Source organism: Protomyctophum parallelum (genome assembly GCF_964188405.1).
Source record: "Protomyctophum parallelum genome assembly, chromosome: 18".
In the NCBI taxonomy this organism is placed as follows: Eukaryota; Metazoa; Chordata; class Actinopteri; order Myctophiformes; family Myctophidae; genus Protomyctophum; species Protomyctophum parallelum.
This window is the reverse complement of record NC_139716.1, coordinates 34,442,517-34,586,695: the sequence shown is the minus strand read 5'-3', so window position 1 is coordinate 34,586,695 and position 144,179 is coordinate 34,442,517. Positions and strand designations below refer to the sequence as shown.

The following is a 144,179-nucleotide window of genomic DNA, read 5'->3' as shown; positions in this document are numbered from 1 at the left end:
CCCTCTGTACTGTTATTGGTTAGCGAACGTTGACTCCCACTTCCTATGGCAAATATCCAATGGTTTTCCCCAGGCTTTTCACACGGATAAGAAGCCATGCGACGGGGGGAACGGACTAACGGAGACGTCAGCACAGCAGCCCAGACAGACTCCTAACACGGACATGTATAAGAAGATGGGAGTGAATAAGTGCTTGCCAAGATTTTTTTGAATGATATCTGCTGCAGTTTTCTTTTTTTTAGAATACATCAGATTCATAACCTGATAGTTCCTGATTTGTTTTAAATTATTTTTATTATTTTATTTGAACACTTTTCAACCTGATGTTCCTACTGTATTGTGGGCATGTGTCGTGAGCAAAAATGGCATATCTACAAGTGATGCGACGTGCTGTGTGAGCTTGTAGATCGGCAATTTTTTGCAGACAAAGAGTAAAGCAGTCTAAACACAACTTTTGCTGGGGAATTCTTCAAAATAAAGAGTGCCAGCAGATATGGCAGCCCTGCCTTCCGTTCCCCCCCAAAACCGGAGGCATAATCTTCTGTTCTTATCTCACGCTGATTCATCTAAAGTCTCTCTAGAAGTGTTTATATTCCAAACGAGATGCATGCTGAAGTAGGACATGAAGGCACAACATTGCGCTTTTGAGCTTACAAGCCATTCTAATGGAGCCGTAAACAAGGAAGTGAGCGCATCCGCAAAACACAAGGAGTAAACTGCCGAAGGAAAGGCCAAAAATATATATATATATATATATATTTTATGTATCCATAAAAATACCTAAGGACTATACACGTTCTTAGCACCCCATGGTCTTTATTCCCAGGATTTCTATACACCTTAGCAACTCCTTAGCAAAAAAGGTGTTAAGTTGTTAAACCCTGATTCTACAAAATATCTTCTAAATCCTAACCGTTTTCTGAAAAACCTATGTTTCTATATCAGTGGTGCTCAAGTATAAAATGATGGTTGGCTAATGTGACACAGATGCATTCCAGGTCTTAATCGGAGTGTGAATGGCGAGTCATATTATTTTTTCATTCAAATATTTTTTATTTATTTAGAGGTATTATTCAGCATTGCATAGTTTTTTCCCATCACATTGCCACTTGCTTTGTCTCAACAGCACAAGCAACCAAAAAAAAAAGAAAAAAGTACCACCTGAAGAAAGAACACTGCAAGACACCAACCATCTAAAGCAGTGCTTTTCAACCCTTTTCCTATCAAGGCATTTGAGCCACGGACCACCATTTGAGATTTAGACGTCTGAGACCAGGTTTATGGTTTCTGTTTTATTTGGCGTCGCTTTGTTTTGGTGCCCTTGATCACAGGGAATGTTGGGCACTTCTGATTCCCGTTTGGTTTCCTGCCTGATGAGATGACTACAAACCAGTGACTACAACATGACGTAAGTCCATCTGCTCCCGACCAGATCATGAACCCAAAAATGGTATGCCTCACAGGCTACTCTTCTAGTCTACACCAGATCTCATGCAAAAAACAGCAGATCTACAAGCTCATTGGGTTGCAACGCAGAAACAGAGCTAGCCCTGAATTACAATAATAGGTCTGTGATCGAGTGTTCAAATGTGACAAGGGCGGTCAAAGTTGAACGAAATAGAAACAATACAAGTGATGCTCGTTTTGTGGATTCATTTATCATTTATGCGTGGCCCCCGTGCTCAGGAGCAGTGGTGGAAAGTAACTAAATACATTTACGTAAGTACAATTTTGAGGTATTTGATCTTGACTTCTAATCCACTAAATCTCAGGTCCAAATATTGTACTTTAACACTACAATTATTTAAAAAAAAATTACAAAACAAACATTGCCCACTTCAGCCCTATATACATTTCGGCCATTAGACGATCTACAGTGACAGAGTGTCACGGACCACGGTGCGATTGACCTTGTAGATCTGCTATTTTCAAATGATCTTTTATACATGTGAAAACTTCTGATATGGGACATTGACATTCTGCAATCTGCATAATGAATACTTTAACTTTTTTATATTTTGATACCAATACTTTTGTACGTTTACTCAAGTACATTTTGAATTCCGGACTTTTAGGCTACTGGTCACGTAAGTATGTCTACATTGCAGTATTGATACTTTTACTAGTAAGTAGTAAGTAAGTAAGTAGTAAGTACCAATTCCACCACTGCTCAGGAGATAGAGGCTACATTTCACTTTAGCAGGATTTTAGTGTGTTTACCTATATTCACCACAGGAGGGCGCAAACAGCATGCTGAGTGAATCATAGTGAATCCATCATGGACCATTCATGTCTGCAGTGCATACTATGATACTACCGGATGTTTTGGTATCCATGGCAACATCCAAACGTGAGGGGGAGTCTATCCACCGGCCAAGAATAGTTTAAAATATACGTTAGTGCCTTAACAATGCCGAGAAAAGCCTTGAGAGTGGTGGTTGATGTAAAATTCAGGGCGGTAAGACATATTTAATTCGGCATGTAATTTTCTTCTTTCTTTTTTTTTTACACGGCTCCACTAGCAGTGGTTTTCAACCATTGTCATGTCAAGGTCCATTATTTATTCTGCATTTAAGCCACAGACCACCATTTGATGACATTAAGCCTCTCAGACCCAAACGTTTTTGTTAAGATAATTGTGGACATAAGATGTCCACAATTCCATGCTGTATTGATGTTGACATTAGGAAAGATAACGGGCACATTGATCAAAATAAATTATTCTGCGTTCTCTAATTGTGTGGATTTCTAGTAAATTAAGTAATGCAAATGTTTGACAATAATTTGACCATTGAGAGTTAAATATCTATAAGGGTCCATTTGGTTACCACCGCCCCATTGTTTAAGTTTAATTAACTGGGGATGACCTGTAAAGGCTGTAAGCCCTCAAGGACCCCTGGTTGAAATCCACTAGTGTTCTATAGCATTCTGTTTAGTCTAGAAAAGACACAAAGGTAATGTGTCTGGTACTGTGGTACAGATATACTGTAGTCTGACAAACAAAGATGCCACCAAAATCTAGCTGATATCCACTATTAAGATTGTATTAACCCTGCCTCTGCAAATGCAACTAAGCCTCTCAGTAGATTGAATTTACTTTTTTTCCTTCATACTAGGCAATTTTAATATAGGAAAAAAGAAAAGACGTGAAATAACAAACATAACGTTCTATAGAATTCACACATACACCCAGAGTTGGGTTGTGACTTGCAGTTGGTGGAAAGTAACTCATTATATTAAGCACTGTATTTGTACTTTACTTGAGTATTTCCAATTTCCAATAATTTTACTTGTCTTCTACTCCACTACATCTTGGATCCAAATATCCTTTTTTTGTATTATTATTACATTTCGGCCATTTGAAAACAGCAGATCCTTTACGTGTGACCCCCCCCGCCCCCCCCTCTCAGGTGTCATGTCCAGGCGTGTATCTGCCGTCCAGGGACGATGTATACCTGAGCATGTGCCTCCTGGGTCAGTACCGCCGGTCGGAGTGGCTGCCCGCCATCTTCCCGCTGCTCTTCTACGAGAAGATGACCTTCGAAAAGGTAAAGAGCTTTCAAGATTCCACAGATGTATTATTGACACAAGGATGACAAAATCCTATAGGTCGGGGGCTCCATAATTCACAATACATAAATGGTAAAGGGTGTATTTATATAGCGCCATTTAAAAAGCTTCTAAAAGCCTGTTGAGATGCAGGTGTGTAATTATCATTAATAGGGTAGCCTATACTGTATTATCACTGTAGATCATTTTGCAGTTGAACATATTGTGGTGGGGCTTTTATGGCCTATTCATACTCCAGTTTCAGGTGATAAGTTGACCACGGTGGTTAGTAGAAACAAGAGAGATGTATTTGAGTGAGCGGTGAGTCGCTTACCACTGTGGCTCAGTGACGTGATGTTGTAGTTTTCGGTGGTCACCATATCACCTAAAACTGGAGTATGAAGTCTGTGCCAGGGCTCATTGTCTCATAAACCACCTATTCGCCTACTGTATGTTCCCCAGGTTTTATGTTCCCCACCATGCAAAAAAGGTTCTTTGTTCCCCACTTAGAATAAACCTAAACCTAAACCAGAAACCTAACCTAGTAATTTGAGTAATTCTCAGACTAAAGACTAAAAAAGACAAAGTATTTTAGCAACTTAGTCTTAGTGTTACTTTTAGTAGCAAATTCTGATTTAAGCTCAGTCTTTGAACAATCCATTGAACTTTAGGCCTGCCTAGGCTACTTAAACTATCTAGTCTTAGCCAACTAAAAATTAACACTGGCATAAAATAAACTAAAACATAATTGTTCAGACTCAAACATTCTTTGTTCTGTACTTAATAAGTACAGAACAAAGAATGTTTGAGTCTGAACAATTATGTTTTAGTTTATTTATTTTAGGACTTCAGTGTTTTGTACTATACAATTGTATGTATAAGTACTACTTATACATACAATTGTATAGTACAAAACACTGAAGTCCTAACCTGGGGGAACATAGAACCTGGGGAACATGTATATGAACATATATGACCCCGTACAGATGGAAAGTGGAACGCTGTCGTCATGACATTCAGCAGAGATCCTCAAACATTTTTCATCCCCAAATCAATCTGAGAACCCATTGGCAAAAGAAATAAAGGAAAAACGGCACCCTCTTTGAATTAGATGACGATAGAGAGACCCCCCAAATTAATATGCATTAATTGGCCGTGTAGCCCCCCAATCTGACGATATTTTATATCGGGGACCCCATACAAGATATGTACAGCATGCAGCCATGAAGTGAAACTTATTCCCTCTTTCTGTTTCTCCCCTCCAGATATTCACACATGCTGTGGACCCTGGAGACATCGCTCTTATGCTGGAGTGTACGTTTCAACCCTTTTCATTCCCAGGACCCCATTGTGATATCATATTCTAACTTTTTGTGCTTTTTCGTGAATCAATGCCGTACTAACTTGATCATACTACAGCATCACACAAGAGCATCAAAAGTAGCTGATTTAAAAGCTTGCTTCGCTCCGTAGATATGCTACTTTTGCCATTTCTTTAATTGGAATGCTGAAAAGTAACAATTTTGGACATAATTTATGAGGTTTCCACCCGACATAGACGATGCATATTAGGCCACAGACCAACCCCATTTTATACAATCTCAATTTCTGAGGCCCCAAATCTACCCTGTTAATTTACTTCCGAGTGTGGTGGAGGTGGGTAAAAACCCTTTTTGTGCATCATTTGTTGTTTTTAGGAATGAAAAAAGGGAGAGTGTGAATCAAGAAAACATGGTGAAGAAACACGTCAAAAGAAAAAAAGCAAAGATACTGTATATTAATAATATTATGGTTCCATTTGTACACTCCAAGTTAGGGTCCATTTGGTTCCCAAATCCCAATCTGGGAACCCATTCGTTGTTGTTTTTTGTGTAAGTAACATGCACTCTGTTTGGCTCCTCCCCTTTCTTAATCCACTTCCTCTCGGGGGTTTCTGTGTTTATTCCTATTGTTTATTCCTACTAACAACTGTCATTCGAGTAGTGTGGCGTTTATAAAAAATCGCCTTAAATACATTTGATAGAATATTTCAATCCTGATGCATTATAATGTTTCTAATCTACATAATTAGAGCATTAATGTAATGCGTTATTTCTCAGAGCAGCTTTAACTATTTATAGACCTCTGCGGTATCACCTTGAAAAAGGTTTGGTTTTGAAGTGTCATCTATTTGTATCGTGGTATTGTTGTACTTTTGTTATATTAACTGTATTGAAGTGGTTTTGAAGTATTTGTAGCGTGGTATTGTTCTACTTTTGTAAACTGTATTTGAAGTGGTTTTTAAGTATTTTAAGTGGTATTGTTGTACTTTTGTAAACTTGAAGTGTTTTTCTGTTTTTAAGATGAGACGGTGAAGGTGGAACTGGTCCAGCTCATACCTCCAGGTACGATATATGAGTGTTTTTACATGGTCTAACACAGTGGTTCTCAACCTGTTTACATGTGATGTGCCATAATAATTTGAACTGTGGACGCCCCAACATAATAATATTCGATCTGCAGACCCCCCCTCCAAAAAAAATGAATCGTGTGTGAAGGTCTGAGGAAGAGCTTTGGCTGGAAACGTTACCATTTATTAAGTACGTTATTTCATAATGTTCACAATGCTTGTGTGTGTTCCCACCACCAGGGGGCGAGGCTCTGGCCTGTTTCGTGGAGGACGCTCGCAGTTTCCTGTTCCCAGAACCCAGACTGGTTCCGTGCTTCTCCGGAGGAGAGAGGGAGGTCCTGATGGTCCGCGCGCCATACTTTCCTGTACGTAACGCAGCGTAATGTAGCATAGCGTAGCATAGCCTAACATAACCACCATGAAGTCCTGAAGCGACGGTGGGACTAATGCCTGTCTAACCAACGTATGAACCCCGTATGACATGTGCTCTATGCTAACCAAATGGACTGTGATGGTTTTGCGTTGCAGGGCATTGCTCCAAGGCTGGAGTTCTCCACTAAAACCACCATCAGCGAGTGTTCAGCGGACACGGAGACCAACGTTCACCCCAACGTCCCGATGATAAGGGTAGGCTTACTGTATACAGTCAATTATATAAATCCCAATGTCTCCATGATAAGGGTAGGTCTACTCTATAGTGTATATTAACAGAGCAATCAGCGGATCCACCTGGTGAAGCATCAGTGTTGCCACACAGGGGAGAAACCCTTCCACTGCAATCGATGTGACAATAGTTTCAGTCAGATGAGCCACCTGAAGACGCACGTGCGCTTGCACACCGGAAAGAAGCCCTTCCGCTGTCCACAATGTGACAGGAGCTTCGGTCGGTCGGACTGCCTGAAGGTGCACCGGCGTGTCCACACGGACCGCTGCCAACAGTGTGACAGGAGCTTCAGCCACATGCACAACCTGCGTAGACACCAGAGTATATATCCACACCACAGTGTCCACACTGTAGAATTATCACACCGCTGCACGCAGTGTGACAAACACTGTGGGGCGGCAGTGGCTCAGGGGTAGAGTAAGGGCTGATTCATACTCCTATTTTACCGCTGTTTTGGCGCTGTAGTGCCGAAATGATTTCGGCTCGTCAGAATTTTCAATAGCACCGAAGAGCCGACTTTAGGACGGTATCCACCCCCCCCCCCCCGAACCTCAAATGACGTCAAATTGTAGGCTCTACAGCGCCGAACCGACTTTTATTCGGCTCTAAAATAGGAGTATGAATCGGCCCTTACGGAACAGCCAGATGGTTCCCAGTTCGATCCCGGGCTCCTCCAGAGTCGGTGTTGAAGTGTCCTTGGGCAAGACAATGAACCCCTAATTGCGTGGTTTCTTCCGCCATCGGTGTATGAATGTGTGTGTGTGTGTGTGTGTGAATGGGTGAATGTAAAGCACTTTGGAAAAAAGTGCTATATAAATGCACCATTTACCATTTTCTGTCCTTGGTAGAGGTGTGCATTGGCACTGCTCTCACGATTCCCTAGCTAATTTGATTGTAGGATGCATCGTGACGCATCTTGGCACATCACACTTTTCTATTCTGTCAATCAGTCAGTCAATACAAGCCGTCGGATATACTGAACGACATATTTCATTTAGAATCCGCTGTGTAATCCTGGACGTAATTGAAATTTCACAACTTTATTGCCCAGCCGAGACCAGAAAACAAACAAGAACGCTGCGAGTGTGTTTCCTCATGCAGATTGCGCTTCTTTCACTGTCTGATAACTTCACGTTCTGCTTCAGCCCTGAGAAGATCCGCATGGGCACGCAGCCAACTCGAGAACGCACGCACGTGCGCAGTCGGCAGAGAGCCGCAGAGACAATTATTATTATGTGGATCGGCTTGCCACATTCTGTTGTGTTCGTTCTGGGTATGCGTTCGTTTCACAAACCCGTCTTCCAGTGACATCATCGATAGGGAATCCAAGCTATTAGAAACTGCAGGCTCGAAATATGTTTGAAAAAAAGTAAAAAACCCAATCTTGTTTCTGAACTGCCCACAGCCCTCCTATGAGACACAGAGTAGATATTATTATTATTTTATCATGAATGAACATTAGTGAGGACAAATTAAGATAGGTAGTATGGATGGATAGGTGCATGAGTATGGATGGACAGGTGCATGACAAACGACTCCGTATACATTTGTTTGCAGAGGCCCGTGTCGACGACGCCGAGGAGGCGCGCGAGGAGGCCACGGCGGCCCAGGACAGCGTCTCCTCACTGTCCTCAGCGGGCGACGACGGCGCGCTCGCGCACGGCCGAGAGAAGACGACTCGGTGGACGGACGATGGTCAGAGTGGGACGCCACTCCTCCTCCTCTCAGCCCAGGTCCCGCTCCCTGTCCCCGCTCAGGTATGGTCGACCTTGGCGTTAGACAGAAAAATGCCCTTAGCGGGGTTGTTAGGGGGCTAGCAAGATTATGGGGGTAAAATTCAGCTGTCTCAGTCATATATGACGAGCAGGTGCTCAAAAAAGCATCATCTACGTATGAGAGCAGACACCTCTCACCCCCCAGAGCCATTTAAATACGACACTTTGTGGGGCCAGTCCAATTCTACATAGACTTCTATTGACGAAGTGCTAGGCGAAGAGTGACAATTAAGCTTTAATGATCTTAAATTCCTTTATTTTAGATAGTTTTTTTTGTATTAATACAATATCAACATTACAGAGACTTTAGTTGTCACTGTGCAATACTTTAAAACAGTTGTCATGTTGCACACGTGCCTAAAATTGCTGATATTTGCGCAGCCCTCGATGAAAACAATGTATTTCAAACTCCAGCTTGTCACACTCCAGGGCTGCATGAACAGCGCTCGAGCGCTGTTTTCTGACCCCTCAATGGCGCAACTCTCTCAGCTATATGGCTCTGTCACCCGCTAAACCGGGAATATGAATTCTTGCCTTCCGGCCAATGGCCCCTGGCTGCATCTAAAAACACTAGGTACGAATTATCATTCATACCATTCGTGCCATCATCAAGGAAAGCAGCAGGAGGAGGTATAGATAGATGCTGTTTAGTGTCAGGGGTGGGTGGTGAGGATGGTTGTAGTTGCACTTGAATGAATGAATGTTTATTTCAAACTCTTTTAAATAAAATGACAATAAAAATACAAAATATACAATAATACATTAAAAGAAAAAAACAAACAAAGGCAAAACAAAATATACTGTAGTACAATTGTTCGAAAAGTAGTAGGAATGAAGACTAAGCTTATCTGGTCCTACCCCTATTTATACAATTTTAAAATAAACAAATATGTCAAGGTTCCCTTTATATTTCTATTTGTCTAAGTGGAACCATAATGTACCCTCAAGCTCATAGCTCATACTACGAGCTAGTAGGTCTGCTATTTTTGAAAAACCGAAGAACGACTGACATGGAAACATAGCTTTTTCAGAAAACTGTCATTTTCAAACAGACATTTTTAGAATCTGATCTCAGGTCAGAATGGCCGGGTTAAACATATTTTCTTTACCTTGACTTCACCACCAGCTACCACCAGGGGGACACGGAGGAGCGCCTGGCCCGGCTCAACCTGGGGGGCTCCTCCTCCACTCGGAGCCCCTCCCCCTTCAGCTGGGACAGGTCCACCGCCTCGGACCCCGGACCCCCCGCTCGCCAGGTAAAATAAATACCTCCTCCAAAGACTCCAGATGGGAGAGAGATATGGAGATGGATAGCCATCGTGTCACACTGTCAATCAATCCCATTCCTCCGCTGCATGAATGAATGCATGTCATGTCAAATGTTGTTCTCCTCTATGTAGATGTCGGAGTCTTGGCCGGCGGCCCGGAGATCCCCCTCACCCAGCATGGCTCCATCTGCAGCAGGTAGGCTATAGGCTGCCCACGTCAAACGTGGCGCAAAGCGACACGTTTACAACTTGTAGATCTGCTACTTTTGATTATTTTGTGTGACGCTGCAGTGTGATCAAGTAGGGTGTTAATTTATGATAAAAACCCAAAAGGTATAAGAATATGGAGAACAATATGCAGTATACGGGTATAAACATGAATCCGTCTGAAATTGTTTTCTCCCTCCTTTTGGCTACACAGGGAGATACTCATCCCCCACCAATGGTGTGGTAAGATGAATTCATTTTATTTTTCCTCCTTTTTTCTTTTTTAGATCAACAGATGTGGAACTGGTATCTGTTCCTTATATCATTTGTTCTCAAACTTTTTCATGCGCGACAGACGGGCATCCCACAGCCATCCGATCCGCTCCCACGAAGCAGAAAGAAGAACTTTTTACTAGTGTTGTTGTTTGGAGTTGAAAGCGATAGAAGTAATAATAATAGCTAATATTTAGTGGTAGTAATAGTAACAGCAGTAGTGGTGTAACAGCAGTAGCGGTGGTATAGTAGTTAGTAAGTATAGCGGTAATAGTAGTGATGTCAAACGTGAGGCAAATCTTTCTGGTGATAAAATGGCCACCAACGTAATCAACAAAGAACCAACCAAAGAACAAGATTCCTATACAGGATCTCCTCATCTGCCAAGTGGCTTAAAAAAGGCCCCGCCTTCTTCAGCGATTGGGCTACAATGATCCCAGATGAAGTACGCTGTGAAACAAATGTGATTGTGAAGTGTATGGCGGTGGCCAGGTTAAATGTATTCCTCCCCACACACACACACAATTTGTATGTTGTCACTGCTGTTGCAGCAGCACAGTGGCCTTGTGGTATCGTTTAGAGTGTCCGCCCTGAGACGGGGACTCGGGGAGGCCTGGGTTCGATTCCCCCAACCTCGCACCGTGTCATTTCTGATGTCGTCTGCAGGTGGGCGGGACCTCCAGCTCCTCGGACAACTTGGACGACTACCCACAAGTCCGTAGCTCGTCAGCCATGTGGCGGTCCCATAGGGACATGCATAACGGGTCAGTACCACCCCTCACCACCTCACTCAACACATACTGGTATAAACGTCTTTAAAGACGTAGTTAAATGGCATTTTTGAAGTTTCAGTCTGAAACGGAAGCCTGTACGTTTCTGAACCAATCGGAGCATCACATCCCCCCAGGCTATGGGACAGCTGAAATAACTGACGTTTTGACCTAATACCTAGATACTGCACTTTTTCTTTCTTACTGTAATATTCCTGAGCAGTTGATATGAAGAATCTAAGTCCATAATTTATTTCCGAAATGGCCTATCTGTCCTGATCCCTTACTCATAATGTATTCAGGTACATTATGGATAACTGCTCAGCATCGGAGTCCATCGTTGACTTTGTGTTTTGGGGGTTACTCTACCATAGGTCAGCTCCTCAGGACCAGTGGTCCCAGGTCCATGAACGTGTCCGTGGACTGCTGACCACACCGAAGGCCATGCTCCGACTGAACTACGTGAGTAATGTCCAACGCACGCAGGCACGCACACAGGCACACACACAGGCACGCACACAGGCACGCACACAGGCACGCACGCACGCAAAACATGCATTAACCACATCAGCCCTGTATATATTTTATATATTTGAAAATAGCTGATCTACAAGCTTACAATGCATCGCAATGTGACACATTGTGAGCTTGTAGATCTGCTATTTTCAAAAGATTTGTATACAGTACATTTGAAACTTGAAATGGGACATTCCGCACAGTGAATACTCAAGTATTTCTATATTGCAGTATTGACACTTTTACTTAAGTAAAACAATGTATTACTTTTTCAACCACTGTAACTGTTCGCTGTTGTCAGCGTTGTGAGTCCTTTGTAATGACGTTATTGTCTTCCATTGGCTCAGCCTGCCGCCCAGTAAAGATTTTCACATGCGACTGCACATTTACGCACACGCGTGCGCACATGCACGCACGCACAGTCGCACATACACACTGCCATTGTACTCCAGGACATTTGGTTAATGTAAGTGTGTGCGATCGATTTTCATTGTTCACTTGTAAAGGAGATGTTGGCGCACACACTCAGGGTTTTTGGCAGCGTTGTTGTTGTTGTTGTGGAACAAACAATGGCTGGTTCGTTTTAAATGGTTGGGACTGTCCACACGGTTTGTTTTGTATGATAGTCTGAAGGTCCCTCCAAGGTGGATCTATCCATTTAAGAAAATGCATTTCAAACAATGAGAAGTATTAACACATTGATTGCCAGGTATATAATCAATGTGTTAATACTATAATCAATACTTACTTACATCATATGTTATGCACCAAATTATTCTGCCTACAAATACGTTACAGTATGTCCTAGTATGAGCCAATAGGGGAAGGGGATCAACGTCACGTTTGTCCCCACAAAAACTCGGATCTGTGTTTCAGAGAATTTATCTATAAATGCACCAAATTCACCAAGTCTCTGTACGTCTGTAATCCACGTAACTCGAGAACCACCCCACCGACTTCACGCGTTCCACACCCCCACGGGGCGTGCAGTGTCCGGTGTCGAGTCGGCCCAGGCTCCATATATGGAGCTGCCCTGTTCTGACATCACAATGATGTTCTGACATCTGAATAGACTCCATATTTGAGCATGCCTGATAAAGAAATCCATATTATATGATCTGCATGAATGGAGCTGGCCTGGTCTGACATCACAATGATGTTCTGACATCATAACGATGCACGACTTCGCCCTTTATTAGGCTTGATCACACCTGATCACCCCAACAGGCACTGTTCTAGTATGATGCGTGCCTGCGTGCCTGCGTGTGTGTTTTCAGGGAGCTACAGGGTTGGAGGTCAACGAGGTGTTGGCCAGAAGATCCATCTCACCGGGACCTCCCTGACCAATAGGAGAGCTGAGAGCAGTCACATGACCTCCATGACCAATAGGAAAGGTGAGAGAGCGAATGGAGATTTTTGTACAATAAAAATGATTGTTAGACAAAACAATTAATAATCAAACAATCAAAAAACAAGTTAAACACAGTAAATACAATAAACTATGGAAGAAAGCAACATAGAACACTGTTTATCCTAAGGATCAGTGATTGAAAAAAACAAGTGTGGATAAACGTTTTATTTCAAACTTCATCCCTCATGGTACCAAAATGTAATGTAATCCGTTAAACAGTTAATTGATGACTTCAATTTAGGTCATGTGGTCTTTTCAGTGGTTTATGGACAAATCAATGGTCCTTGGTTGCTAAGCAACAGATACTTATAAGGAAATTAACCGGAAGTGAAAATTCCATATAGCTAATATTTCATGTATTGTAGGGGTGTAACGACGATCAACGATAACATTGAAAGTATTGGTTCATTATGGCGATACAATTTAATTATTTAAAATTGATACAGTAAGAAATTAAAACTGTGTGAAACATGTAGATGGTGCAGGTTTTTTTAAGGGGAAAATGTATTAATATGGATATGAATAAGTAAACAGTGTTTCTCTGGCAAATACATGGACATTATATTTGAACACATATGGACAAACCCGTACCTTGACATGAACACAGAATACACACATTTATCTATAGACCAAGTGTAGCGATATGGAATGGAAAAGTAATTAAATCCTTCTCTTAATTTGTCTTCTAAAAATTGCTAAATACAACACACACGTAGCCTACTTAGTATATTGATACAATTGATTGCTTGCGTTGCAAAACGATTCGATACTGCTTATTTGCGTTGTATCGTTACACCCCCTAATGTATTGTGAGGCATATAATAGTAGGCTACAGCAGTTCTAGCTAATAATTATAATAATAATAATAATTATTATTATTTTATTATGGTATGTTGTTGGATTAATGGCAACATTTCTGCTTCCCCCCCCCCCCCCTTTCCATTTACCAGGGGATGACGTCACCACAACACTGATTTATCCAGACCTGCAAGCAATGTATTAACTTATTGTGTGTGTGTGTGTGTGTGTGTGTGTGTGTGTGTGCGTGCGTGCGTGTGCGTGTGCGTGTGCACATGTGCGCGAACAATCAGGCATTCTCATCATATTTGGGTTTTTATGTACAGTGGCCTCACAACAGGCCAACTGAATTGGTGCTACTTGTGATGTCATAATAGTAACTCCCTACTTTGTATAATCCCTTCCCCTCTTCAGTTCCAAACTTGCATGCATGCCTGCGCGTGTGTGTGCTCGTGCGTGCCAGTGTATTTGAGTGACGACAGACAGCATGTCACAGAGTGTTTTGTTTAATTAAGCCATAGTGCTATCATGAATGATTGATTGTAGTGGTGTGTACTGTGTACGATTAATTCCTAAAGGATCCTGTATTGGTGATTTAAGTGAACTAGGAAAGTGATTGATGTTCGGTTTGAATAAACCTTTTTGCATCGAAACTGAGGTAGCCTTAGACGGGCATGTACTGTAACACCGAGAGCATATGGAACCAAATGGGCCATTTGTAACCCAGGTTTATAATTGTATGTCTGTATTTGTATCTGTTTGTATGCATCAGTATGCATGCATTTGTATGGTCACATGTACCATCTGCATCAGTTCACAGCTCATCACACCGATCACTCACTCACTCAGTAACACCAGTTTCAATCAGCAATCACCACACCCTAGTATAAAGCACAGCCATTTTGTCTCAGTCAGTGAGGTGCACATCAATGGCTGTGGCAGGTCTGTATCCCTATTCTTCTGCAAACATTTTACCATTTTCCCTTCCTTACAATACATGATATTAACACTGACACTGATGATTGATTTTAGACTCCAAATACTGAACTGATGAGAAAGAACTGAACTGATGAGCTGGATGAGCTTTTGCACTTGATTTGAATTGGTGAGTTTGTTTGAAATGTTTGAAGTGTTTTGTTTAGTTTTGTTTATTTTCATTTTGAATTGAAAAGATGATTTGACATTTGTAAATCCTGGTTTATGCTGTTTGCTGTTGTAGATCAGCTACTTTAATTATTATTTTCATAATATATTTAATTTGGCCTCTTTTGTGTTCAGGCCAGGTTTTTTCCCCATTAGTTCATGCAACCCCATGATGATGATCCTGAACACAATGGCGAGTTAGTCCCAGAGCGATCCCCTGTTTCTGTCCTACCTGGACGGTAGGATATCACTGCTTCACTCACACACACACTTCACCTCCATAACTGCTGCATACACTCTAAAAACTGCCTCACATTCCCCCCTGACTTGAATGACATTGAACATTGGACCTTGGACAAACCATGACTTTATACTTTTGGGTTGATTTATGTTGTTTGATATCTGAATTCATTGTTGTTGTTTATTTTACTTTTATGTTTTTCCAATAATAATATCATTGAGCATAATGTTCAGTCTCTTGGTTCTTTATGTTTTTTCAATGCAATTCCTTTCTACCATACGCCTACTTCTGACAGCAGTACTGGTCCAAACATATTCCTAGATCACTAAGTATATGCTACACATTACTTACGGGGCTGTAATTCAGAGACCGAGAGTATACAAGTGCAACCACTGGATCCATTTGGAAACCTTTATGTCCAAAACTGTTACTTTTCACGATTATCAAATTATAAAGCATCAAAAGTAGCCGATCCACAAGCTTGTCGTCCTTGGAGGGGTGCCAGGGGCCCCCAGACAGACCACACATTACACAGGTCACATAGAAACACAAAATACAGACCAGAGGCGAGGGGTGTAGAAAACAGAAATCGAGCAATTATTAGTCTTTATTGGCTTGCAGTTATACACATCTGGTAAATATCGTTGTTTCATAATACATTTGATGTTGTACTGTACAGAGGAGAGACATTACTCTGACACAGACTTATTCATGGTGTGCTTTTTGAAATGCAAGAATATATTGAACCTGATCTGCAAGCTATTTCACACAGGTTGTCAATTATGAAATGACCTTCTATAAACCATATGCACATCTTGCCTTTTAGTTAATATGGCAGGGTGGCAACTAGACGCAATTTGCCATACGATGTTGCTTTGAGAAAAGCAATGTCCTGCTGCCTCCTGCATTATGTTCAAATTCAAAACGGGTGGTATGCAGGGCCGTTGACTGATGTCCAACGAGTGCTTCCAAACACCTTGAAAAATAATAACCTGCAAGGAATTTCTTGTCAGAAACTAGCTAATAACATCATGTCTATGGTGGATTTTTATGAAACAAACACTTTGCAGATCTAATTCAAGCTTTTCATACAGCTTCAATGTTGGCGAGTTTGACGTCGTATAATATAATTTGGATGTGCTGTCAATGGCAAATTACGGCTAGTTGCCACCCTGCCATTAACTTAATGGCAAGATGGCTGACGTGTGCATTATAGTGGTCAGTAAGTGTCAAGTGACTATACAGGCCAGGGTGGTTCTTGAGCCTCGTCATGTCAGCCGGCAGGTGGATTTCCCTGCGTTTAAAAAATGTGGCATGTTGGGTTCAGTTGTCTATAGAGACTATACAGTATGCCATTGTGCTGCTGGAACTTCACCTGGGAGCTGATCCATTTGGGGGGAACAAGACACCGGGGGGTTTATGCCTAATGTATGACGATCATCCTGAAGGCTTCAGTGATTGCGGAGCGGTCATTATCAATAAATAAATAACACACTGCTGAATTCAGTGATTGACCAATCACCATCAAGCAACCAAGCCGTGTAATATAACCAGTTAAAGGGATAGTTCCCCCTAAAACCTTCCCGGTGCGGCGGTGGGGATATAATGATTTTTCCCTGCTTCCAGTCAGACTAAATTACGATATACCTACATGCATTTCCTTTTGGGAAATGTAGTTTTTTGTCGCATTCCTAATCCAATAATTTGATGACTAGTGGTTCCCTATGACACAAAGTCTGCTGGTCAATTATTTTTTAATATGTTTGTTTTTGGGTGAACTATCCCTTTAAGCTCTATATCCTTTTAATGATATAGTGCGAAAGTAGCTGATCTAAAAGCTCACAACGGGTATACCAGTGTAAAGCATTTTAATCAAATTGTAAAAACAAATTCATAAATATCAAACACATCTACATTTTCTACATTTCCCAAAAGGAAATGCATGTAGGTATATCGTAATTTAGTCTGACTGGAAGCAGGAAAAAATCATTATATCCCCACCGGGAAAAATAAGAAATAAAAACAAATGGATCCACCTGGTTGTAATAATGAGAAAGCATGACTTGATAAGCACTGTGATCAGTGTGAAGTGTAGACCTTCCTACACAGGATTTTTTGTTTGCCCATAACCGGAAGTCCAAAGTTCTGGGTGAGAATGAAAGTCGTTAAATTCAAACTGTTGCAATTCCAACATTATATTATGCTGCGTTAACAATTAACAAAACATACTACAAGTGGAAGACGTCGGATATTATGTGTCTATATTATAGCAGGGGTCTTCAACAAGGGGGCCTGGGGGTCCTCAGAGATACTGCTGGGGGGCTGCCAAATCTTTTTTACCACTCGCATCCCTATTCTCGGGGGAACATTAGCTGAAAATAGCAGATCTACAGACTTGTTGTGAGCTTGTAGATAGCATATTTTTGGTTTGGTGTACACAAAGTACACAAGTTTACAAAGTATTGAGGGTTTAAGACAGTGGTTTTCAACCCTTTTCATATCAAAGTCCGTTATGTATTCGACATTTGAGCCATGGACCACCACCACATTTAATGACATTTAGCCTCTCAGACCCAAAACTAAAGAATAGTGTCTTATTGTTGGATAAGATTTTGTCCACAATTCCATGCTGTAGCCTACTATTGATGTTACCTAGGAGAGATAACAGGCAAATGTTAATCAAAATGACAATTCTTCTACATTCTCTAATTGTGTATACTTATAATGCAGATTTTTAACAATAATTGAAGTCTTGAGAGTGTGAAATTAACCAATTAAACCAAATGGATTTGGTTTAATTTTACACACAGTTAAAGATCTAATAAGGGTCCATTTAGTTACCTGCAACTCTTCATAATTTAGCTAGCTGGGGACCACTTGTAACCCCCTCAAGGACCACTGGTGGTCCTCGGACCACTGTTTTAAGGGGTTAAATGTCTGAAAACAGGGGGGTGGACAGACAGGGCATTAGTCCGACATTCATCTGCATGTCGGACTAGCGCCTGCTCCCATGCTTGCGGTTATGGTTAGGTTAGGAGGTGGGTAGTCATTTGTCGGACCAATGACTTGTCTGAACTACGTACTGCACCCCTGAAAACACACATGGCTTGTCCAACCGATGATGGGTTGGACAAGACGTCCTACCAACCCTGACCAGCGAGGCGCTGTGCTACGTTTTCACAAAACAGGCAGTCCCACTGCAGCTATACTGAGTTTGTTCATCCATGATGGTTTCCTTCCATGCGTAAATGAATGAATTAGGGTTGTCAAAATGACTTGAGTTAATTAGTTATATTATTAGATATTAGATAAACAATTTGATCGCAATTAATGCATGCTTAGATGACCCGCCCCATACATCCCATAATCCCATCCAAACAAGATGGAAAGAGAAGCCCTATCTGGATGAGGAAAAACAATGCTCAAATCACAGCACGACAACGGGGTGGAAAAACAATCCCTTTACGTGTGTGGGGGGGCTCAGAGTGCGTCCACTAAGGAAAGTATAGGCTTTCTAATTACACAACCCGTCTTTGTATTAGTGAGGTATAACGTTCTTTATATTCCCGCTACAGAAGAGAGGCTGGTCTGCATTTCATGTGAGATCTAGACGCCATCGGTTCCATAGTCAATGCAGGGTAGAATTAGCATTAGGGCTAAGAACCAGAGCTAGTTCGAATGGTGATTATTAATCATGCTTGATAATTTCTCAAGGTGTAATTAATCTGATTAGAAATGTTAATCGTTTGACAGCCCTAGAATGAATGAATCCAACTATCTGGTTGTAGCGCACTCCATGTCTTGTCTTCCTCCTTTATTGAGTCTCGTTTAGACTTATGTTTCACAGTGGACCAATAATAAGCACATACTTCCTCTTAACCCTGGAATGCTCAACCTTCACTTGAAGACTGCGCCTCATGTTTAACAACTTAAAGGTTAGAGTAGTTCAGCAATAAAAAAATACATATTTTCTTCACCTCATTTTTAATGGCACTGAACGACACCAACAAGTCAGTAATGAACCCATAGGGCAAAGAGTACCACACTGTACTGTACTGTATTGTATACTGTACTGTACTGTATGTGAGCTGTCAGGATGAGTTGGTAACAACAAGCAGTGGTGTAAAGTAACTAAGTACATTTACTCAAGTACTGTACTTAAATACAATTTTGAGGTATTTCCAATTTTCAGTACTTTTACTTTTGACATTCTTTGACATTCTGCATTATGAGCACTTTCTATACTTAAAATTATTTTGTTAATTTAAGTGCATTTTTATACCAATACTTTTGTAAAGTACATTTTGAATTCAGGACTTTTACATTTATTTCTACATTGCAGTATTGATACTTTTACTTAACTCTTTTACCGGCGAGATTTTGACGCCTTTTGATGAGGGTATGCACATATACAAGTGAATGGCATATCGAGTGGCAAAGTGAGTTTAACGTAGTTTAATGCAATCATATAGGACTTTTCTGTTTGGATATATGGACTGTCAAAGCCAGAAAGTAGTTTTGTGCCACTCAATATAGGCGTTCCCGCATGACTTCTGGGTTTGATGATGATGTCACGCGCATACCCTCTATTTAAATATAAATTGATTACGGTTCACAACTGTGTTCCCTATGCACTCATAACACTCCGTTCGGGTATGATGAAAAGCTCTAAACGATATGATCCCCTGTTACAAAATGAATGTTTTGGGTGAATTAACAAACATTCGCGGGACCCGTTACATAGCGATTAATCACTTCCTGCTCCTCGGTTTCCGAGTGAAACGTCTTTCAAACGAAAGTTATCCCCAATATAAAATCAATGTGTGGCGGTCCTGGAGTACACAATTCAGACACCAGATGGGGGGTGTTGGCAGTAAATGAGTTAAGTAAAACATTTTAGTACTTTTTCCACCGCTGGTGACAACGTAGCATGTTGAGTCTGAATTAAAAAAACAAAACAAAACAAAAAAAACATAATGCATAGGCCCAGGGACGCATTAACCCCCACAAGGGCCCCTGGGCCGGTACATTTTCGGGGACCCCTAGCGCGCATGCACGCTACAGATCCATTTAAATATCAAGAAAATATCGTCTCAGTCTGGGTCGAAAAGGAAAGCTCACATTTCCAAAACTGTTACTTTTCAGGATTCAAATTGAAAAATAGCTAAACGGAGCAGACGTACAAGCTCAAAGACGTGTGGCTTCACACTGCGCTCGGAGCTTTTGGATCTGCTACTTTTGAGGAACACTGTAGTATGACCAAGTAGGCCATTCGTTTATAAATACAAACAAAACTAATAGAAGTTGAGCAATAGCATGGTAGTAGATGGTACTCAAGTAATACAATGAGTCGATCTGTTCAGGTGATAAATAGACTTAACCTGACTCCATCAGATGGGGGGCGGTATTGATTCACAAGTTCACAACACAGCCTCCATTACGTTGCACCGTTCAGAGTATGGGTTTTTACTTTTTATGGGTAAGTCTCCCATTGGCTTGGATAGCCAATCATGAAAAAGTGTCTATAAGGTTGTCTTTATGGTCATCTTTACAGTCGTTAGTAAATGTAGATCAGCTCTGCAAGCCTATTAAAAAAAGCTGAATATGGAGATAAGAGGTTTCTGCCTGACAAACGATATAATGCATTGTTGTGCCTACATCCTATAGTTCAATACACGCATGAACTTTTCAGTTGGTTAGTAATTTGATTATGAGAAAATAACAAATATTTCACAGTGTTCAATGATTTCGTACGATTCTTGTGCCGACTTACAGTATATATATTTGCTCTTCTTTTCAGTCTTTAATTGATAAGAACACTTACAGAATACATTTAAAAAAAATCTGTGATCTTCTGCGTCAAGCAAATGTAGGCCTATGAAGATTTCTTTCTCTTTAAGTTTGGCACAGTTTGAATATATAATAGTCAGAGATATAAAGCACTAGATTATCGGACACTAAGGCCACACCTACACGGCAACGATCGGAACAGAAAGCGACAAAGTGCCCTCGCATTCTCATTTCCCCCCCCGCGTTTACATGTGTAGTGTGCACGCCAGGTGGCTAGGTGGCGGTGAAATGGGACATTCTGCATAATTATACGTTTGCTACTTTAAGTACATTTAGATACCAATACTTTATTTGTACTTTTACTCAAGTACATTTTGAATTCCAGACTTTTACTTGTAACAGAGTATTTATACATTGCAGTATTGATACCTTTACTTAAGTAAAGAATGTGAGAAAACGCTGTATAGTGTGCATGCTGGGTGGCGGTGCGACGCGCTGGCAGATTACACTTCCGTTTCTACTTCCCATCACAGCTGTTTCGTGGCGCCAACATAATAGCACAGCCGATGTAAGCCATGACTGTTTTGTTGATTCCTCCGTGTTGCCCTGTTTACATGGAGATGCGAGGCGTAGCGTTCTTCACAGATTTCCACTCTGGAAGGGGGTCTCGCTTTGTTGCGTGTTCAACCCTCGATAATGGCGTTGGCGTCTGAACTGAACGGAACGCACAGAATGATATTTCCTTTAGAGGCCGCTGTCGTGTAAATGAGGCCTTAGATTGGACGGATACACACTCAGTTATCCTTAAAGATGGAGTACCGTGATCCCCCCCCCAATACATGTTCATCAAGTATTATGAATACACTAAGAGGAAGATTTTCTTTTATTATGTTTGTATGTGGCCACACCCATTTAAAGGTGGCACGGCGCCATCTTGGAAGGAGCTAGATTAGCTAGACGTAGCCAAAAGACCCTTTGGAAGATTGGCAGCCAACGTAGGTATGATTTCTAACGCGACTATAGCGAAAAAGTACAAAATCACAGCACTCCATCTTTAAAACAGACAAATAACAGATAAAGCAAAGTTTTAAAGTCATACCGTGTAACTTTTTTCAAATCAACACATTAAATTTTATATAGTCTCATCTTTTCCACAATAACCATTTCACATAAATGTGTTAAACAAAATGTTTTATTCATGAGCCCCCGACACTCCATGACACAGGCACCGGAAATTAATACAACATGTGTATTTATGTATCTTAAGGCGGCACTATTTTTTACTTTTTGTTGTTGTTTTGTTATGTCCAATTTGTATGTTAATACAATATAAATAGGGTGGTTGTATTTGGTCTCCCTTCTCTTTTTTTGAGACATTTAGATCGTGTCAAACTCTCACCTATAGACACAGGATCTGACATGTCCCCAAATAATTGAATAAAAAGTAGAAAATAACAAAATACTAAAATAAACATTACACCGTATGACTGTAAAAACACAGAATTCAGATTTTGTTTACAAAAACCAAAAGAAATCTGGATTGAAGAGTTTTGAATCAAGTTGCTTCATGTCAACATCTACCCTATTTCTAATTTCTCATGCTTTTTTGTCGCAAAATGCATTCAACTTCAGCTTTGTGACACTGTTAAATGATGTCAAAAAAATTATCTCGCACACACACACACACACACACACACACACATACACATACAAACACACACGCAGATGAGACATGGCTCTTTGCGCCTGTGCAAAGAAAAAGAGGATTAAAAAAGTATTTTATTTGAAGAAAAAAAAGATCTTGCTTGGTTTTGGCACATGTCAGCGGTGATAGGAATTAAGGAAGCGCTTTGTTTCATCTAGTGCAGGTGTGTTAAGGACCGCATAGATCACATGCCCCCAACAACGTGATTACGAAGGGCGTTGAAGGGTACGTTCGTTCGTGGTGGAGAAAAAAAGCTTTTGAAGGAGAGCGTGCGGCGAGAGAAGGGAGGCAGCTACTAGCGGTTTCGAATGAAAATCAACCGATAATCCCCAGTAGGTTGCTTATCAAGACCATCTTATCGACCTACTGGCAGCCTACTGGCTGCGCCACTGCGATTAGGAAACGCGGAGACATCCGATGTGGCGTTGGTCGCATTGTCCGACTAAACTAACTCTAAACCTAACCTCATTCTTAACCGGCCATGTAAATCTCCTAACCGCATATCAGTCTTAAGTTCTTAACCGGCCACGCAAGTCCCCTAACCTCATTTCAGTCTTAAACGGCCACGTAAGTCCCCTAACCTCATTTCAGTCTTAACCGGCCATGTAAGTCCCCTAACTTCATACAGTCTTAACCAGCCACGTAAGTCCCCTAACTTCATATCAGTCTTAACCGGCCACCTAAGTCAGTTTCACTTCTGTGTTACCTATAATGGCAAGCCAGTAGGCTCCCAGAATACATGCAGTATAGGTCGATAAGATGGTCTTAGTAAGTAACCTACTGGTGATTAACGGTTGATAACGTTCGAAGCGGGTGCAGCTACAGTATATTGCTAATGTTTTGAGTCTCGGGAGGTTAAGGGGGTCTCATGGAATGGTGGTCCCCACTCTCTCGTTCGTTAATGGCACTGTGACAGCACATCATGGGCGGTGGGTGTGTGGTCCCCCTTTTGGAAGCAGAATGGCACTTTTTATTTATTTATTTTTCAACACACACAGAAAAATAAAGGAATCCAAACTGTTTATTTGTTTTATTCTGGTTCCAGAACGAACCGGACCAAGGTTCTTTGACGAATAATTAATTGTATGTTCTATAAAGCCCTAATATCGTCTCTGTCGGATGGAAACCTCATATGTCAAAAACGGGTACTTTTCAGGATTCAAATTCAAAAGTAGCAGATCTACAAGCTTTAAAAAAAAAACCCGCATCGCTTGGTGCCATGTTTCGAGCTTGTATATCTGCTGCTTTTGTGTGACGCTGTAGTATGATCAAGTAAGGCAATATTTACGGGGGAAAAAAGATAATCTTATCGAGATAAGAGGTTTCTGCCCGACAGCAACAATATATGACAGGTGTCTCTCAGGGCTCTATGCTTGGGCCGCTCCTTTTTCCCTCCTCTACACCAAATCTCTTGCTCGATAATAGATCTACAATAGCACAAAGCACATTGTTGCCACTGTTGCGTCACGTTATTGTAAGCTTATATATCTGCTACTTTCTGTAAATGTTTCGCCTATAGAGTGTCGCAGTCTATAGTCTATAGGTGCCCCTGCGAGGGCACCAGGAAATAATTCCCCATACATTTTCCCCATAGACGTTTCAAAAAGGATTTATTTAAAGCCTCGGACAAAGCCAACTCGGCAGGTGACAACTCATGACAATAAACACATTTCTTTGGGCAGAACATGATAATTAGAAAGACGGCAGGGTACAACACTTTTTTGTTGTTGTTTAACTTCTTTCTAATTATTTGTCCGGCCCAAACAAATTTGTTTATTGAGTTGTCACCTGAGTTGTCACCTGCCAAATTGGCTTTGTCCAAGGCTTTAAAGGTCTTTAAATAAATACTTTTTGAAATGTCTGGTCTATGGGGGGGAATTATTTCCTGGTACCCTTGTCGTTCTGAAAGGGGGCGGGACTGCGACGCTCTATTAAGAAGACAAACCCCTGAAACTGGGTTGAAGTGGCTAGAGGTGCCTCAAAAAATGAATCATCAAAAAAAAGAACCGTTCGCTAAATTAATCGGTTATTTAGCAGGGTGATGGCTCTTCTCGGAAACCTCTATCACTACGGTTTTCCAGATCCGATCACGTGATCGGAAATCGGGGCCGATCACGTCATCTTCAAAAGATCGGAATTGGATCGGGAGCAAGAAAACGTGATCGGCACATCCCTGTATATCATGGATATAATTAGACTGGATATTCTCTGTGATTTTGGATATTGTAGGCCTACTATTGTGATATGGCATAAACGTGTTCTTTAAATATCGGATTGAGAAAAACCGGTATCGGCAGATACTCAAAATCAAATAATCAAATAATCTGAATCTGATCGGGAGTAAAAGAACGTGATTGGAACATTCCTAATTATCGCCATGTAAAAGAACCATCTAAGGAAACATTTATTTTTCTGTGCGCACGTCTCCCATTCCCCACCCCGGGCCCTGTCAATCAATCCCCAAATCTCTTGGAGCCCAGCCCCGCCCCACCCCTGGAAGGAAGGGAAGGCTTGGTGAAGGAGATGGCGTTGGTCTTGTCGACGGTGAAGGCGGAGTCGCCTCTTTAAAACTGCGAGGTCTCGGTGAAGGAGATGGCGTCCGTCTTGTCGACGGTGAAGCCTCCGTTGACGTAGGACTTCTTCTCTGCGTCCTCGTCGTCGGTCTCCAGGGCGAAGGGGTTGGCCAGGTCCTCCGAGCCGGAAGGAGTCATCCCGGCGACGGCGTCCATGCGGTCCAGCTCCCGCCGCGACAGCTTCTGGACAATGCCGGCGCCGTAGGCGTCCCCCAGCACATTGATCATAGTGCGGAACCGATCCCTGGAAAACAAAACAAAAAACGAATTATTATGCCATCAGAGACCTGCGGATGAGCTTTTTTGTCACCGGAATCCTTCTATATTATACTCCTATTATACTGTTACGCAGTAGTTTTCCAATTGTTTCTCCAATAGATGGCACTGTTGCACTGTTGATTCATTCCACCTCTGCAGACTGCTTGTAAAAGAGAGAAGAGTCACTTCCTGTATTTTTTTGGTCACTTCCTGTATTGTGTTACTTTTGATGTATGCATGCTGGTGAATAAAGCATAGTATACAGTATACTCCTAGTATTTTTGACGTGCCAAAATCTGCCATTGACCCCTATTATAAATGTCTCAAATTTGAAAGCATTATATTTCTAAAACTATGAAACATTTCAAAGATTCCTTTTCAGGCAAACATGTCCACCGTAAGATGAACCTAAATAGGTTTGAATGGGGTTTCTAGGCGTAAGTATGTAGGACTAGTAGCATGCCAAAGTTTGTGCTATTGCCATTAAGAATGCATTGGACGTTTAAGTTAAATAACTCAGAAACTACAAAACATTTCAAAGTAAAAAGTTCCAGAATGTGTGCCCAAAGTAAGCTGAATAATAAAAAGTGTGAATGGAGTTTCTAGGTGAAAGTGACTTTTTGACGTGCCATAGTGCTGCCATTGAGCCCCATTATAAATGTCTCAAATTTGAAAGCACTATATTTCAAAAATATATGAAACATTTCAAAGATTCCTTTTCAGGCAAACATGTCCACCGTAAGATGAACCTAAATAGGTTTGAATGGGGTTTCTAGGCATAAGTATGTAGGACTAGTAGCATGCCAAAGTTTGTGCTATTTCCATTAAGAATGCATTGGGCGTTTAAGTTAAATAACTCAAACTACAAAACATTTCAAAGTAAAAGGTTCCAGCATGTGTGCCCACAGTAAGCTGAATTATAAAAAAGTGTGATTGATCGCGTTTTTAGGTGAAGTGACTTTTTGACGAGCCATAGAGCTGCCATTGAGCCCCATTATAAATGTCTCAAATTTGAAAGCACTATATTTCTAAAACTAACTAACATTTCAAAGATTCCTTTCCACCGTAAGATGAACCTAAATGGGTTTGAATGCGGTTTCTAGGAATCCATGGTGTAATGGTTAGCACTCATGACTCTGAATCCTGCAATCTGAGTTCAAATCTATAGGAGGAACCTTTGTATATACATTACTGTATCTGCAATCCTGCACATATAGAACACTTCTGTAATCAGTCTTGTGCAGATTCCCCGTCACTTATCAGTCGCTCATCAAGGTGGTCCAGAAGATGAGAACACACACATCTGAGCAGAAACAAGTGTCTCATGGTGTATTGGTTAGCACTCATGACTCTGAATCCTGCGATCTAAGTTCAACTCTTGGCAGTACCTTATCCTGAAAAACTTGTACATTCTTAGTACATGCACTTATTCAAACATTTAATCAGAGTTCTCCAGGAGATGGGGCAAAACCCGATTTAACAGCATCTGGGTTCCATGGTGTAACGGTTACCAATCAAGGCTCTGAATCCTGAGATCCGAGTTCAGACCTCGGTGGAACCTTAACCTGATTCACATGTGTGCACACAGCCATTGATTAAAAATGTTGTAAGTGACCCATCATGTGAGATTAACGTTACTGGCAATCATACTGATGTTAATGAAAAACATAGAAGCACATCCTTTGTTTATTAAATTAATTTGTTTTTGACATATTCTGGCAACATCACCATTGAGTTTTTTCCCAAAGAAGACACCACAGCCTCACTCTTGGATAAATGTGCTTCTGTGGTGCAATGGTTAGCACTTTGGACTTTGAATCCAGAAATCTGAGTTCAAGTCTCGGCAGAACCTTATCCTGAGGAATATGCACATTCTTAGTACTTGAACTTTTTCAAATTCTTCATCAGAGTTCTCCAGAAGATGGGGCAACACCCAATTTAAAAAATCAGGTTCCATGGTGTAACTGTAACAGTTACCAGTACCACACAGGACTCTGAATCCTGCGATCCAAGTTCAAATGTCAGTGGAACCATTGTATGTATGTATTACTGTATCTACAATGCTGCACATATAGAATGTTGCTGTACCCAGTCTTGTGCAGATACCCATTGATAAACAATGTTCTTATAAGCCACAAGGCAATTCAAAGCAACCAAAGGTATGGCTTCCCCATATCATGCAAGTATGATTGAACACTACAAACCCTCCCGTGCACTCAGATCAGCCAACGCAGGGAAGCTGAAAGTACCCTCACTAAAAACGCCGGGACAACGCTCCACACGTCCCAAACTCTTCTCCCTTCTGGCTCCAAAACTGTGGAATGCACTTCCCACTGCAGTCAGAACTGCAGCATCACTCCCAATCTTCCGCCGTAGTCTGAAAACCCACCTTTTCAGACTCCATCATGGCCCATAGCACTTACCCTACCCCCTTAGATAGCATTTCTGTAGACTTGGATAGCATTTGATACAGACTTATGGCCTGTTATGTAGACAGCACTATAATTGCATTGTATGTACATATGTATAGCATAGTATAGTATATATGTATAGTTTATATGTGTAGTTTCATTATAAAGATATTCCACTGTTACTTTCTTAGCTTACGCATGTTTCATGATAAATGCTTTTTATGTGATGTATTCCCATGCTTTTTTTGTTCTTGCTTAATGTAAATCGCTCTGGATTAAGAGCGTCTGCTAAATGCCTAAATTGTAAATTGTAATTGTGTTAGCCTTCAGTTAGTAAAGTTGAAACACTCCAGCATTAAGCTATAGGAGAACAGGGATTTGAACATGTAGAGGTGTATTAACTGAAGGCTATTGTATAGCAGTGGCTCACAGCCTCAGCCTGATGACCTCAAAAGTCTCATATCTCCCCTGAGCCATAGGCAGTTGCTTTGGCTTAGTGGTTAATATGTTGGCCTTCAGTGCAGGTGACCTGTGTTCGATTCCTGGGTGTTACACTCTGATGAACGTGATTATATGTTCAACTCTTGATTCTTTCAACTTTACTATCTGAAGGCTAACATACAAAAGATCGCTTCAACAGTACAAAGAGGCAGATGTTACTGAGTGATGGTGTAGTAGGGGTTATTCCGCACAGAGAGTTCATTTTCAAATCCCACTCTTCCTAAAGTTTAATGCTAGTTATTGAGCTTCATTTACTGCTATTCTAGCAGTGGCTCACAGCCTCAGCCACAGCCTGACTACCTCAGAACTCTAATTGTCGTAGTGGTTAAGATGTTGGCTTTCCACGTGGGAGACCAGGGTTCGATTCCCGGCTGTTACACTATCATACAAAAGAAGACCTCAACAGCGCTAAGAAACATCTGATTAATATGATGCTGTGTTATTTAAACTTTACGAACTGAAGGCTAACGAACAAAAGATCACTTCAAAATTACCAGGAGACTTTGCCTGAGAGTGTCTGACTGATGGTGCAGTGGTCTAATCATCAGGCTTTCAGTACAGACATTCCATGTTCAAGGCCTGTTCCTCCCACAGCTCAATGCTGCAGTAATTTGAACTTTTCAAGGCTTGAATAAAAAATAAAAACTCAAAAGCACCAGGAGAAATCTCCTGAATGCCCCAAGGTGCCTTGGCTCAATGGTGTGGAGCGCTTGACCCGTTGCCTCTGCTACAGACAGTTGGCAGGTTCAAGTCCCATGTCATGACGTCAAGGTGCTGGGAAGGACCATCGGGAGACGGTGCTCTCTCCCCCTGTTTCCTGAGATGTAACGGTTGGGGCTTATGTCTGAAAGAACCCTGTCCAGCTAACCTTTTACCATGAAAATGTCGATTAAAAAAAAGTTGAAAATGATTAAACAAATATACTATAGTGTGTAGTTTTTTCATTGTCAAAAGTCAAGAAAATGACATTGCCATTGTCCAGGATTATAATCGGGCTCCAGTATGCAAATACACAGACTATCCTGTCAGATGATGTACCAAAATGCATTGCTATTTTATTTTTAAACGTTTGACCTAATTCTCATCTGTAAAACCTTACGTGGACAGGGTTCTTTCAAACATAACCCCCGACCGTTACATCTCAGGAAACAGGGGGAGAGAGCACCGTCTCCCGATGGTCCTTCCCAGCACCTTGCTGTCATGACATGGGACTTGAACCTGCCAACTGTCTGTAGCAGAGGCAACGGGTCAAGCGCTCCACACCATTGAGCTAAGGCACCTTGGGGCATCCAGGAGATTTCTTCTGGTGCTTTTGAGTTAAACAGAGCTAGAATGTTTAAACAGTACTGCTTCGGATCATGTTAAAAGCACCATCGTCCCCGAGGTGGATTCGAACCAACAACCTCTTGGTATACAGCCAAGCGCACTAGTCCACAGCGCCACACAAGGCTGTTGAGTGTTGAAGCAAACACTGAAGCAAAAGTGTGTGTATTGAATATGGATTCGGAGTCCCAGGGGCTTTACTATCTGAAGGCTAACATACAAAAGATCGCTTCAACAGTACAAAGAGGCAGATGTTACTGAGTGATGGTGTAGTAGGGGTTATTCAGCACAGAGAGTTCATGTTCAAATCCCACTCTTCCTAAAGTTTAATGCTAGAGTTATTGAGCTTCATTTACTGCTATTCTAGCAGTGGCTCACAGCCTCAGCCTCAGCCTGACTACCTCAAAACTCTAATTGTCGTAGTGGTTAAGATGTTGGCTTTCCACGTGGGACACCAGGGTTCGATTCCCGGCTATACTATAGCACGCAGATTTTCATCATTTTTGAGGATTTGAAAAAGAAAAAAAAACAACAAAAAAACATGGGTTATAGCCCATCGTTTTTGAATTTTTGAATTTTTATTTTAACCTCGTTTTTCATCATTTTTGACCATGGGCTATAGCCCATACCGTACGGCATACTATAGCACGCCGTTTTTCATCATTTTTGAGGATTTGAAAAAAACGAAAAAAAAAAAAAACATGGGTTATAGCCCATCGTTTTTTGAATTTTTGAATTTTTTTTTAACCTCGTTTTTCATCATTTTTGACCATGGGCTATAGCCCATACCGTACGGCATACTATAGCACGCCGTTTTTCATCATTTTTGAGGATTTGAAAAAAATGAAAAAAAAAAAAAAACATGGGTTATAACCCATCGTTTTTTGATTTTTTGAAAAAAAAATGTAACCTCGTTTTTCATCATTTTTTACCATGGGCTATAGCCCATACCGTACGGCATACTATAGCACGCCGTTTTTTATCATTTTTGAGGATTTGAAAAAAAAGAAAAAAAAAAAAACATGGGTTATAGCCCATCGTTTTTTTTATTTTTGAAAAAAAAATGTAACCTCGTTTTTCATCATTTTTGACCATGGGCTATAGCCCATACCGTACGGCATACTATAGCACGCCGTTTTTCATCATTTTTGAGGATTTGAAAAAAATGAAAAAAAAAAAAAAACATGGGTTATAACCCATCGTTTTTTGATTTTTTGAAATAAAAATGTAACCTCGTTTTTCATCATTTTTTACCATGGGCTATAGCCCATACCGTACGGCATACTATAGCACGCCGTTTTTTATCATTTTTGAGGATTTGAAAAAAATGAAAAAAAAAACAAACATGGGTTATAGCCCATCGTTTGTTTTATTTTTGAAAAAAAAATGTAACCTCGTTTTTCATCATTTTTGACCATGGGCTATAGCCCATACCGTACGGCATACTATAGCACGCCGTTTTTCATCATTTTTGAAGATTTGAAAAAAATGAAAAAAAAAAAAAAAACATGGGTTATAGCCCATCGTTTTTTGATATTTCTTTTTTTTGCTCACAGCCTCAGCCTGATGACCTCAAAAGTCTCATGTCTCCCCTGAGCCATAGGCAGTTGCTTTGGCTTAGTGGTTAAGATGTTGGCCTTCAGTGCAGGTGACCTGTGTTCGATTCCTGGGTGTTACACTCTGATGAACGTGATTCTATGTTCAACTCTTGATTCTTTCAACTTTACTATCTGAAGGCTAACATACAAAAGATCGCTTCAACAGTACAAAGAGGCAGATGTTACTGAGTGATGGTGTAGTAGGGGTTATTCCGCACAGAGAGTTCATTTTCAAATCCCACTCTTCCTAAAGTTTAATGCTAATTATTGAGCTTCATTTACTGCTATTCTAGCAGTGGCTCACAGCCTCAGCCTGACTACCTCAGAACTCTAATTGTCGTAGTGGTTAAGATGTTGGCTTTCCACGTGGGAGACCAGGGTTCGATTCCCGGCTGTTACACTATCATACAAAAGAAGACCTCAACAGCGCTAAGAAACATCTGATTAATATGATGCTGTGTTATTTAAACTTTACGAACTGAAGGCTAACGAACAAAAGATCACTTCAAAATTACCAGGAGACTTTGCCTGAGAGTGTCTGACTGATGGTGCAGTGGTCTAATCATCAGGCTTTCAGTACAGACATTCCATGTTCAAGGCCTGTTCCTCCCACAGCTCAATGCTGCAGTAATTTGAACTTTTCAAGGCTTGAATAAAAAATAAAAACTCAAAAGCACCAGGAGAAATCTCCTGAATGCCCCAAGGTGCCTTGGCTCAATGGTGTGGAGCGCTTGACCCGTTGCCTCTGCTACAGACAGTTGGCAGGTTCAAGTCCCATGTCATGACGTCAAGGTGCTGGGAAGGACCATCGGGAGACGGTGCTCTCTCCCCCTGTTTCCTGAGATGTAACGGTTGGGGCTTATGTCTGAAAGAACCCTGTCCAGCTAACCTTTTACCATGAAAATGTCGATTAAAAAAAAGGTGAAAATGATTAAACAAATATACTATAGTGTGTAGTTTTTTCATTGTCAAAAGTCAAGAAAATGACATTGCCATTGTCCAGGATTATAATCGGGCTCCAGTATGCAAATACACAGACTATCCTGTCAGATGATGTACCAAAATGCATTGCTATTTTATTTTTAAACGTTTGACCTAATTCTCATCTGTAAAACCTTACGTGGACAGGGTTCTTTCAAACATAACCCCCGACCGTTACATCTCAGGAAACAGGGGGAGAGAGCACCGTCTCCCGATGGTCCTTCCCAGCACCTTGCTGTCATGACATGGGACTTGAACCTGCCAACTGTCTGTAGCAGAGGCAACGGGTCAAGCGCTCCACACCATTGACCTAAGGCACCTTGGGGCATCCAGGAGATTTCTCCTGGTGCTTTTGAGTTAAACAGAGCTAGAATGTTTAAACAGTACTGCTTCGGATCATGTTAAAAGCACCATCGTCCCCGAGGTGGATTCGAACCAACAACCTCTTGGTTTACAGCCAAGCGCACTAGTCCACAGCGCCACACAAGGCTGTTGAGTGTTGAAGCAAACACTGAAGCAAAAGTGTGTGTATTGAATATGGATTCGGAGTCCCAGGGGCTTTACTATCTGAAGGCTAACATACAAAAGATCGCTTCAACAGTACAAAGAGGCAGATGTTACTGAGTGATGGTGTAGTAGGGGCTATTCAGCACAGAGAGTTCATGTTCAAATCCCACTCTTCCTAAAGTTTAATGCTAGAGTTATTGAGCTTCATTTACTGCTATTCTAGCAGTGGCTCACAGCCTCAGCCTCAGCCTGACTACCTCAAAACTCTAATTGTCGTAGTGGTTAAGATGTTGGCTTTCCACGTGGGAGACCAGGGTTCGATTCCCGGCTATACTATAGCACGCAGATTTTCATCATTTTTGAGGATTTGAAAAAGAAAAAAAAAAAAAAAAAAACATGGGTTATAGCCCATCGTTTTTGAATTTTTGAATTTTTCTTTTAACCTCGTTTTTCATCATTTTTGACCATGGGCTATAGCCCATACCGTACGGCATACTATAGCACGCCGTTTTTCATCATTTTTGAGGATTTGAAAAAAACGAAAAAAAAACAAAACATGGGTTATAGCCCATCGTTTTTTGAATTTTTGATTTTTTTTTTAACCTCGTTTTTCATCATTTTTGACCATGGGCTATAGCCCATACCGTACGGCATACTATAGCACGCCGTTTTTCATCATTTTTGAGGATTTGAAAAAAATGAAAAAAAAAAAAAAACATGGGTTATAACCCATCGTTTTTTGATTTTTTGAAAAAAAAATGTAACCTCGTTTTTCATCATTTTTTACCATGGGCTATAGCCCATACCGTACGGCATACTATAGCACGCCGTTTTTTATCATTTTTGAGGATTTGAAAAAAATGAAAAAAAAAAAAAACATGGGTTATAACCCATCGTTTTTTGATTTTTTGAAAAAAAAATGTAACCTCGTTTTTCATCATTTTTTACCATGGGCTATAGCCCATACCGTACGGCATACTATAGCACGCCGTTTTTTATCATTTTTGAGGATTTGAAAAAAATGAAAAAAAAAAAAAACATGGTTTATAGCCCATCGTTTGTTTTATTTTTGAAAAAAAAATGTAACCTCGTTTTTCATCATTTTTGACCATGGGCTATAGCCCATACCGTACGGCATACTATAGCACGCCGTTTTTCATCATTTTTGAAGATTTGAAAAAAATGAAAAAAAAAAAAAAAACATGGGTTATAGCCCATCGTTTTTTGATATTTCTTTTTTTTGCTCACAGCCTCAGCCTGATGACCTCAAAAGTCTCATGTCTCCCCTGAGCCATAGGCAGTTGCTTTGGCTTAGTGGTTAAGATGTTGGCCTTCAGTGCAGGTGACCTGTGTTCGATTCCTGGGTGTTACACTCTGATGAACGTGATTCTATGTTCAACTCTTGATTCTTTCAACTTTACTATCTGAAGGCTAACATACAAAAGATCGCTTCAACAGTACAAAGAGGCAGATGTTACTGAGTGATGGTGTAGTAGGGGTTATTCCGCACAGAGAGTTCATTTTCAAATCCCACTCTTCCTAAAGTTTAATGCTAGTTATTGAGCTTCATTTACTGCTATTCTAGCAGTGGCTCACAGCCTCAGCCTGACTACCTCAGAACTCTAATTGTCGTAGTGGTTAAGATGTTGGCTTTCCACGTGGGAGACCAGGGTTCGATTCCCGGCTGTTACACTATCATACAAAAGAAGACCTCAACAGCGCTAAGAAACATCTGATTAATATGATGCTGTGTTATTTAAACTTTACGAACTGAAGGCTAACGAACAAAAGATCACTTCAAAATTACCAGGAGACTTTGCCTGAGAGTGTCTGACTGATGGTGCAGTGGTCTAATCATCAGGCTTTCAGTACAGACATTCCATGTTCAAGGCCTGTTCCTCCCACAGCTCAATGCTGCAGTAATTTGAACTTTTCAAGGCTTGAATAAAAAATAAAAACTCAAAAGCACCAGGAGAAATCTCCTGAATGCCCCAAGGTGCCTTGGCTCAATGGTGTGGAGCGCTTGACCCGTTGCCTCTGCTACAGACAGTTGGCAGGTTCAAGTCCCATGTCATGACGTCAAGGTGCTGGGAAGGACCATCGGGAGACGGTGCTCTCTCCCCCTGTTTCCTGAGATGTAACGGTTGGGGCTTATGTCTGAAAGAACCCTGTCCAGCTAACCTTTTACCATGAAAATGTCGATTAAAAAAAAGGTGAAAATGATTAAACAAATATACTATAGTGTGTAGTTTTTTCATTGTCAAAAGTCAAGAAAATGACATTGCCATTGTCCAGGATTATAATCGGGCTCCAGTATGCAAATACACAGACTATCCTGTCAGATGATGTACCAAAATGCATTGCTATTTTATTTTTAAACGTTTGACCTAATTCTCATCTGTAAAACCTTACGTGGACAGGGTTCTTTCAAACATAACCCCCGACCGTTACATCTCAGGAAACAGGGGGAGAGAGCACCGTCTCCCGATGGTCCTTCCCAGCACCTTGCTGTCATGACATGGGACTTGAACCTGCCAACTGTCTGTAGCAGAGGCAACGGGTCAAGCGCTCCACACCATTGAGCTAAGGCACCTTGGGGCATCCAGGAGATTTCTCCTGGTGCTTTTGAGTTAAACAGAGCTAGAATGTTTAAACAATACTGCTTCGGATCATGTTAAAAGCACCATCGTCCCCGAGGTGGATTCGAACCAACAACCTCTTGGTTTACAGCCAAGCGCACTAGTCCACAGCGCCACACAAGGCTGTTGATTGTTGAAGCAAACACTGAAGCAAAAGTGTGTGTATTGAATATGGATTCGGAGTCCCAGGGGCTTTACTATCTGAAGGCTAACATACAAAAGATCGCTTCAACAGTACAAAGAGGCAGATGTTACTGAGTGATGGTGTAGTAGGGGCTATTCAGCACAGAGAGTTCATGTTCAAATCCCACTCTTCCTAAAGTTTAATGCTAGAGTTATTGAGCTTCATTTACTGCTATTCTAGCAGTGGCTCACAGCCTCAGCCTCAGCCTGACTACCTCAAAACTCTAATTGTCGTAGTGGTTAAGATGTTGGCTTTCCACGTGGGAGACCAGGGTTCGTTTCCCGGCTATACTATAGCACGCAGATTTTCATCATTTTTGAGGATTTGAAAAAGAAAAAAAAACAAAAAAAAAACATGGGTTATAGCCCATCGTTTTTGAATTTTTGAATTTTTCTTTTAACCTCGTTTTTCATCATTTTTGACCATGGGCTATAGCCCATACCGTACGGCATACTATAGCACGCCGTTTTTCATCATTTTTGAGGATTTGAAAAAAACGAAAAAAAACAAAAAACATGGGTTATAGCCCATCGTTTTTTGAATTTTTGAATTTTTTTTTAACCTCGTTTTTCATCATTTTTGACCATGGGCTATAGCCCATACCGTACGGCATACTATAGCACGCCGTTTTTCATCATTTTTGAGGATTTGAAAAAAATGAAAAAAAAAAAAAAACATGGGTTATAACCCATCGTTTTTTGATTTTTTGAAAAAAAAATGTAACCTCGTTTTTCATCATTTTTTACCATGGGCTATAGCCCATACCGTACGGCATACTATAGCACGCCGTTTTTTATCATTTTTGAGGATTTGAAAAAAATTAAAAAAAAAAAAAAACATGGGTTATAACCCATCGTTTTTTGATTTTTTGAAAAAAAAATGTAACCTCGTTTTTCATCATTTTTTACCATGGGCTATAGCCCATACCGTACGGCATACTATAGCACGCCGTTTTTTATCATTTTTGAGGATTTGAAAAAAATGAAAAAAAAAAAAAACATGGGTTATAGCCCATCGTTTGTTTTATTTTTGAAAAAAAAATGTAACCTCGTTTTTCATCATTTTTGACCATGGGCTATAGCCCATACCGTACGGCATACTATAGCACGCCGTTTTTCATCATTTTTGAAGATTTGAAAAAAATGAAAAAATAAAAAAAACATGGGTTATAGCCCATCGTTTTTTGATATTTCTTTTTTTTGCTCACAGCCTCAGCCTGATGACCTCAAAAGTCTCATGTCTCCCCTGAGCCATAGGCAGTTGCTTTGGCTTAGTGGTTAAGATGTTGGCCTTCAGTGCAGGTGACCTGTGTTCGATTCCTGGGTGTTACACTCTGATGAACGTGATTCTATGTTCAACTCTTGATTCTTTCAACTTTACTATCTGAAGGCTAACATACAAAAGATCGCTTCAACAGTACAAAGAGGCAGATGTTACTGAGTGATGGTGTAGTAGGGGTTATTCCGCACAGAGAGTTCATTTTCAAATCCCACTCTTCCTAAAGTTTAATGCTAGTTATTGAGCTTCATTTACTGCTATTCTAGCAGTGGCTCACAGCCTCAGCCTGACTACCTCAGAACTCTAATTGTCGTAATGGTTAAGATGTTGGCTTTCCACGTGGGAGACCAGGGTTCGATTCCCGGCTGTTACACTATCATACAAAAGAAGACCTCAACAGCGCTAAGAAACATCTGATTAATATGATGCTGTGTTATTTAAACTTTACGAACTGAAGGCTAACGAACAAAAGATCACTTCAAAATTACCAGGAGACTTTGCCTGAGAGTGTCTGACTGATGGTGCAGTGGTCTAATCATCAGGCTTTCAGTACAGACATTCCATGTTCAAGGCCTGTTCCTCCCACAGCTCAATGCTGCAGTAATTTGAACTTTTCAAGGCTTGAATAAAAAATAAAAACTCAAAAGCACCAGGAGAAATCTCCTGAATGCCCCAAGGTGCCTTGGCTCAATGGTGTGGAGCGCTTGACCCGTTGCCTCTGCTACAGACAGTTGGCAGGTTCAAGTCCCATGTCATGACGTCAAGGTGCTGGGAAGGACCATCGGGAGACGGTGCTCTCTCCCCCTGTTTCCTGAGATGTAACGGTTGGGGCTTATGTCTGAAAGAACCCTGTCCAGCTAACCTTTTACCATGAAAATGTCGATTAAAAAAAAGGTGAAAATGATTAAACAAATATACTATAGTGTGTAGTTTTTTCATTGTCAAAAGTCAAGAAAATGACATTGCCATTGTCCAGGATTATAATCGGGCTCCAGTATGCAAATACACAGACTATCCTGTCAGATGATGTACCAAAATGCATTGCTATTTTATTTTTAAACGTTTGACCTAATTCTCATCTGTAAAACCTTACGTGGACAGGGTTCTTTCAAACATAACCCCCGACCGTTACATCTCAGGAAACAGGGGGAGAGAGCACCGTCTCCCGATGGTCCTTCCCAGCACCTTGCTGTCATGACATGGGACTTGAACCTGCCAACTGTCTGTAGCAGAGGCAACGGGTCAAGCGCTCCACACCATTGAGCTAAGGCACCTTGGGGCATCCAGGAGATTTCTCCTGGTGCTTTTGAGTTAAACAGAGCTAGAATGTTTAAACACTACTGCTTCGGATCATGTTAAAAGCACCATCGTCCCCGAGGTGGATTCGAACCAACAACCTCTTGGTTTACAGCCAAGCGCACTAGTCCACAGCGCCACACAAGGCTGTTGAGTGTTGAAGCAAACACTGAAGCAAAAGTGTGTGTATTGAATATGGATTCGGAGTCCCAGGGGCTTTACTATCTGAAGGCTAACATACAAAAGATCGCTTCAACAGTACAAAGAGGCAGATGTTACTGAGTGATGGTGTAGTAGGGGTTATTCAGCACAGAGAGTTCATGTTCAAATCCCACTCTTCCTAAAGTTTAATGCTAGAGTTATTGAGCTTCATTTACTGCTATTCTAGCAGTGGCTCACAGCCTCAGCCTCAGCCTGACTACCTCAAAACTCTAATTGTCGTAGTGGTTAAGATGTTGGCTTTCCACGTGGGAGACCAGGGTTCGATTCCCGGCTATACTATAGCACGCAGATTTTCATCATTTTTGAGGATTTGAAAAAGAAAAAAAAAACATGGGTTATAGCCCATCGTTTTTGAATTTTTGAATTTTTCTTTTAACCTCGTTTTTCATCATTTTTGACCATGGGCTATAGCCCATACCGTACGGCATACTATAGCACGCCGTTTTTCATCATTTTTGAGGATTTGAAAAAAACGGAAAAAAAAAAAAACATGGGTTATAGCCCATCGTTTTTTGAATTTTTGATTTTTTTTTTAACCTCGTTTTTCATCATTTTTGACCATGGGCTATAGCCCATACCGTACGGCATACTATAGCACGCCGTTTTTCATCATTTTTGAGGATTTGAAAAAAATGAAAAAAAAAAAAAAACATGGGTTATAACCCATCGTTTTTTGATTTTTTGAAAAAAAAATGTAACCTCGTTTTTCATCATTTTTTACCATGGGCTATAGCCCATACCGTACGGCATACTATAGCACGCCGTTTTTTATCATTTTTGAGGATTTGAAAAAAATGAAAAAAAAAAACAAACATGGGTTATAACCCATCGTTTTTTGATTTTTTGAAAAAAAAATGTAACCTCGTTTTTCATAATTTTTTACCATGGGCTATAGCCCATACCGTACGGCATACTATAGCACGCCGTTTTTTATCATTTTTGAGGATTTGAAAAAAATGAAAAAAAAAAAAAACATGGGTTATAGCCCATCGTTTGTTTTATTTTTGAAAAAAAAATGTAACCTCGTTTTTCATCATTTTTGACCATGGGCTATAGCCCATACCGTACGGCATACTATAGCACGCCGTTTTTCATCATTTTTGAAGATTTGAAAAAAATTAAAAAAAAAAAAAAAACATGGGTTATAGCCCATCGTTTTTTGATATTTCTTTTTTTTGCTCACAGCCTCAGCCTGATGACCTCAAAAGTCTCATGTCTCCCCTGAGCCATAGGCAGTTGCTTTGGCTTAGTGGTTAAGATGTTGGCCTTCAGTGCAGGTGACCTGTGTTCGATTCCTGGGTGTTACACTCTGATGAACGTGATTCTATGTTCAACTCTTGATTCTTTCAACTTTACTATCTGAAGGCTAACATACAAAAGATCGCTTCAACAGTACAAAGAGGCAGATGTTACTGAGTGATGGTGTAGTAGGGGTTATTCCGCACAGAGAGTTCATTTTCAAATCCCACTCTTCCTAAAGTTTAATGCTAGTTATTGAGCTTCATTTACTGTTATTCTAGCAGTGGCTCACAGCCTCAGCCTGACTACCTCAGAACTCTAATTGTCGTAGTGGTTAAGATGTTGGCTTTCCACGTGGGAGACCAGGGTTCGATTCCCGGCTGTTACACTATCATACAAAAGAAGACCTCAACAGCGCTAAGAAACATCTGATTAATATGATGCTGTGTTATTTAAACTTTACGAACTGAAGGCTAACGAACAAAAGATCACTTCAAAATTACCAGGAGACTTTGCCTGAGAGTGTCTGACTGATGGTGCAGTGGTCTAATCATCAGGCTTTCAGTACAGACATTCCATGTTCAAGGCCTGTTCCTCCCACAGCTCAATGCTGCAGTAATTTGAACTTTTCAAGGCTTGAATAAAAAATAAAAAATAAAAACTCAAAAGCACCAGGAGAAATCTCCTGAATGCCCCAAGGTGCCTTGGCTCAATGGTGTGGAGTGCTTGACCCGTTGCCTCTGCTACAGACAGTTGGCAGGTTCAAGTCCCATGTCATGACGTCAAGGTGCTGGGAAGGACCATCGGGAGACGGTGCTCTCTCCCCCTGTTTCCTGAGATGTAACGGTTGGGGCTTATGTCTGAAAGAACCCTGTCCAGCTAACCTTTTACCATGAAAATGTCGATTAAAAAAAAGGTGAAAATGATTAAACAAATATACTATAGTGTGTAGTTTTTTCATTGTCAAAAGTCAAGAAAATGACATTGCCATTGTCCAGGATTATAATCGGGCTCCAGTATGCAAATACACAGACTATCCTGTCAGATGATGTACCAAAATGCATTGCTATTTTATTTTTAAACGTTTGACCTAATTCTCATCTGTAAAACCTTACGTGGACAGGGTTCTTTCAAACATAACCCCCGACCGTTACATCTCAGGAAACAGGGGGAGAGAGCACCGTCTCCCGATGGTCCTTCCCAGCACCTTGCTGTCATGACATGGGACTTGAACCTGCCAACTGTCTGTAGCAGAGGCAACGGGTCAAGCGCTCCACACCATTGAGCTAAGGCACCTTGGGGCATCCAGGAGATTTCTTCTGGTGCTTTTGAGTTAAACAGAGCTAGAATGTTTAAACAGTACTGCTTCGGATCATGTTAAAAGCACCATCGTCCCCGAGGTGGATTCGAACCAACAACCTCTTGGTTTACAGCCAAGCGCACTAGTCCACAGCGCCACACAAGGCTGTTGAGTGTTGAAGCAAACACTGAAGCAAAAGTGTGTGTATTGAATATGGATTCGGAGTCCCAGGGGCTTTACTATCTGAAGGCTAACATACAAAAGATCGCTTCAACAGTACAAAGAGGCAGATGTTACTGAGTGATGGTGTAGTAGGGGTTATTCAGCACAGAGAGTTCATGTTCAAATCCCACTCTTCCTAAAGTTTAATGCTAGAGTTATTGAGCTTCATTTACTGCTATTCTAGCAGTGGCTCACAGCCTCAGCCTCAGCCTGACTACCTCAAAACTCTAATTGTCGTAGTGGTTAAGATGTTGGCTTTCCACGTGGGAGACCAGGGTTCGATTCCCGGCTATACTATAGCACGCAGATTTTCATCATTTTTGAGGATTTGAAAAAGAAAAAAAAAGAAAAAAAAAACATGGGTTATAGCCCATCGTTTTTGAATTTTTGAATTTTTCTTTTAACCTCGTTTTTCATCATTTTTGACCATGGGCTATAGCCCATACCGTACGGCATACTATAGCACGCCGTTTTTCATCATTTTTGAGGATTTGAAAAAAACGAAAAAAAAAAAAAAACATGGGTTATAGCCCATCGTTTTTTGAATTTTTGATTTTTTTTTTAACCTCGTTTTTCATCATTTTTGACCATGGGCTATAGCCCATACCGTACGGCATACTATAGCACGCCGTTTTTCATCATTTTTGAGGATTTGAAAAAAATGAAAAAAAAACAAAAACATGGGTTATAACCCATCGTTTTTTGATTTTTTGAAAAAAAAATGTAACCTCGTTTTTCATCATTTTTTACCATGGGCTATAGCCCATACCGTACGGCATACTATAGCACGCCGTTTTTTATCATTTTTGAGGATTTGAAAAAAATGAAAAAAAAAAACAAACATGGGTTATAACCCATCGTTTTTTGATTTAAAAAAAAAAAAATTTAACCTCGTTTTTCATCATTTTTTACCATGGGCTATAGCCCATACCGTACGGCATACTATAGCACGCCGTTTTTCATCATTTTTGAGGATTTGAAAAAAATGAAAAAAAAACAAAAACATGGGTTATAACCCATCGTTTTTTGATTTTTTGAAAAAAAAATGTAACCTCGTTTTTCATCATTTTTTACCATGGGCTATAGCCCATACCGTACGGCATACTATAGCACGCCGTTTTTTATCATTTTTGAGGATTTGAAAAAAATGAAAAACAAAAACAAACATGGGTTATAACCCATCGTTTTTTGATTTAAAAAAAAAAAAAATTAACCTCGTTTTTCATCATTTTTTACCATGGGCTATAGCCCATACCGTACGGCATACTATAGCACGCCGTTTTTTATCATTTTTGAGGATTTGAAAAAAATGAAAAAAAAAAAAAACATGGGTTATAGCCCATCGTTTGTTTTATTTTTGAAAAAAAAATGTAACCTCGTTTTTCATCATTTTTGACCATGGGCTATAGCCCATACCGTACGGCATACTATAGCACGCCGTTTTTCATCATTTTTGAAGATTTGAAAAAAATGAAAAAAAAAAAAAAAACATGGGTTATAGCCCATCGTTTTTTGATATTTCTTTTTTTTGCTCACAGCCTCAGCCTGATGACCTCAAAAGTCTCATGTCTCCCCTGAGCCATAGGCAGTTGCTTTGGCTTAGTGGTTAAGATGTTGGCCTTCAGTGCAGGTGACCTGTGTTCGATTCCTGGGTGTTACACTCTGATGAACGTGATTCTATGTTCAACTCTTGATTCTTTCAACTTTACTATCTGAAGGCTAACATACAAAAGATCGCTTCAACAGTACAAAGAGGCAGATGTTACTGAGTGATGGTGTAGTAGGGGTTATTCCGCACAGAGAGTTCATTTTCAAATCCCACTCTTCCTAAAGTTTAATGCTAGTTATTGAGCTTCATTTACTGCTATTCTAGCAGTGGCTCACAGCCTCAGCCTGATTACCTCAGAACTCTAATTGTCGTAGTGGTTAAGATGTTGGCTTTCCACGTGGGAGACCAGGGTTCGATTCCCGGCTGTTACACTATCATACAAAAGAAGACCTCAACAGCGCTAAGAAACATCTGATTAATATGATGCTGTGTTATTTAAACTTTACGAACTGAAGGCTAACGAACAAAAGATCACTTCAAAATTACCAGGAGACTTTGCCTGAGAGTGTCTGACTGATGGTGCAGTGGTCTAATCATCAGGCTTTCAGTACAGACATTCCATGTTCAAGGCCTGTTCCTCCCACAGCTCAATGCTGCAGTAATTTGAACTTTTCAAGGCTTGAATAAAAAATAAAAACTCAAAAGCACCAGGAGAAATCTCCTGAATGCCCCAAGGTGCCTTGGCTCAATGGTGTGGAGCGCTTGACCCGTTGCCTCTGCTACAGACAGTTGGCAGGTTCAAGTCCCATGTCATGACGTCAAGGTGCTGGGAAGGACCATCGGGAGACGGTGCTCTCTCCCCCTGTTTCCTGAGATGTAACGGTTGGGGCTTATGTCTGAAAGAACCCTGTCCAGCTAACCTTTTACCATGAAAATGTCGATTAAAAAAAAGGTGAAAATGATTAAACAAATATACTATAGTGTGTAGTTTTTTCATTGTCAAAAGTCAAGAAAATGACATTGCCATTGTCCAGGATTATAATCGGGCTCCAGTATGCAAATACACAGACTATCCTGTCAGATGATGTACCAAAATGCATTGCTATTTTATTTTTAAACGTTTGACCTAATTCTCATCTGTAAAACCTTACGTGGACAGGGTTCTTTCAAACATAACCCCCGACCGTTACATCTCAGGAAACAGGGGGAGAGAGCACCGTCTCCCGATGGTCCTTCCCAGCACCTTGCTGTCATGACATGGGACTTGAACCTGCCAACTGTCTGTAGCAGAGGCAACGGGTCAAGCGCTCCACACCATTGAGCTAAGGCACCTTGGGGCATTCAGGAGATTTCTCCTGGTGCTTTTGAGTTAAACAGAGCTAGAATGTTTAAACAGTACTGCTTCGGATCATGTTAAAAGCACCATCGTCCCCGAGGTGGATTCGAACCAACAACCTCTTGGTTTACAGCCAAGCGCACTAGTCCACAGCGCCACACAAGGCTGTTGAGTGTTGAAGCAAAAGTGTGTGTATTGAATATGGATTCGGAGTCCCAGGGGCTTTACTATCTGAAGGCTAACATACAAAAGATCGCTTCAACAGTACAAAGAGGCAGATGTTACTGAGTGATGGTGTAGTAGGGGTTATTCAGCACAGAGAGTTCATGTTCAAATCCCACTCTTCCTAAAGTTTAATGCTAGAGTTATTGAGCTTCATTTACTGCTATTCTAGCAGTGGCTCACAGCCTCAGCCTCAGCCTGACTACCTCAAAACTCTAATTGTCGTAGTGGTTAAGATGTTGGCTTTCCACGTGGGAGACCAGGGTTCGATTCCCGGCTATACTATAGCACGCAGATTTTCATCATTTTTGAGGATTTGAAAAAGAAAAAAAAAACAAAAAAAAAAACATGGGTTATAGCCCATCGTTTTTGAATTTTTGAATTTTTCTTTTAACCTCGTTTTTCATCATTTTTGACCATGGGCTATAGCCCATACCGTACGGCATACTATAGCACGCCGTTTTTCATCATTTTTGAGGATTTAAAAAAAACGAAAAAAAAACAAAACATGGGTTATAGCCCATCGTTTTTTGAATTTTTGAATCTTTTTTTAACCTCGTTTTTCTACATTTTTGACCATGGGCTATAGCCCATACCGTACGGCATTATAGCACGCCGTTTTTCATCATTTTTGAGGATTTGAAAAAAATGAAAAAAAAAAAAAAACATGGGTTATAACCCATCGTTTTTTGATTTTTTGAAAAAAAAATGTAACCTCGTTTTTCATCATTTTTTACCATGGGCTATAGCCCATACCGTACGGCATACTATAGCACGCCGTTTTTTATCATTTTTGAGGATTTGAAAAAAATGAAAAAAAAAAAAACATGGGTTATAGCCCATCGTTTTTTTTATTTTTGAAAAAAAAATGTAACCTCGTTTTTCATCATTTTTGACCATGGGCTATAGCCCATACCGTACGGCATACTATAGCACGCCGTTTTTCATCATTTTTGAAGATTTGAAAAAAATGAAAAAAAAAAAAACATGGGTTATAGCCCATCGTTTTTTGAATTTTTGAATTTTTTTTTAACCTCGTTTTTCATCATTTTTGACCATGGGCTATAGCCCATACCGTACGGCATACTATAGCACGCCGTTTTTCATCATTTTTGAGGATTTGAAAAAAATGAAAAAAAAAAAAAAACATGGGTTATAACCCATCGTTTTTTGATTTTTTGAAAAAAAAATGTAACCTCGTTTTTCATCATTTTTTACCATGGGCTATAGCCCATACCGTACGGCATACTATAGCACGCCGTTTTTTATCATTTTTGAGGATTTGAAAAAAATGAAAAAAAAAAAAACATGGGTTATAGCCCATCGTTTGTTTTATTTTTGAAAAAAAAATGTAACCTCGTTTTTCATCATTTTTGACCATGGGCTATAGCCCATACCGTACGGCATACTATAGCACGCCGTTTTTCATCATTTTTGAAGATTTGAAAAAAATGAAAAAAAAACAAAAAACATGGGTTATAGCCCATCGTTTTTTGATATTTTTTTTTTTGCTCACAGCCTCAGCCTGATGACCTCAAAAGTCTCATGTCTCCCCTGAGCCATAGGCAGTTGCTTTGGCTTAGTGGTTAAGATGTTGGCCTTCAGTGCAGGTGACCTGTGTTCGATTCCTGGGTGTTACACTCTGATGAATGTGATTCTATGTTCAACTCTTGATTCTTTCAACTTTACTATCTGAAGGCTAACATACAAAAGATCGCTTCAACAGTACAAAGAGGCAGATGTTACTGAGTGATGGTGTAGTAGGGGTTATTCCGCACAGAGAGTTCATTTTCAAATCCCACTCTTCCTAAAGTTTAATGCTAGTTATTGAGCTTCATTTACTGCTATTCTAGCAGTGGCTCACAGCCTCAGCCACAGCCTGACTACCTCAGAACTCTAATTGTCGTAGTGGTTAAGATGTTGGCTTTCCACGTGGGAGACCAGGGTTCGATTCCCGGCTGTTACACTATCATACAAAAGAAGACCTCAACAGCGCTAAGAAACATCTGATTAATATGATGCTGTGTTATTTAAACTTTACGAACTGAAGGCTAACGAACAAAAGATCACTTCAAAATTACCAGGAGACTTTGCCTGAGAGTGTCTGACTGATGGTGCAGTGGTCTAATCATCAGGCTTTCAGTACAGACATTCCATGTTCAAGGCCTGTTCCTCCCACAGCTCAATGCTGCAGTAATTTGAACTTTTCAAGGCTTGAATAAAAAATAAAAACTCAAAACTCAAAAGCACCAGGAGAAATCTCCTGAATGCCCCAAGGTGCCTTGGCTCAATGGTGTGGAGCGCTTGACCCGTTGCCTCTGCTACAGACAGTTGGCAGGTTCAAGTCCCATGTCATGACGTCAAGGTGCTGGGAAGGACCATCGGGAGACGGTGCTCTCTCCCCCTGTTTCCTGAGATGTAACGGTTGGGGCTTATGTCTGAAAGAACCCTGTCCAGCTAACCTTTTACCATGAAAATGTCGATTAAAAAAAAGGTGAAAATGATTAAACAAATATACTATAGTGTGTAGTTTTTTCATTGTCAAAAGTCAAGAAAATGACATTGCCATTGTCCAGGATTATAATCGGGCTCCAGTATGCAAATACACAGACTATCCTGTCAGATGATGTACCAAAATGCATTGTTATTTTATTTTTAAACGTTTGACCTAATTCTCATCTGTAAAACCTTACGTGGACAGGGTTCTTTCAAACATAACCCCCGACCGTTACATCTCAGGAAACAGGGGGAGAGAGCACCGTCTCCCGATGGTCCTTCCCAGCACCTTGCTGTCATGACATGGGACTTGAACCTGCCAACTGTCTGTAGCAGAGGCAACGGGTCAAGCGCTCCACACCATTGAGCTAAGGCACCTTGGGGCATCCAGGAGATTTCTTCTGGTGCTTTTGAGTTAAACAGAGCTAGAATGTTTAAACAGTACTGCTTCGGATCATGTTAAAAGCACCATCGTCCCCGAGGTGGATTCGAACCAACAACCTCTTGGTTTACAGCCAAGCGCACTAGTCCACAGCGCCACACAAGGCTGTTGAGTGTTGAAGCAAACACTGAAGCAAAAGTGTGTGTATTGAATATGGATTCGGAGTCCCAGGGGCTTTACTATCTGAAGGCTAACATACAAAAGATCGCTTCAACAGTACAAAGAGGCAGATGTTACTGAGTGATGGTGTAGTAGGGGTTATTCAGCACAGAGAGTTCATGTTCAAATCCCACTCTTCCTAAAGTTTAATGCTAGAGTTATTGAGCTTCATTTACTGCTATTCTAGCAGTGGCTCACAGCCTCAGCCTCAGCCTGACTACCTCAAAACTCTAATTGTCGTAGTGGTTAAGATGTTGGCTTTCCACGTGGGAGACCAGGGTTCGATTCCCGGCTATACTATAGCACGCAGATTTTCATCATTTTTGAGGATTTGAAAAAGAAAAAAAAAGAAAAAAAAAACATGGGTTATAGCCCATCGTTTTTGAATTTTTGAATTTTTCTTTTAACCTCGTTTTTCATCATTTTTGACCATGGGCTATAGCCCATACCGTACGGCATACTATAGCACGCCGTTTTTCATCATTTTTGAGGATTTGAAAAAAACGAAAAAAAAAAAAAAACATGGGTTATAGCCCATCGTTTTTTTAATTTTTGATTTTTTTTTTAACCTCGTTTTTCATCATTTTTGACCATGGGCTATAGCCCATACCGTACGGCATACTATAGCACGCCGTTTTTCATCATTTTTGAGGATTTGAAAAAAATGAAAAAAAAAAAAAAACATGGGTTATAACCCATCGTTTTTTGATTTTTTGAAAAAAAAATGTAACCTCGTTTTTCATCATTTTTTACCATGGGCTATAGCCCATACCGTACGGCATACTATAGCACGCCGTTTTTTATCATTTTTGAGGATTTGAAAAAAATGAAAAAAAAAAACAAACATGGGTTATAACCCATCGTTTTTTGATTTTTTGAAAAAAAAATGTAACCTCGTTTTTCATCATTTTTTACCATGGGCTATAGCCCATACCGTACGGCATACTATAGCACGCCGTTTTTTATCATTTTTGAGGATTTGAAAAAAATGAAAAAAAAAAAAAACATGGGTTATAGCCCATCGTTTGTTTTATTTTTGAAAAAAAAATGTAACCTCGTTTTTCATCATTTTTGACCATGGGCTATAGCCCATACCGTACGGCATACTATAGCACGCCGTTTTTCATCATTTTTGAAGATTTGAAAAAAATGAAAAAAAAACAAAAAACATGGGTTATAGCCCATCGTTTTTTGATATTTTTTTTTTTGCTCACAGCCTCAGCCTGATGACCTCAAAAGTCTCATGTCTCCCCTGAGCCATAGGCAGTTGCTTTGGCTTAGTGGTTAAGATGTTGGCCTTCAGTGCAGGTGACCTGTGTTCGATTCCTGGGTGTTACACTCTGATGAATGTGATTCTATGTTCAACTCTTGATTCTTTCAACTTTACTATCTGAAGGCTAACATACAAAAGATCGCTTCAACAGTACAAAGAGGCAGATGTTACTGAGTGATGGTGTAGTAGGGGTTATTCCGCACAGAGAGTTCATTTTCAAATCCCACTCTTCCTAAAGTTTAATGCTAGTTATTGAGCTTCATTTACTGCTATTCTAGCAGTGGCTCACAGCCTCAGCCACAGCCTGACTACCTCAGAACTCTAATTGTCGTAGTGGTTAAGATGTTGGCTTTCCACGTGGGAGACCAGGGTTCGATTCCCGGCTGTTACACTATCATACAAAAGAAGACCTCAACAGCGCTAAGAAACATCTGATTAATATGATGCTGTGTTATTTAAACTTTACGAACTGAAGGCTAACGAACAAAAGATCACTTCAAAATTACCAGGAGACTTTGCCTGAGAGTGTCTGACTGATGGTGCAGTGGTCTAATCATCAGGCTTTCAGTACAGACATTCCATGTTCAAGGCCTGTTCCTCCCACAGCTCAATGCTGCAGTAATTTGAACTTTTCAAGGCTTGAATAAAAAATAAAAACTCAAAAGCACCAGGAGAAATCTCCTGAATGCCCCAAGGTGCCTTGGCTCAATGGTGTGGAGCGCTTGACCCGTTGCCTCTGCTACAGACAGTTGGCAGGTTCAAGTCCCATGTCATGACGTCAAGGTGCTGGGAAGGACCATCGGGAGACGGTGCTCTCTCCCCCTGTTTCCTGAGATGTAACGGTTGGGGCTTATGTCTGAAAGAACCCTGTCCAGCTAACCTTTTACCATGAAAATGTCGATTAAAAAAAAGGTGAAAATGATTAAACAAATATACTATAGTGTGTAGTTTTTTCATTGTCAAAAGTCAAGAAAATGACATTGCCATTGTCCAGGATTATAATCGGGCTCCAGTATGCAAATACACAGACTATCCTGTCAGATGATGTACCAAAATGCATTGTTATTTTATTTTTAAACGTTTGACCTAATTCTCATCTGTAAAACCTTACGTGGACAGGGTTCTTTCAAACATAACCCCCGACCGTTACATCTCAGGAAACAGGGGGAGAGAGCACCGTCTCCCGATGGTCCTTCCCAGCACCTTGCTGTCATGACATGGGACTTGAACCTGCCAACTGTCTGTAGCAGAGGCAACGGGTCAAGCGCTCCACACCATTGAGCTAAGGCACCTTGGGGCATCCAGGAGATTTCTTCTGGTGCTTTTGAGTTAAACAGAGCTAGAATGTTTAAACAGTACTGCTTCGGATCATGTTAAAAGCACCATCGTCCCCGAGGTGGATTCGAACCAACAACCTCTTGGTTTACAGCCAAGCGCACTAGTCCACAGCGCCACACAAGGCTGTTGAGTGTTGAAGCAAACACTGAAGCAAAAGTGTGTGTATTGAATATGGATTCGGAGTCCCAGGGGCTTTACTATCTGAAGGCTAACATACAAAAGATCGCTTCAACAGTACAAAGAGGCAGATGTTACTGAGTGATGGTGTAGTAGGGGTTATTCAGCACAGAGAGTTCATGTTCAAATCCCACTCTTCCTAAAGTTTAATGCTGGAGTTATTGAGCTTCATTTACTGCTATTCTAGCAGTGGCTCACAGCCTCAGCCTCAGCCTGACTACCTCAAAACTCTAATTGTCGTAGTGGTTAAGATGTTGGCTTTCCACGTGGGAGACCAGGGTTCGATTCCCGGCTATACTATAGCACGCAGATTTTCATCATTTTTGAGGATTTGAAAAAGAAAAAAAAAGAAAAAAAAAACATGGGTTATAGCCCATCGTTTTTGAATTTTTGAATTTTTCTTTTAACCTCGTTTTTCATCATTTTTGACCATGGGCTATAGCCCATACCGTACGGCATACTATAGCACGCCGTTTTTCATCATTTTTGAGGATTTGAAAAAAACGAAAAAAAAAAAAAAACATGGGTTATAGCCCATCGTTTTTTTAATTTTTGATTTTTTTTTTAACCTCGTTTTTCATCATTTTTGACCATGGGCTATAGCCCATACCGTACGGCATACTATAGCACGCCGTTTTTCATCATTTTTGAGGATTTGAAAAAAATGAAAAAAAAAAAAAAACATGGGTTATAACCCATCGTTTTTTGATTTTTTGAAAAAAAAATGTAACCTCGTTTTTCATCATTTTTTACCATGGGCTATAGCCCATACCGTACGGCATACTATAGCACGCCGTTTTTTATCATTTTTGAGGATTTGAAAAAAATGAAAAAAAAAAACAAACATGGGTTATAACCCATCGTTTTTTGATTTTTTGAAAAAAAAATGTAACCTCGTTTTTCATCATTTTTTACCATGGGCTATAGCCCATACCGTACGGCATACTATAGCACGCCGTTTTTTATCATTTTTGAGGATTTGAAAAAAATGAAAAAAAAAAAAAACATGGGTTATAGCCCATCGTTTGTTTTATTTTTGAAAAAAAAATGTAACCTCGTTTTTCATCATTTTTGACCATGGGCTATAGCCCATACCGTACGGCATACTATAGCACGCCGTTTTTCATCATTTTTGAAGATTTGAAAAAAATGAAAAAAAAAAAAAAAACATGGGTTATAGCCCATCGTTTTTTGATATTTCTTTTTTTTGCTCACAGCCTCAGCCTGATGACCTCAAAAGTCTCATGTCTCCCCTGAGCCATAGGCAGTTGCTTTGGCTTAGTGGTTAAGATGTTGGCCTTCAGTGCAGGTGACCTGTGTTCGATTCCTGGGTGTTACACTCTGATGAACGTGATTCTATGTTCAACTCTTGATTCTTTCAACTTTACTATCTGAAGGCTAACATACAAAAGATCGCTTCAACAGTACAAAGAGGCAGATGTTACTGAGTGATGGTGTAGTAGGGGTTATTCCGCACAGAGAGTTCATTTTCAAATCCCACTCTTCCTAAAGTTTAATGCTAGTTATTGAGCTTCATTTACTGCTATTCTAGCAGTGGCTCACAGCCTCAGCCTGACTACCTCAGAACTCTAATTGTCGTAGTGGTTAAGATGTTGGCTTTCCACGTGGGAGACCAGGGTTCGATTCCCGGCTGTTACACTATCATACAAAAGAAGACCTCAACAGCGCTAAGAAACATCTGATTAATATGATGCTGTGTTATTTAAACTTTACGAACTGAAGGCTAACGAACAAAAGATCACTTCAAAATTACCAGGAGACTTTGCCTGAGAGTGTCTGACTGATGGTGCAGTGGTCTAATCATCAGGCTTTCAGTACAGACATTCCATGTTCAAGGCCTGTTCCTCCCACAGCTCAATGCTGCAGTAATTTGAACTTTTCAAGGCTTGAATAAAAAATAAAAACTCAAAAGCACCAGGAGAAATCTCCTGAATGCCCCAAGGTGCCTTGGCTCAATGGTGTGGAGCGCTTGACCCGTTGCCTCTGCTACAGACAGTTGGCAGGTTCAAGTCCCATGTCATGACGTCAAGGTGCTGGGAAGGACCATCGGGAGACGGTGCTCTCTCCCCCTGTTTCCTGAGATGTAACGGTTGGGGCTTATGTCTGAAAGAACCCTGTCCAGCTAACCTTTTACCATGAAAATGTCGATTAAAAAAAAGGTGAAAATGATTAAACAAATATACTATAGTGTGTAGTTTTTTCATTGTCAAAAGTCAAGAAAATGACATTGCCATTGTCCAGGATTATAATCGGGCTCCAGTATGCAAATACACAGACTATCCTGTCAGATGATGTACCAAAATGCATTGCTATTTTATTTTTAAACGTTTGACCTAATTCTCATCTGTAAAACCTTACGTGGACAGGGTTCTTTCAAACATAACCCCCGACCGTTACATCTCAGGAAACAGGGGGAGAGAGCACCGTCTCCCGATGGTCCTTCCCAGCACCTTGCTGTCATGACATGGGACTTGAACCTGCCAACTGTCTGTAGCAGAGGCAACGGGTCAAGCGCTCCACACCATTGAGCTAAGGCACCTTGGGGCATTCAGGAGATTTCTCCTGGTGCTTTTGAGTTAAACAGAGCTAGAATGTTTAAACAGTACTGCTTCAGATCATGTTAAAAGCACCATCGTCCCCGAGGTGGATTCGAACCAACAACCTCTTGGTTTACAGCCAAGCGCACTAGTCCACAGCGCCACACAAGGCTGTTGAGTGTTGAAGCAAAAGTGTGTGTATTGAATATGGATTCGGAGTCCCAGGGGCTTTACTATCTGAAGGCTAACATACAAAAGATCGCTTCAACAGTACAAAGAGGCAGATGTTACTGAGTGATGGTGTAGTAGGGGTTATTCAGCACAGAGAGTTCATGTTCAAATCCCACTCTTCCTAAAGTTTAATGCTAGAGTTATTGAGCTTCATTTACTGCTATTCTAGCAGTGGCTCACAGCCTCAGCCTCAGCCTGACTACCTCAAAACTCTAATTGTCGTAGTGGTTAAGATGTTGGCTTTCCACGTGGGAGACCAGGGTTCGATTCCCGGCTATACTATAGCACACAGATTTTCATCATTTTTGAGGATTTGAAAAAAAAAAAAAAAAAAAAAAAAAACATGGGTTATAGCCCATCGTTTTTGAATTTTTCTTTTAACCTCGTTTTTCATCATTTTTGACCATGGGCTATAGCCCATACCGTACGGCATACTATAGCACGCCGTTTTTCATCATTTTTGAGGATTTAAAAAAAACGAAAAAAAAACAAAACATGGGTTATAGCCCATCGTTTTTTGAATTTTTGATTTTTTTTTTAACCTCGTTTTTCATCATTTTTGACCATGGGCTATAGCCCATACCGTACGGCATTATAGCACGCCGTTTTTCATCATTTTTGAGGATTTGAAAAAAATGAAAAAAAAAAAAAAACATGGGTTATAACCCATCGTTTTTTGATTTTTTGAAAAAAAGATGTAACCTCGTTTTTCATCATTTTTTACCATGGGCTATAGCCCATACCGTACGGCATACTATAGCACGCCGTTTTTTATCATTTTTGAGGATTTGAAAAAAATGAAAAAAAAAAAAACATGGGTTATAGCCCATCGTTTTTTTTATTTTTGAAAAAAAAATGTAACCTCGTTTTTCATCATTTTTGACCATGGGCTATAGCCCATACCGTACGGCATACTATAGCACGCCGTTTTTCATCATTTTTGAAGATTTGAAAAAAATGAAAAAAAAAAAAAACATGGGTTATAGCCCATCGTTTTTTGAATTTTTGATTTTTTTTTTAACCTCGTTTTTCATCATTTTTGACCATGGGCTATAGCCCATACCGTACGGCATTATAGCACGCCGTTTTTCATCATTTTTGAGGATTTGAAAAAAATGAAAAAAAAAAAAAAACATGGGTTATAACCCATCGTTTTTTGATTTTTTGAAAAAAAGATGTAACCTCGTTTTTCATCATTTTTTACCATGGGCTATAGCCCATACCGTACGGCATACTATAGCACGCCGTTTTTTATCATTTTTGAGGATTTGAAAAAAATGAAAAAAAAAAAAACATGGGTTATAGCCCATCGTTTTTTTTATTTTTGAAAAAAAAATGTAACCTCGTTTTTCATCATTTTTGACCATGGGCTATAGCCCATACCGTACGGCATACTATAGCACGCCGTTTTTCATCATTTTTGAAGATTTGAAAAAAATGAAAAAAAAAAAAACATGGGTTATAGCCCATCGTTTTTTGAATTTTTGAATTTTTTTTTAACCTCGTTTTTCATCATTTTTGACCATGGGCTATAGCCCATACCGTACGGCATACTATAGCACGCCGTTTTTCATCATTTTTGAGGATTTGAAAAAAATGAAAAAAAAAAAAAAACATGGGTTATAACCCATCGTTTTTTGATTTTTTGAAAAAAAAATGTAACCTCGTTTTTCATCATTTTTTACCATGGGCTATAGCCCATACCGTACGGCATACTATAGCACGCCGTTTTTTATCATTTTTGAGGATTTGAAAAAAATGAAAAAAAAAAAAACATGGGTTATAGCCCATCGTATGTTTTATTTTTGAAAAAAAAATGTAACCTCGTTTTTCATCATTTTTGACCATGGGCTATAGCCCATACCGTACGGCATACTATAGCACGCCGTTTTTCATCATTTTTGAAGATTTGAAAAAAATGAAAAAAAAACAAAAAACATGGGTTATAGCCCATCGTTTTTTGATATTTTTTTTTTTGCTCACAGCCTCAGCCTGATGACCTCAAAAGTCTCATGTCTCCCCTGAGCCATAGGCAGTTGCTTTGGCTTAGTGGTTAAGATGTTGGCCTTCAGTGCAGGTGACCTGTGTTCGATTCCTGGGTGTTACACTCTGATGAATGTGATTCTATGTTCAACTCTTGATTCTTTCAACTTTACTATCTGAAGGCTAACATACAAAAGATCGCTTCAACAGTACAAAGAGGCAGATGTTACTGAGTGATGGTGTAGTAGGGGTTATTCCGCACAGAGAGTTCATTTTCAAATCCCACTCTTCCTAAAGTTTAATGCTAGTTATTGAGCTTCATTTACTGCTATTCTAGCAGTGGCTCACAGCCTCAGCCACAGCCTGACTACCTCAGAACTCTAATTGTCGTAGTGGTTAAGATGTTGGCTTTCCACGTGGGAGACCAGGGTTCGATTCCCGGCTGTTACACTATCATACAAAAGAAGACCTCAACAGCGCTAAGAAACATCTGATTAATATGATGCTGTGTTATTTAAACTTTACGAACTGAAGGCTAACGAACAAAAGATCACTTCAAAATTACCAGGAGACTTTGCCTGAGAGTGTCTGACTGATGGTGCAGTGGTCTAATCATCAGGCTTTCAGTACAGACATTCCATGTTCAAGGCCTGTTCCTCCCACAGCTCAATGCTGCAGTAATTTGAACTTTTCAAGGCTTGAATAAAAAATAAAAACTCAAAAGCACCAGGAGAAATCTCCTGAATGCCCCAAGGTGCCTTGGCTCAATGGTGTGGAGCGCTTGACCCGTTGCCTCTGCTACAGACAGTTGGCAGGTTCAAGTCCCATGTCATGACGTCAAGGTGCTGGGAAGGACCATCGGGAGACGGTGCTCTCTCCCCCTGTTTCCTGAGATGTAACGGTTGGGGCTTATGTCTGAAAGAACCCTGTCCAGCTAACCTTTTACCATGAAAATGTCGATTAAAAAAAAGGTGAAAATGATTAAACAAATATACTATAGTGTGTAGTTTTTTCATTGTCAAAAGTCAAGAAAATGACATTGCCATTGTCCAGGATTATAATCGGGCTCCAGTATGCAAATACACAGACTATCCTGTCAGATGATGTACCAAAATGCATTGCTATTTTATTTTTAAACGTTTGACCTAATTCTCATCTGTAAAACCTTACGTGGACAGGGTTCTTTCAAACATAACCCCCGACCGTTACATCTCAGGAAACAGGGGGAGAGAGCACCGTCTCCCGATGGTCCTTCCCAGCACCTTGCTGTCATGACATGGGACTTGAACCTGCCAACTGTCTGTAGCAGAGGCAACGGGTCAAGCGCTCCACACCATTGAGCTAAGGCACCTTGGGGCATCCAGGAGATTTCTTCTGGTGCTTTTGAGTTAAACAGAGCTAGAATGTTTAAACAGTACTGCTTCGGATCATGTTAAAAGCACCATCGTCCCCGAGGTGGATTCGAACCAACAACCTCTTGGTTTACAGCCAAGCGCACTAGTCCACAGCGCCACACAAGGCTGTTGAGTGTTGAAGCAAACACTGAAGCAAAAGTGTGTGTATTGAATATGGATTCGGAGTCCCAGGGGCTTTACTATCTGAAGGCTAACATACAAAAGATCGCTTCAACAGTACAAAGAGGCAGATGTTACTGAGTGATGGTGTAGTAGGGGTTATTCAGCACAGAGAGTTCATGTTCAAATCCCACTCTTCCTAAAGTTTAATGCTAGAGTTATTGAGCTTCATTTACTGCTATTCTAGCAGTGGCTCACAGCCTCAGCCTCAGCCTGACTACCTCAAAACTCTAATTGTCGTAGTGGTTAAGATGTTGGCTTTCCACGTGGGAGACCAGGGTTCGATTCCCGGCTATACTATAGCACGCAGATTTTCATCATTTTTGAGGATTTGAAAAAGAAAAAAAAAGAAAAAAAAAACATGGGTTATAGCCCATCGTTTTTGAATTTTTGAATTTTTCTTTTAACCTTGTTTTTCATCATTTTTGACCATGGGCTATAGCCCATACCGTACGGCATACTATAGCACGCCGTTTTTCATCATTTTTGAGGATTTGAAAAAAACGAAAAAAAAAAAAAACATGGGTTATAGCCCATCGTTTTTTGAATTTTTGATTTTTTTTTTAACCTCGTTTTTCATCATTTTTGACCATGGGCTATAGCCCATACCGTACGGCATACTATAGCACGCCGTTTTTCATCATTTTTGAGGATTTGAAAAAAATGAAAAAAAAACAAAAACATGGGTTATAACCCATCGTTTTTTGATTTTTTGAAAAAAAAATGTAACCTCGTTTTTCATCATTTTTTACCATGGGCTATAGCCCATACCGTACGGCATACTATAGCACGCCGTTTTTTATCATTTTTGAGGATTTGAAAAAAATGAAAAAAAAAAAAAAACATGGGTTATAACCCATCGTTTTTTGATTTTTTGAAAAAAAAATGTAACCTCGTTTTTCATCATTTTTTACCATGGGCTATAGCCCATACCGTACGGCATACTATAGCACGCCGTTTTTTATCATTTTTGAGGATTTGAAAAAAATGAAAAAAAAAAAAAACATGGGTTATAGCCCATCGTTTGTTTTATTTTTGAAAAAAAAATGTAACCTCGTTTTTCATCATTTTTGACCATGGGCTATAGCCCATACCGTACGGCATACTATAGCACGCCGTTTTTCATCATTTTTGAAGATTTGAAAAAAATGAAAAAAAAAAAAAAAACATGGGTTATAGCCCATCGTTTTTTGATATTTCTTTTTTTTGCTCACAGCCTCAGCCTGATGACCTCAAAAGTCTCATGTCTCCCCTGAGCCATAGGCAGTTGCTTTGGCTTAGTGGTTAAGATGTTGGCCTTCAGTGCAGGTGACCTGTGTTCGATTCCTGGGTGTTACACTCTGATGAACGTGATTCTATGTTCAACTCTTGATTCTTTCAACTTTACTATCTGAAGGCTAACATACAAAAGATCGCTTCAACAGTACAAAGAGGCAGATGTTACTGAGTGATGGTGTAGTAGGGGTTATTCCGCACAGAGAGTTCATTTTCAAATCCCACTCTTCCTAAAGTTTAATGCTAGTTATTGAGCTTCATTTACTGCTATTCTAGCAGTGGCTCACAGCCTCAGCCTGACTACCTCAGAACTCTAATTGTCGTAGTGGTTAAGATGTTGGCTTTCCACGTGGGAGACCAGGGTTCGATTCCCGGCTGTTACACTATCATACAAAAGAAGACCTCAACAGCGCTAAGAAACATCTGATTAATATGATGCTGTGTTATTTAAACTTTACGAACTGAAGGCTAACGAACAAAAGATCACTTCAAAATTACCAGGAGACTTTGCCTGAGAGTGTCTGACTGATGGTGCAGTGGTCTAATCATCAGGCTTTCAGTACAGACATTCCATGTTCAAGGCCTGTTCCTCCCACAGCTCAATGCTGCAGTAATTTGAACTTTTCAAGGCTTGAATAAAAAATAAAAACTCAAAAGCACCAGGAGAAATCTCCTGAATGCCCCAAGGTGCCTTGGCTCAATGGTGTGGAGCGCTTGACCCGTTGCCTCTGCTACAGACAGTTGGCAGGTTCAAGTCCCATGTCATGACGTCAAGGTGCTGGGAAGGACCATCGGGAGACGGTGCTCTCTCCCCCTGTTTCCTGAGATGTAACGGTTGGGGCTTATGTCTGAAAGAACCCTGTCCAGCTAACCTTTTACCATGAAAATGTCGATTAAAAAAAAGGTGAAAATGATTAAACAAATATACTATAGTGTGTAGTTTTTTCATTGTCAAAAGTCAAGAAAATGACATTGCCATTGTCCAGGATTATAATCGGGCTCCAGTATGCAAATACACAGACTATCCTGTCAGATGATGTACCAAAATGCATTGCTATTTTATTTTTAAACGTTTGACCTAATTCTCATCTGTAAAACCTTACGTGGACAGGGTTCTTTCAAACATAACCCCCGACCGTTACATCTCAGGAAACAGGGGGAGAGAGCACCGTCTCCCGATGGTCCTTCCCAGCACCTTGCTGTCATGACATGGGACTTGAACCTGCCAACTGTCTGTAGCAGAGGCAACGGGTCAAGCGCTCCACACCATTGAGCTAAGGCACCTTGGGGCATCCAGGAGATTTCTTCTGGTGCTTTTGAGTTAAACAGAGCTAGAATGTTTAAACAGTACTGCTTCGGATCATGTTAAAAGCACCATCGTCCCCGAGGTGGATTCGAACCAACAACCTCTTGGTTTACAGCCAAGCGCACTAGTCCACAGCGCCACACAAGGCTGTTGAGTGTTGAAGCAAACACTGAAGCAAAAGTGTGTGTATTGAATATGGATTCGGAGTCCCAGGGGCTTTACTATCTGAAGGCTAACATACAAAAGATCGCTTCAACAGTACAAAGAGGCAGATGTTACTGAGTGATGGTGTAGTAGGGGTTATTCAGCACAGAGAGTTCATGTTCAAATCCCACTCTTCCTAAAGTTTAATGCTAGAGTTATTGAGCTTCATTTACTGCTATTCTAGCAGTGGCTCACAGCCTCAGCCTCAGCCTGACTACCTCAAAACTCTAATTGTCGTAGTGGTTAAGATGTTGGCTTTCCACGTGGGAGACCAGGGTTCGATTCCCGGCTATACTATAGCACGCAGATTTTCATCATTTTTGAGGATTTGAAAAAGAAAAAAAAAGAAAAAAAAAACATGGGTTATAGCCCATCGTTTTTGAATTTTTGAATTTTTCTTTTAACCTCGTTTTTCATCATTTTTGACCATGGGCTATAGCCCATACCGTACGGCATACTATAGCACGCCGTTTTTCATCATTTTTGAGGATTTGAAAAAAACGAAAAAAAAAAAAAACATGGGTTATAGCCCATCGTTTTTTGAATTTTTGATTTTTTTTTTAACCTCGTTTTTCATCATTTTTGACCATGGGCTATAGCCCATACCGTACGGCATACTATAGCACGCCGTTTTTCATCATTTTTGAGGATTTGAAAAAAATGAAAAAAAAACAAAAACATGGGTTATAACCCATCGTTTTTTGATTTTTTGAAAAAAAAATGTAACCTCGTTTTTCATCATTTTTTACCATGGGCTATAGCCCATACCGTACGGCATACTATAGCACGCCGTTTTTTATCATTTTTGAGGATTTGAAAAAAATGAAAAAAAAAAAAAAACATGGGTTATAACCCATCGTTTTTTGATTTTTTGAAAAAAAAATGTAACCTCGTTTTTCATCATTTTTTACCATGGGCTATAGCCCATACCGTACGGCATACTATAGCACGCCGTTTTTTATCATTTTTGAGGATTTGAAAAAAATGAAAAAAAAAAAAAACATGGGTTATAGCCCATCGTTTGTTTTATTTTTGAAAAAAAAATGTAACCTCGTTTTTCATCATTTTTGACCATGGGCTATAGCCCATACCGTACGGCATACTATAGCACGCCGTTTTTCATCATTTTTGAAGATTTGAAAAAAATGAAAAAAAAAAAAAAAACATGGGTTATAGCCCATCGTTTTTTGATATTTCTTTTTTTTGCTCACAGCCTCAGCCTGATGACCTCAAAAGTCTCATGTCTCCCCTGAGCCATAGGCAGTTGCTTTGGCTTAGTGGTTAAGATGTTGGCCTTCAGTGCAGGTGACCTGTGTTCGATTCCTGGGTGTTACACTCTGATGAACGTGATTCTATGTTCAACTCTTGATTCTTTCAACTTTACTATCTGAAGGCTAACATACAAAAGATCGCTTCAACAGTACAAAGAGGCAGATGTTACTGAGTGATGGTGTAGTAGGGGTTATTCCGCACAGAGAGTTCATTTTCAAATCCCACTCTTCCTAAAGTTTAATGCTAGTTATTGAGCTTCATTTACTGCTATTCTAGCAGTGGCTCACAGCCTCAGCCTGACTACCTCAGAACTCTAATTGTCGTAGTGGTTAAGATGTTGGCTTTCCACGTGGGAGACCAGGGTTCGATTCCCGGCTGTTACACTATCATACAAAAGAAGACCTCAACAGCGCTAAGAAACATCTGATTAATATGATGCTGTGTTATTTAAACTTTACGAACTGAAGGCTAACGAACAAAAGATCACTTCAAAATTACCAGGAGACTTTGCCTGAGAGTGTCTGACTGATGGTGCAGTGGTCTAATCATCAGGCTTTCAGTACAGACATTCCATGTTCAAGGCCTGTTCCTCCCACAGCTCAATGCTGCAGTAATTTGAACTTTTCAAGGCTTGAATAAAAAATAAAAACTCAAAAGCACCAGGAGAAATCTCCTGAATGCCCCAAGGTGCCTTGGCTCAATGGTGTGGAGCGCTTGACCCGTTGCCTCTGCTACAGACAGTTGGCAGGTTCAAGTCCCATGTCATGACGTCAAGGTGCTGGGAAGGACCATCGGGAGACGGTGCTCTCTCCCCCTGTTTCCTGAGATGTAACGGTTGGGGCTTATGTCTGAAAGAACCCTGTCCAGCTAACCTTTTACCATGAAAATGTCGATTAAAAAAAAGGTGAAAATGATTAAACAAATATACTATAGTGTGTAGTTTTTTCATTGTCAAAAGTCAAGAAAATGACATTGCCATTGTCCAGGATTATAATCGGGCTCCAGTATGCAAATACACAGACTATCCTGTCAGATGATGTACCAAAATGCATTGCTATTTTATTTTTAAACGTTTGACCTAATTCTCATCTGTAAAACCTTACGTGGACAGGGTTCTTTCAAACATAACCCCCGACCGTTACATCTCAGGAAACAGGGGGAGAGAGCACCGTCTCCCGATGGTCCTTCCCAGCACCTTGCTGTCATGACATGGGACTTGAACCTGCCAACTGTCTGTAGCAGAGGCAACGGGTCAAGCGCTCCACACCATTGAGCTAAGGCACCTTGGGGCATCCAGGAGATTTCTTCTGGTGCTTTTGAGTTAAACAGAGCTAGAATGTTTAAACAGTACTGCTTCGGATCATGTTAAAAGCACCATCGTCCCCGAGGTGGATTCGAACCAACAACCTCTTGGTTTACAGCCAAGCGCACTAGTCCACAGCGCCACACAAGGCTGTTGAGTGTTGAAGCAAACACTGAAGCAAAAGTGTGTGTATTGAATATGGATTCGGAGTCCCAGGGGCTTTACTATCTGAAGGCTAACATACAAAAGATCGCTTCAACAGTACAAAGAGGCAGATGTTACTGAGTGATGGTGTAGTAGGGGTTATTCAGCACAGAGAGTTCATGTTCAAATCCCACTCTTCCTAAAGTTTAATGCTAGAGTTATTGAGCTTCATTTACTGCTATTCTAGCAGTGGCTCACAGCCTCAGCCTCAGCCTGACTACCTCAAAACTCTAATTGTCGTAGTGGTTAAGATGTTGGCTTTCCACGTGGGAGACCAGGGTTCGATTCCCGGCTATACTATAGCACGCAGATTTTCATCATTTTTGAGGATTTTAAAAAGAAAAAAAAAGAAAAAAAAAACATGGGTTATAGCCCATCGTTTTTGAATTTTTGAATTTTTCTTTTAACCTCGTTTTTCATCATTTTTGACCATGGGCTATAGCCCATACCGTACGGCATACTATAGCACGCCGTTTTTCATCATTTTTGAGGATTTGAAAAAAACGAAAAAAAAAAAAAACATGGGTTATAGCCCATCGTTTTTTGAATTTTTGATTTTTTTTTTAACCTCGTTTTTCATCATTTTTGACCATGGGCTATAGCCCATACCGTACGGCATACTATAGCACGCCGTTTTTCATCATTTTTGAGGATTTGAAAAAAATGAAAAAAAAAAAAAAACATGGGTTATAACCCATCGTTTTTTGATTTTTTGAAAAAAAAATGTAACCTCGTTTTTCATCATTTTTTACCATGGGCTATAGCCCATACCGTACGGCATACTATAGCACGCCGTTTTTTATCATTTTTGAGGATTTGAAAAAAATGAAAAAAAAAAAAACATGGGTTATAGCCCATCGTTTGTTTTATTTTTGAAAAAAAAATGTAACCTCGTTTTTCATCATTTTTGACCATGGGCTATAGCCCATACCGTACGGCATACTATAGCACGCCGTTTTTCATCATTTTTGAAGATTTGAAAAAAATTAAAAAAAAAAAAAAAACATGGGTTATAGCCCATCGTTTTTTGATATTTCTTTTTTTTGCTCACAGCCTCAGCCTGATGACCTCAAAAGTCTCATGTCTCCCCTGAGCCATAGGCAGTTGCTTTGGCTTAGTGGTTAAGATGTTGGCCTTCAGTGCAGGTGACCTGTGTTCGATTCCTGGGTGTTACACTCTGATGAACGTGATTCTATGTTCAACTCTTGATTCTTTCAACTTTACTATCTGAAGGCTAACATACAAAAGATCGCTTCAACAGTACAAAGAGGCAGATGTTACTGAGTGATGGTGTAGTAGGGGTTATTCCGCACAGAGAGTTCATTTTCAAATCCCACTCTTCCTAAAGTTTAATGCTAGTTATTGAGCTTCATTTACTGCTATTCTAGCAGTGGCTCACAGCCTCAGCCTGACTACCTCAGAACTCTAATTGTCGTAGTGGTTAAGATGTTGGCTTTCCACGTGGGAGACCAGGGTTCGATTCCCGGCTGTTACACTATCATACAAAAGAAGACCTCAACAGCGCTAAGAAACATCTGATTAATATGATGCTGTGTTATTTAAACTTTACGAACTGAAGGCTAACGAACAAAAGATCACTTCAAAATTACCAGGAGACTTTGCCTGAGAGTGTCTGACTGATGGTGCAGTGGTCTAATCATCAGGCTTTCAGTACAGACATTCCATGTTCAAGGCCTGTTCCTCCCACAGCTCAATGCTGCAGTAATTTGAACTTTTCAAGGCTTGAATAAAAAATAAAAAATAAAAACTCAAAAGCACCAGGAGAAATCTCCTGAATGCCCCAAGGTGCCTTGGCTCAATGGTGTGGAGTGCTTGACCCGTTGCCTCTGCTACAGACAGTTGGCAGGTTCAAGTCCCATGTCATGACGTCAAGGTGCTGGGAAGGACCATCGGGAGACGGTGCTCTCTCCCCCTGTTTCCTGAGATGTAACGGTTGGGGCTTATGTCTGAAAGAACCCTGTCCAGCTAACCTTTTACCATGAAAATGTCGATTAAAAAAAAGGTGAAAATGATTAAACAAATATACTATAGTGTGTAGTTTTTTCATTGTCAAAAGTCAAGAAAATGACATTGCCATTGTCCAGGATTATAATCGGGCTCCAGTATGCAAATACACAGACTATCCTGTCAGATGATGTACCAAAATGCATTGCTATTTTATTTTTAAACGTTTGACCTAATTCTCATCTGTAAAACCTTACGTGGACAGGGTTCTTTCAAACATAACCCCCGACCGTTACATCTCAGGAAACAGGGGGAGAGAGCACCGTCTCCCGATGGTCCTTCCCAGCACCTTGCTGTCATGACATGGGACTTGAACCTGCCAACTGTCTGTAGCAGAGGCAACGGGTCAAGCGCTCCACACCATTGAGCTAAGGCACCTTGGGGCATCCAGGAGATTTCTTCTGGTGCTTTTGAGTTAAACAGAGCTAGAATGTTTAAACAGTACTGCTTCGGATCATGTTAAAAGCACCATCGTCCCCGAGGTGGATTCGAACCAACAACCTCTTGGTTTACAGCCAAGCGCACTAGTCCACAGCGCCACACAAGGCTGTTGAGTGTTGAAGCAAACACTGAAGCAAAAGTGTGTGTATTGAATATGGATTCGGAGTCCCAGGGGCTTTACTATCTGAAGGCTAACATACAAAAGATCGCTTCAACAGTACAAAGAGGCAGATGTTACTGAGTGATGGTGTAGTAGGGGTTATTCAGCACAGAGAGTTCATGTTCAAATCCCACTCTTCCTAAAGTTTAATGCTAGAGTTATTGAGCTTCATTTACTGCTATTCTAGCAGTGGCTCACAGCCTCAGCCTCAGCCTGACTACCTCAAAACTCTAATTGTCGTAGTGGTTAAGATGTTGGCTTTCCACGTGGGAGACCAGGGTTCGATTCCCGGCTATACTATAGCACGCAGATTTTCATCATTTTTGAGGATTTGAAAAAGAAAAAAAAAACATGGGTTATAGCCCATCGTTTTTGAATTTTTGAATTTTTCTTTTAACCTCGTTTTTCATCATTTTTGACCATGGGCTATAGCCCATACCGTACGGCATACTATAGCACGCCGTTTTTCATCATTTTTGAGGATTTGAAAAAAACGAAAAAAGAAAAAAAACATGGGTTATAGCCCATCGTTTTTTGAATTTTTGATTTTTTTTTTAACCTCGTTTTTCATCATTTTTGACCATGGGCTATAGCCCATACCGTACGGCATACTATAGCACGCCGTTTTTCATCATTTTTGAGGATTTGAAAAAAAAAAAAAAAAAAAAAAAACATGGGTTATAACCCATCGTTTTTTGATTTTTTGAAAAAAAAAAGTAACCTCGTTTTTCATCATTTTTTACCATGGGCTATAGCCCATACCGTACGGCATACTATAGCACGCCGTTTTTTTATCATTTTTGAGGATTAAAAAAAAAAAAAAAAAAAAAAACATGGGTTATAGCCCATCGTTTTTTTTATTTTTGAAAAAAAATTTTAACCTCGTTTTTCATCATTTTTGACCATGGGCTATAGCCCATACCGTACGGCATACTATAGCACGCCGTTTTTCATCATTTTTGAAGATTTGAAAAAAATGAAAAAAAAAAAAACATGGGTTATAGCCCATCGTTTTTTGAATTTTTGAATTTTTTTTTAACCTCGTTTTTCATCATTTTTGACCATGGGCTATAGCCCATACCGTACGGCATACTATAGCACGCCGTTTTTCATCATTTTTGAGGATTTGAAAAAAATGAAAAAAAAAAAAAAACATGGGTTATAACCCATCGTTTTTTGATTTTTTGAAAAAAAAATGTAACCTCGTTTTTCATCATTTTTTACCATGGGCTATAGCCCATACCGTACGGCATACTATAGCACGCCGTTTTTTATCATTTTTGAGGATTTGAAAAAAATGAAAAAAAAACAAAAAACATGGGTTATAGCCCATCGTTTTTTGATATTTTTTTTTTTGCTCACAGCCTCAGCCTGATGACCTCAAAAGTCTCATGTCTCCCCTGAGCCATAGGCAGTTGCTTTGGCTTAGTGGTTAAGATGTTGGCCTTCAGTGCAGGTGACCTGTGTTCGATTCCTGGGTGTTACACTCTGATGAACGTGATTCTATGTTCAACTCTTGATTCTTTCAACTTTACTATCTGAAGGCTAACATACAAAAGATCGCTTCAACAGTACAAAGAGGCAGATGTTACTGAGTGATGGTGTAGTAGGCGTTATTCCGCACAGAGAGTTCATTTTCAAATCCCACTCTTCCTAAAGTTTAATGCTAGTTATTGAGCTTCATTTACTGCTATTCTAGCAGTGGCTCACAGCCTCAGCCACAGCCTGACTACCTCAGAACTCTAATTGTCGTAGTGGTTAAGATGTTGGCTTTCCACGTGGGAGACCAGGGTTCGATTCCCGGCTGTTACACTATCATACAAAAGAAGACCTCAACAGCGCTAAGAAACATCTGATTAATATGATGCTGTGTTATTTAAACTTTACGAACTGAAGGCTAACGAACAAAAGATCACTTCAAAATTACCAGGAGACTTTGCCTGAGAGTGTCTGACTGATGGTGCAGTGGTCTAATCATCAGGCTTTCAGTACAGACATTCCATGTTCAAGGCCTGTTCCTCCCACAGCTCAATGCTGCAGTAATTTTAACTTTTCAAGGCTTGAATAAAAAATAAAAACTCAAAAGCACCAGGAGAAATCTCCTGAATGCCCCAAGGTGCCTTGGCTCAATGGTGTGGAGCGCTTGACCCGTTGCCTCTGCTACAGACAGTTGGCAGGTTCAAGTCCCATGTCATGACGTCAAGGTGCTGGGAAGGACCATCGGGAGACGGTGCTCTCTCCCCCTGTTTCCTGAGATGTAACGGTTGGGGCTTATGTCTGAAAGAACCCTGTCCAGCTAACCTTTTACCATGAAAATGTCGATTAAAAAAAAGGTGAAAATGATTAAACAAATATACTATAGTGTGTAGTTTTTTCATTGTCAAAAGTCAAGAAAATGACATTGCCATTGTCCAGGATTATAATCGGGCTCCAGTATGCAAATACACAGACTATCCTGTCAGATGATGTACCAAAATGCATTGCTATTTTATTTTTAAACGTTTGACCTAATTCTCATCTGTAAAACCTTACGTGGACAGGGTTCTTTCAAACATAACCCCCGACCGTTACATCTCAGGAAACAGGGGGAGAGAGCACCGTCTCCCGATGGTCCTTCCCAGCACCTTGCTGTCATGACATGGGACTTGAACCTGCCAACTGTCTGTAGCAGAGGCAACGGGTCAAGCGCTCCACACCATTGAGCTAAGGCACCTTGGGGCATTCAGGAGATTTCTCCTGGTGCTTTTGAGTTAAACAGAGCTAGAATGTTTAAACAGTACTGCTTCAGATCATGTTAAAAGCACCATCGTCCCCGAGGTGGATTCGAACCAACAACCTCTTGGTTTACAGCCAAGCGCACTAGTCCACAGCGCCACACAAGGCTGTTGAGTGTTGAAGCAAAAGTGTGTGTATTGAATATGGATTCGGAGTCCCAGGGGCTTTACTATCTGAAGGCTAACATACAAAAGATCGCTTCAACAGTACAAAGAGGCAGATGTTACTGAGTGATGGTGTAGTAGGGGTTATTCAGCACAGAGAGTTCATGTTCAAATCCCACTCTTCCTAAAGTTTAATGCTAGAGTTATTGAGCTTCATTTACTGCTATTCTAGCAGTGGCTCACAGCCTCAGCCTCAGCCTGACTACCTCAAAACTCTAATTGTCGTAGTGGTTAAGATGTTGGCTTTCCACGTGGGAGACCAGGGTTCGATTCCCGGCTATACTATAGCACACAGATTTTCATCATTTTTGAGGATTTGAAAAAGAAAAAAAAAACAAAAAAAAACATGGGTTATAGCCCATCGTTTTTGAATTTTTGAATTTTTCTTTTAACCTCGTTTTTCATCATTTTTGACCATGGGCTATAGCCCATACCGTACGGCATACTATAGCACGCCGTTTTTCATCATTTTTGAGGATTTGAAAAAAATGAAAAAAAAAAAAAAACATGGGTTATAACCCATCGTTTTTTGATTTTTTGAAAAAAAAATGTAACCTCGTTTTTCATCATTTTTTACCATGGGCTATAGCCCATACCGTACGGCATACTATAGCACGCCGTTTTTTATCATTTTTGAGGATTTGAAAAAAATGAAAAAAAAAAAAACATGGGTTATAGCCCATCGTTTTTTTTATTTTTGAAAAAAAAATGTAACCTCGTTTTTCATCATTTTTGACCATGGGCTATAGCCCATACCGTACGGCATACTATAGCACGCCGTTTTTCATCATTTTTGAGGATTTGAAAAAAATGAAAAAAAAAAAAAAACATGGGTTATAGCCCATCGTTTTTTTTATTTTTGAAAAAAAAAATGTAACCTCGTTTTTCATCATTTTTGACCATGGGCTATAGCCCATACCGTACGGCATACTATAGCACGCCGTTTTTCATCATTTTTGAGGATTTTAAAAAAACGAAAAAAAAAAAAAACATGGGTTATAGCCCATCGTTTTTTGAATTTTAGATTTTTTTTTTAACCTCGTTTTTCATCATTTTTGACCATGGGCTATAGCCCATACCGTACGGCATACTATAGCACGCCGTTTTTCATCATTTTTGAGGATTTGAAAAAAATGAAAAAAAAAAAAAAACATGGGTTATAACCCATCGTTTTTTGATTTTTTGAAAAAAAAATGTAACCTCGTTTTTCATCATTTTTTACCATGGGCTATAGCCCATACCGTACGGCATACTATAGCACGCCGTTTTTCATCATTTTTGAAGATTTGAAAAAAATGAAAAAAAAAAAAACATGGGTTATAGCCCATCGTTTTTTGAATTTTTGAAAAAAAAATTAACCTCGTTTTTCATCATTTTTGACCATGGGCTATAGCCCATACCGTACGGCATACTATAGCACGCCGTTTTTCATCATTTTTGAGGATTTGAAAAAAATGAAAAAAAAACAAACATGGGTTATAGCCCATCGTTTGTTTTATTTTTGAAAAAAAAATGTAACCTCGTTTTTCATCATTTTTGACCATGGGCTATAGCCCATACCGTACGGCATACTATAGCACGCCGTTTTTCATCATTTTTGAAGATTTGAAAAAAATGAAAAAAAAAACAAAAAACATGGGTTATAGCCCATCGTTTTTTGATATTTTTTTTTTTGCTCACAGCCTCAGCCTGATGACCTCAAAAGTCTCATGTCTCCCCTGAGCCATAGGCAGTTGCTTTGGCTTAGTGGTTAAGATGTTGGCCTTCAGTGCAGGTGACCTGTGTTCGATTCCTGGGTGTTACACTCTGATGAATGTGATTCTATGTTCAACTCTTGATTCTTTCAACTTTACTATCTGAAGGCTAACATACAAAAGATCGCTTCAACAGTACAAAGAGGCAGATGTTACTGAGTGATGGTGTAGTAGGGGTTATTCCGCACAGAGAGTTCATTTTCAAATCCCACTCTTCCTAAAGTTTAATGCTAGTTATTGAGCTTCATTTACTGCTATTCTAGCAGTGGCTCACAGCCTCAGCCACAGCCTGACTACCTCAGAACTCTAATTGTCGTAGTGGTTAAGATGTTGGCTTTCCACGTGGGAGACCAGGGTTCGATTCCCGGCTGTTACACTATCATACAAAAGAAGACCTCAACAGCGCTAAGAAACATCTGATTAATATGATGCTGTGTTATTTAAACTTTACGAACTGAAGGCTAACGAACAAAAGATCACTTCAAAATTACCAGGAGACTTTGCCTGAGAGTGTCTGACTGATGGTGCAGTGGTCTAATCATCAGGCTTTCAGTACAGACATTCCATGTTCAAGGCCTGTTCCTCCCACAGCTCAATGCTGCAGTAATTTGAACTTTTCAAGGCTTGAATAAAAAATAAAAACTCAAAAGCACCAGGAGAAATCTCCTGAATGCCCCAGGAGAAATCTCCTGAATGCCCCAGGAGAAATCTCCTGAATGCCCCAGGAGAAATCTCCTGAATGCCCCAGGAGAAATCTCCTGAATGCCCCAAGGTGCCTTGGCTCAATGGTGTGGAGCGCTTGACCGGTTGCCTCTGCTACAGACAGTTGGCAGGTTCAAGTCCCATGTCATGACATCAAGGTGCTGGGAAGGACCATCGGGAGACGGTGCTCTCTCCCCCTGTTTCCTGAGATGTAACAGTTGGGGCTTATGTCTGAAAGAACCCTGTCCAGCTAACCTTTTACCATGAAAATGTCCAATTTAACATACTCTTACCACCTCTCAGTGTGACCGTTTCCAACTGGCCTGGAAGCCAGACATAAAAGAGGTACTTTCCAACCAAGTTTTGGGCCACCAATCAGGGCCCAGTATGCAAATACACAACCTATTCTGTCAGATGATGGGCCAAAACCATGAACTATAGTATGTCGTTTTTTCATCATTTTCATATTGGTTTTTGAAATCATATTGGTTTTTGAAAACAAATATACTATAGTGTGTAGTTTTTTCATTGTCAAAAGTCAAGAAAAATGACATTGCCATTGTCGACGATTATAATCGGGGCCCAGTATGCAAATACACAGACTATTCTGTCAGATGATGGGCCAAAATGCATTGCTATTTTATTGCTATTTTATTTGTAAACGTTTGACCTAATTCTTATCTGTAAAATGTTAGGTGGACAGGGTTCTTTCAAACATAACCCCCGACTGTTACTTTTCAGGAAACAGGGGGAGAGAGCACCGTCTCCCGATGGTCCGTTCCAGCACCTTGATTACTCACCTTGATACTATCTGAAGGCTAACATACAAAAGATCGCTTCAACAGTACAAAGAGGCAGATGTTACTCAGTGATGTTACTGAGTGATGGTGTAGTAGGGGTTATTCAGCACAGAGAGTTCATGTTCAAATCCCACTCTTCCTAGTTTAATGCTAGTGTTATTGAGCTTCATTTACTGCAATTCTAGCAGTATTCTTTTTTTTTTTTTTTCAAATCCTCAAAAATGATGAAAAACAGCGTGCTATAGTATGCTGTACGATATGGGCTATAGCCCATGGTCCAAAATGATGAAAAACGAGGATTTTATTTTCTTCAAAAACTCAAAAAACTCAAAAAAAAAAAAAACATAGTTTCTTTTTCATTTTTTTCAAATACTCAAAAATGATGAAAAACGGCGTGCTATAGTATGCCGTACGATATGGGCTATAGCCCATGCCAGACGTTCTCTCTACCGCAACATACTTAAAAGTATAGCGGTGTATGAGAATGGGTGTTGCGGAGGATGAGACTTGTGTCTCATCCTCCGCAACACTTTGGCATGGTACTAGTCCTACATACTTACACCTAGCAACCCCATTCTAGCCTACTTAGGTTCATCTTACGGTGGACATGTTTGCCTGAAAAGGAATATTTGAAATGTTTCATAGTTTTAGAAATATAGTGCTTTCAAATTTACAATGGTGCTCAATGGCAGACATTGGCACGTCAAAAATCACTTTCACCTAGAAACTCCATTCACACTTTTTATTATTCAGCTTACTGTGGAGACACATGCTGGAACTTTTTACTTTGAAATGTTTTATAGTTTCTGAGTTATTTAACTTAAACGCCCAATGCATTCTATATGGCAATAGCACAAACTTTGGCATGCTACTAGTCCTACATACTTACACCTAGCAACCCCATTCTAGCCTACTTAGGTTCATCTTACGGTGGACATGTTTGCCTGAAAAGGAATATTTGAAATGTTTCATAGTTTTAGAAATATAGTGCTTTCAAATTTACAATGGGGCTCAATGGCAGACATTGGCACGTCAAAAATTGAGCCCAATGTTAAAAGTCTCAAATCTGAAAGCACTATATTTCTAAAACTATGACACCTTTCAAAGATTCCTTTTCAGGCAAACATGTCCACCGTAAGATGAACCTAAGTAGGCTAGAATGGGGATGGTAGGTTTAAGTATGTAGGACTAGTAGCATGCCAAAGTTTGTGCTATTGCCATAGAGAATGCATTGGGCGTTTAAGTAAAATAACTCTGAAACTACAAAACATTTCAAAGTAAAAAGTTCCAGCATGTGTCTCCACAGTAAGCTGAATAATAAAAAGTGTGAATGGAGTTTCTAGGTGAAAGTGATTTTTTGACGTGCCAAAATCTGCCATTGAGCCCCATGTTAAAAGTCTCAAATTTGAAAGAACTATATTTCTAAAACTATGACACCTTTCAAAGATTCCTTTTCAGGCAAACATGTCCACCATAAGATGAACCTAAGTAGGCTAGAATGGGGTTGGTAGGTTTAAGTATGTAGGACTAGTAGCATGCCAAAGTTTGTGCTATTGCCATAGAGAATGCATTGGGCGTTTAAGTTAAATAACTCTGAATCTACAAAACATTTCAAAGTAAAAAAGTTACAGCATGTGTCTCCATAGTAAGCTGAATAATAAAAAGTGGGAATGGAGTTTCTAGGTGAAAGTGATTTTTTGACGTGCCAAAATCTGCCATTGAGCCCCATGTTAAATGTCTCAAATTTGAAAGCACTATATTTCTAAAACTATGACACCTTTCAAAGATTCCTTTTCAGGCAAACATGTCCACCATAAGATGAACCTAAGTAGGCTAGAATGGGGTTGGTAGGTTTAAGTATGTAGGACTAGTAGCATGCCAAAGTTTGTGCTATTGCCATAGAGAATGCATTGGGCGTTTAAGTTAAATAACTCTGAATATACAAAACATTTCAAAGTAAAAAGTTCCAGCATGTGTCTCCATAGTAAGCTGAATAATAAAAAGTGGGAATGGAGTTTCTAGGTGAAAGTGATTTTTTGACGTGCCAAAATCTGCCATTGAGCCCCATGTTAAATGTCTCAAATTTTAAAGCACTATATTTCTAAAACTATGACACCTTACTGACACAGTACTGATTGATTATTGATTGATTTGGTGATATCACAATAGTGCATAATATAGAGGGTTCGAGTGTTATCATCCCATATCAACCAGTAGGTTCCATATAACGGAGCAAGTAGGCTCTAGTGGAGTGGAGACGTTGTTATTGTCAGCCATTGTCCGACGTGACGACTATTACTAACCCTAAATATAATCCTAACTCTAACCCTAACCTTAGTCTTAACCCGCCATGTAAGTCCCCTAACCCTAACCACAGTCTTAACCCGCCACTTAAGTCCCCTAACCCTAAGTCAGTTTCACTATGTTTGGCTGCAGTAATTTCACATCCACGATTTCAAATCAAGAGAGAGAGTAGGCTCCAGTAGAGCCTACTGGCTCCATTGCATGGTCTTGATGAGTAAGCTACTGGTGATTATGGGTTGATATAGCATTCGAAGTGGGTGTATATATAATAGCACTTTCCCGACATAGGCTACAGTCATCACTGAGGATACCCGAGGGTTTATTTCCATAGTGTTGCTCTAAAACTTCAAAAGAATTACAGAAACATTGTGTCTAGAGAGAGAGAGAGAGAGAGAGAGAGAGAAAGAGAGAGAGACTATTGCATATGCCTTTACTATTACATAATTTACGGTAAAATGCTGTTTCTGAAAGTCACAAATCAAAGTGCAGATCGAAGGACACCACACAGACAGGAAGCAGAACTCACAGGAGCCAATCCACTGCGACGATCAGCGTGACATCATTGGCTGGTAGTCCGACCGCCGTTAACACGATCACCATGGTGACGAGGCCGGCATTGGGGACGCCCGCAGCCCCGATGCTGGCGACTGTCGCTGTTATGCTGAAACAGACACAGATACTGTTGCTGTTATGCTGAAACAGATACTGTTATATGCAGAAACAGAAACAGATCTACTGTCACGGTCACTTATGCTGAAACAAACACAGATACTGGCTACTGTTGCTGTTATGCTGAAAGAAAGACAGATACTGGCTACTGCCTAGTGTCACTGTTATATATACTGAAACAGAGCGTAGGGCTGTATTTCGCGTGTCTTAAGTACCAGGCCAAAGAGCATTGACCACGCCTCCAGGTCTTAAGTGAAGTAATAAGACCTGGTACTTAAGACACGCAAAATACAGCAGAGAGTGCATGGATACTGACACTGTTATGTTGAAACAAACAGATACTGGCTACTGTCACTGTTATATATCTCTTTGACTCGTAGTTTAATTAACACCCGTTATCTACCAACTACGAGATATCTTGTAGATATCGCTTCATATCAAATATGAAACGGTTTAGCTAAAAATCTACTTTTAGCACTGGCCCGGTTGCTAGGCAACGCCTTGCTCACCCCCGCCCCGCCCACACAAAACATGCGTGCGCATCCCATAGAGTTCTGTTTAAATTACGAACTTCTCTCGGATACTACGGCACTGTCCGTGGTGTTGATCATCCATCCGAGGTTCGGATCTGATTTGTGACTTTTTTAACGGCATCACGATTAAAATATTGACGTTTCTGGCGAAAGATAGACATCGTACCACCAGTGGCCACAGGGTGGCAGCAAAAGCATTAAGCAGAAACAGAGATAGATACTGGCTACTATCGCTGTATGTTTCCCTGGAGTTCCCCAGTGTATTTTCCTCATGCTCTTGTTTGGTGATTGTCTGTCCATCCGTCTGTCCGTTCGTCCGTCCGTCCCGAGTATGGGTCCCACATAATGGAGTTGGAACAACTGATGTTCAGGAGGCGGAGAAACACACTTGACCATGCCCTCATGCCATCCTCCGCCCTCCTTGCCAATCTACCCAGCCTACTTATACCCGCCTCAGACAACCCAGCATCCTCTATGCTTTTCGTATGCTCGTACACGCCACACGCACGTACACATACTAGCAACAGAAACAAACCAGCAACACGAAAACCAGCGGCTCACCTGCCATGGTTTCTTCCACCTCGGAGGACGATCCTCCCACGGACGGACAGGGGAGCCCAACGCTCATACCTGACACTGACACGTCCAGCGACGATGACAGCCGTCCCACCACAGCCCCCCAGACCGCCGTCTCTCAGCCATCCAGGCTCAGCCTTATCCGGAGCCGCATTCGGGACCGTATCCGAAAGCTCCACTCCGAGAAGAGGAAGGGTCGTGAGACTCGCCACCAACCACCGGCACCAGCCCTCCCTCCACCCACCCAGGCGACCCTGCGCTCCAGGCGCGTCCTCACCGCCACCCGCAGCTCCGCCGCTTCGCAACTTCCCAGCAACCCAAGCCCGCCACAACCCGCCATCTCCGACTGGACGGTAGTAGGACTTCACAAGCAGCTCCGCTTGCTCAACGTTCCGTTTGTCCGCTCCACCAACAAGGCGGGTTTGTTCAAACTTTTCTGCGACAGCACCAACAACAACAACAACGCAACTCCTTCAACTTCCTCAAACACGGCGCCCACCAATGACGTCACGAGGCGCGCTCCCAGCGCGGCCACCACCGATGACGTCACCCGCCGGTCCAAGCGGTCCCGCGTCATCCCAACCTCTCTTCCCCCCCCCACCTTCAGTGTTGGCACAATTCCAACCAGCTCAACCACCCCCCTCCCCCCCGCCATCACAATCCCTCCAATCAGCCAGACCCCCCCAAACCCCCCCACCTCAGTGCCTGCCCCCCACACCCTCACATCCCTCCTTTCCCTCTTGACCTCCTCCCTCTCGTCCTCCTCCGCCGCGCAGCCCGCACCACCCCCCACCCCCCCCACCCCCCCCACTCAAACTCCCCCCATCCCCCCATCCATCGCCACTCTCGTGGCTGCTTTGATCCAGGCCTTCCCTCAGGCTCTCCCAGCCTACCCGCCCTCCCAGGTCCCCCCTCCCCCCCTCATGGCTTCTCCTGCCGAGGTTCCCCCCGCCCCCCTCATGGCTTCTCCTGCCGAGGTTCTCCCCGCCCCCCTCATGGCTTCTCCTGCCGAGGTTCTCCCCGCCCCCCTCATGGCTTCTCCTGCCGAGGTTCTCCCCGCCCACCTCATGGCTTCTCCTGCCGGGGTTCCCCCCACCCACCTCATGGCTTCTCCTGCCGAGGCTCCACCCACCGTCCCCCTGGCTTCTCCTGCTTTCCCACAGGCTCACCCTGCCTACCCTCACCTCCCGGCTACCTACCACCCTACGCTGGTTCTCCCCAGCGTCCTTTCCGACCCCTCCTACCCTCTCCCCCCCCGTCCTCCCAACTTCTCCCTCTCCACAGCAACCCCAGCAGTCGTCCCGCCCAACGCCCCAGCAAGAAACCCCCAGAACATCTGCACCGCCCTCCGGAACCAGATTCTCTCAGGTAACGACATCGACCTGGCCACCCTCCTCCGTCCCTCCACCACCAACTCAGAATCCCGCGTCATTGAGTGCGGAGACCTCTCCATCCAACTCCGCAACCCCACCCCTTCACGCTCCGCCATCCTCACCGTCGCCGAGTTCGGCCTGGCATTCTCACTCTACAGAGACGTCATCTGCTCCACCTACCCAGCCCGGCGCCAGGAGCTGGACGACTACCACACCACCATCCTAGACCTAGCCGTGAGGTTCGGCGGCTCACTCTTCCTAGAGTACCACCGCCAGTTCTCCGCCACCGCCGCAGCAAGGCTCCACCAGCTCAACACCGCCACATACTGGGGTCAACTAGACCTGGAACTCTACTGCCGGATATTCGCAGGAAGGCTCGCCATCGCCTGTAACCTTTGCGGCAACCCCACCCACCCCGCCAGCCAGTGCGTCCACGCCGCCACCCACACCCCCGTCACCAGCCAGTACCCTGCCGCCAGTCAGCACGTCCACACCGCCGCCAAACCCACCACCAAACCCACCACCAAACCAGCTTCCAGTCTTCCCCCCCTCCTCGCCATCGGCGCCCCGCCCCCGCAACGAACCCCCCAATACCCAGCTTCCAAACAAACAACTGACGTACGTGGCCGCCCAGTCCTTTACTGTGGCACAGAGGCCATTTGCAACAACTTCAACGGCATAGGGTGCCCCGCTTCCGTCTGCAGGATGCTCCACGTTTGCACCCACTGCGGGGGCGCCCATGCCCGCCCCTCCTGCCCCCAACACCCCACCAATCCCTCCAGACCCAGCTGACTACTCCGGCACCTCTCCACCCCCATCAACATCCCCGCCCTGGCCGCCGCACATCACGCCACCCAGACCCCGCAACCGCCTGCTTCCTCCTCGGAGGCCTGAACTACGGCTTCTCCCCCGGCCTCATCACCCTCCCCACCAACAGTCACATCTGCCAAAACTTCCAGTCCGCCATCACCGACCCCGACTCCGTCACCACCCTGCTCACCAAAGAAGTAAAAAAAAACGGATTCATGATCGGCCCACCCCACCATTCCCCATCTACCGCATCAGCCCCCTCGGCATCGCCACCCGGAAATACTCAGGGAAAAAGAGGATCATCCTCGACCTCTCCTCCCCCCACGGCACCTCCACCCCCAGCATCAACAGCCTCATCCCCAGCCCCCCATTCTCCATGCAATACGCCACCATAGATGGCGCCATAAACCTCATCCGACTCGCCGGCCAAGGCGCCCAGCTGGCCAAAGCCGACGTCACCGCAGCTTTTAAAGTCCTCCCCCTCCACCCCGACAGCTGGCATCTTTTTGGGGTCTTCTGGCAGGACGCCTACTACTTCGCCGTCCGCCTCACCTTCGGCTGCAGGAGCAGCCCAAAGCTGTTTGACACCCTCGCCGAAGCCCTTGCTGGATCCTCCTCAACAACTGCAAGCTCCCCTACGTCACCCACCTGCTAGACGACTTCCTCGTCGTCACTCCCCCTCACGCACCCCCCGCATCCGGCCTCACCACACTCACCTCCCTTTTCAATGACCTCGGCGTCCCCCTCGCCCTAGAGAAGACCGAGGGCCCTTCCACCTCCCTCGAATTCCTAGGAATCACTCTGGACACTGTCTCACTCCAAGCCTCCCTGCCCCCCGACAAGCTCAACCGCATCACCCTCCTACTCTCCAACTACATGGACCTCCCCCAGTGCAGCAAGCAACAGCGATCCCCTTCCGGTCCCAGTCCCTCCATTTTTCGACATCACCTTCCCCTAGAGCATCCTCTCCACCACCTCATCCTCCAGTCCCAGCAATCCGTCCTGCTGAGCATAGCAGACTCCACCCTCTCATCCTACCGGACAGCTTGGATCAACTTCCAGTCCTTCCATCTCCGCCACAACCTACCCTTCCCTTCCCTCGATCTCCTCTCCCTCTCCGCCTACATCAGCCACAGCGCCTCTGCCCTCTCCACCCGTTCCTCCACAATCCGAGTCTACCTCTGCGGGATCAGTTTCTTCACCAAACTCCTAACCGGTTCACCCCATCCTTTCACTCAGCACCCCCAAATCCTTCTCCAACTCAAAGGCCTACAGCGCGGCGAACCACGACTCCCCCCTCGGCGCCTCCCCCTCACCATAGAAATCCTGGCCTCCTGCATCCACACCGTCAGATCCGGCTACGCCAACCAAACCCTCAACTCCACCCTCGAATCCATGTTCCTCCTCGCCTTCTACGGCTTCCTCCGCCGCTCGGAGTTCACAGCCGCCAACCGGAACTTCGACCCCGCAATCCACCCCTGCCTCTCCGACATAACTTCCCACGACCACGACACACTGGTCTTCACCCTGAAACGAAGCAAGACCTCCCAACATCGCCCAATCCCCATCTACTTCTTCCGCCTCAACTCTCCCACCAGTCCTTTTGAATCCCTGGCCAACCACGTCCGCCTCAGACAATCCCAGCACGCTCTCCCCCAGGACCCCCTCTTCATCGACGAACACGGAACCGTCGCTACCCGTGGCTGGTTCCTCCTCCACCTCCGCCAAATCCTCACCATCTCAGGCTACCCTGCGGAAAACTTTTCCGGCCACTCCTTCCGCATCGGCGCTGCCTCCACAGCTGCCAGCCGAGGCCTCCAGGACCACACCGTCCGCCTGCTAGGTAGATGGTCTTCCCAGGCATACCTGACCTACATCCGCTCCTCCCTCCACGACATCAAACAGGCCCACAACTCCCTGGCCTAGTAGTCGCCCCCGTAGTCCTTTTGGGGATCACGCCTCCAGCGTACCGCGGGCTGACCGCCACGCGATCACGCCCCACGTGTGCCGCGGGCTGACCGCCACACGACCCCTTCCCCAAAGACTTCAGGGTCGGCGAACCCCCGGAACCCACGCCCCGCTCTCCTCCTCATCATCACAACCCTCATCACTTCATTCTCTCATTCAATAAAAACCTTAAACCTTCCAATAGTGTGTTTCTTCCAACTAGTGAAATGGAGTTGGAACAACTGATGTTCAGGAGGCGGAGAAACACACTTGACCATGCCCTCATGCCATCCTCCGCCCTCCTTGCCAATCTACCCAGCCTACTTATACCCGCCTCAGACAACCCAGCATCCTCTATGCTTTTCGTATCCCGCCACCATCCCCATCACCACCTCAAGACCAGCAGCTTCCACTGCTCCTTCTCCTCCATCTCTCCTCACCTCGTCCCTTCCTCACAGTTCCCACGGGGGATCACGCCTCCAGCGTACCGCGGGCTGACCGCCACGCGATCACGCCCCACGTGTGCCGCGGGCTGACCGCCACACGACCCCTTCCCCAAAGACTTCAGGGTCGGCGAACCCCCGGAACCCACGCCCCGCTCTCCTCCTCATCATCACAACCCTCATCACTTCATTCTCTCATTCAATAAAAACCTTAAACCTTCCAATAGTGTGTTTCTTCCAACTAGTGAATCCTGACTAAATCTTGTACGGGGTCCCTGGCAGAAATTATTTTCAGATGGGGGTTCCGTGGGCCAAATACAGATCAATGTGGGCGTCCTCCTTGACAATAATAATCTAATCTCCATCATGTCTTCTGATGGAGGAACAACCAATAGACATAGAAAGGTAAGACACCTTCTTCGGCTCTGGGGCGTGTGTGTGCTCAAGTGAGGGCGAGCTTCCGCGTTGATGCTTCACTAGTCTCGCGTAGCCAGACAACTTTCTCTGAAGGTCACGCGAGTCTCGCATAAGCTCTCGCAGCGAGACTAGTGCTACACAGAAGCTTCTGCGTGACACAGAGCGGACGTCCGGGTCTGACAAGTCCCGGAAAAGTCGCGCTGTGATTGGCCAGTAGTCCCTCGAGTGGCAGCGTGGTTTAGCGTGGATACACGTTGCTCCAATGAACTGCAGCGCCCAATGAGGCATCGATATTGTTTAATATCCATGGGAACAGCGGCACCCACCTGATGGTGACGATCTGGCCCACGTCCAGCTGGTAGTCGTTGAGCTGGGCGATAAAGATGGCCGCCACGGCCTCGTAGAGCGCGGTGCCATCCATGTTGATGGTGGCGCCGACCGGCAGAACGAAGCGCGTGATGCGCTTGTCGATGCGGTTGTTCTCCTCGGCGCAGCGGAAGGTGACGGGCAGCGTGGCCGAGCTGTTACGGAAACACACAGGAGCAGTCAGTCAGACAGACAACTTGGATCTCCGTATTTCAACGATACGTGGATTATTTTTTTCCCAGGAGGTACCCAGCTAAAGTTGTTAATACAGCATCGCAGCATCATTTTAACCCCTTTATCCAGATTTTATACGTTGGCTATTCAAAAATGACACACTGACCTGGAGGAGATCATCAGTGCAGTGACCAGGGCCTGGGCCATCACACACACACGCACACACGCATGCACGCACGCACGCACACACGCACGCACGCATGCACACACGCGCATGCACATGAACCCACCCACACACACACACACACACACGAACACACACCTGGAGGAGATCATCAGAGCGGTGACCAGGGCCTGGGCCATGCCCAGTGTGAAGGTGAACGGGTTCTTCCTCACTATGATGAAGAAGATGAGCGGCAGACAGACGGTGGCGTGGATGGCCAGCCTGAGAGGACAGACAACCAATCAGAGACAAGCCTGAGGGGCCAAACATCTGATCTCAGCTTTCAAACCGATTGGCGCGTATGGATGATGATTATTTTTCTGATTCTAAGGACACGCGTGAAGCCATCCGTGCACGGAACGGAGCCACAAAGAATATTCAATGGTTTTTCAAAGGTTAGTGAAAAGAACTCTCCGAAAACTCGGCAGGCAACAGGATAGAAGATGTTTTAAATACTGGTAGTCAATGTGTCAATGGGTTACAAATCCTATAATTGGTTTTAACGGTTAAAACGATTCACCATTAACCTCCCTGGTTGCTGTGTGAGTGGACACACTTGCGACGTTCCCAGACGCATCCATCCTCCCTCTGAGCACACACAACCCAAGCACCGCCGACCGAGTTAACGCGACGGGGATTTACTGTCCATAGTATTTAAGCCCATGTCCGTTAAGATTTAGAGGCGGAGGAGGGGCTGAACGGCCGACCCATGCTCTCATTAACCGCATCTGCAGCCCGAGCACTTTTAAATGTCCTTGGCCCTTATCAGCGCACAGGCAGAGCTCAGCTTTTTTCTTTTACAGGATCTCTGGAGCGCGAATCAGCCCCAAATGTCAGCCGTAAATCCCTGTGTGTGTGTGTGTGTGTGTGTGTGTGTGTGTGTGTGTGTGTGTGTGTGTGTGTGTGTGTGTGTGTGTGTGTGTGTGTGTGTGTGCGTGCGTGCGCGTGCGTGTGGTGGAAAGTAACTAAGTACATTTACTCAAGCCAACATTTTAAGTATCACTTTTCACTAGCCTACTTTTACTGTGATTATTATGACAAAATGTACATTAACCACTTCAGCCCCTGCACATATTTGGCGCATCGCAGAGCGACGCGTTCTGAGCTCGTAGATCTGCTATTCTCAAAAGATTGTTATATAATTTTGAAAACTTGAAATGAGACACATTCTGCACAATGAGGACTTTCACGTTTGGTACCTTGGTACCATGTCGTGCGTGCGTGCGTGCGTGCCTATGGTGCGTGCGTGTGTGCGTGCGTGAGTGTTACCCGCTCAGCACCGTGACCATGTAGAGGCCCATCTTCCTGAAGATCTCCCAGTCGTCCACCTCGATGATCTTGGCGGCGATCAGGAACAGGATTCCCACTGGCATGTAGCTGCAAAGGACAAGTCAGACACTGAGCGCTTAACCCCTTCTGACCTGAGACCAGATTCTACACAATGTCTGAAAAACCCATGTTTCTATATCAGCGGTGCTCAAACTATCTCATGTCAAGGACCCCCAACATTATATATGTAATTGGCCGCCGACCCCAATCTGAAAATATGTTGTTCCAGGGTAGAGTTAAAAACGTTCACTCTGAAAGAATATAATATTCAAAGATTTGCGCCACATTTTCGCGATTTTTCAAATAAATAGCAGATCTACAAGCTCGTAGCGTGGCACTCTGTGCCGGGCCATGAGCTTGTAGATCTGCTATTTTCTTTTATGGACTCAGTATAGCCATCTACTAACTGACCTACAGTACATGCATGATCTCAGTAGCTGTGTTCTGTGCGTTGATGACGCGTTCTGTGCATTTTATCCCATGATTTTGCAACCCATTTTTTCACCCAGTGTCAATTATCTAATGTAATCCTGGGCGTTACACTTCATCTGCCAACCTGGGGGGGCAGCAGACTGACCTCATGCTTCCTTCTATGCATGAGGAGTCCAAGCTGCTTCTTTATGGTGTTAGAGATAACTGAGATTCAGGGTCAGGACCACACCCCCAATGCAGCCACCTCCACCTCCTATCAGCTATCTCCAATCAAGCCACCTCCACCCATATATAACCAGCCCATCTAACCACTGGCTCTCCCCTGTTCTCATTTCTTGTCACACGAGATACGAGAGAACACAAGCGTTTGTTTAAAAAATCTAATCTTTAAACTTCGACCATCTACCATGGACCAGGACGACGTCCTCAACCTCGCGGTGTCCGACGAGGACATATTCGGTGGTCCAAGCTCCGACAGCGACCATTATTCATCTTTCGACGAAGACGAGCAGTACAGAGAAATATTTGAGATTCCCGAGTCACCCAGCAGCGTCGACACTTCGTATCTCAGCCCAACAACAATCAACCCGCCGGCGCCCGCCGTTCACGCCCCCCCAACCTCCTCTCTCCTCTCTCGCCAGCAAAGAGATGACAACTCCAGCTCCACCGATTCAATTTCAAACTTTCCCGGCCCACAGAACAGAGGCCGACCCACTCACCGTCTTCGCCGCTTTCCACCCCCTCCCGCACGATCATCACACAGGTTCGGTAACGTAGCACCAGCTCACCCCACTCGTAATGCAGCTCCACTCGTAATGCACTCCACTCGTACTCCCCATAGTCACCTCGCACCAACTAGAAATGTTTCCGACACTGTCATCTCAGACTGGACCGTCATCTCACTGCAGAAAGCACTTAAATCCAAAAGCATTAAATTCCACCGCTCCGATAACAAAGCTTCACTTTTCCTCGCTCTCACGTCCACCAGCCCACCACAACAACAACGTTCACGTTCCTCCCACCGTCCACTTCCTGGCGACGTCACCACGGCCACACACCCCGCGGCACCCGCACGTCATGACGTCACCACTCCCTCCTCCTCCATGCTAGCCTCTATGCACCACTCCCAGCAGCATCACTTCCAAGCTTTAGATAGGTTCCCAAATGCCCAAACGTTTATACCAGCCTCCGTATTTGACCACATCTCCACGTTGGCACCCCCCGCACCCCCCGCCACCTTCCAAACCCACGGTTATCACTCAGCCCCAGCAGCGCCCCCTATCGTCCACAGAAGCCACAGACAGCGGCCAGCCCCGGCAGGGACCGCCGGCACCGGGATGCCGGCGCCCCCTACTGACCGCAGAGGCCATAGACAACGCTCAGCCTCGGCAGGGGTCGCCGGCACCGGGATGCCGGCGCCCCCTACTGACCGCAGTGGCCATAGACACCGTCCAGCCTCGGCAAGGATCGCCGGCACCGGGATGCCGGCGCCCCCTACTGCCCGTAGAGGCCGACACCAGCCAGCCCCAGCAGGGACGGCCGGCACCGAGATGCCGGCGCCCCCTACTGGCCACAGAAGCTACAGACACCAGCCAGCCCCAGCAGGGACGGCCGGCACCGAGATGCCGGCGCCCCCTACTGGCCACAGAAGGTACAGACACCAGCCAGCCTCAGCAGGGACAGCCGGCACCGAGATGCCGGCGCCCCCTACTGGCCACAGAAGGCGACACCAGCCAGAACCAGCAAGGACAGCCGGCTTAGTGATGCCGGCGCCCCCTACCGGCCACAGAAGGCGGCACCAGCCAGAACCAGCAGGGACAGCCGGCTTTGAGATGCCGGCGCCCCCTACTGGCCGAGGAGGCCGAAAACAACCACCAAGGCCACCAGCGCCCCCCGTCGCTTATCAAAGCCGCAAGCGGCAGTCAGCTCCAGCGCGGTACTCCGAAGTTGGGTCCCCAGCGCCCCCTGCTGCCCGCAGAAGCCGCAGACACCAGTCAGCCTCAGAGGGGGCCGCTCCACTCGGAGGCTACAGCCACCGCTACACTGAACCCGCCGTCTCCTTCTACCACCACCAGCAGCCCCAAGCGGGGGTCCCCAGCACCTCATCCAGCCAGCAGCACCACTTTGGCAGCTCCGTAGCGCCCGGCACCGTGATGCCAGTGCCCCCCGCTCATTATTCATTCACACCAGCCCATTTCACCCCGGCAGGAAGTGCCAACTTCAACTTCCAGCCGAGCGCTCAGGCAGAGAACTCCGGCACCGGGTTGCCAACTGCCCCAGCGCCCTTCCCCCTCCACCAGCAGCTCCCCACTCAGTTCCCAGACCCAGGTCCCGCCATCCAACCCGGAGGGAACTTCACCCTAGCCACAGCCATGCCACCCTCTCGCCATCCCCAATCGTTCTCTTCCCGCCCATCTCCAGTGCCATCCAGCCTCCGTCAACAGATCCTCCAGGGTAAATACATAGACCTCGCCCTCCTCATCATGCCATCCATCTCCGATCCCATCCCAACCTCCCCAGACGGACGAAACACCGACAAGAGGAAACCCAACCGATCCAGAGAGCTCTCCCCCATCGAGTTCACTTACGCTTTTTCCCTCCTCAGAGACGTCATCTGCTCCCCGTACCCCGCCCGCCGCCAAGAGCTAGATGACTACATACTCATCGTTACAAACCTCGCCCTCCGCTTCGGAGGCGACGGCTTCTACAAATATCATGTCCAGTTCGCCTCCGAAGCCGCAGCCCGTCTCAGCCAGTTTAATGAGCAAACATACTGGGGAGTCCTAGACAGCGAGCTGTACTGCCGCACCTTCGCGGCCAGAGCCTCACTCCCCTGCACTCTCTGCCTGGCTCCATCGCATCCAGCTTCCACCTGCACTGTCCCAGCTCACGTCAACCCGCCTCAAAGCTCCTCCAAGGCTTACAACTCCCGCGCCTCCGCCTTCACACGCCTGTCGCCAGCCCCTCCATCCACCACCCAAGCCCAGATCCCCTCGCTCCTCAACACGTCTGCCAGCTCGTCCTCCGCCAATCCATCCATTAACGGAGTAGACAAGAAAGGCAGACCCACATTCACGAAAGGAGGCAAACCTATATGCAACAATTACAACGACGGAGGCTGCGGGATGTCTTCCTGTCGCTTCCTCCACATCTGCACCTACTGTGCCGGAGGCCACGCCCGTCCAGGCTGCGCCCACAACCCCGTCAAATTCGGTAAGCACCTCTCCACACCGGTCAATGTTCCAGCACTCGCTTCAGCCCTCCAAAACCACCCCGACCCCGCTTTCGTCCAATTCCTCATCCGTGGCTTCAGCGACGGCTTCCATCCCGGCGTCATAGCCGTACCTTCGTCCTCCTTCACCTGCAAAAACCTCCAGTCCGGCCTACAGGAGCCGGAAGAGGTGGATCGTCTCCTCGCCAAGGAAGTCAAAGAAGGGTTCATGATCGGACCTTTCGACCTCCCCCCATTCCCCACCTTCCGCATCAGCCCCCTCGGCATCGCCACAAGGAAATACTCCGGCAAAAAACGCATCATAATCGATCTCTCAGCACCACACGGCACCCCAGTCCCGAGCATCAACAGCCTAATCCCAAGCGAAGACTTCTCCCTCCGTTACGTCTCCATCAACCACGCCATCGCCCTCATCAAACTTGCCGGTAAAGGGTCCTGGCTAGCAAAGGCAGACATCGTCAGCGCCTTCAAAATCTTGCCAATCCATCCCGACTTCTGGCACCTCTTCGGCGTCCGCTGGAAGGGATCTTGCTACTTTGCAGTCAGGCTCACCTTCGGGTGTAAAAGCAGCCCCAAACTCTTCGACTGCCTGTCCGAAGCCCTTTGCTGGATCCTCACAAACACCCACAAAATTCCTTACCTAATCCATCTCTTAGACGACTTCCTCATCATCTCCCCTCCCTCTTCCCCACCCGCCGACGGCATCGTCACCCTCACTTCAGTCTTCAAGGAACTAGGAGTCCCCCTGTCCATAGAGAAAACGGAAGGCCCGTCCACATCACTCGAATTCCTCGGGATCACGCTCGACACAGTAAAATTTCAAGCCTCCCTGCCAAAAGAGAAGCTCGACAGGATAACCCTCATCATTTCCAACTTCCTCATCTCCACCACATGCACCAAACACCAGCTTCTCTCCCTCCTGGGCCACCTAAACTACGCCATCCGAATCATCCCCCAAGGTCAAGGGTTCATCTCCCATCTGCTCTCCATCGCCTCTTCCGTCCCATCCCTCACCAACACAATAACACTCAACCATTCAAGCCGTGCCGAGCTGTGTCTCTGGCGTCATCTCCTTGCCAATTGGAACGGCATTTCGTTCTTCTACGAAGATCGCCTCGCCCACCCCCTGGACATCAATCTTTTCACGGACGCCGCTCCTTCCGCCGGTTTTGGGGGCTTCTATAATGGCAGATGGTTCGCCGAAAGATGGCCCCCGGAACTAGCAGGAGAATGCCTGGTCCCGTCCTCAGCACTCGCTGAGATTTACCCCGTCGTCGCAGCCGTTGTCTTATGGGGCCATGAGTGGTCCCGCCAGTCTATCCTCGTCCATTCGGACAACATTGCCGTCGTTGATATAATCAACAAAGGCCGCTCCAACTCCCAGTCCATCATGCCGTTCGTGCGCCGCCTCACATGGCACTCTGTCTCCCATCAATTCATCCTCCGCGCCGCTCACGTTCCCGGATATTCAAATGCCATCGCCGACTCTCTGTCTCGTTTCTCGTTTCAGAAATTCAGACGCTTGGCCCCGCTTGCAGACCCGCTTCCAACCCCGGTTCCTCCCTATTCGGCTCTGACGTTCAACCTGTGACCCCCGCCCTGCTCCCCTTGGTCAACTCCTCCAGGATCCTCATCATAGACAGTCTGGCACCCTCAACCCTCTCCTCCTACTGGACAGCCTGGCAAAACTACCGCCACTTCCACAGCAAATTCAACCTACCTTTCCCGACGTTCGACCTCATCACCCTAACCTGTTTCATCACCCACTCCCGTTCAGTAGCGCACATCGGAATCCCCTCCATCAGAGCCTACCTCAGCGGCATCGCTTTCTTCTCCAAGCTCCTAACCGGCAGCCCTGTCCAAATCACCAGCCATCCCCAAGTCCTGTCCCTACTCAAAGGGCTCCAACGCCAGGAACCCGCTCAAGCCCCCCGACGTCTCCCCCTCACTGCAGACCTCCTATTCATCTGCATCGGAACTCTCCGCTCCCGGTACGGCTCCCCGCACGTCAGCAGGACCCTAGAGGCCATGTTCCTCCTGGCCTACTCCGGCTTCTTGAGGTGCTCCGAATTCACCTCCTCCTCTCAAGCCTTCGACCCTCGCCGCAACGCCCGCATCTCGGACCTGTCGCCGTACTCAAGCGACACCCTGGTCTATTACATCAAGCACTCAAAAACGAACCAAACCGGCCCCAGCACACCCGTCTTCATCTTCAAAAACCAGTCCGCCCTAAACCCGTTCCAAACCCTCTCCGCCTACCTCTCCTACCGGAAGTCTCAGAGCCACTCTCCTTCCGATCCCCTCTTCACCTCCGAGTCCGGCCGTGTCGCTTCCAGACATTGGTTCCTCAAACACCTCCGCAACGTACTCGCCCTGTCCGGCATCTCCCCCACACACTACTCGGGCCACTCCTTCAGGATCGGAGCTGCCACCTCCGCTTCTCGCAACGGCATCCCCGACCACCTCATCCAAATCATGGGCCGCTGGTCCTCCCAGGCGTACCTACGCTACATCAGATTAGATCTGCAAGATCTGAAGGCCGCCCAATCCCGTCTCCTTAATGAGGCTTTGGGGGTCTGACGTGCCTCGGGAGCACGCCGGGTCCCCGAGGCTTCCCCACTCTGCTTAAACCTCGACGCCGCCGCTGGCCCGTCGTGGGCCATCCGTCATAACCTAACCATGCTTTCCTCCCCTATACATTTCAATAAATGGTTAAATGTTTCCATTGGTGGTGTGGTCCTTGATAGTGAAATGGTGTTAGAGATAACTGAGATTCAGGGTCAGGACCACACCCCCAATGCAGCCACCTCCACCTCCTATCAGCTATCTCCAATCAAGCCACCTCCACCCATATATAACCAGCCCATCTAACCACTGGCTCTCCCCTGTTCTCATTTCTTGTCACCCCTCCCCCCCACCCCATTTCTCATCCTACTCCCCCTACAGGTTCCTAAAGGGGGTCTGACGTGCCTCGGGAGCACGCCGGGTCCCCGAGGCTTCCCCACTCTGCTTAAACCTCGACGCCGCCGCTGGCCCGTCGTGGGCCATCCGTCATAACCTAACCATGCTTTCCTCCCCTATACATTTCAATAAATGGTTAAATGTTTCCATTGGTGGTGTGGTCCTTGATAGTGAATCACCTGACGGGGGGGGGGAGTTTCACCGGGCCGGACGTAGTGTGTGGAAGGAACACGTTATTCCTTTCCCCTCCATCAGGCGCCCCGGCTGGCCAGGGGGAGGTAGTTTAGAGAACAGGATTACTGCATGTTTTTTGTGAGGGTACCTACCCTAGGCCTAGGGGACACGGGGAGAACATGCAAACTCCACACAGAAAGGCCTTTTCACCAACCCCGCCTCGGGTATGGGCACTGATGATACGGAGGAGAGAACGGTGTGGGCACTGGAGGCGCCCACAGCGTCCCCAGCGGGAATCAAACCCAGGACCTTCTAGCTGTGAGGCGACGGCTACTGATTTGGCGGCAACGGAGGCGTGGCTTTCACCCCATTATCTCAGTTGGGGAAAATGCACTCCCAACAACATTATTTACGATTCAGTTATACGATAGCATTCGAATGGGGAGCGCTTGCATATATTAGCTTGTAGATTTTTGCCAATTGTGTGCCTATATTACTTACAGTATGACATATACCAGAATAGGGTTCATGTGGTTAATATTGAATAACGTTATACATATACCACATGATTATCTGGACCAGTTTCATGGTGGCTTCGTTCAAAGCGTCGAAGAACTCCAGCAGGATCCTCCCTCGCTCGCCCATCTTCCCGATGACGAGGCCGAAGGCCACGCAGAACACGATGAGGCCCAGCACGTTGATTCCATCCGTATACGCCCCGACGATCTTATACTCCTTGGTGATGTTCTGAGAACAGGAGAGGAGAGGAGAGAAAGAATACGATCTTATACTCCCTGGTGATGTTCTGAGAACAGGAGAGGAGAGGAGAGGAGAGGAGAGGAGAGGAGAGGAGAGGAGAGGAGAGGAGAGGAGAGGAGAGGAGAGGAGAGGAGAGGAGAGGAGAGGAGAGGAGAGCAGAGAAGAGAAGAGAAGAGAAGAGAAGAGAAGAGAAGAGAAGAGAAGAGAAGAGAAGAGAAGAGAAGAGAAGAGAAGAGAAGAGAAGAGAAGAGAAGAGAAGAGAAGAGAAGAGAAGAGAAGAGAAGAGAAGAGAAGAGAAGAGAAGAGAAGCCCATTCATGCTGGGTCAGCGAGCATTCCAGGGCTCTAGGAAGCTCTGCTTTTTACAACCTTTTCAGCTCACTGACTCTAAAGCCATTGATCAGCTGCACCGTTTTCTGTGCATGGGATCAGAGCACTCTGACCTTCGCCGGTGAGCTTGCAGATCTGTGCACGCCACACAAACGCACGCACGCACGCACGCACGCACTCACACACACACACACACACACACACACACACACACACACACACACACACACACACACACACACACACACACACACACACACACACACACACACACACACACACACACACACACACACACACACACACACACACACACACACACACACTCATGGCAACAAGCAGTGCCAGGCTTCCTAATTACATTCCATTCAAGGATGAATTTGACCTGGATGATAACAAATTTGACCTGGATGATAACATGCAGGTCAGCTTAAATGTCTGTCTGTCTGTCTGTCTGTCTGTCTGTCTGTTAATTATTTTAGATAGCATAATGTAGACATAGCATTCTATAGGGTATAGTCATAATTTGATTGTACAGATTCTACTGTTGGGCGGATGTTAACTTACCTTAGGCCTACTTATTATCCTAGATGACAATTTATATGTATTTGATGTATTACCATGTGTTGTTCTTGCTTACTTTTAAGTCTCTCTCTGGATTAAGAGCGTCTGCTAAATACCTAAATTGTAAATTGTGTTTGCTAATGCATTTCTGCTGCAATTACGACTGGATTTAGTAGCATTTTAACCACACCCAATTAAAACCAATCACCCAGGAAGCATGTTAATAATGCAGGGTGTAAATGGGACCATTGTTGTCATGTTTTGGCTGAGAGCAGAGAGTGCTGAGGCAAACTGCAGACCCACGCACGGTGATATATCGTCCCCACAGCTGCAAGGAAAAGATACGGGGGTCTGACTGCCACGTTGCTCTGTATTTACTATTTACACATGTATTATCAACTGACAGCAACGCATTCTCCAACCCTTCTCTTCACATACAGATGCTTGTTCGGGACCCCTTGGCATCGCCTTTTAACACACTGGGAAGAACCCCTTTAACGTCATGTTTTTATGCTGCACTAAGTATGCACCCCTATAGTAGTTTTTATAAGATGAAGTTAAGGAATAAGGTTAGGCCTAGGCATAGTTTTACAGAGGATAAGGTTAAGTTTGGCATAGTTTTATTGAGGTTAAGATTAGGGTTAGGCATAAAGTTTGACTGAGATTTGGCAGATTTGACCCACTGTGAGCATGCATTTTGGGGGTGAGCGTTCTTGCATTCCTCTTATAGACAGGGTTGTTATGTGACTGACGATGGAATTTGAAAGTTTGTCACGTGACTGACGAAGGAATGCAGACCTAATTGATAACAAGGCAAGATGTTGCTATATTAAAACCATTGTAATCAAGTTAAACAACGTCAAAGAAGGCAGGAACTTCCTCAGGTCTCGACAGGATCAAGCTGTCTGAGTTTTGCATTAGACCTCAAATTTGACCAGACCAAGTATTTAAGCAGGAGGAGTAGGAAGTGAGAATGCCTTGCTCATAGGCGTCGATTAAAACGCGACTCCGTTTTCTGGGGCTGAAGGGAGCTCATTGGCTTGTGATTGGGTGAGACGGACCATCATAGAGATAGGGGGGGGGGGGAGGAGGATTTACTATTCTAGTAAACTATTCGACTTGCCTACCGGGTCGCAACTCGGACAGGGCAGAGTTGGCCCAGGTGAACTTCACAATGTTCGACATGGCAACTCGCTCACACCTACCTCCATGGCTGCCATGAGGCTGGTGGTGAGAGGCTGGATCGTAGTGGTGTTCTCCGTCGTCACCCTGGCCGGCTCCAGCTCTTTGCGCTTCGTCTTGTACTGCAGTGGAATCAAAGGCAAAGTCGTACGATTTGTCACACACGTTACCGCAGTGAAATTTGTTCTCTGCATTTGACCAATCTCTTGGAGCGGTGAGCCGCTGCCAAGGAGCGGTTGGCTGCAGCCGTGCCGCGCTCTGGAATCATTTGATTAGTTGATTTGACCCCCCCAATCCAACCCATTAATGCTGAGTGTCAAGTAGGGAGGCATTGGGTCCCATTTTTTACAGTCTTTGGTATGACCCAGCCGGGAATCGAACCGCGACCTCCCAGTTTCAGGGCGGACACTTTTTTTTGTTTAGTCTTGTACTGCTGTGGAATGGTTAGTATTATTATGGTATGTTCACAAAGGCAAAGATACAGTCTAGCAACATGAAGCTATGAAGCAAATCCGACGTTTGAAGCTGCTGCAAAAGCTACAAATCGAATCAGAACTGGGTTCAACTTCCAGATGCAAAGTTACAAAGCTACAGCTGTAGCTGCAATGACGCAGCGAAGCATGAACCAATCAAATTGTTTTATATTCCTCCTCCCCGCTTTTTCTTTTCCCCTGTTCTGTCTGACATAAAATAATGCCTATAGGTCCAAAAAGACCTGTAGGTGAGACTCCATGCTGGATTGTCCGACACATGTCACTATGGGTATGGACGCACGCCTGACGACGTCAGTGACACATGTCACTATGGGTATGGACGCACGCCTGACGACGTCAGCGACACATGTCACTATGGGTATGGACGCACGCCTGACGACGTCAGTGACACATGTCACTATGGGTATGGACGCACGCCTGACGACGTCAGTGACACATGTCACTATGGGTATGGACGCACGCCTGACGACGTCAGCGACACATGTCACTATGGGTATGGACGCACGCCTGACGACGTCAGTGACACATGTCACTATGGGTATGGACGCACGCCTGACGACGTCAGTGACACATGTCACTATGGGTATGGACGCACGCCTGACGACGTCAGCGACACATGTCACTATGGGTATGGACGCACGCCTGACGACGTCAGTGACACATGTCACTATGGGTATGGACGCACGCCTGACGACGTCAGTGACACATGTCACTATGGGTATGGACGCACGCCTGACGACGTCAGCGACACATGTCACTATGGGTATGGACGCACGCCTGACGACGTCAGTGACACATGTCACTATGGGTATGGACGCACGCCTGACGACGTCAGCGACACATGTCACTATGGGTATGGACGCACGCCTGACGACGTCAGTGAGCAACATGACACATGTCACTATGGGTATGGACGCACGCCTGACGACGTCAGTGAGCAACATGTCACTATGGGTATGGACGCACGCCTGACGACGTCAGTGAGCAACATGTCACTATGGGTATGGACGCACGCCTGACCACGTCAGTGAGCAACATGACACATGTCACTATGGGTATGGACGCACGCCTGACGATGTCAGTGAGCAACATGACACATGTCACTATGGGTATGGACGCACGCCTGACCACGTCAGTGAGCAACATGACACATGTCACTATGGGTATGGACGCACGCCTGACGATGTCAGTGAGCAACATGACACATGTCACTATGGGTATGGACGCACGCCTGACGACGTCAGTGACACATGTCACTATGGGTATGGACGCACGCCTGACGACGTCAGTGACACATGTCACTATGGGTATGGACGCACGCCTGACGACGTCAGTGAGCAACATGACACATGTCACTATGGGTATGGACGCACGCCTGACGACGTCAGTGACACATGTCACTATGGGTATGGACGCACGCCTGACGACGTCAGTGACACATGTCACTATGGGTATGGACGCACGCCTGACGACGTCAGTGACACATGTCACTATGGGTATGGACGCACGCCTGACGACGTCAGTGACACATGTCACTATGGGTATGGACGCACGCCTGACGACGTCAGTGACACATGTCACTATGGGTATGGACGCACGCCTGACGACGTCAGTGACACATGTCACTATGGGTATGGACGCACGCCTGACGACGTCAGCGACACATGTCACTATGGGTATGGACGCACGCCTGACGACGTCAGTGAGCAACATTATGCTGTGATCTTTTGCATCTTTGCACATGCCTCGTGTGAATGCAACAGGGTTAACCCTGCAATGGAGTTTAGATTCACAATGTCACTCTCCGTCTCCATATTCTAACTTTTTGTGTTTTTTTCGTAAATTAACGTTCTTATTTGATCATGCTACATCGTCACAAAAGGGCATCAAAAGTAGCAGATCCGAAAGCTCGAAATGTGGCACAAAGCGACACATTTCGAGCTTGTAGATCTGCTGCATTTGAATTTGAATCCTGAAAAGCAACAGTGCTGGACATATGAGGTTTCCACCCGACAGAGACGACAGCGTTTCACATTCACATCATCAGATAAAGGCTTGTGTGGCGTGACTGGCTGCTCGCCAAGAGAGTTTATACAGTATAGTAGTTTACTGACCTGCTGAAAACAAGCCTGCACCAGGTTTTCAGGAAACATGTTTCTGTTGACAGGAGAAGAAGACAGTTGGAGGTGATGATGGGAATGGAGGAATGATGGAATAATAAGAATATTTATTGTCCCTCAAGGATATTCCTCTTCTGACTCATGCATCTGTTTCACAGAACAACATAACACCAAGACAATATCCCACGTATCCCCAGGATATCAGCCTTATTCATACTCCAATTTTAGGTGATAAGGTGACCACCGAAAACTACAACATGACGTCACTGAGCCGTGGTGGTAAGTGAGTCACTCACCACTCACCCAAACACATATCTCTGTTTTTACTAACCACGGTGGTCACGGTGGTCACCTTATCACCTAAAACTGGAGTATGAATAGGTCTTTAGAGGCAATGGGGGAATGTACAAACAGTATGTGGGAAAGAATAGTGGCCTGCAAGCTTATAATCGTTTTGAATATATATATATATATATTTTTTTAATTCAGTTAGTTTTCATTTGTTTTTTTAGAGTGGATTTGTCAGTTTGTATTTAGTTTCTATTTTTGAAAATGCTAATAGTTTTACTTGGGTTTTTTTATGCTTATTTTTCAGGTGCAGGATTGAAAAGGTAAGTATTGTGTAATAAAAACTTGACAAAAGATGTATTAGATGTATTCCACCACCAACCATCCACAAACGAAAACTAAGGGCACGTTGTCAATAGCATAGTTTGTTTTAGTCAGCTTTGTAAACACTCAATACAGTTTCAGTTTGTTATCGTTTATTTCATAAAAATGTCTTCAATTTTAGTTTCCGTTATTTCGTTATAACTGTAATAACCTTGGTCTGCAAAACTGAAGCATGATTTATTTATATATACTTCATTGGGTGTCTCGTATCGGCGTCATGCATGCGCCTAAAAATAGCCTATCAACAACCTCTGCTATTTTTAGCGCATGGCCCCGTAACAAAGTCTATACATCCAGCGTGATTTGTTTTCATCCAAAGGCCCATGCAGGTTCCCTCTGACATTATAGTAAATATTTTGGAGGTTGGCAATATGGCACACATTAAGGTAAATTAGGACAGATATTGAAGTAAAAAGAACAGCACATACTGGCATGTCCCCTCACACAATATTCCAAATCCTCCGGCGTACTCTATCTTAGCCAGTAGCACTTGCAATAGCCTCGACGACCTTACATGCGTAGACAAACGTTGTGAGCTTGTAGATCTGCTATTTTCACTAGTTTTGGTCAGCCTCTCTATTTGCTCGCTCACATGCGTGTCACTGTCTGAGTTCGGGGGTGGGCTAAACAAAATATTTTCAGCTCACCTGACGAGGTCCAGCAGGGTGTCCACTGTGGTCACGTTGGGGGTGGTCCCCTCCCGTTCAATGTGGTCCGCCGTCTGGCTCACTCCAGGCTTGATGGTCATCACCAAGATGATACCTGGTGGAGAGGACAGGTGTTTAATTGATGGTCATCACCAAGATGATACCTGGTGGAGAGGACAGGTGTTTAATTGATGGTCATCACCAAGATGATACCTGGTGGAGAGGACAGGTGTTTAATTGATGGTCATCACCAAGATGATACCTGGTGGAGAGGACAGGTGTTTAATTGATGGTCATCACCAAGATGATACCTGGTGGAGAGGACAGGTGTTTAATTGATGGTCATCACCAAGATGATACCTGGTGGAGAGGACAGGTGTTTAATCCATTAAGACCTGAGACCAGATTCTACAAATATCTTCTAAATCCAGAAAACCTATATGTTTGTATGTCACGATACCTGATGGATCACAGATGTTTTACAATATTCTACTGCTTGGTGATGGTGACAGACATGACTACAGCGCTCACAGACGATGTGGGCCGTCGTCGTAGCGGTGCACAGCAGAGTGGAATGACTGACAGCCTTATTTTCTTGTGCAAAGATGAAAATAGGGATTTGTTTGTAGAATTAATGAAATGACACTGTTTTATTTATAGTACGTGTACAAAAAAAAGGTTCCCTGACTTGCCTTTTGAACGATTGTCACATTGTTTGTCTTGTCCAAAGAACCAGAACCGTATAGCATTGAGGACATGAGGAGATGATAACGCATGGCATGCTCTCACCCAGGATGACAGAACCCTATAGCATTGAGAGGACATGAGGAGATGATAACGTATGGCATGCTCTCACCCAGGATGACGGAACCGTATAGCATTGAGGACATGAGGAGATGATAACGTATGGCATGCTCTCACCCAGGATGACAGAACCGTATAGCATTGAGGACATGAGATGATAACGCATGGCATGCTCTCACCCAGGATGACGGAACCGTATAGCATTGAGAGGACATGAGGAGATGATAACGTATGGCATGCTCTCACCCAGGATGACAGAACCGTATAGCATTGAGGACATGAGATGATAACGTATGGCATGCTCTCACCCAGGATGACGGAACCGTATAGCATTGAGAGGACATGAGGAGATGATAACGCATGGCATGCTCTCACCCAGGATGACGGAACCGTATAGCATTGAGAGGACATGAGGAGATGATAACGTATGGCATGCTCTCACCCAGGATGACAGAACCGTATAGCATTGAGAGGACATGAGATGATAACGCATGGCATGCTCTCACCCAGGATGACAGAACCGTATAGCATTGAGGACATGAGGAGATGATAACGTATGGCATGCTCTCACCCAGGATGACAGAACCGTATAGCATTGAGAGGACATGAGATGATAACGTATGGCATGCTCTCACCCAGGATGACAGAACCGTATAGCATTGAGGACATGAGGAGATGATAACGTATGGCATGCTCTCACCCAGGATGACAGAACCGTATAGCATTGAGAGGACATGAGGAGATGATAACGCATGGCATGCTCTCACCCAGGATGACAGAACCGTATAGCATTGAGAGGACATGAGGAGATGATAACGCATGGCATGCTCTCACCCAGGATGACAGAACCCTATAGCATTGAGGACATGAGGAGATGATAACGCATGGCATGCTCTCACCCAGGATGACGGCGATGATGGTGGTGGAGAAGTAATAGACGACGGCTCGCAGGCCGATCTTTCCAGAAACCTCAGAGTCCAGCGCTGCAACGCCTGTAGACACACAAGATTCCGTTATCAACCCCTGTAGATAGGGATGTCGAGATCGTTCTTTTTTTTTTTTTGCTCCAGATCCGATTCCGATCATTCGATTTAGAATATTTGCCGATACCAATTTTTCCCGATCCGATATATATATTTTTTATAGAACACGTTTATGCCATATCACAGTACACAGTACAATACAATAATCCAAAATCACGGACAATATCCAGTCTAATATCATGATATGCATTATAATATTGATACTAGGGATCACGGTGTTAGTTTTTGTCACACAAATAATTGCGATTAACGATTGAATTGTTTTTTTGACGTTGAACATTATTGTAACCACCCGAAGCTAATATTTGAGTTAAAAATGTTCCCTTTAAAACATATAAATTAAATATATATTAAAAGATTTTCACACATTTGCAGAATGTGCAGCTGATAGCGCGGCACAAAGTGACACGCTATGTGCTTGTATATTTGTTTTCTGGGTTTTAATCTGTTAAATAAATAAGAAAGGTGAGAATCACTGACAGCTTGGAAACCACTTCTTGTCATCAAGCGACACGTGTGCAAGACCTAAAAGCTCATAGCGCGGCACAAAGTGACACGCTATGTGCCTGTATATTTGTTTTCTGGGTTTTAATCGGTTAAATAAATAATAAATGTGAGAATCACTGACAGCTTGGAAACCACTTCTTGTCATCAAGCCACACCATTGTTTTGTAAAATGGATTATAAAGAATCCATTAGCCTGAGGTCAGGTGACGGAACAGGAACACATCCTCCATTAGGGATTAGACTACTTTAGGGATTGGGTCGTGGTTTCTTCAGAATATCCAGTAATTTGTCACTAACAATATGTCAAGTCTGACATGCTCCACCACTCTGTTATTGTTCAGGTGTTGCTCATGAATCAGACAGCTGTTTGACAGCTGTTTGCTTTATGATTATTTATTTAAAAAAAAATTAAAGGCTTTGATCTTTCAGTGTACTCAGGGACATCACTGACCATTTGGTTTCCCTACGCATATGTTTGATCTGCACATTCGTTTAATTAACGAGGCATACCTGTTACCATGGAGATGATGAGGTCTTTACTGAGGTGTACCTGTTATCATGGAGATGACGAGGTCTTTAATGAGGTGTACCTGGTCTTTAACGAGGCGTACCTGGTCTTTAACGAGGCATATCTGGTTGTTTTTATCCTACTATAAATTTGCCACATCTCTGAGTGCGTGCATACGTACGTGTGTGCGTGTGTACGGTTGTAATGCACGTAAATAGAGAACCGTTTGACCCACCGACTTCACATTCGACACACGCGTTCCACACCCCCACAGGGAGTGCAGTGCCAGGTATCGAGTCGGTCGGACCCACGGTTCTCCAGAACCACCACAAAAGGCTCTGGTCAGTTTGGAACATTTACACTACCTGTCACTATTATTTTTTCAATTTATATCACTTAATTACTCATTATCTGTCAATGATATTCTTGTTATGTCATATACAAAATGCCTAATAAAAACAGAAAAAAGGCTCTGGTCAGGCTCTGCCAGTGGGCCTAATGAGGCCAACTCCTTTCACCTGGGCCAGGCTCTGCCAGTGGGCCTAATGAGGCCAACTCCTTTCACCTGTGCAATTTCCAGCCTCTGCCTCAGCCAATTGAGGCTCAACCAATCAGGCTCTGCCAGTGGGCCCAATTGATTGCCAAGTACACTTTTCACAGTCAGTTTGCCCACTTCACACACAGGTACACAGGCACATACACAGATCTCCATGTGGGACACCGGCTGACAGTTAAAACGGGTGCTAGATATGGCAATGTATATCATTAGGTTCCCAAGTTGCATCGTTCCCAAGTGGGTCGGTGGCCAACTGCGACGGGCACGTACAGGTCTAGTCAAGGTTAACGAGGCGTACCTGTAATCATGCTGGAGATGATGAGCGGCAGGATGACCAGCTTCAGCATCCTCATCAGGATCTCTCCAGGGAAGCCAAAGTACTGCTTGTGCAGGTGAGACAGAGAAGTGTACTCCCTCACCACCACACCCAGGGCGATCCCTGGAACAGACGCACGCACGCACGCACGCACGCACGCACGCACGCACGCACGCACGCACACACACACACACACACACACACACACACACACACACACACAGGAAGAAGTTTCATGAAAATCTTTGTGTATCTCAAAATACCTCAAACCTGCAGATAAATATCTTGGATAACGCACTCACATTGAGAACAAAAACCAGACAGTCGAAATGATGCTCCAAATCTAAACCTACATCTGTTGTATACCTAACTACACAATACGTCGTAATGCGACACATTGTGAGCTTGTAGATATTCTAGATTCAAAAGATTTTAATGCAAATATACCTTGTGAAACAGAACTTTCTGCATCATGAGTACTTCTGGTACTTCTGGTAAAGTAAATATTTAATTCCAGACTTTTACTTGTAACAGCGTATTTCTGCATTGCGGTATTGATACTTTTACTTTAAGTAAAAACGTTTTGTACTTTTCCCACCACTGCAGAATACCAAATGAAGAACTGTGCTTTGCATCGTTCTAAACCTGGACAGTCCACATCAAGGTTTGTTGAGCGGAAAGAAAAGTACATTTACTTAAGTACTGTACTTTTGAGGTATTTATACTTTACTGAGTATTTCCAATTTCCAATACTTTTACCTCTACTCTACCACATTTCAGAGGCAAATATCGTTCTTTTACTCCACTACATTTATTTGAAAACTTTAGTTACTTTGTAGATTTTGATTATTATTACAAACCATACATTAACCACTTCAGCTCAATCAATTCAATACATTTCAGCCAATTGAAAATAGCCGTGCTTTAGTAGTATTTCTATATTGCAGTATTGATACTTTTACTATTTGAGTAAAAGTATCACATTTGTAAAACATTTGAGTATACTTTGTGCCACCACTGCCTTTACGTTTCCATAGGAACAGCACTTCTCATGTCATCTCCACCTGCTTCCTTGACGTCCAAACTCACACAGAACAGGACAGACTGTCCTCATGACAGGACAGTCATGTGTTACACAATAACCTTTCCTCCTGTAAACTGCAGCGATATACGAGTATGACAATATACAAGTTCCACTTTCTTTATTATTGTTGCTGTCGGGCAGGAACCTCACATCTCTATGTTTTATATGGAGATCAGTCGTGACAAGTATCAACGTGAAAAGTACATGCATGGGGCCTTTTGATTTGGTGTTGCGCCACGGCCTTCGGGGGGGGGGGGGTTGATCCGTCACTGATGGAGATATATAAGATTATATATGAGATATATATAAGATTTTTTTCTTCCATAAATGAACGCCCTACTTGATCATCCTATACAGGGTCATACAAAGCATCAAAAGTATAGCAGACCCACAAGCTTGAACCGTGGTGCGAAGCGACACATTTTGAATATAAAGATAGCTGATCTACAAGCTCACTTTTTTTGTCTGAGCTTGTAGATCTGCTATTTCCCATAAAGAACACCCTTAACACACGTGAACACACATGAACCGTGCATGCACGCACGCACACGTGCAGTGTCAGATTCCAGTATGAATACCACAACAGTCAAATCTGCAATGATTTGACTCAGTGCTAGAGAGAGTGGTAGAGAGAAAATGTGATTGAATGTGAACGCTAGGGCCCGCATGGCAGTTGTCATCCCCTGGGACCTTTAAATGACGCCCCTGAGTGACACAGTGAATGCATGTAATCATAGAACACAGTCGCCGCGGTATCAAGGGGGATGTGGATAGAATGGGATGGATTGTGTTCAGTCCTTCAAACGAGATGCTTCGATGGAAAACGGAGGGATTTGTAAATTAGATTAGGCTACTGTGTGTGTGTGTGTGTGTGTGTGTGTGTGTGTGTGTGTGTGTCTCAAAGTGGGGTGTGGGGTCCACGGAGGGTCCACCAAAACAACCCTTTAATATACTGGGAAGGCTGATTGCCGAAACCTTTTTGTGTAATGATCTTTGCCATGCCTTAACTTACAATAAAGGCTTTTTTTCACCTCACTGGAACAGAGTGCCTTGGATCCTCTTCTTTAACCCTTATACTGTTCAGAAACCTGCCTAGCTGTGACATCAACCCATGAATGACGTCACTGGTAGTAGGCAGGTTTCTGAACTGTCCATAGTCCACCAATGATCCAACTCTTATTGATGCTGAGTGCCAAGCAGGGAGGCACTGGTGCCCATTTTTCTCTTTGCTATGCCCCGGTCGGGATCAAACCCCTATAACTCCCAGACAGTCTCAGGGTATGACACTCTAACCACAAGGCCACTGGCGCGCTCCATTATATGAAGATACAAAAATAATTATCTTCAAAAAAATGCTTTCTTGGTGTTCAGCATTCTTTGAAGTTGCATTCCAACAAAACTCTGTAAGGATTCCAGGAGCACTGATCCATTTCAAACCTGACACCTTTGATACTGCGGCCGCTCCATCCACTGCCATTATGAGCTGCATGGCCTAAGGTTGTCTGCCAATGTTGGAGGCCGAGGCAAGGCAACTCCTTTTATTGCTTAATGCATCACTGCTAGCTAGGGGCCGGTATAGGTATAGCACTTCACTATATCATGGACTAAAAAAAGGTACTTTGGCAATTGAAGTTTCAAGGTCTTTATTTGCCATGCCAGCAACAAGGCTGATAGAAATGTTTCTTTAGGACTATGCAGTATGCTCACACCAGGCAGGTTTTGGGCCAATCCAGATTGGAAGGGGGTGCATATGTAGCCGGTTAAGACTCCTGACATGCGTGGCCGGTTAAGACACGTGTGGCTGGTTAAGACTCACCCATGGCTTCCGCATGCGGTTAGGGTTTGGGGGCGGGGCAGGGTGTCGGACTAATGCTTGTTGGACTGTTAGTACGGTCGGACCAAACGCATGCATCCGATTGGAAGGTTGTATCACCTTTTCAAATAATCACTCTTTTGTCAGGTTTGAACTGAAAAACTCTGTCGAGTGGAAACCCCTTATGTCTAAGACTGTTCCAATACTTTTCAGGATTCAAATAAAAGAAATAGCAAAAGTAGCAGCTCTGCTATACTTTTGATGCTTTTGTGTGACGCTGTAGTATAATCAAGTAGTGCTGTTAATTTACGAAAAAGACAACACAACAAGTTAGAATATGGAGAACATTGGAGATAAGAGGTTTCTGCCCGACAGAGTGTTGCTGAATGGCAGGGAGCCGCACTGATCTGATCTCATCTGATCACTTGTAAACAACAGTGTGGACAGACAGCCAGTCCTATGAGATCAGATTGTAAGGGCCGGCCTACACTGGGGACGGAATTGGCTCCACTGCAACTATGATCAATGGAACCCAGCTGCGATGCGCAGGTTGTGCATAAGATCCACATGAATCTTTTTTGCAATATTTCGCAATCAATGTTGTTGACAAGCCTTGATATGTTATTATTACGGTACAGTATATAGGCTGATTCATAAGAGTTGCTCATGCAGTTGGCCAACAGAAATTATATGAATCAGCCTTACCATGACAGATACTGTACTTTGTTGTATGATCATAGTGTTACTTAAAACCTAATCATTGGTGAAGAAGATTAGTGATTAATAGTGCATCATTTAGGAGTTTGTCTCCATCGGGTGGGAACCTCATACCTGTACTGTATGTCCATAACTGTTACTTTTTTCAGGATTCAAATAAAAGTAGCAGATCTACAAGCGCAAAACAAGTTGCTTTGCGACGCGTTTCGAGCTTGTGCATCTGCTACTTCTGATGCTTTGATGTAGTCTCACGTGGCCAGACAACAATTCCACAATCTCTGAATGCTATTAGTGCTGCCAACGAAGTCCACAATGCGTCGGTGATGCAACACGTTGTGAGCTTGTAGATTACCGGTAGTTATATTTGCCATGCGACACCGGCATACAATGAATAAATCAGCTGCCTCGCACCGCTCTGCACAGACTTCACACTGACCACATAGTGACAGAGGGGCACCCAGCTGCAGCCTTGCAGACGAGACGTGACACGGTCAGTGCAACCACAGTTGCCTCCAGACTCGAAGCATAGAGTTATAAGCCTTGGAGTCGGTAGGCCTTTGACTTTAACTTGCTCGGTCTTAGAAAACACACACGTTTAATCACACAATGTTACTTTGATTAATGAATGATAACAGGTAAAGGCAAGCTGAAACGGTGATTCATCTTGTCATGAAGGCCATCAAGGCAAACAGTTTACAGTGAGACTCGACGACCGAAAACGCGATGTAAAAACAATGCATGGATTCTTGTCTCTCGCGTTAAAGCTCCCTACTGTATGTTACACATTTATCTCGTAGCCTACCTTAATTTGATTTAAACAAAAAACAAAAGCATTGCTTTGATTATTTCCCGTTTCATGTCAAGGAAAGAACTTCTATCACACCAGGCTCAGCACGATGTGCACATCGTTTTTCTAGTGAAAGAAGAAATAAACTGAAAAAAGTAGTGAAATAAAGATAACGCCAACTAAACCAGTGAGAGAAGAACAATCGACACGCTGTTTTGCTTTGACTCAAGAGCTAGTGTGGGAGGGGGGTCAAGTTCGAGTCGAGACCGAGACCAGATTGAGTTTTTCTTATTTTGATACATTTGATAGGTACAGAAAACATTGCGAGAGCAGGCAGGAACGTCAGCTGCACTCTGTTAACTGTCTGTTAAAGCGCCAGGCAGCTCTCTTATAATGTTAATGTGAATGAGCACCTCATAATATGGGTATAATCCGATTATTTCATTGCATTGTAGTGACTCGAGTGGACTCGGTACGGGGAGGGGTCCCGAGTCCCTTGGTCCGAGACCGAGGCAAATTAAGGGCGAGACCGAGACGAGACAGAGTAAATAAAAAGTAAATAAAAAGTTAAGGACTCGAGTACTACAACACTTGGACGGTGTTCCATGGTTCTTAAGCTAAACATTTTCAAGTCAAGGACCCCGCAAAATGATATGCATTTGTCCGCAGACCTCAGAAGAGAAGATTTGTGTTACATTTTCTGCAAGATCTACATGCGACAAGTTTACAACGTGTCACATTGCGATCCATTGTGAGCTTGCAGATCAGCTGTTTTTGAATAGCCAAACGATAACAATGGGGTCAAAGTGGATAAACTGATTGTTAAGATGCTGATTTAAGGCCTATTCATAGTCTGGATTTTCGGTGGTGAGGTGACCACCGGAGCTGTAATAACCTGGAGCGGTGGTGAGTAAAAACAGAGAGAAGGGCTGGGGAGAGCGGTGGTTTGCTCTTCACCACGGCTCTGTGATGTCATGTTGTAGTTGCGGTGGTCACCTCACCACCGATAAATCAGACTATGAATAACGCTTAACTCATTTTGGATTCCCCTTGTGAACCCCTTCAAAGCTGGGGGTCCCCACCAGACCCAGTTCTCATTTTACCAGAAGTACCAATATACCAAATGTAAAATATGCAGTACGGCCTACAGTGTATGTTCCATTTCACAAGTTTGTCATTTATAAAAAACCTTTTGAAAATAGCAGATCTACAAGCTCACAACGTGTCACAAAGCGACACTTTCAAATAGCCAAATATACTGTAGCATAGGGTTGAAGTGGTAAACTTATGTTTTTTAATAACATTCAAAATCCTCAAAGTAACTTGTAACGAAGGCTCTCACTGCCTATCACGAGAGTTCCACATATGGAGACGACGGAGACATCTAGTGCTGACATCAGGTCAATGTAGAAACTCCATATATGGATATGGACAGCATCGGCGTCGTGACGGGCATTCAGCCGACCCTATAAGAGTGGTTGACTGGTTGTTGCCCTTGGCAGAGGGAGAGGTTAGCAGCATTTGCTACGCTCCAAAGCCTTCCCTACGAGACAGGATATTTGGCCTTACAGCCCAGATATTCTCAGCAACATATGGCCTTACGACCCAGATATCGTTGTGTCAGAGATTCCGTCATCCTGGTTAAGTTCTCAGCGGACACCACTGCAGCGGGTCCTATAACCCAGACAACCAGCTCTAGTTTGAGTAGTATATAACTAGTAACTACATTTTTCAAATATTAACTGCAGTGGAGTAAAACGAAAAAGGTGCAATATTTGTCTCTGAGATGTAGTGGAGTAGAAGTAAAAGTATTGAAATTTGAAAATCCAGTAAAGTAAATAATAATTATAATAAATACTTAAGTACAGCACTTTGAGTACCTGTATTTAGTTACTTTGTACCACTGGTGTTAAACATAATCATTAGTGGAGAGTGACTATAATAAAGTGAAGAAAGGACACATGCTTGCCTTGGGTCAATCAATCTTTAGTCAATGTTTACAATGTTTGCATGCCCGTAAGCATTTTAAAGCAAAGCAAACCTGACATTCTCCTTTTTGGGCATAGACAAGATCAATGCTCGGTTAAAACACGCTACAGGGAATTCAAAAAGTATGCCAGTGACATTAAAAATAAATAATCTTTGTGACCAGTCCAGAATTATCCAGACCTCTCAGGTCATCTGGGACATCATCGTCGTCATCTGCTTTCAAGTGGTGTAAAGCAGCTGGTTTCCAAACCTTTTCATGTCAAGGACCCCCAAAACAACACTCGTTTAATTGCCTGCAGACCTTCATTAGAAAATATATGCCAAGGACCCCCAAAAGAGAAGGTTTTTACGGCTCTAACAGTGATGTTCAACCATTTTAATTTCAAGGACCCCAGGTTTGACCTGAATTAGGCTACGGCCTCCCATTTAAGGGCATTTCAATCTCTGGGACCCCAATTTATATTGTAAAAGCAATGTTCATTTAACTCTGAGAGTGTACAAATGGTGTTTCATTTGTTCAGGGCTGTTTTATCCGGAATGATCTACTTTTGACCATAATAGATTGTATTTCACCATGCTTTTTTTTGTCAATGTTAACTTCCCAGACACAGGACTCAGGAGGATATGGGATAGACTGGATACATGTTACGGTGCACCTGAAGTTAATTGAGGACGCACTCTTCCAACGGATGAAGTTCAATCTAAAAAAGGTTCCTCGACAACCACACCTGAACCCATGTATAGTCTAATTGTCTAGTAGTGCACCTTGACAGCGTATCCACAATTACTTCAAAGCAATAATGCACTTTATGCACAAGTTACTTCAGTTACAAAATGCTGCTAAACCACATATATGCACTTTATACCTTGTACTTAATTGTTTAATTATGCTTTGTCAGTGTAATGTGGCTGCCACTGCCTGCCTGTTTCCTTATATGTGGTACATACCACATTCAAATTTCTATAAAGAAAAAGGGGAGAGCAGCTGTCAAAATCCCACTATTATCACACAGACAGGTGTGTGTGTGTGTGTGTGTGTGTGTGTGTGTGTGTGTGTGTGTGTGTGTGTGTGTGTGTGTGTGTGTGTGTGTATGTGTGTGTGTGTGTGTGTGTGTGTGTGTGTGTGTGTGTGTGTGTACACGTGGGGGGGGACAAAATCCAATTCCTGTAAATGTCATGCGTTTTATTGTGCTGTTTATCCCGGCCACTGTCTTGCATAATGCAAACACTGCTGCCTTCATAAGCTACAATAAAATCTCAGGTCTGCTCAATATAACACTCTGAGTCTGCAAAATGGAAACAGATGGACCCAAAAAGGTTATTTTGAAAGCAAATGGACCCTTTTTGGGTCCATTTGCACATAAAAACCCATTTTGCACACGCTTAGTGTTAAAACGAACACAATAGAGGATTTTAGGGGCGAAAGCGCTATAGCCTGTCACTTGAGTCTAGTCACGTTTGACTGAGACAGAGCTACAGGCACAGACACACTGGTGAAAGTGAGATCAGCACCATGCGAGAGAGAAGCAATGCCATCACCCATCCAAAGTAGCGTACACGCACGTACATACACACACACACACACACACACACACACACACACGTACACGCACGCACGCGCACTCACACACACACACACACACACACACACACACACACACACACACACACACACACACACACACACACACACACACACACATGTACACACACACACACATGTACACACACACACACACACACACACACACACACACACCCTGTTAACCCAAACCCCTGCCCTAGCTGCATGCCTCCCCCCCGGAGCAGAACCTTACAGATGCAAGATGATTTGATTTGTGTCTTATTCTTCAATTGGCGACTAGAATAGCAACTGGCAGAATAGCAGTCAGATTATGATACAGTTAGGCTACAGTATATAATTTTAGGCTACTATCCCGCGTGGGTTTATGGATCCCCCTTTGCAGCCCCAGACATGATCTAGACAGTCAGACAATGCCCGGGGTGCGTGTTATATCCTAAGATTTAGACTCTCGTGGTGTATTTGATCGATTCTGACATTTTCAATGTCAGAATTGATTAAATACACCTACCAGAGTCTAAATCTTGGGCTAGGTGAGGTGTATCGCAATGTTGCATGGGTGGGAGGGATTGATCACATACCTAACAGCACAGAAACGACCGTGGCGATAAGGAGCCAGTTTCTCTTCAGCAAGCCTTTGAGGTTCACCACGGCTGATGATCCGCGACGTTGCTTCTTGTTGTCCAGCAGCTCCATGACGATGATGATGGTGAAGATTAGCCTATGATATGATGCGTTAATTGTCCTGTTTTTTCTCCTTTCTGTTAGAAAAGATGCGCCGGGACGCCGCTACAAAGGATAACGTTATTATTTAGGCTGCTCCTGCATGTACTATAGCCTACTCTCCTGTTGGCTGCACGCTGCTGTATGCCTGCCTGCAGCTCCGACTGGTGAGGTATGAGAGAGAGAGAGAGAGAGAGAGAGAGAGAGAGAGAGAGAGAGAGAGAGAGATGCCGCTGTCAGCCGCTCCTACGACGGCCTATGCGCCCTGTAGCGTGTGTGTGTCCGCGCACTCTGTGCAGGGGAGGAGAGGGAGCGTGTGTAAAATGTGTGTGCGGCTGTGCGCTCAAGGGACTAGGGCGAGGGAGGGTCGAGCAGTCCTCCAAAACCGCTGTTACAACGAAAACGGTTACCTGTGGAATTATGTGACACCACGCACGCACTGACTCTACCACTACCACAGACCACATGGTAGCACCTGATTGATTGACGGAATGCTGTTGCTTTTATTGCTCGTGTGTGTGACTGTGTTGGGCAGGTTCGCCAGTCGCCACTGACTGCATGCGTAACATGCAGCTATAGCCTAGGCGCCTAGTACGCCTACACTGAAACACTGTGTTGAAACGTAGAAATACAAAATGATCATTGTTAATTAATTGCAGGTGGACCCTCTCTGGCTTGTTGTAGGCCTAAACAAGTGTAGTGCTTTATCATGGTTCGTCCACAACGTAACAGTTTTTGTAATTGACTTAGCCTACGTGCTTTGACTGCTTTCGTTTGAAATGTACCCATATTCTGCATACTGTGAAGTGAAATTAAATTTTAAATCAATCAATTTCAATGCACGAGGACTGAGAAATCCACGCAACACTGAATTTGAAAACAAATTAGGCAGTGAAGCACAACAAGTCAATAACTAACCAACCTGAGAACGCATCGGCAAATTGGAAAAACAGCGCCCTCTTTTCAGTCAACAGTCGATCTTGAGAGACTAAACTACCAATCAGTCAGTCAGAACCATGGACAGCAGCAGCTGGTGTTTTTTGTGTGCTCCATTTCGTGCTCATAACAATAACACAAACATGTAGAATGTCGTTTTTCATGATTTTCAATTAAAAAGACTTGAAATGGTTGAGATGAAAAATGGTTTTCGACGACATTTTTTCTTAACATAATTCTTCTCTTCTGGAGGTCCCTGGCACATTAAATATTTTCAGATGAGGGTCTTTCGCAGACATATTTTCTGATGGGGGTCCCTGGCCGACAGACATTCATTTGAGGGTCCATGACATGAAAAAATCAGACCCGTCTGAAGTGAGTGGTACTGTACTGTACTGTACTGTACTGTACTGTACTGTACTGTACTGTACTGTACTGTACTGTACTGTACTAGCCTCCTCCCTGGCCTGTGTGTCTGTGTCTGTGTGTTAGGCTGTGCACCCGTGACACTTGGTGGTGAACAAATGCTATAACGCTATTTTCATGCTCGGACACATGAGGTACACAGCCACACACATAGCTGTCTTGGACAGAACCACTGATTTACAGCATCTTCAGACACATGTAGTACTATCTCCTGGTGAACACTAGATGGCGTCCAACTCCAAACAGCAGTTTTCCAGTCTGATCCATGACCAGTCAGTTTTAAACAAACATTCTGGCGTCTGTCTGGTTAAACGATGCTATTGTGATTGGCTTATGTCTCATGTCATCATCACAATACACACATTATTAGCACGAATAAAAGACACACAAAGACACACTTTGTGTTTAAATACTTTGTGTTGGATTGTGTACATTTATGGAGATTTACGAGCCATCAGAATCGATCACCATAAAGTCCCTGACCGTCTTGAACCGAGGCTAAAGTTTAATAGATTGATTAATTGATTGATTGGAAATTGTATTAACAGTTTTCAGAATGGGTACAGTTCAAGGTAGTGGTGGATATTGCTTGCAATCTCACGATAGATATGTATCACGATACAGAGGCCACAATACGATATATCTCAATTAAACGTTTATTCAAAATAATGACCATGTCACACCCATACAATAAATCACTTTCATGAGCACAGAGATCATTAAATCATACTATAATTCTAACAATGTCTGTCTGTCTGTCTGTCTGTCAGAAACACCGCCTTATCTCCTCTCTCCTCATTGCCTGCACCAATCACTCCCACTTTTCACACAGGCATTGACCATATGAATATGGAGGTCTTAACGAAGCCGTTTTTTCGATTTGACACATTAATAATGAATTTATTAGTGAATTAAAAACGCACCGGGCGCAGTACCCCCTACGGCCACAAGGGGGGGGGCAATATCTCACAACGGGTAAGGGCTAGTTAAAATAAATGTCTAAACACCCAACTTGCAAGGGGGGTACGTTTGGTCAACACTGCGTCAGCCAGATAATTCATGCCATTTACTGCTGGATCGATTTACCTATCGTCTGGATTTTTTATCGATATATTGCCATATATCGATTCATTGAATGCACCACTAGTTCAAGGAAAGTCAATACAAAATCTGCTAAGAGGATAACACCAGAACAAAGCATTATACATTGTTTACATAAGGGTCCCCCATTTTCAATTAATCAAAACATTTAAAGACATACACTTCTATGCAAAAGAAATCATCATACACTGTTAGAAAAAAAAGACGACACACACACACACACACACACACACACACACACACACACACACACACACACACACACACACACACACACACACACACACACACACACACACACACACACACACACACACACACACACACACACAGTTTAAGGTTTTCAAGGTTTAAAAGGTGTTTTGTGCCTGTATAGACAGACAGACGAAAACACCTCTTCAGACTCCATCTTAGCCCGTATAGCACTTGCCCTATAGCAACAACCTTGCTATAGGCTCAACGACTGTGGCTCAGGAGGTAGAGCAGGTCGTCCAATGATCCATGGGTCACCGGTTCGAATCCCGGCTCCGCATGTCGAACTGTCCTTGGGCAAGACACTGAACCCCAAATTGCTCCCGATGCTCTATGTAAAGCGCCTTGGATAAAGGCGCTATATAGATGCACCATTTACCATTTTACAGGTGTCAACGTAGACACCTGTAAAGCATTTTATGTAGACATAGCACTCTATAGTGTGTAGTGTACGCATAGTTTCATTGTACAGATATTCTACTGTTAGACGGATGTTAGGTTCTTAGCTTAACTTCTTTTTTTTTAAATATATATTTTTTATCCCACGATTTTGTAACCCATTTTTCACCCCTGTGTCAATCATCTAAAGTGATCCTGGGCTCTACACACCCTCCACCAACCTAGTCCCGATATATGGGGGACAAGGGGAGAGCAACGGACTTGAACTCATGCTTCCTTCATGCCCGAGTGTCCAAGTTGCTGCTTTTCACCTGACAGGGGGGAGTTTCCCTGGTTGGATGTAGCGCATGGAAGGAACACATTATTCCAACCAGTTCCTTTCCCCTCCATCAGGCGCCCCGGCTGGCCAGGGGGAGGCCTAGCTTAACTTCTTGATGACAATTTATATGTATTTGATGTATTACCATGTGTTGTTCTTGCTTAGGCCTGCTTTTGTTTTTATTATTTATTATAGTGTCCTGCATCACAAGATGCCCAGCCCGCACAGTCTTACAAGAGACTCACACAATAAATTAACTTACAGTACACCAAGATACACCACAAACAAACATACAAAACTAAAAACATGCACATTTGTCCAGTGTATACAGGCCTATATACTGCAGGCCTTGACTAGATTTAGAGGACATTTTGAAGCTCTTGCTGTATACTGAAATGATCGATTATTTACAGTATATGGAGAAATGCCGTCATTTAACATGCATCTCAATGGGTGAGAAGGACAGCTTGGCAGTGGGTTGACAGTGGGTGGGGCTTAGCGAAGGGCTAATTGCCATCCCGATGCCTCACATGAAGCCCCCCCAACGTTGGGAGAAGTCTCAGGAGTCCTCCTCGTCCTCACTGCTGCTGGACTCCCCAAAGAAGTCCTCCTCCTCATGCTGATCCTCCTCCTCCTCTTCTGGGACCACCGCGGTCGCCGCGGCAACGGGGTGGGAGGAGCTGAGGGTGACGGAGACGAGGACAGGGCTGTGGCTGAGTCCCACCAGCAGGCGGCATCCTCCTGCCCCCACCTCTCCTCCTAGGCCTGGGAGACCGTTACAATATTTAAGTAAGTTGACTGTAAAATGTCATAGAAACAACTATAACCAGTGGTGTGCTGTGGATTTTTTAACTAGAGGAGCTATATTTTAATGATGCTACGTGCACGCCACGTGCATGTGCACATGCATGCGTGCGCGTTTGCAGTGAAAACAATGGTTTTCCACTCGTGAGGTTGGATTAAAGTAATATTAAGCTCTAAACATGGTGCATCTCAATCTGAGCCCTAAAAAATACTTTGGATCGCATGCGTAACGAACAGTAAATAAAATACTATTAATTCTGGATTCTTCCAAAAATGTCCAAATTTTTTCCAAAAACGCAGCTCTTTCTGCATTTTTGGAATTTTTTTGGAAAACCTATGTACCATTTCTCAACATGGAAACAATTATGACGATTATGCAAAATAATTGCGGATATCTCAACTAATGGATTATGTAATAATTGTAACACATCTACCTCCTCCTCTTCCTCCTCCCAGCATGGTCAGACGGTCTACATGAGCGTCCAGAGACAACACAGACAACACAATGCTTCTGTCCAGGTCCCACAGACTGATGCCCCCTAGTGGAGGAGACAACACGTAATACTGTTACATCACGGACTGATGCCCCCTAAAGGAGGAGACTGCCCGAATTATATTTTAACCTTCTTTTATGCAAGAGACGAGTGGCCCCCTCAGTAACCGCCCTGCATACCTGACAGCAGAATGGCTTTGGCTCCTCCCTCCATCAGGTAGAGTTTACTGGACACGTCTATCCTCAGGTCACCATAACCACCGATGCTCTTATGGGTTCTTCTGAATGGATCCCACACCTTCACTCTGACAGGGAGGAGGTTACAACAATAATGGATCCCACACCTTCACTCTGACAGGGAGGAGGTTACAACAATAATGGATCCCACACCTTCACTCTGACAGGGAGGAGGTTACAACAATAATGGATCCCACACCTTCACTCTGACAGGGAGGAGGTTACAAGTAACAATAATGGATCCCACACATTCACTCTGACAGGGAGGAGGTCCCAACAATAATGTTTTACTGGACACGTCTATCCTCAGTGTTGTACTTTTTTCCCTATTTCTAATTATTTGATCGGCCCAAAACATTGTGTTTATTGTCCTGATTTGTCAAAACAAGAGTTGCCTTTTCTGAGGCTGTTGTTACTTGTTAGTTCCCGTGACGGCAAAGGCCACTCTGGAGGCGTCATCCGTGATGGACACACAGCACACCCCTGGCTCATTCTGCAGCCTCTTCTGAACCTTAGAGGAGTATAAGTATGTCGACTTTATTTTGGTCCATTTAAAAGAGCACGTACAAGGAGCAAGCGTTCCAACGGTGATATTGCGCAAAGAACTGTCCTGATATGGAGTGTCGGTCATTGCGTTGTGACGTAAACTGAACCAATCAAATAACCAATAGTTCTCAACCAACAGTGTTTGGGGCCGCAAAACCTTGCTCAAATAGATTTAGGAGGGGTGGACGACGTCACTGCACACTCGCGGTACGTCAGGACAGTCTCATTAAGGTATTCCAATGAGATGTCATCGTTCGCTCGCTCGAATCTCTGGCAATGTTAAAGTGGTGTAATGAGTACAGCGTTGCACCCACCGTGCCAGTGCTCAGGTTCCACAGGGTGAGGTAGGGGGTGCGCCGGCCGTGGCTGTACCCCGCCAGCAGCAGGTGGGTGCCGGGGTGGCTGAGGGCGGCCGTGCGCAGACTCAGCATCGACACGCTGTCCTCCAGAGTGTGCAGCAGGTGGTCCTGATGGGAGGAGCCCACCGCCACGCGAAACACGTTGAGGTGGTGAGAGAAGTAGGAGCACACCACCACCTGATGATGATGAACACACAGGAACAATAGTCTAATGGTAAATAGTGCATTTATATAGCGCTTATATCCAAGGTGCTTTATATAGATTGTGCATTACGTTCACACACACATTCATACACAGCTGGGCGATAGCGGAGAAAACCATGCAAGGCTGAACCAACCTGCTCATCGATTAGGGGTTCTGACTAACTCTAACTACTTTTATAGGCTACTTTAGCTATCTGTGTATCGAAAATCTGTGCAAATCTTTTAATATTTTATTACATTTACAATTTAAGCATTTAGCAGACGCGATCTAATCCAGAGCAATTTACATTAAGCAATAACATAAAGCATGGCATACAACACATACATAAAAAGTAGTTATCATGAAACATGGGTAAGCTAAGAACGTAACAGTGGAGAAACTATATATATAACTATGCATACTATACTATATTATATGTACTATAAAGTGCTATGACTACATAAAATGCAATTCTAGTGCTGTCTACGTAATAATAATAATAATAATAATAAATGAATAATACATTTTATTTATAAGGCGCCTTTCAGGGCACTCAAGGTCGCCGTACAGATTAAAAGCAGTACAAGAACACAGTTAAAAGCAGGAAAAAATAAAACTAGGGCACAGCTTGCAGCAGAAGACACAGAGGTCACACAGAGTCATAGGCCTGCCTAAACAGGTGGGTTTTGAGGTGAGTTTGAAATATGGTGATAGAGTCCATGTTTCTGATGTCAGGGGGGAGGGCGTTCCAGAGGTGAGGGGCAGAGCGGCTGAAGGCTCTTGAGCCCATGGTGGAGAGACGGGCTGGGAGGACTTTCAGGGTGAGGGAGGAGGCAGACCTGAGGGACCGGATGGGGATGTTGACGTGGACAAGGTCAGACAGGTATGGGGGGGCGAGGTTATGGATGGCCTTGAATGTGTGGAGAAGGATTTTGAAGTCGATACGGTATTTGATGGGGAGCCAGTGGAGTTGGTGTAAAACAGGGGTGATGTGACTGATGACAGGGGTAACATGCTATAAGTCTGTATAAAATGCTATCTAAGTCTACATAAAGTGCTATCTAACGGGCTAGGGCAAGTCCTACGGGCCATGATGGAGTCTGAAAAGGTGGATTTTCATCTTTTCTTTCACATTGAACATTTTCAACTCAAATATTTGCTTCTGGGGGGTCCCTGGAACAACATATTTTCAGAAAAGGTCCACGGCCAAATCCAGATAATTCTGAGGGTCCTTGACATGTAAAGGTGTGAGCAGCAGTGCACCACTGATACGTTTTTCAGAAAACTGTCTTTGGAAGACATTTAGTAGAATCTGGTCTCAGGTCTTAATGGGTTTAACCCATTTTGGGGGCGGGAACCCCTTTTGGTGTTAGCATTATGTTATGCTTTAGCTATTGAAAAATAGCAGATCTACGTACAAGCTCATAGTGCGCCACCGAGTGGCGCGCTATGAGCTTGTAGGTCTGCTATTTTTGAAAAATCGAAGAACCACTGAGAGAAACATAGCTTTTTCAGAAAACTGTCAGGATGTGGAAGACATTTTTAGAATCTGATCTCAGGTCAGAATGTGTTTAACATCATATGTACCTGTTGATCTCCACTCAGAAGGTACTGGTCAATGGCGTTGTGTTTCTCAGCCTCCAGCCTCCTCTGCTCCCCTCTCCCCCTCTCAGCGCTCCTCTCCGTCCTCCTCCGCTTGGCCGAGGCCCTCTCCGTACGCAGCTCCCACGACATCACTGTATTCACATCATGGAGAACAGTGACAGTGAGCTCCCATGACATCACTGTATTAAAACACATTTTGGGCAGGAACCCCTTTTGGTGTTAGCATTATGTTATGCTTTAGCTATTGAAAAATAGCAGATCTACAAGCTCATAGCGCGCCACTCGGTGGCGCGCTATGAGCTTGTAGGTCTGCTATTTTTGAAAAACCGAAGAACCACTGTCAGGATGTAGAAGACATTTTTAGAATCTGATCTCAGGTCAGAATGTGTTAACATCATGGAGAACAGTGACAGATATCACTCTTAACGTCGTGGAGAACAGACAGTGGGCTCCTCCTCTAAGTCCTATAGGATGCCCCAGCAACGTGTGTGTGTATATACTGTAGGAAGCCAACTGACATGTTTTGGGGGCGGGAGGAGGTGGTCCCTGCATCGGGACAGCACTGGCGGAATGCAGCGACTCAACGTGGGGGGCTCTGATCCGATCTCTGATGGAACCCGAGTCCAGATCCCACAGGATCAGGTGGTCCCTGGAACAACATAACACACTGTGTGAGGCAGGAAAGGAACCTACCTGTCCATTGTTCATTATTTACATGATGTGAAGATGTGCGCGCATCCGCCTGGGTGATGGCAGACTGCAGACCGCTGGGCGAGTGCTAGCACGTTGGCATTGGGGGTCAGATCAACATATGGACTGAATTCTGTACTGGCCATACATAGAGCGTGTCTTGAGTGTATAGGGTTTGATGAGGTCAGATCCAGTCTCCTCCATGGATCCAGAGTTAGATGAGGTCAGTGTGGTGATATTCATATATGGACATGGCCATATACTGTATGGTGGCGTGACATGTCGTGAGGCACCATATATGGAGATCTAAGGGTCTTCATGATGTCACATAATGTCAAGAGGCGTGACCATATATGGAGACATGATGTCTCTATCCTGTATGTGGACAGACAACATAATGACCACCATGGCATGCAGTGACATCACTAAATAGTCATCACAACATGTCATTTGTCCTCAAATTACATGGAAAGACCCAGTTCTGCAGCAGTTTGAGAAATCTGAGTAGTCTGACTAAGTAGTCTGACTTGAGCAGCTAAAGCTGCAAAGTACATTTCCAACAAAGCTAAACAATTTAAGTAATACAACGTCTTAGAAGATGTTGCTCGGGGGAAGAACGGCGGCATTCTGTCTTTTATTGCTGGCTGTGTTGGCTCAGGCGTGGTGTCTCAGTGGTAAGGAAACGGGACTTGGCGCGGGTGGATCGACGCAGCCGAATGGTCAGATCGAGGGCTTGGTGACAGTTCCGGGAGCGAACGCACTGTCCAAGATCGAGGGCATGGAGACAGTTCCGAGAGCTAACGCACTCTTCAAGATCGAGGGCATGCCGACGCTTCCAGGAGCAGAGAACACACTCTCCAAGATCGAGGGCACGCCGATGACGCTTCCGGGAGCGGACACACTCTCGATGATCGAGGCCATGGCGACGCTTCCAGGAGCGGAGAACGCACCCTCCATGATCAAGGGGACGGAAATGGTTCCGGGACCGGAGAACGCACTCTTCAAGATTGAGGGAATGGCGACGGTTCCCGGAGCGAACACGCGTGACTGGGTCTCCACGGCCAGGGTCCTGGCGGTGGGCGGACATGGACGACAGCATGTGGGCTTCCTGAGAACGGACGGCAGCTTCGCCGTGAACAACGTCCCCTGGGGGTCCTACGTGGTGGAGGTTACGACGCCCGCATACCGCTTTGAGCCGATCCGCGTCGACATCGCGTCCACGGGGAAGACTAGGGCGCGCGCCGTCAACTACGTCATGCCCTACGAGGTGGTCCCGCGGCCATACCCGCTCCAACTGCACTCCGCCGGCCCGCCCCGCTACTTCACGGAGAGGCAGGGGGCGTGGGGGTGGCTCGCGGAGCCGTCCGTCCTGGCCGCGGTCGTCCCGGCGCTGCTCGTCTTCCTGCTGACCAGGATGGGCAACGCCGATGACTCCGAGGTGGTCAACGCCGAGGTGAGGAAGGAGTTGGAACAGTCCGTGAATAGTGCGCTGAACCTGGAGGTGCCCCATGTCTCCACGTTCATGACCAACATGCTCTCTGGATCCACAGGTTCTTCTGGCAAACCAGATTCTATCTCTGGATCTAAGGACTCTTCTGGAAGGCCAGAGTCTTCCTCCGCCTCCAGCAGCTCCTCTGGTAAGCCAGCTGGCAGCCGTAACCGTAAAGGAAAAAAGCAAGATGCCAAACGGAGGAAGTAACAAAGTGTAAAAATGAGGTCTGGGAATTTAGAACTGATTAATTTTAGATTAATAAATTACCCTAAACCTAACCCAATCGCGCTTAGTTTTTGCACCATGGAACCTTTCTCACTGGACGAGTTTCAAAAGGGAAAGAGCAATAACATACAATAAATACAAGTTAACAAAAATACAATAAATACATTTATGGGATATTCTAATATTTGTAATGCATATTGTTGAAATATTTGTCCCAGTGCATGCAGCGTTGCCTCCACAAATACAGTAATACATTTGAAATACTTTGAAACGTATAGTTCTGGCTCAGGGTGGGCAGCAATTAGTCTAACGAGAGGATGTAACGTTACTGTGAGTGGTGTATTATAAAGTTACTGTAAGTAAGTGTAAGAGTGCTATAGTTATGTATTAGTAGTGGAATGTAACCAAATGTGTTTACTTACATACTGTACTTAAGTACAGTTGAGGTATTTGTACTTTACTTGAGTATTTCCAATATCCAATACTCCAATATCCAATACTTATACTACTTATACTACATCTTGGATCCAAATATTGTTTTAATAATCAGTCAGCGATTTACTCCACTACAATTTATGAAAACTGTACTAGTTACTTTGTAGATTTGTATTATGATTACAAAACATACATTAACCACTTCAGCCCTATAAATTGAAAATACCAGACGTACAAGCTTACAATATGTGACACATTGTGAGCTTGTAGATTTGCTATTTCAAAAGATTTGTATACATTTGCAACCTTGAAATGGGACATTCTGCATAATGCATACTTTTAACTTTTGGTACTTTTAGTACATTTAATACCAATACTTTTGTACTGGGACAGGGGACGATGTCTCACCTGGTGACTGTCTCTACTGGGGACGGACAGGGGACGGTGTCTCACCTGGTGACTGTCTCAACTACTGGGGACAGGGGACGGTGTCTCACCTGGTGACTGTCTCAACTACTGGGGACGGGACGGTGTCTCACCTGGTGTCTGTCTCAACTACTGGGGACAGGGGACGGTGTCTCACCTGGTGACTCTCTACTGGGGACGGACAGGGGACGATGTCTCACCTGGTGACTGTCTCTACTGGGGACGGACAGGGGACGGTGTCTCACCTGGTGACTGTCTCAACTACTGGGGACAGGGGACGGTGTCTCACCTGGTGACTGTCTCAACTACTGGGGACAGGGGACGGTGTCTCACCTGGTGACTGTCTCAACTACTGGGGACAGGGGACGGTGTCTCACCTGGTGACTGTCTCAACTACTGGGGACAGGGGACGGTGTCTCACCTGGTGTCTGTCTCAACTACTGGGGACAGGGGACGATGTCTCACCTGGTGACTGTCTCTACTGGGGACGGACAGGGGACGGTGTCTCACCTGGTGACTGTCTCAACTACTGGGGACAGGGGACGGTGTCTCACCTGGTGACTGTCTCAACTACTGGGGACAGGGGACGGTGTCTCACCTGGTGTCTGTCTCAACTACGCGGCGGTGGCTCAGGGGTAGAGTGCCTGGATGGTAACCGTAAGGTTGCCAGTTCGAACCCGGCCTCCCCCAGAGTTACTGTCGAAGTGTCCTTGAGCAAGACACTGAACCCCTAATTGCTCCCGATTTGCTAGTTGGTGCCTTGCATGGTTTCCGCTGCCATCGGTGTATGAATGTGTGTGTGAATGGGTGAATGTAATGCACAATCTCTGTAAAGCGCCTTGGATAAAGGCGCTATATAAAATGCACCATTTACCATTTACCAACTACTGGGGACAGGGGACGGTGTCTCACCTGGTGTCTGTCTCAACTACTGGGGACAGGGGACGGTGTCTCACCTGGTGACTGTCTCAACTACTGGGGACAGGGGACGGTGTCTCACCTGGTGTCTGTCTCAACTACTGGGGACAGGGGACGGTGTCTCACCTGGTGTCTGTCTCAACTACTGGGGACAGGGGACGATGTCTCACCTGGTGTCTGTCTCAACTACTGGGGACAGGGGACGGTGTCTCACCTGGTGTCTGTCTCAACTACTGGGGACAGGGGACGATGTCTCACCTGGTGTCTGTCTCAACTACTGGGGACAGGGGACGATGTCTCACCTGGTGTCTGTCTCAACTACTGGGGACAGGGGACGATGTCTCACCTGGTGTCTGTCTCAACTACTGGGGACAGGGGACGATGTCTCACCTGGTGTCTGTCTCAACTACTGGGGACAGGGGACGGTGTCTCACCTGGTGACTTTCTACTGGGGACAGGGGACGATGTCTCACCTGGTGTCTGTCTCAACTACTGGGGACAGGGGACGGTGTCTCACCTGGTGTCTGTCTCAACTACTGGGGACAGGGGACGGTGTCTCACCTGGTGACTTTCTACTGGGGACAGGGGACGATGTCTCACCTGGTGTCTGTCTCAACTACTGGGGACAGGGGACGGTGTCTCACCTGGTGACTGTCTCTACTGGGGACGGACAGGGGACGGTGTCTCACCTGGTGACTGTCTCTACTGGGGACAGGGGACGGTGTCTCACCTGGTGTCTGTCTCAACTACTGGGGACAGGGGACGGTGTCTCACCTGGTCTCTGACGGGCCCATGAGGATGCGGGCGTCCTCTACCAGCCTGTACTCGTGCTGGGGACAGGGGACGATGGACATGCCCGTCTGTCTCCTCACGTAGCTCTTCTTCACCAGGTCATACACCAGCAGTGTCTGCAGAGGACAGTGGTGGGGGTTGGTGACGAGGAGTCAGAATAAAATAGAACAGCGCACATCCTCTGATCTTGGTGCTGAGCCAAACTGTTAAACTAACAGATATCATGAAGAAAAGAAAAGGCTCGCAACTCACTTTTGTAATGCTCCGAGTATTTATTTCACAAACACAGCAGGCAGGACATACAACGTTTCGACTGGTATTGGTCTTTTTCAAGTATACTTAATTTCATACTTGAAAAAGACCAATACCGGTCAAAAAGTTCGGGTTGGTGACGAGTTACACGGGAAAGTGTCCGTGTGCATTTTTATTTATTTAGTGGTGGCTGTTCAAAAATAGCAGATGTACATTATGTAAATCGGTTATTTTTATCGCTCAGATTCACACATGCAGTTGAAACCTCACACAAGCTTGTACAGTACATCTTTTTTTTTCAAATGTTTTTAAAAGTGTGAGAACTACTACACCTGTGTGAAGTGAGGGCAGCTCTTATCGTACATCATCATGAAAGAAAGTATGTGAACAGACACCACAAGCGCCCCTCAAAAAACATTAGAAAGGAGTGTGTGAGTACCCGGAAGACAGATGAGGGTGTGTTGGCGCCGTGGGCGGAGCTTCTGTCAGTCAGGTCGGCGCTGGGGGCGAGTCCTCTATCGGTCAGGATGTAGAGTTTAAGGCCGTGTGCCAGCGCTACGTCCGTGGCTCCGTAGAGGCCATGCTCCACGCGCACCGCACGCCCCCAAAACCTGCACCGGGCCAGGTTCCACACCCGGACTGTTCCGCTGCGCAGGGAGAGGCATATGGCATACCTGACCAGCAGGGGGAGACAGAGAGCCTGAGATTAACAAACAGTTATTCTGCCTACACATAGGGCTCCATCTTGTGCCACCCTTAATTATCCCTAAACTAATTTGCCATTTTTTACTATTTAAAAAAACCTTTTAAAATAGTTCAACTAGCCGATCTACATCGAAACATTGTGAGCTTGTAGATCGGCTATTTGAACTATATATATGCGACGCTCTATAGGGGAAGTTAACCCATTAATACCTGGAACGCATCTTAGCTTAGCTTTTGTTCATTTTAACCATTCTTTTATATTTTAGCTGTTGAAAAATGGCAGATCTACAAGCTCATAGCGCGACACAACTTTGTTGTAAATTTGCAATTTTTTAAAAGTGTGTCTGCAAATCTTTGAATATATTATTCGTCCTCAGCAAACTTTTTTTTTTTAACTCCTATCTTCCCGGGAATCCCGGGAACATTATTTGAGATGGGGGTCGGCGGCCAAATACATAATAATTTTGGGGGTCCTTGACATGAAAATGTTTGAAAATCACTGACATAATAGAAACATATAGATTTAGGATTTAACAGTTAAGTTAATTTGTAGAGTCTGATCTCAGGTCTTACAGGGTGAAGGGTACCTACTACCAACGTCACGTGATTCTTTGTTTGACTCTGTGTTTGATTCTTTGTTTTGAAAACTGTGTCTCTCAAAGAATATCATTATTGGCAGAATCGCAGAAAGTTTAGGAAATTTGGCGGTCCCATTTTCATTTTTCCCATCACAGTGGTTGTTGAAATTAACTGCACTACAATACTACAGATAATACAGATTATAAATAAAACCCAATTCAGGCCATGTATTGTGGCTCCCCTATGGGTGAAAGTGTGCAAGTGTGCATGTGCACACTTGGCACACGCTGTAATCCGTCCACGCAGACAGTGTGTCGTTGCTAAGTACCGTGGCATGGCGCCCTTTGTGCCCACAGGGATGACCTCTGCCGTGCCGTCACTCATGGTCTTGTGGACGTTGAAGGTCAGGCTCTGGTCAGTGATCCTGGAGGACAGGTCCCAGAGGCGCAGGTACCTCTCTGACTCACACATCCCCACGCAGTAGCGCAGGTCAGAGCACACACCTGTTGAATGAATTAATGAATTAATGAGTGGAGAAACAAATGCATGGACTGATGGATGAATGAGTCAATGAAACCTTTATAGCACCTTTATTCACGGCGCTTTACATAGATAGTGCATTACATTCACCCAGTCACACTCCTTTACATAGGTTGTGCATTACATTCACCCATTCACACACCGATGGCGGAGGAAACCATGCAAGGCACCAACCTGCACATCGGGAGCAATTAGGGGTTCAGACTAGTCTTGCTCAAGGACACTTCGACACTAACTCTGCGGGGGAGCCCGGGATTGAACCGGGAAAAGTAGAGAAAAAATAATCCTGCACACTGTCTTCACTTGAGTTTAGATTTATTGAGCAACGTTTCGGTCGTCAGACCTTCATCAGGCATAAAGAAGAACTGACAAACAGTCAGCATTAGTACAACTCTGGGGCCAATCAAATGAAGAACTGACAAACAGTCAGCATTAGTACAACTCTGGGGCCAATCAAATGACAAACTGTCAGCATTAGTACAACTCTGGGGCCAATCAAATGAAGAACTGACAAACAGTCAGCATTAGTACAACTCTGGGGCCAATCAAATGACAAACAGTCAGCATTAGTACAACTCTGGGGCCAATCAAATGACAAACAGTCAGCATTAGTACAACTCTGGGGCCAATCAAATGCCCCGCGCCAATCCATGACCTGCCCACAGGTGACTACAGGTGGTATATTGTTTCCATGATAAAAGGAACATTTATATATACATACACCAATTAGAATAAAAATAGCTACAATGGGAAAAATCAATCAGTATAGAGAAAGGCAATATACACAATACAAATTGAATACCTTTAAGGTGTACTGACTGAGGCAACAAATGAATATTGGACAATTATAAATAAAGCATAATATCCCATACATGTATTGGGGTACCAGTGTTTTCTACCTTGCGTGAGGATCCCAGGGAAGCGGGCGAGGTGCTTGTGGTCCTCCGTCTCCAGGTTCCAGGTGACCAGCTGCGTGAGGCGGGTGCGGGGGGAGGGGCAGAAGGCCACGGCGTGCGACCCATCGCTGGTGACGGACACCTGGGAGATGTAGTCCTGACTGCAGCCCAGGATGGAGCGCTGGTACTGCAGGGAGGAGGAGCCAAACAGCTCGATGTGGAGCATCTCGCTGTCGTTCTTGTACGGGTACCTGGAATCAGAAGCATCAGAAGACCCTCCAGAGAAATACGGGCAAAAATCCTTGATTATGTGGATTAAAATTCTTGATTATGCAGCTTAAAATTCTTCATTATGCGGCTTCAAATTATATGGGAAATGTATTTCCTGTAATTATTTCCTAGTGCCCTCGTCGTTCTGAAAGGGGGCAAGACCCTCTATTATGTGATCGCATGGACACATTTTTCCGGAGTGAAATGAAAAATATGTTTTTCACACTTTTAGAGCTTTTAAGCATATTCTTACCTTTGAACTCCACTAGTAAGAGACCACACCTTCGCTCAAGATTAACAGTTTATTGAAACAGAATGAGATGAATGCGGAGTGGAGTGAGGAACCCAAGGTAGGGCGAGACTCAGGGTGGGGGTGATAATGAAAGGCAGGTGAGTTTGATAAGGAGGGAGGAGTTGTTGATAATGAGTGGTTAAGGTCAAGCGGAAGGAGGTCTCTTCTCCCGAAACTGCATTTCATTAAACACAGCTGATTTTGATTACAGAATTAACTACTCTGTTTTTAATCTCATTCAAGATGACATGTCCAGACAGTGTATTACTAATTTTAAACTTAATCACACGCTAAAATATAAGTAGCAAACGTATGGCTGAGCTGGCCGTTTGGGAGGAGCTAACATCCAAAAGCCTGAAGGGATGCGACACTGATCGGTTCAGAAACGTAGCCTACAGGCTACTTCAAATAAAATGACCGAAAATGCCATTTCACTACGTCTTTAAGGTCACATGTCAGGTTTACAGGTATAAAACGGTCACCTGCAGAAGATCATCAGGTATTCTGCAGTCATCTCCACCGCCTGGATGGAGGCTGATGCATGCTGGGTATTCAACACACACAGCACAGTACCCGACCGTGCACCGAACACTGCTGCTTGACCTCCTGACCTGTGTGAGAGAGAGATAGAGAGAGAGAGAGAGAGAGGGAGGAAGAGATATGTTAACATTTTATATTTTAATTTGATCAGCAGCATTAGGACATGACTGTAAAGACGAGTGTGACACGCAGCAAAAAAAGGTCGTCGGGATCGTGAGTCGAACCCGCGACACGCTGTCAGGTTAGCAGCCCAGGTGCCCCGCCATTTTGGTACTTTTACTCAAGTACATTTAGAATTCCGGCGTTGTCTTATTATTCTTACCCTCCCTGCTACCTCAAATGATTGGCCGATGCCCTCGCCGATGCCCTCGCCACTCAACTGTGACCCGCACGCACGCACGCACACACACACACACACACACACACACACACACACACACACACACACACACACACACACACACACACACACACACACACACACACACACACACACACACACACACACTTTTTTATCAGGTTCCACAATTAAGATTAATCACCTCGTGGAAAGAGCTCATTAATATTTTGTCAGCTGACTCTGTCAACCACATCCAGTGGTGGAAAGTAAGTACATTTACTCAAGTAATGTACTTAAGCACAATTTTGAGGTATTTGTAAAGTATTTCCAATTACTTTTTCCCAAATAGTTTTACTTCTACTTCACTACATCTCGGGTCCAAATATTGTACTTACTTACTCCACTATATTTATTTGACAACTTTAGCTACTAATTTTTTATTATATTATTACAAAACATGCATTAACCACTTCAGCCCTATACATTTTGGCCATTTGAAAATTGCAGATGCACAAGCTCTCAATGTGTTGCGATGTGACACATTGTGAGCTTGTAGATCTGCTAATTTCAAAAGATGTTTTATACATTTGAAAACTTGAAATGGCACATTCTGCATAATGAGTACTATCTATTTTTAGTACTTTGAGTACCTTTACATTGCAGTATTGTAGTTTTACTTAAGCAAAAACTTTTTCCACCACTTACAAGTTAATACCACATCTCCTGTCAGGCTGTTAGACTGCGTGCCGAGTTACACTAACATCCGAGAAGAGGACGACGGATATGGCGTTTACTAATTCATACCGATCAATAATTCAGAGGTTGTCTCTTTAAAAACCCTGTTGTTGAAATCTGTCTAGGTGTTACTATGGCGGCCTGATTTGACACCTTGTTAACAAAGGGTACAGGTGGTATTATTTAAGGACGAGCCCTAGATGAGAGCTACAGTGACGCCTGGGACAGTTCAGCAGAGGTCCCGTTGTGGTGCAGAGGAACAATACAAGCTCAACGTGTGTTGTGCACTTGTAGGTCTGCTATTATCAGTTAGGGACTTGGGGGTGTCCCTTTAAGGGTATTGATACCACACCATGAAAAGATGGATCTTTGCTGCAAAAGTACTTGGTGGTTCAGCACAAATGCCACATGGTTTTGACCAACCCACAAAGCCCATGATTTGGGACAGCCAATGGATGTCTATATGGAGATCTGTCTGACCGATGTCAGGACTATGACATCATATCACATCAATGGCATCAGGAACCTCCATATATGGGCATAAAAGGGACGCAGGCTGACAGACAGATAAAGTCATTCATAAAGTCGTTTCGTTTAAGAGTTACACCTGGCAAGTCCAGCATCAAGTCCAGAATGGTCATTGCAATAGTAACATATTAAAAAACAAACCTATAGAAATATAGGCCTTTTTTTAGACAAAAATAATGAGCGACTTGATCTCATCTCTGACCAGAGACGGCTGGCACCTCAGCGACGAGGGGACGGCGCAGCTGAGAGGCGAAGCCGCGGACAAGGCGTCCCACGGCGACGTCGTCCGCCTGGCGCTCGACCGCGACCTCCGGCCCATCGGCAGAGCGACCCTGCCGCCGGACATAAACGGCGGGCGCGTGGAGAAGCTGGAGGGACCGCTCGTCCTCCAGGTCCAGAAGGTGAGGAACGTCTCGGCGCCCAAGGAGCACCCGGAGAGCCAGGCGGCGCCCAGGATGCTGCGGCTGCAGCTGACCGACGGCCACGTGGCGTGCGCAGGCCTGGAGGTCAGACCCCTTCCTGGGCTCGGCCTGAACACGCCGCCCGGCACCAAGGTCAAGCTCCTGGGCACCGTCCCGGTCAGGAACGGCCTCTTGCTCCTGGATGAGTCCAACGTCTCCGTTCTGGGCGGAGCGGTCGAGCACCTCGTGGAGAAATGGGAGCTCCAGCGGAGCCTGGTCAAACAGCAGCGACAGCGTGGCGGGCGGAGGACCGCGGAGGACGGCGGACCTCCTCCCTTCGTGCCGTTCGGACAGAGATGCGAGCAGAGGGACGAGAGCATCGACGAGCTGGACGAGAGGAAGACGCTGAAGGCCGTCGGTGCGGCCAAGGCTCCGGCCGCCGGCGACGACGACTTTGAGAAGCAGCGGGTAGCCGCCATCGCCGAGGTGGCCAAGAAGGCCAAAGAGGCGCCGCTGCGCAGCTTCGGCGGCGGAGCCAACGCGGGCGCCAACCTGATCAGCGGGTCGTCCTCCTCCTCCTACCGCAGCGGGGGACGCGACTCGTTGAAGCCGCCGTCACGCTGGAGGGAGGAACGGGCGATGGAGAGCAGGAAGGCCGAAGGCAGCGGACATTATGCTGAGGTGGTGGTGGATGAGCAGGCTCTGAGAGACGTCGTGGAGATGGGCTTCAACAGTGAGGACGCTCGCCGGGCCTTAACAGAGAGCAACAACAGCCTAGAGGTGGCTCTCGATAGCCTGACTGGAGCTACCGGCGACAGCGGACCCTCTCCCAACCTGCCCCGCAGACACCCGCCCAGAGCAGCAAGAGGCAGAGGAGGCCGAGGAAGAAGAGGAGGAAGGTCCAGGTTTGAGGACGAGGAGGAGGTGGGAGCGGGAGGAAGGCCCTCTGGCACAAACACTCTGTTTGACTTCCTGGAGTCCAAGATGGGAGCGTTCTCCATCGACGAGGAGGAGAGCCAGCAGCCTCCGCCTCCACAAAGACTCCACCCCCAGCAGCCTCCGCCTCCTCAGAGACTCCACCCCCAGCAGCCTCCGCCTCCTCAGAGACTCCACCCCCAGCAGCCTCCGCCTCCTCAGAGACACCACCTCCAGCAGCCTCCGCCTCCTCAGAGACTCCACCCCCAGCAGCCTCCGCCTCCTCAGAGACACCACCCCCAGGGCGGTAGGACGGGTTTCTCCAACGTCTCGTCACGCACCAAGTTCTACCGCGGCGACGACAACAGACAGCAAAGGAGCGACGACGGACCGCCGCCGCGTTTCCTCCACAGAGACGGTGACTTTCCCAAACCCGGCCAGGAGGAGCCCAGTTTTACCTTTGCAGCCTCTCGCACCTTTTCCGCACCTCCCCACACCTCCTCCACACCTCCTCACACCACCTCCTCAGACTCTGACCAGCGCTGGAAGGGCCAGGAGAAGGCGAGGAGGTCACTAGGTGCCATTGGTGGAAAGTAACTAATACCAAGTACTGTCTGTACTATAGCTCAAATGCAAGTAGAGACCACTTTTACTGTACTTGAGATTTTGAGTTGTTGATACTCTATACCTCTACGGCAATACATTTCAGAGGCAAATGGCTTTTACTCCATCACAGTTATTTGACAGTTTTAGTTACAGGTTGTTTGTACTGTAGATTTAGCTTATTGATACAGTGGCTCAGGAGGTAGCATGACCGGATGGGAACCGCAAGGTTCCCAGTTCGCTCCCTGTGGGCTCCCCCAGAGTTAGTGTACTGAACCGTGTGTGTGTGCGAATGGGTCCGTGTGAATGGGTGAATGTAATGCACAATACAGTATGTAAATATAAATATATAAATGGAGCAATTACCATTTACTATGTATTACAAATATACTAATAATACATATATAATACAAAACATCCCTTAATCACTTACACTGGCAACCCACCCAAAAAGTGTCACTCCCTCATACATGCTTCATTGTGCGTGCAGGTTTGGTTGATGCGTTTCAGGGACAATGTGAACAGTCAGACAAATGTTTTCCCCGCCCCGAGCGGAGCAAAAAACGTGTTGAGAACGACTGCGTTCATTAAAAGGATCCCTGTCTAATATAACTTAATACCTTTTTGGCCCACGTAGCCCTTGGAGGGGAGAATTACCAAGTACCCCTTCATCCTCCAGACACCGATAAGCACTTACATTTAGATGCCATTGGAGCTATTCCTATTACATTTGTTCAACCAAAGTCATTCATATAGTCATAAACAAACGCACTACCACCTTTTCGTGCTAAATTAAGGAACCCGTCTGCAGTCCGAGCTCTGACCAGTAGGGGCCTAGGCTCTAACTGATGATTGTGATTAACACACACACACACACACACACACACACACACAAAGCAGACCCCCTGGCTATGCGTCGCGGATCCCCAGGTGTCCGTGAACCCCACGTTGGGAACCGTGGCTATATAAGACGTGGTCTTTGAGATCTAACCTGTAGGCGAACAGGACGTAGTCTTTGAAGCAGTTGTTGTGCGACAGCAGGACGGAACGGTCTCGGTGGACGGCCTGTCCCTCCAGAGACACGGGGGCACAGGACAGCACAGAACACGAGTCACGCAGGTCCAACACCTACAGAGGACATTGAGACAGACACACAGCACAGAACACGAGTCACGCAGGTCCAACACCTACAGAGGACATTGAGACAGACACACAGCACAGAACACGAGTCACACAGGTCCAACACCTATAGAGGACAATGAAGCCCAACACACACGGGCTCCGTCCGGCGCGACGCGTTGCCGCGCGGCGCCGCCTGTAAAATAGAACTGGTTCTATCGGTGCGCCAGGAGAGGCGCCAGCGCGCGTCGGACGCCGCCGGTGTGCGATAGGTTCATTGAAAATAATGGAGGCGGCTGTTTTGACGCGCGGCGGTCGCAGACGGTGTGTGATGGGCTTTAGACACAAGTAGGCCATAAATGGCCTACTAGTGTGCAAGCAGAGTGTGCAAGTACTGTAGACCGCTACAAACGTTCAAATATCAGCCTCTCTGTGAAAGAACGTTTGCAATATTGAATTATTAGGTTTAGCCATTTGCTACGTACCTTGCTTTTGGAGGAAAATAAGTAGTATTTTGAAGTATGGTAATGATTACTTATGCCTGTTATGGCAGTGGTGTCAGATTACATACATGTATACATAGGGGCATTACCTTTAGTCCACCCGACACTGAAACATGTCATCGTTATGTCACCATCGATAACCAATTATACCCTGGCATTGGTACATATATTCATCACGTCATATGCTCATATGTCTATAATATATTATGTATATGTCTATACATGTATGTATTTTCTGAGTTGGTTAGTGGTATAATGTGGTTACTCGGGTGGTTTGATGCGTATGTCCCTTTAATCCACCCGACACTGAAACATATCATCATTATGTCACCATCGTAGCACCTGACTGATAACATTACTTGCACGCTCTGCTTGCGCAAGAAATAACTATAACTCAATCGGCCTTCGTCCAGTCTCGCTCTAGCGCAGGGCTACTCAACGTACGATGGCTCAGTGGCCACTCTAGTAGTCCAAGGGCCGCAAGCCCAAATAATGTTGGTCCCATATTGGATTTTTTGTCAGTGATTTTCTAACACATTATGTTTATTGTCTAAACATTGAGGAAACACACATAAAGCAGCCTACATTTCCATATATAAGGCCAAACCTCATTGAACAACAATATTGTCATGATATCGAATGATTAATGATGAATAGAAGTTACAAAATGAGGCAATCTTAAGGGAACATGAACAGATTACTGTTGCAAATAAATCAAACATCAGAGGTAGGTAAGAGGCCAATACTAAAATAAAGCCATATCACAGTCTTATGGACTGGTACAGACATACCTATAGCTACCTAAAATACAGTTTTGGAAACAAACATGACTTGTTCCTAATTTTTGGGCTTCGGGCTCTCTGGATATAATAAGGCTCTCTGAACATAAATAAAAGATGTGTGAAACGCGAAGGCGATTCCGCACACGCATTACGCATATACAGTATATAGCAACATAAAGCAGAAACAAACAAACAAAATTGATGATTTTGAGTATATAATAGGGTTAAAGTTGCTATATTGATTGATTGAATACTGCATTCAAACAGGACTAGGAGAGGTTTTTTAACATTCTTTGTTAATATATTTCTGGCCGTTGTTGTCGGGCAGGAAATTACCGCCCTACTCGATCATGCTATAGTGTCACAAAATAATATTACCCTGGAAACCAAGACAACTCTGCCACAGGAAAAATGGGGCAGTGATATTAGTCTGGCCATACCAGGCTACAAAAGTATCAGATCTACAAGCTGGAAACGCTGTGCTTAACCCATTCTGACCGGGCACCCATTTTGGTGTTGGCATCATGTTATGCTTTAGCTATTGAAAAATAGCAGATCTACAAGCTCATATCGCGCCACCGAGTGGCGCGATACGAGCTTGTAGGTCTGCTATTTTTGAAAAATCGAAGACACTTTTAGAATCTGATCTCAGGTCAGAATGGGTTAATAATGAAACTGTCAGGATGTAATAGACATTTTTAGAATCTGATCTCAGGTCAGAATGGGTTAAGAGACATGTCTGGACCTTGACTTGATGGCTCCCGTCATAGAAGGCCACTAGCAGCTGACCCTCACAGGCCGTGGTCACTATGGGGGTGTCCACGGAGCCACTGTCTGAGTAGATGACACGTCCGGACCCCACCTCTCTGACCTGGAGAACAGACACACAACATCACAGTGAGTGAAAAACCTACGTTGCTATATAAACGAAAAAAATACATGAAAAGTAATGGAAAAATCAAGGCCCCCCCATGCATTAGATTAGAATTTGGGTTGTCCAAATCCTTGTCCTTGTCCAAAATTGCCTTGTCTTTGCCAAGCTTTTAGGTCAATGTGGCACTTCTTTCGGTTTGTTTTAATGTTGTCCTTATCTTTTGACCTCCCGGGGCCCGTTTCCCTTTAACAAGCTGGGAGTACAGGACTTGTTTTGGGAGGCGAGAGTCAGGCATACAGACAACAAGCAAAACAAATGTAATGTCATTCTAATGCGTGAGGGGCCTTGATTTTTCCATTACTTCTTTTCCAGGTCAGATGCCAGCTGAGCGGCGACCGCTCATCATCACCTGCAGTCTGGCTCCTATTCAGACCACCATTCAAATTCATTCAACATCAATGAGAGTCAGCTGACCTGCAGTCTGGCTCCCATGCAGACCACCATTCATTCAACATCAATGAGAGTCAGCTGACCTGCAGTCTGGCTCCCATGCAGACCACCATTCATTCAACATCAATGAGAGTCAGCTGACCTGCAGTCTGGCTCCCATGCAGACCACCATTCATTCAACATCAATGAGAGCCAGCTGACCTACAGTCTGGCTCCCATGCAGACCACCATTCATTCAACATCAATGAGAGCCAGCTGACCTGTAGTCTGGCTCCCATGCAGACCACCATTCATTCAACATCAATGAGAGCCAGCTGACCTACAGTCTGGCTCCCATGCAGACCACCATTCATTCAACATCAATGAGAGCCAGCTGACCTACAGTCTGGCTCCCATGCAGACCACCATTCATTCAACATCAATGAGAGCCAGCTGACCTACAGTCTGGCTCCCATGCAGACCACCATTCATTCAACATCAATGAGAGCCAGCTGACCTACAGTCTGGCTCCCATGCAGACCACCATTCATTCAACATCAATGAGAGCCAGCTGACCTACAGTCTGGCTCCCATGCAGACCACCATTCATTCAACATCAATGAGAGCCAGCTGACCTACAGTCTGGCTCCCATGCAGACCACCATTCATTCAACATCAATGAGAGCCAGCTGACCTGTAGTCTGGCTCCCATGCAGACCACCATTCATTCAACATCAATGAGAGCCAGCTGACCTGCAGTCTGGCTCCCATGCAGACCACCATTCATTCAACATCAATGAGAGCCAGCTGACCTGTAGTCTGGCTCCCATGCAGACCACCATTCATTCAACATCAATGAGAGCCAGCTGACCTGTAGTCTGGCTCCCATGCAGATCACCAGCACAGTGCCGTCCAGTCCCAGGGTGAGGGCGTCTGCCACCACGCCCTCGGCCCCGCCCAGCGTCCTGACCACGCGCCTCCGCTCCACGTCCCACAGCCTCAGGGAGCCGTCCGCCTCCCCACTGACCACCAGGGACCCCCGCTGCTGTCCCCCTCCCAGCGCCGTCAGTGAGGACCAGTGACCTGAGGGGAAGATGCGACAGTGACGCTGAAGAATAACCCACGTGAAAGAACAACACAGTCACTCCCCTGTGGCCCCACCTCTAGGGGCCGCGCGGCGCAGTCTGCATTCAAAGATTTTGCGAGAAGCTTTGCCATTGGTCCAAACCTTTTTCGCCGGAAAATGACATGCATTGTTCCTCATGTTTGAAGGCAGACTGCGGCCACTAGATGTGTCGCAGAGACTACATTTTTTTGGGAGCGTGTAACTCATTGCTGGCTGTCTGAAAAAGAAAAAGAAAGTCATAAAAAATTGCATATTATTATTACTCATAGCTAATTTAACTCGAACAGTGTTAAAGTCTGCTCAAGTCTGCAGAAGTGGACTTCACAACGCTCGGTGGCGCCCCTAATGTCTTTAGACTGTTGCGTTAGCATCCTATAACAGAAGCCATTGTGCCATTGTTCTTGCGATAATACCGGTAATAATAATAATAATAATAATAATAATAATAATAATAATAAGGGTAATAATAAAATCTGAACTATTCCTTTAAAAGATAACCTGCTTTCACTGCCGAATATGTGATATCACGTATTTCAAATTAGTCCCGTTGTCGGCCAAATACGCGATATCACGTATTTGATCGCTTTATATCAATATGAAACGGCCACGCTGAAAAACTACTTTTAGTCTTGTTGCTCGGAAACGCCTTCATTACCCCCAGCACCAGGATGCGTGCGCATGCACCCCACAGGGTACCATTAAAAGTAGGATCTTCTTTGACTGTTATCTCTGAACCAATTGGATCCATCGCCCTGCTCACGCCAGCACCAATAGGATCTCGCCTTGTACTCGCTGGCACGTGACCCTCTAGACCAGAAACCACACAGGCTGGGCCACCCGCCCCTCTAGACCAGAAACCACACAGGCTGGGCCACCCGCCCCTCTAGACCAGAAACCACACAGGCTGGGCCACCCGCCCCTCTAGACCAGAAACCACACAGGCTGGGCCACCCGCCCCTCTAGACCAGAAACCACACAGGCTGGGCCACCCGCCCCTCTAGACCAGAAACCACACAGGCTGGGCCACCCGCCCCTCTAGACCAGAAACCACACAGGCTGGGCCACCCACCCCTCTAGACCAGAAACCACACAGGCTGGGCCACCCGCCCCTCTAGACCAGGAACCACACAGGCTGGGCCACCCGCCCCTCTAGACCAGAAACCACACAGGCTGGGCCACCCGCCCCTCTAGACCAGAAACCACACAGGCTGGGCCACCCGCCCCTCTAGACCAGGAACCACACAGGCTGGGCCACCCGCCCCTCTAGAACAGAAACCACACATGTAGGCTGGGCCACCCGCCCCTCTAGACCAGAAACCACACAGGCTGGGCCACCCGCCCCTCTAGACCAGGAACCACACAGGCTGGGCCACCCGCCCCTCTAGAACAGAAACCACACATGTAGGCTGGGCCACCCGCCCCTCTAGACCAGGAACCACACAGGCTGGGCCAGGCTACAGGCCGAGTAGAAGAGCATTAGTATGGACCAATTATATGACGATAGGTACAGTAGAAATGAAAATGGGTGAAGTCGTTTGGTGCCGGGGAATCTTTCAGAATAAAGGCACTAGAGTGCCAAGCAGACGAGGGAAATTCTATTCTGAAAAGGCCCGCCTTCCCTATTCCCTGTTCCATTACTACATCGAGCTAGTTAGTCAGATCTCTCTTTAGAAGCGTTAATATTGTAACCGAGATGCATGATGAAAAGTGTTGCCTAGCAACGGCCGTTTCCCCAAAGAATGGACGTGTGTGGACGACCTGGCCATCAGAAGTGTTAAGTACAGTACTGAACTAAAATGTACTTCGTTACCGGCCAGCAGTGTGTGCATCAGTCCTCCAGGGGGCAGCAGACAGGTGGAGGACGGCACCAGGACGGGCAGGGAGGACAGAGGACACTGAGCCAGCAGGGCGTGGAGGTAGGAGAACTTCAGAGGGTCTCCTGGAACCATGCAGGAGGACAACAGTGTCATTATATATGGAGGTACATTTCACTGTCTTACTTTATGGACCCAGGGCGTTTAAAAGGAACCAGGCAGCCATTTGTGGCAGGCTTTATTTGTTTTTGCACTGGCTTGCCGTGCACCAGGCCATTCTTTACATTACAGTACGGTAGTACAGTAGGGACGCCCTGGGGACCCCCACATGGTAACTGTCATTTCTCAACCATTTCGGACGTGGGCGCGTTCCTGGGGGTTTGGATGTTCCAGGGAACCCCCAGGGACCCCCACACGGTAACTGTCATTTCCCTGGGCGCATTCCTGTGGATCAAATGCCCTTTTAAAGTGTACAGTTACCTGGGGCTACGGGACGGTCCTCAGACACCAACTGCCCCAGACGACCCATGATCTGACCGGCCAGCTGGCACGGGTCCTGCTCCAGAACGGCTCTGGACATCTGGAGAGCTTCACTCAGCATGGACACATCCAACACCTCCCTGGGACGAGAACCTCACATCAACAACATGTCTACATCAGTGATTCCCAAACTATGCCAGATACCCCCCACTGTAGTTTACATGTCAGGCAGCACGGCTCCTCTCAGGTCCTCCTCTACGTCATGGACAGACAGAGCCCAGGTCTTGTGCAGCAGGAACTCGTAGTTGAAGACACACTCGTAGAGCAATGGGAGGATCTGTCCGGAGTGGACCAGGTGGTAGGGCAGGCCGTGGAGCTTCCTCAGGTTGAACACTCGGAGACTCCTGCACTCGCCACCACCATCCTTCTTCTCCTCCTCTTCATTGCCCAGGGTCCACGCCAGAGGCTGGAATATGCTACCTGTGGCGACAAATGTGACAATACTAATTATGTACACGATTATGTTTACATTGAGCCTTTGATATTTCTGTAATATGTTGATACTGTTGTTACTTCTTGCTCTGAATGCGTGTTTGTGGTCTAAACCAACATAGCCCAAGATAGCACCAGGGAATTATTTTGTCAGTTTAAACAGTAGAATAAAAATATATAATATTAATAACAATAATCTGTACATTGAAACTATACACCATATAGGTAGGATGCCAGGTCAACATGTTATCTAAATAACATTTTGGCTATAAGCCTGCAATTGGGTGGTCAAGGCTATAGGTCAAGTGGGGGACAGAGTGCAGGCATTCCGACACACTGCCATTCCAATCACAGGGTATCTGAAGATTCCCAGGTAGGCATGCTTTGGGCTAGGCAAAAATGACACAGTCGCCGTTCAATCAATCTTAAATTGGCCAAACAGAGCTGTTGCTGACGTCCAAGTGGAAAAAACAAACAAAAAACTATACAGTCAGTCGGGTGGTCAAAGTGGGGGGGGGGGGGGGGGTATCGCGACGTAGTCGCAGTGAATGGTGCCTGATTCCAACAACGTGGCTTCCGCGTGCGGTTAGGGGTTGTCATTATATAGTCTTCAGATTACGGCGGATGATTGGGAGTGAGTCTGCAGGATGTCCTAATTGATCTGCTTATAATAAACTAGTGTTGTAGTCGAGTCCACATAAAGTGAGTCCAAGTCAAGACCAAGTCTGAAATGGGGGCGAGTCCGAGTCAAGACCGACGGGAGGCGAGACCGAGTCGAGACCGACACCAGATTTATTCTGTAAAGGTACAGAAAACACTGAGAGCCGTAACCGTAACGCACACCTCCGTGAAGGGACTTGTCTCGGTAGTAGTCGGCGTAGTCGGCGTGCACGGCCATGCGTGCGTGCCGGCTCTTCAGGTAGCGACGGGCGCAGACGCGGCCCAGAGCGGCGTGGCTCCAGCGGTGCACCCACGTCCCGTTGCTCTCCACCTCGTTGAGGTGAGGACCCAGGGCCCGCCGCAGAGCGGCCCAGCACACGTAGGGCACCCCGGGGGGAGCGCTGTGGGACGAGGAGGCCTCCCGGAGCAGCTTCTCGTCTTTGGACAGGAGCGCCAGCAACTCCTGGTGGACGCGGAAGGGTTACGTTACACCAGTGCTTCCCAAACAAGTGGGTCAGGAACATAGAGAAGGAATAATAGAGAGGGCACAGCACAGAAAATCCCCTCCCATTCACTTGTATGGAGTTGCTCATGCACCACATACGGTGCTGTGTCATTAGTCTGACGGCTCATTATTCCAGCGGTTGGTCCGACTAGCGCATTACTAACCCTAACCACACGCGAAGCCACGCAGTAATGGGATGTCGGAGTTATGGGCAGTGCACCCGCATGCTCACTTTTCACCGATTGGAAAAGTGTGACGAGTGGGGCCTATTTGGGTCCTATGTAACGCGTTTTGCATCGTCTCGCACGCACAGTAGTGTCACCTCCGTGTGCAAACCTGTGCGCAAGCTCGTGAGTCGAACCCGTTCGTCAAAACATTCCACGCGACAGAGACCACCCACCTCTTCAGTGACGCCTCCGCGAGACAGAGATATGAGCGTGGTGGCCCGTCTCAGCAGTTCTCGTCCGTGTTCCCTCTCCAGACGAGCCAGCATGCCCAGGTAGAGACCCTCCATGCTGGCCGGGAGATCCAGGGGGTCCTGGGGACTGAAGAAAACACTTTATAGATTAGCATTTTCCCAATTTTTTTCTTTTGTTGTATTTTTTTTCCCCTTTTTTTCAGTTTAGTTTTAAAGGACCACTTCACCACTTTTCAACCTATCTTCATATAATTGGTCCTCACTAATGTTCAAATCGATCCGTGTCTCACAGGAGGGCTGTGGGCGGTTCAGAAACCCGTCCACCAGTGACAGAAAGAAGAAGAAAACTACAATAATTATATTAAAGGACCACTTCACCACTTTTCACCACCTATCTTCATATAATTGGTCCTCACTAATGTTCATGATAAAATACCACCATTTTTGAGGGGCGCTAGCCCCTCCTATGCCCAGCTTTGGGTGTCTGTGTGTACCACATAGTGATAGGCATACGTAAAACATATGCCTATAATGATGCATATGAAGATAGGTTGAAAAGTGGTGAAATGGTCATTTGATTATTATATTATATTATATATTAACCCTGGAGTGAAGGAGGTCCAGCGCTGGCTCTCCCACAGAGCAGCCTCCACGTACAGAGGGGAGGGGCACGACACACAGGCCGCCTGCAGCGCCTCACGCTGGTGGGGCTGGAGACGGCGCTGTGACGCCTGCAGTCTGGCCGCCAGCGCTGCGCTGATGTCATCCTCACTGAGAGGAGGCAGGGACAGCACCGTAGGATGACATGTACTCTGAGGGAGGGAGGGAGAGAGGGGGGAGATGGAGAGAGATAGATGAGTTCGAAAAAATGGGTGGGACAATGGCCACAACTCACATCAAAATTCAGCGATCAGAAATCACAGTTTCAAGACGTTTGGCCATTATCTCTGGAACAGAATCGTCTCGGTTCAAAGCTTGTTGGATGCGTGACTACAAGAGCATACTTTTCAGGGTTTGGGGTCTAAAAGTAGGCGTGTCTCAGACCAGGCCAATGGGGCCGGGCATTCATTTTCAGGCCCGTTGAGCACTCTACCTGTAGTAGGTTAGAATTAGGGTTAGGTTTAGTAACAGGGGTTAGTAGTTGGACAACGTGCCAAACGTGACGTCGGACAATGGCTGACAAACAACAACGCCACTATGTAGGAAATGTCCATTTCTGGCTCCATTGCATGGTGTTGATAAGGGCTGATGACAGAGTTGAAATCATCTGATAATAACATCCAAAACTGCTACCTGTAGGTGGTTGCAGACTGACCTGTAGTGTGGCAGCACAGGGGGAGTCGGTGGTTGCAGACAGCAGCATGTAGACGTGCGGTGGCAGCGGGACAGACAGCCAGGACAGATCGGCTCCGTGCTCCTCAGACAGACCATCCAGACCGTCCAGCACTAGCACCAGGGGGCGTCCGGCGTCCACCTGCTCCAGCAGAGACTGGAACTCGTTGACCAGCTGAGGGAGGCCCTGGGAGGAGGGGAAACATGTACGTGTAAGTGTTAGGTTTCGTCGACCAAAACTATGACGAAACATGTCCGTAGACTAATGTTTTTCACAGACGAAAACTAAATCTAAACTAATCTACGATGACTAACACTAAGACTAAATGTACTGACAATGTACAGAGCCTTTTGTGGTGGGTCTGGGGAACCGTGGGTCAGACCGACTCGAGGCCGGGCACTGCACTCCCTGCGGGGGTGTGGAACGCGTGTGTCGAATTGGAGTTCTCGAGTTACGTGCATTACACACGTGCACGCAGACAGAGACGTGGCGCATTTATATGTTGTTCTTGCTTACTGTAATTCGCTCTGGATTAAGAACGTCTGCTAAATGCCTACATTGTAAATTGAAAGCACACATACCTCAGAGAGGTGTGCGTGGGGGAGGTAGGTCTCTGCCAGCTGGACACACACACTCTGAAGAACCAGGCGGACGTTGCTGCTCTCTGCCGTGAGACCCACGAAACACACCACCACCTTCACACTCCTAGAACACACACACCAAGAGATACACAATACGATGTGTTACTTTTAACTACAACTATACAACGTACAAATGTAACCGAATGGACCCGTATTATGGCCCATCGCTAATAGCTAGAGGTCTACAAGCCTGATGGGTCCCAGCCCGACCCGTTAAGGGCTGGGCTCCGGCCATTTGTTTCTATTAACGGGTCATCACACAGGCCCCTTTTCCACCGGTTGGTTCCCAATGGGAACCGGTTCAGTTATTTTTGTCCATGAGCCAGAGCTCCAAAATTGGAACCTTAATTATGAATTGAGTGGGCAAAACCTATATTAGATTGTTATCACCATGAAACTTCCCCGGTTGATTACTTACACGAAGACAATGATTTATTGTATTACAAATTTTACATTTTTAAATATGCCTGAAAAATAGTGAAGTCTGTGTGTTTGACTAGGGTTTCATTGGATTACTGAATTCCTACAATGACCATAATGCTTTGGTGCACTGCCCCCTCCTTGTGGGAAGGGGGAGGCTGCGTGACAACATGTAGTCCAGGGAGGAAGTCGCCATCAGACATTTCAAGTACTAAAATATCTAAAAACACATATTACACACATTCAAAAAATCAGGAAAGTGTTTGTTTTTTTATATATATATATATCATTTTTATCCCACGATTTTGTAACCCATTTTTCATCCCTGTGTCAGGAAAGCGTTTCTCGTGTCCTAAACATCATTTTGTTGTGGCCATTTAGAGCATCATCTCACCCCGTCATCCAGCGCGGTGCCAGCTGGGCCACTCTGGCCAGCGTGGTGCTCTTCCCCCAGCCTGGAGGTCCCAGAAGCAGCGTGGGTCTGTTCCCCCCAGAGTCCTCCATGGTGGGTCTGTTCCCCCCACAGTCCTCCATGGTGGGTCTGTTCCCCCCACAGTCCTCCATGGTGGGTCTGTTCCCCCCACAGTCCTCCATGGTGGGTCTGTTCCCCCCACAGTCCTCCATGGTGGGTCTGTTCCTTCCAGAGTCCTCCATGGTGGGTCTGTTCCTTCCAGAGTCCTCCATGGTGGGTCTGTTCCTTCCAGAGTCCTCCATGATGGGTCTGTTCCCCCCACAGTCCTCCATGGTGGGTCTGTTCCCCCCACAGTCCTCCATGGTGGGTCTGTTCCCCCCAGAGTCCTCCATGGTGGGTCTGTTCCCCCCAGAGTCCTCCATGGGGCGTCTGTTGCTCTCCCATCCCTCCATGGCCTTCCTCACGTCAGCAAGGAAGGACTGCCTGAGGACACACTGCTTCTCTCTGAAATGACACAAACTTAAATGAACTTGGACTATAGAAGTCGGCAGTAGCAGGGTGAACACAGCCGAGGTACAACGAGACAAGATGTACGGACGGACGGACGGACAGATAATTAAAGAGCTCTATATTCCGATTACCATCTCATTACTCATTACCATCTGTCTCTCCAGCTCTTGAAAAAACTAAAAATCTGTTCTTTCTGACCAACGTTACTGAACAAACACTCTTTACGCAATGCTTACTATCACAACACAGAGTTTAAACTTCCAGAAGGTGACGTCCTCACATGGTCAGTCCATGGTGGACGTGGCGTTGGATCTCCTCCTGCACCCTGATCTTCTCAGCTTCTCTCCTCACCATGTCAAACGGACCTCTGGAGACGCTCACCTGCATGACACTGGACATGATGTAAAACATGTCAGTCCACTCCTACAGCTCATGTAGCTGAGAATATGTATATGTATATATATATATATATATATATATATACTATGAGCACCAGTATGACTATTAGTACCAGTAGGGGCGCTGTTGTGCCAGAAACAGAAAGAGAGATAGTGCTGCACTGGGGGGGGGGGCATAAGTGAACGGCCGTAAGTGAACGGGCCGTTCTTGGACCAGACCCATAGAGAGATAGATGATTGGTCTGTGGGAGGGGCGGGGCCAGAGCCTTCCAATGTAAAACTCAAGCCACTTCCTTTCTTATTGTGATTCGTTGAGCACTATCCAATCAGCAATGGCGTGCCTACGTCACAGGTGACGATCGCAAATGCAGGCCCAAATGATAAGACGGCCGGGCTGAAGCGAAGTGAACGGACCAAATCATTCTGGAGTCTTCTAGGCAAAATATTGTTCTGACTCCAAACTGCCGTATGTGTGTGTGTGAGCGGTCCTCCTACCTGTTGAGGGCGCTGGTGAGCGTGCGTTGGACATGAGCGCAGATGCGTTGGGTGTAGAATCGGTGGGAGCGGTTACGTTTGGGGTTCAGGCCCCGCCTCCCCCAGCCCACGTTGCGCTCGTAGATGTTGGTGTGACGCAACTGGAAAAATAAGAGTTATAGTAGTGGTATTAGTGGTAGTATAGTATTAGTGGTAGTAGTAGTAGTAGCAGTAGTAGTGTAGTAGTAGTATTAGTGTTTGTTCAGTAACAACAGGGGATCTCCACGTCTCTCCAGCACTAATGAACAGAAACTTAATGTTCAGGTGGGTCACAAATTTCATCCAATCAAGAGTACCCTATTCCAATCTCGCCTTTGACTACCCCTACATAACGACAAACAACTTAAATGAACGAATAAAAACGATACTGGTGAACCCGCTTTGAAAATGATTTCAATCTAACTCCACCCATCCATCTTCAACCGCTTATCTGGAGTCGGGTCCACCAGAGAGCTCCAGATTTCCCTCTCCACAGCAACATTAGTAACTTCATCATGAGGGATCCCGAGGCGATCCAAGGCCACTGTGGAGATATAATCCTCCCATCTCATCCTTGGTCTTCCCGAGGGTCTCCTTTCAGTGGGGCGTGCATCAAGGACTTGCCTAGGGAGACTTAACTAACCAGATGCCTGAAAACTTAAGCTGTCTCCTTTCCAAGCCAAAAAGCAGCGACTCTACTCCCGAGTCTCTCACACGTTACTGAACTTCTCAACTTATCTCTAATGCAGGGGTTCTCAACACGTGAGTCGCGACCTCTAGGGGGGTCGCCAAATTACTTTATTATACCCTAAATTATTTAAAAAAAAAACTGAATGGCTGGAAAATGGAAATGAAGAGTTTACATAGTACACAGAGTACATGCATACACTTTCCTTAATGATTATATCTGGTTTCAGTATTAATTTATGATATATTTTCTCTATTATTAAGGTTATTTTTGCAGAAAACTAATTTCGGCCACTTGTATTCGTGACCTTATTCTTTCGGTCATGACCCACACTTCATGACCAAATAAAGTGAGAGTAAGAACGAAGATCGCTCCGTAGACAGATCTAACTGAAATTGAAATAAAAGAACAAAATTAGAACGAATGAAACATGCAAGACAGTATAACAACCTTGTACTAACACACCTTGCTGTGAACGCGCTCCACGAAGCGCCGGTGAGTGTTGCAGAGCGTGGGGTCGACGGCCGTCCGTCCCGGCAGCAGGTCGACGTAGCGGGCGGCATGCTGGCTCCGCAGGTTGGAGAGGAGGTCCGGGATCATCCTCTTGTAGCAGTGGCAGTGGTCCTCCGCTGGGCCCCGGGACCCCAGGGGCCTCAGGCCCTGCTCCACCTCCCAGTCCACAACTACAGGTGGTCAGACAGGGAAAAGCACCATGATGTTCCCATTGAAGACATAATGATGATGTGGAAAAACAATCGAAATCAGTTGATCTAATATAATACTCTCTTTGCTGAGTTTGATCTCTGATGCTTTCTCTTGGTTGTGGTGATTTTTAGGGCTGGGACTCGATTAAAAAGAATACGCACGCACGCACGCACGCACGCACGCACGTGTGTGATATTTATTTTGTTAAAATTAATGTTAAATAGCTCTATATTGTAATAGTAATCATTGCGTTTGTTCAGCAACGGCAGTCTCCCACACCTCTCTAGTGCCTTGCTAGCATATCTTTACATAGTTCTTTGACTTCTTTCATGATTACATTACGTTTACAGAATCAACCAAACCTACCGGTTCTGAGCAGCAGCTCCGCCCCCTCCTCCCCCACGGCCTCCTGTGCACACCGCTGCAGTGCTCTCCACAGGCGCTGGCGGCTAGCGCTCCACTCCTTTCTGGCCGCCTGCTTCCGCTGGCTGTCCTCACTCAGGACGTCCGGGTAGAGAGAGCTGTGAGAGCAGTGGTGGAAAGTAACTAAGTACATTTACTTAAGTACTGTACTTAAATACAGTACTTTACTTGAGTACTTTACTTGAGTATTCCCAATACGTTCACCGCTACTCCACTACATCTTGGTTCCAAATGTTGTGCTTTTTCTCCACTACGTTTATTTAAAACTTTAGTTTCTAGTTACTTCCGATTATTATTACAAAACATACAATTAGCTACTTCAGCCCAATATACATTTTGGCCATTTGAAAATAGCCGATCTAAGGGTTCTACCTGATAGGAAGTAGACGGTACACAGGAGGAAGGGGGTTCTCGTCCAGCCTGTACCACATGTGGAGCAGAGTCAAATCCTCCGCCATGCCCCTCCCTGCAGTGCTAAGCTCCGCCTCCTGCGACAAAATGGAACTCAGGGAAGAAGAAGAACTGCGACTGGACGCCCTGTCAGAACTCACAGCGTCGTCTTCTTCTTCTTCTTCTCCGAAACTCAGATAATTCCCGTAAACGGACTCTCGGGTGAAAGTGCCTGTGGCCGCGGCTGCGATGATGCTGGACTGCGAGTGTGAGGGGCTGACTTCCTGTCCGTATTTCTCCAGGACTCGGGCGAGGGCTTGGAAGACCTCTGGGGACATGGTGGAAGGAAGGGTCTGGACCTCGAGCTTCTGTCCTAAAAACAACTGAGCAAAATAC

The 144,179-nt window shown here is 44.6% G+C and overlaps 5 protein-coding genes across 8 annotated transcripts in view; 3 read left to right on the top strand and 2 right to left on the bottom strand.

Annotated features, from left to right (window-relative positions):
- The window catches only part of trmt10a (tRNA methyltransferase 10A), an 8,000-nt gene extending 7,549 nt beyond the window's left edge, over nucleotides 1-451 (top strand). The window contains exon 8 of the mRNA XM_083788805.1: nucleotides 1-451. This exon is cut by the window's left edge and continues 354 nt beyond it. The gene's annotated coding sequence lies outside the window, so the exon portion shown is untranslated.
- A 2,987-nt stretch (nucleotides 452-3,438) lies between these two features.
- Nucleotides 3,439-12,808, top strand: spata6l (spermatogenesis associated 6-like). Its single transcript, XM_083789099.1, has 12 exons — nucleotides 3,439-3,548; nucleotides 4,815-4,863; nucleotides 5,892-5,933; nucleotides 6,179-6,303; nucleotides 6,467-6,565; nucleotides 8,160-8,359; nucleotides 9,504-9,633; nucleotides 9,778-9,841; nucleotides 10,067-10,095; nucleotides 10,792-10,889; nucleotides 11,270-11,357; nucleotides 12,689-12,808. Exons 1-12 carry the CDS (start codon nucleotides 3,462-3,464, stop codon nucleotides 12,752-12,754), a joined length of 1,077 nt encoding a protein of 358 aa, XP_083645225.1. The 5' UTR covers nucleotides 3,439-3,461; the 3' UTR covers nucleotides 12,755-12,808.
- A 12,255-nt stretch (nucleotides 12,809-25,063) lies between these two features.
- slc1a1 (solute carrier family 1 member 1) lies at nucleotides 25,064-107,886 on the bottom strand (the record flags this gene model as incomplete). The annotated part of the gene is made up of 12 exons (XM_083789555.1): nucleotides 25,064-25,316; nucleotides 73,585-73,719; nucleotides 80,153-80,347; nucleotides 80,689-80,811; nucleotides 81,859-81,966; nucleotides 89,280-89,464; nucleotides 91,575-91,673; nucleotides 94,160-94,202; nucleotides 95,485-95,599; nucleotides 97,188-97,280; nucleotides 99,201-99,341; nucleotides 107,772-107,886. 12 exons carry the CDS (start codon nucleotides 107,884-107,886, stop codon nucleotides 25,064-25,066), a joined length of 1,605 nt encoding a protein of 534 aa, XP_083645681.1.
- Nucleotides 107,887-111,901: 4,015 nt separating this feature from the next.
- Nucleotides 111,902-140,376, bottom strand: LOC310875497 (uncharacterized protein). 4 transcript variants are annotated; one of them, XM_083788753.1, is made up of 24 exons: nucleotides 140,139-140,376; nucleotides 139,265-139,388; nucleotides 138,666-138,869; nucleotides 137,954-138,162; nucleotides 137,333-137,477; nucleotides 136,611-136,890; nucleotides 135,497-135,755; nucleotides 135,276-135,415; nucleotides 134,792-134,920; nucleotides 132,727-132,938; nucleotides 131,298-131,423; nucleotides 129,140-129,276; nucleotides 124,569-124,697; nucleotides 123,528-123,775; nucleotides 122,417-122,591; nucleotides 121,244-121,478; nucleotides 120,535-120,668; nucleotides 116,093-116,223; nucleotides 115,557-115,705; nucleotides 113,741-113,962; nucleotides 113,297-113,391; nucleotides 112,824-112,948; nucleotides 112,579-112,689; nucleotides 111,902-112,111 (listed from the first exon to the last, which is right to left on the bottom strand). In XM_083788753.1, the coding sequence occupies exons 1-24, from the start codon at nucleotides 140,366-140,368 to the stop codon at nucleotides 111,906-111,908; spliced, it is 4,155 nt and encodes a 1,384-aa protein (XP_083644879.1). In that variant the 5' UTR covers nucleotides 140,369-140,376; the 3' UTR covers nucleotides 111,902-111,905. The 4 variants fall into 4 exon arrangements, 3 of the variants coding, with proteins under 3 accessions (XP_083644879.1, XP_083644880.1, XP_083644881.1); XM_083788754.1 differs by having other exon boundaries at nucleotides 113,297-113,385; XR_014570655.1 differs by lacking the exons at nucleotides 111,902-112,111; nucleotides 113,297-113,391 and having other exon boundaries at nucleotides 112,586-112,689.
- LOC310875620 (tudor domain-containing protein 3-like) lies at nucleotides 126,406-128,142 on the top strand (the record flags this gene model as incomplete). The annotated part of the gene is made up of 1 exon (XM_083788908.1): nucleotides 126,406-128,142. One exon carries the CDS (start codon nucleotides 126,406-126,408, stop codon nucleotides 128,140-128,142), a length of 1,737 nt encoding a protein of 578 aa, XP_083645034.1.
- Nucleotides 140,377-144,179: the final 3,803 nt, after the last annotated feature.

Coding starts and splice junctions, on each gene's coding strand:
- LOC310875497 (XM_083788753.1), bottom strand. CDS start 140,368: ATGGAGGACTGTGGGGGGAACAGACCCACCATGGAGGACTGTGGGGGG. Junction 121,479..122,416: donor ACAAAGGGCGCCATGCCACG/GTACTTAGCAAC, acceptor CCTGCTGGTCAG/GTATGCCATATGCCTCTCCC. Junction 113,963..115,556: donor TTCTGAGTGGAGATCAACAG/GTACATATGATG, acceptor CATCATCATCAG/GTGGTGGTGTGCTCCTACTT.
- spata6l (XM_083789099.1), top strand. CDS start 3,462: ATGTGCCTCCTGGGTCAGTACCGCCGGTCGGAGTGGCTGCCCGCCATC. Junction 6,566..8,159: donor CCAACGTCCCGATGATAAGG/GTAGGCTTACTG, acceptor ATTTGTTTGCAG/AGGCCCGTGTCGACGACGCC. Junction 9,634..9,777: donor CCGGACCCCCCGCTCGCCAG/GTAAAATAAATA, acceptor TCCTCTATGTAG/ATGTCGGAGTCTTGGCCGGC.